General features: G+C 41.0%; 1 protein-coding gene across 2 annotated transcripts; it reads right to left on the bottom strand.

Moving 5' to 3' along the window:
• Nucleotides 1-2,948: 2,948 nt before the first annotated feature.
• Nucleotides 2,949-118,155, bottom strand: PLOD2 (procollagen-lysine,2-oxoglutarate 5-dioxygenase 2). 2 transcript variants are annotated; one of them, XM_056564822.1, is made up of 20 exons: nucleotides 117,966-118,155; nucleotides 77,272-77,363; nucleotides 75,378-75,514; nucleotides 61,520-61,683; nucleotides 55,793-55,905; nucleotides 51,827-51,890; nucleotides 49,371-49,468; nucleotides 40,191-40,292; nucleotides 31,757-31,882; nucleotides 29,557-29,678; nucleotides 25,974-26,078; nucleotides 22,896-23,021; nucleotides 20,907-21,048; nucleotides 19,830-19,892; nucleotides 17,507-17,620; nucleotides 12,875-12,940; nucleotides 11,346-11,450; nucleotides 11,121-11,267; nucleotides 5,059-5,184; nucleotides 2,949-4,279 (listed from the first exon to the last, which is right to left on the bottom strand). In XM_056564822.1, exons 1-20 carry the CDS (start codon nucleotides 118,081-118,083, stop codon nucleotides 4,124-4,126), a joined length of 2,286 nt encoding a protein of 761 aa, XP_056420797.1. In that variant the 5' UTR covers nucleotides 118,084-118,155; the 3' UTR covers nucleotides 2,949-4,123. The 2 variants fall into 2 exon arrangements, with proteins under 2 accessions (XP_056420797.1, XP_056420796.1); XM_056564821.1 differs by lacking the exon at nucleotides 19,830-19,892.
• Between the last annotated feature and the right edge of the window lie 14,034 nt (nucleotides 118,156-132,189).

Raw genomic sequence — 132,189 nt, forward strand, 5'->3', positions numbered from 1 at the left:
TATGACCTTACTGGAGCAATGTCTTCCATGTAGCACTAGAGTAGAATGGAATGAAACACTTTTCTTAGAGTAACATACATTTAAATCAATACAATATCTTTATATATATAAATCACTAAACCTTGTAAACTTTAAAAAGGATTTCTTATTAGACATTTTTACCATATTAACCAAAGCAGGGAACTGCTAACAAAAAGTAGTTCCCACTCTTGTGGACAAAGCTCATCCATACATTAGGGTGCATTCACACCACATTTTGAATAAGCCGGACAATCTGCTCATTTTTGGACCATTTTAGTTTTGTTTCTGGACTGAAAACCATGGCAAACCAGGGATTGGGTCCAAAAATTCAAATGAATAAGGGGGCGGCACAGGTCCGGCATGGAAACGGCAGAGGCTGCTTTTTAAATTCTCCTGCAGGATCTGGCTGCCATATCCCCAAAACGTGATGTGAATGAGCCCTTCCATGGTCAACTGATAATTTAACAATACCAAATGTAACACTGGCTACAGCTTCCCCTGTTGGTATAAAAAAAACTATTACATCTCAGAATTATTATAATTTTTTTTAAGTGTACATGTACTTTTTTCATGTCTTCCTTTTTGAACATAACAGCTGAGACGTTTTCAACTGTTACTGTCATCTATCATTTAGGCCTTATAATATATTTAAAAAAATTCTAATTGAAAATAAAACATTTTAACCCCTTAAGGACTCAGCCCATTTTGGCCTTAAGGACTCAGACAATTTAATTTTTAAGTTTTAATTTTTTCCTCCTCGCCTTCTAAAAATCATAACTCTTTTATATTTTCATCCACAGACTAGTATGAGGGCTTGTTTTTTGCGCGACCAGTTGTCCTTTGTAATGACATCACTCATTATATCATAAAATGTATGGTGCAACCAAAAAACACTATTTTTGTGGGGAAATTAAAACGAAAAACGCAATTTTGCTAATTTTGGAAGGTTTTGTTTTCACGCCGTACAATTTATGGAAAAAATTACATGTGTTCTTTATTCTGAGGATCAATACGATTAAAATGATACCCATTATTATATACTTTTATATTATTGTTGCGCTTAAAAAAAATCACAAACTTTTTAACCAAATTAGTACATTTATAATCCCTTTATTTTGATGACCTCTAACTTTTTTATTTTTCCGTATAAGTGGCGGTATGGGGGCTCATTTTTTGCGCCATGATCTGTACTTTTTTTTGATACCACATTTGCATATAAAAAACTTTTAATACATTTTTTATAATTTTTTTTAATAAATTGTATTAAAAAAGTAGGAATTTTGGACTTTTTTATTTTTTTTTCGTTCACGCCGTTCACCGTACGGGATCATTAACATTTTATTTTAATAGTTCGGACATTTACGCACGCGGCGATACCAAATATGTCTATAAAAAATTTTTTTTACGCTTTTTGGGGGTAAAATAGGAAAAAACGGACGTTTTACTTTTTTATTGGGGGAGGGGATTTTTCACTTTTTTTTTACTTTTACTTTTACATTTTTTTTTACACTGGAATAGTCCCCATAGGGGACTATTCATAGCAATACCATGATTGCTAATACTGATCTGTTCTATGTATAGGACATAGAACAGATCAGTGTTTTCGGTCATCTTCTGCTCTGGTCTGCTCGATCACAGACCAGAGCAGGAGACGCCGGGAGCCGCACGGAGGAAGGAGAGGGGACCTCCGTGCGGTGTTATGAATGATCGGATCCCCGCAGCAGCGCTGCGGGCGATCCGATCGTTCATTTAAATCGCGAACTGCCGCAGATGCCGGGATCTGTATTGATCCCGGCACCTGAGGGTTTAATGGCGGACGCCCGCGAGATCGCGGGCGTCGGCCATTGCCGGCGGGTCCCTGGCTGCGATCAGCAGCCGGGATCAGCCGCGCATGACACGGGCATTGCTCCGATGCCCGCGGTTATGCTTAGGACGTAAATGTACGTCCTGGTGCGTTAAGTACCACCTCACCAGGACGTACATTTACGTCCTGCGTCCTTAAGGGGTTAAGCAAATGTTGCATTTTCATCTGCCATAGAGCTCAGTTGGATGGCTTCCATAAATACATTAAATCTAACAAAATATTGTCTTCGATGGTTTATCACTGAACTACCGTATATATTCGAGTATAAGCAGAGTTTTTCAACACGATTTTTCGTGCTGAAAACGCCCCCATCGGCTTATCCGCCTGTCAATCCCTTCATCAGTGGTCTTCAACCTGCGGACCTCCAGATGTTGCAAAACTACAACTCCCAGCATGCGGCTGTCCGGGCATTCTGGGAGTTGTAGTTTTAAAACATCTAAAGGGCCGCAGGTTGAAGACCACTGCGCGGACCTTCGTCATCATCCAGACCCCCCCCCCCCCCCCTTTAGTTTTTTACTCACCTCCCCTTGGTGGGAAGGAAGGGTGAGCTGGTCTGGGCCATCTATGCTGCAGGGACCGTCTGGTGGGGAGAGTTAGTCGTTCCGGGCTGTACATTTTTACCGGGAGGCCCTCTTCTCTGCTCGCTCCGGGCCGGCCTGGGACTAGTGACGTTGCCTTGACGACGACGCACAGGGACGTTCATGCGCATGAAACTCCCTGTGCTTCATCGTCAAGGCAACGTCACTAGTCCGGGGCCGGCCCGGAGCGAGCGGAGAAGAGGGCCTCCCGGTGAAAATGTAGAGCCCGGAATGACTAACCCTCCCCACCAGACGGTCCCTGCAGCATAGATGGCCCGGACCAGCTCACCCTTCCTTCCCACCGAGGGGAGGCGAGTAGAAAACTAAAGGGGGGGGGGGTCTGGATGATGACAAACGCCCACGCAGTGGTCTTCAGCCTGCAGACCTTCAGATGTTTCAAAACTGCAACTGCCAGCATGCTCGGACAGCCGATGGCTGTCCGGGCATGCTGGGAGTTGTAGTTTTGCAACATCTGGAGGTCCGCAGGTTGAAGACCACTGAGGGGATTGACAGGTGGTGATGATGAAGGGGGGGGTGATGATGACAGGGTGATGATGACGGGGGTGTTAATGACGGGGGTCTGGATGATGACAGGGCGGGGATGATGACAGGGGGGGATGATGACTGGGGGGGGGATGATGTGTTTCCCACCCTAGGCTTATAGTCAAGTCAATAACTTTTCCTGGGTTTTTGGGGTGAAAATAGGGGCCTCGGCTAATATTCGGGTCGGCTTATACTCTAGTATGTACCGTATGTTCTTCAGTTTACCTGAGGGAAAAAACAAAAACACCTGCTTCTCTGGATAAACTATGTTGTTATTATTATTTGTCATAATAAATATCTGCTTTGTCACCTTTAAGCTAATATATCTTTCTGTTACCTTTATTTGTGGACACAATTTAAATGGCCACTCATGTCTTTATATAACAAAATTAAACAATAACTACAGAGCAACATTTCTGCATAAATGTCTGCATTTGTGTGTGGTACTTTTCCATTGAAGTGAATAGAGCTGTGTTGTAATACCACACACAACCTGAGGACATGTGTGGCGCTCTTTCTGAAAGAAAGTTAACATGTTTTACCAATCCAGGATAGCCCTTTTAGTTGGGATGGTTATGGTTTTTAAATGATCAAGGAGTCATGCATCATATTAATGCTTTGTTCCATAATAATGTATTGATATAAACACAGGCATGTATTAAATTTATAGACTTTAAAAATATGGATCTGAAGTTAGCCGATCAAGGAGTGGTTATTTAGGTGGAACTTCCTTCCTGGTTTGTAAGCCTATATGTCTGCAAATTCAATAATTCAGTCAAATAATTTGCTATAAAATTAGCAAAATTAAGATGTGAGGTATCTTGTCACTGTTTGTACAAAGATATTAAAAATATGTTCATAATTGGTTGTCTCCACTGCTCGGAATGAAGGTCCACTTTATTTATGGACACTAGGGATCTGTAATGTGTGTTTACTCTATAATGAATGAAACATTGCAAATTTTGCTGGCACTTGGAAACCTTTTTTCCCCGTTTTCTAATTTTGTTAAAACAGTAGTAAAACCTCTGAAAAAAAAAAAAAACAAAAAAAAACTATAAATAAAAATATGTCATAAAAAGGTCAAGGGTTTGCCAGTAGGTCAAACAGTTGGATATATTTATGGATCAATAAAGGACACTGCAATATATCTGGTGCCATTGGTGACAGGAAGTCCTTCATGTAAGTGTGTGAGTCGACCTGGGTGCATAAAGCTCCAGCCTTTTCTTGGTGAATCGACAGAGCAGTTATACCTGGCAAATCTACATCCTCCACCCTGCAAAAAGATAGAAAGAAGCAGATCTTAAAGTATGAGTGAATAACTTATTTAAAGGGGTTCTCCGGGCCCGAGACATCTTATCCCCTATCCAAAGGATAGGAGATAAGATGTCTCACCGTGGGGGTCCCACCGCTGGGGACCCCCACAATCTTGTATTCACCACCCACCTGTCTGAGCTGCACGCTGCGGTGCCAGCTCACAAACAGACGGGTGGTGACCACGGGGCCGGAGTATCGTGATGTCACAACTCCACCCCCGTGTGAAGTCACCCCCTGCCCCCACAATGCAAGTCTATGGGAGCCTCCCATAGACTTGCAGAGCGGGGGCAGGGGGTGACATCACACAGGGGCGGAGTCGTGATGTCAAGATACTCCGGCCCCATGGTCGCCACCTGGCTAATTGTGAGCTGGCACTGCGGCGTGCAGATCAAACAGGTGTGTGGCAAATACAAGATTGCGGGGTCCCCAGCGGTGAGACATCTTATCCCCTATCCTTTGGATAGGGGATAAGATATCTCAGGGCCGGAGTACCCCTTTAAGCTCACATTTAATGCTGGCACATGGCTACAATCACAAGCTTATGACTGCATTAAGTTCTCCTATACACAACTTATAAAACAAGTCTTTAAAACGATTGCCGTTAATGTATATAAAATGTTCTAAAAAAGCAATAAAAGTTATTGGAACTGAAGCCTCTAAAGTAATCGGTAAACAATCAATTTGCTTAAAAATTTCTTAAAAATGTTCTTAACTTGTGTCTTCAATGTGCAAAATTACCTGAAAATCTGTATCCTTTTTGTTGAGTGCAATGTTGATGGTAAACGTTGAAGCATCATGGTGAGGTCTCAAGTACGACTGTCGTTCAGGAGTGTATTTTACAACAAAGTTAAGTAATGCATGTCCCTAAAAACAATGAACTGAAGTTAGCCACACCTGAAAGAAGTTATCTAGTTTAAAAAACACTGTCAAATGCATTGTCAGGGAATTCACAGATACCAGTTAAACCCTTAGGGACTCAGCACAGAAAAATGGAGCACACACCTGTAGGTCCTGCTGTGTTTGTTTATTAAATGTTCATATGTTGAGCAGAGACATCCCTTCACCCCGTGATCAGAGCAGAGCTGGAGTAGCAGGAGCTTGCACCCAGACTCAGTGCCAGCTCCTGCTACTCCAGCTCTGCTCGGACCACACAAAAAACACATAAAATAAAAAAAGTTATTAAAACCCCCCAAAAAAGCACCTGCCTGAACCCCCCCCCCCCCAAAAAAAAAAAAAAATGCTGATCACACAGGACAGGCCTGAAACTGGTGGCACAGACCAACTATAGGTGCAAAAAAAGAAAAAAAAATACATAAAAAAAGGCTATTTTTTACACACATAAAAATGTGCAAATGCACTTTTCTTGCGCAAATATACACCAACTCTGAGGACACGTACCAAAAGTGTTCTAAGGCATCTAAGAATTATATTAACTATTATGGGACAGTTAGGACTACTACTACCATCATGGACAGACTCTGCCCATGATTGGAGTTATAGTCCAGGGGCTGAGGTGCAGATCGCACAGGGTCATTCTCCAGAGACCCACTGCGATCCGCATTTATTAACTGTAAAAACCGGCGGCACATGCGGCTACACTGCGCTGTCTGCCGCCTCCTGTATACATACAGCTGTCACATTTCATAATCCCCGCTCAGGAGACGGGAGCTCTGATAGGTGAATAGCTATTCACCAATTAGAGCACGTCTCCTGAATTATGAGTTGTGTATACAGGAGTCAGTGGGCAGCGCAGTGTAGCCGCATGTTCCGCTGGCTTTTACAGTTAATAAATGCAGATCGTCTCTGCGAGTCTCTGGAGAATTACCTCCTGCGATCTGCACCTCAGCCCCTGGACTATAACTCCCATCATGGGCAGAGGTCTGTCCCATGATGGGAGTAGTTGTAGTACCACAGCGCTGAGGGACGGCACTTGCACATCCCCTGGCTGCGGGACTTTTAGGACTACTACTCCCATCATGGACAGACTTCGTCCATGATGGGAGTTATAGTCCAGAGGCTGAGGTGCAGATTGCAGCTGGTCATTCTCCAGAGACCAGCTGCGATCCACATTTATTAAGTTAACAAGCAGACGGCACATGCGGCTACACTGCGCTGCCCGTCGGCTCCAGGCTCCTGTATACATCTCCCATAATTCATAATCACCGTCGCCGGGAGCTCTGTTGGTGAACAGCTATTCACCAATCATAGCTCCTGCCTCCCGGCGGTGGCGATTATGAATTATGAGAGATGTATACAGGACACGCTGCGATCCGCATGTATTAACTGTAAAAGCCATCGGCACATGCAGCTATACTGCATTATTCGCTGGCTCCAGGCTCCTGTATACATCTCTCACAATTCATAATCGCCGCCTCTGGGAGACCGGAGCTCTGATTGGTGAAAAGCTATTCACCAATCAGAGCTCCTGTCTCCCGGCAGCGGTGATTATGAATTATGACAGTGAATACAGCAGCCTGGAGCCGGCGGGCAGCGCAGTGTAGCTGCATGTACCGACGGCTTTTACAGTTAATACAGGCGGATCGCAGCGGGTCTCTGGAGAATGACCTGCTGCAATCTGTACCTCAGTCCCTGTACCATAACTCCCATCAAAGACGGAGTCTGTCCATGATGGAAGTAGTAGTACTAAAAGTCCCACAGCCGGGGGATGTGCAAATGCCATCCTTCAGTGCTGCGGTACTACAACTTCTCCCATCATGGGACTGACTTCTCATGATGGGAGTTATAGTCCAGGGGCTGAGGTGCAGATCATACCGGGTCATTCTCCAGAGACTCGCTGCGATCCGCATTTATTACCTGTAAAAGCTGGCGAAACATGCGGCTACACTGCGCTGCTCGCCGGCTCCTGTATACACTGCTCATAATTCATAATCCCCGCCGCCGGAAGACAGGAGCTCTGATTGGTGAATAGCTATTCACCATTCAGAGCTCCCATCCCCCGGGCGGGGATTATGAAATATGACAGCTGTATACAGGAGCGCAGTGTACGACGGGGAGCGCAGTGTAGCAGCATGTGCCACCGGCTTTTACAGTTAATAAATGCAGATCGCAGCAGGTCCCTGAAGAATGACCCTATGCGTTCTGCCCCTCAGCCCCTGGAATATAACTCCCATCATGGACGGAGTCTGTCCATGATGGGAGTAGTAGTCCTAAAAGTCCCGCAGCTGGGGGATGTCCAAGTGCCCTCTCTCAGGGCTGCGATACTACAACTACTCCAATCATGGGACAGACTCTGTCCCATGATGGGAGTAGTAGTCTAAGGGCAGAGGGACAAATTAAGCTACACAGTCCAGGCCTGACTCTGTTCTCCTTATGTGTTTTGCATAATGGGAACAGAGCCTTTCTGGCAGTGTGTTCCCAGACTCCAGCTGTTGCTTAACTACAGCCCCCATATTTCTTGTTTTTCTTTTCTCATTTCAGATACCTGAATGCAGAGGACTACGTCAGATTCAGTGGACTGCTACAATGACCATTTTTTTTTTTTTTTTATTTCAATAAAATGGTTAACGAGGGCTGTGGGGAAGTGTTTTTTTTAATATATTTTTTTCAATATGTTGTGTTTTTATAATTGAATTTTCAGGCTTAGTAGTGGAAGCCATGTTATAGACAGAATCCACTACTATGCCAGTGCTTAGCGTTAGCCCCAAAATCAGCTAATGCTAACCTCTAATTATTACCCCGGTACCCACCGCCACAGAGGTTTCGGCAACAGCCGGTACCAACAGGCCCGGAGCATCAAAAATGTCTCTCCTGGGCCTAGGCTGGGGAGGGCCAGTAACAATGGTCCTTGCCCACCCTGGTAACGTCAGGCTGTTGCTGCTTGGTTGGTATCTGGCTGATATTTTAAATAAATAAATAAAAACGTGTGTGGATCCCCCATTTTATCATTATCGGCTAGATACCAACCAAGCAGCAACAGCCTGACGTTACCAGGGTGGGCGAGGACCATTGTTACTGGCCCTCCCCAGCCTAAATAACACCAGCCTGTTACCGCCATTTTTGACACTCTGGGCCTGTTTGTACCTGGGTAATAATTAGGGGTTAGTGCTAACTGATTTTGGGGCTAATGCTAAGCCCCGGCTTAGTAATGGATTCTGTCTACAAGACGGATTTCACTACTAAGCCTGAAAATTCAATTATAAAAAACACAACACATTGAAAAAAATTTTTTATTTTAAAAATAAAAACTCCCCCACAGCCCTCATTAACGCTTTTATTGACATTTAAAAAAACGCTGTTCATCATCGCAATCCGCCGAATCTGATGTAGTCCTCTGCATTCACTTATCTAAAATGAGAGGAAAACAAAAACAATAAAACTACAACCATTTCTTTGATTTCTACACTATCAAAAAGCCGGTGTGTAATTTTTGATGTAAACTGGACTCTCACCCCTTTGTAAATATGATGTAAAGTAGACAATATATGTGGACACGCCCACTTTTACAAAACTGACGTGAACAGTGTAAACCGCAGCACAAAGCTCTTTGAAAATGTGGTCGATATTTTTCGCCCCAAAATTCTTTGAGAATCTCCCCTTCTGTGTACTTTATAAAGATTTATGATTTTACTATTGTGCAGAGTTTTGTTCGCCGCACACTGCTGCTCCAGCACTTCTAGCTATTTGAGCAGTGTACAGCGGGAAAATGCCACAGCTCTGTGAAGTGTGAGGTAGAGAAGGAGTGCACGGTAGAGCGAGGAGGGTGTTTCTATATTTGCACAAAATGTATCAAAGGAGTACACAACTTTAGTAAATCTTGAGCAAGAGTGTAAATTAAACAGTGTAAAGGGGCAGATCTGTGTCTACAATAGACACCTAATGATAAATGTCCCCCAATAAATACACATACGCTTAATAAAAAAACATCCACACCAAAAATAAAAAAAATATACACACAAATTTATTTGCAGGGGGAGATACTTTGAGTTTGGTTCCCATAGAGCTCTTTTTTTTACCATAAAAACTATCAATTTAAAATTTTTGTTATGCACAAGTCCCTTAAAAGGCCCCACTAGTTTGTTTAGAAGAACTGAAGTTGACCTTGAACTGCAATGTTTCAACCATACAAATATTGTATAGTAAATGTCAAGTATTTGGCAACTTAACAAATCAGCTATTAGCAGATGGAGTGGTGGATTTATTTATTTTTTTACTATAGTTTTAAAATAAAAAATATTTATATAATCTGTATGTTCTTATGGAGCTACAGGCAACATAAAATTAAGGCTGGATTCACATATATCAGTTGTCCGGCATAGTTTCTCTCCAGCGTGCATGATAGGGAAACTGATGCTAGAACTGATCCCATTCATTTGAATGGGACAGTTCACAATCACCCAGTGTCTCAATTTTGATGCCAGACGGTTGGACAGGCAAAGGACAGAGGAGCGCAGCTTGCTGCATTCGCCTGTCTGGCATCCAGAAACAGTGGATGCAGGTTGCCATAGAACTGATGACAACTGATGAACATTGTCATCAGTTATGGCATCAGGTGCGTCAAGATCTAGGCTGAGGTTACCTATGCCGGACATAAGTGAATATCCACAAGTCCACAATAATAAAAAAAGCAGCACTGTCCACCAGACTGTTAGGCTGGGTTCACATATGTCCGGCATCCGGCAACTGTCGTAACTGATGCATCAGTTGTGTAGTATCCGGCATCCACAGATGATTGTGAACTCTACTATTTAAATGAATGAGATCTGTTCTAGCATCAGTTTCTGGGGGGAAACACTGCCGGACAACTGATATATGTGAGGGGGGCGGAGGGGCTAAACTTCAGACATGTCATAGTGAAATATCAAAGCGATTACTAAAATGAAGGGGTAAAAAGAGACAGCTGCACAACCTGTGCCCCTTCATCTTTACTCTGCACAGATAATAGGAATTGCTGGACATTACATAGACTGCCATTGAAATTCTGTGCTGTGCAAAAAACTCAAACTGAGTGGGGCACTTTGCATTACACTATGGCCACTTCATTTTTGTGATAAAATTGACCCCCACAAATCAGTAAGTTAAGGTAATGATCTTATACAGATAAACACAGCACCTGCCACCATGAGCACAGCAGTGGGTGTGACATCATGGTATCAGAGCATGGCAGCGTTCTACGGCCCTTCCACTCCACTCATTCAGTGCCAGGCGTGTGAGATCCAGGCAAGTGCAAATAGGTGGCATTTCATTCACTGTACTATGCACTTTTCTGCTTACTACATTCACTGGGAAGGGTGCTCCCACACCAGGCCAGTGTAACATAGAATTCTATGAGTAAAGGAGAGGCTAAAGGGGAGCCAAATAACTATGTATACATATATCAGGGAGCAGTGCAGAGATTTCTCCCATGACCTATTTATACCCAGGATTGTATCTGTAACAGGGGTATCCTCCTCTATGTCTAGAATAAGGAAGGTTTCTACACCAGCACAGATGGAGGTTCTTTACTGTAAGAGCAGTGATTTATTCTGTTTGCCATATTTGAAGTCGAGAAGTAAGCGCCCCAGTATGGGGAAGATTCATGAGGGTTTTTGCCTTCTTCTGGATCAACGCAGTAGGACACAGTAATGATATAGATTGAACTTTATGAACTTGATGGTCTTTTTTCAACCTTATGAACTATGTAACTATGCAAATACTCATTTAGTGATCCATAGACAACAATGAATATAGGAAAACATCAACTACATATACAGTAAATATAAAAAATGCCACCAAAAGAAAAAAAAAAATGACAGTTAAAAAGTTTAGTGAAGCTTGCTAAAAAAATTTTTTTAACTTCTTACTTTTGTGTAATAGCCAGCAAAGACTTTCAGTGTTATTGGAGCAATAAATTCTCTAATGAAGTGAAGCCATTCCTTGTCCATCCCAATCTGGCTCATGTGAATATCGTCTGTGGGAACATTTTCATACCCGCCAGCAATACGTGTATCCTAATTAAAAATAGGGAAAAATTAGACTGTGTACAAACCTATGTATAATAGACAATGGCAGAAAGCAAAATATATTACAGAATGTTTGGATCCAGACCACTCTCCATTGTGCTCCATTTCTTGGACAATTTCATCACAAGCCTCCTCTGAAAAAACTGGGAACCAAAAGACATCTGGGCAAGGCTGTAAGAGACAAAGTAAATATAGTTCAATTGAAACAATTTTACACCAGGTAATATGGTGAATTTATTTTGTGGAATGTTTTTTAAAGATGAACTGTCAGCAGGTTTTTAACGTATAAAGTAAAGACATGGCTGTATAGTGATTTTGACTCCAAATACGTACATACCTTATATTAGTTAATTGACCGTTTCTGCACTAAGGTATCAGAGTTTAAAAATGTTATGCAAATTTGGCTTTGGAATCCACTGGACCTTCCCCAGCACAGTTTATCCTTTTCACCAGTTCGTCACTCCCCTCCCAGTTGGCAACCTCCTCTACCCCCTAAATAACAGCCTCTAGCCTGTAATCTCCACCTTTCCATTGCAATTTAGCAGCTGAGTGTAACACCCAGTGAGCTTTAAAGCCTAATTTGCATATATTCTTAAACGTCAGTGCTAGAAGGCTCAATTGACTGATTACAGAAAATTACGCCTGCTGTATTATTCCCTGTCTGCTTCTCTGCCTGTGGCACTGTTCAGCACAAGACAGCATGCAGTAAACACACCCCATTCTCCTTAGATATCCCAATAAAGATATATGTATATGTGTATGATAGGAAGATGGGGATGTAAGCCAAAGGGGCTGGTTAGAGGTGGTGACATTACTCAGGGGTGGGGCTAATGCTCAGAGACAAATCCAGCCACATCTCCTAAAAAATAGCAGACGATCGTGCTTTGCCAATATTTGAGACAATATCAAAATAAAAATGAAAGAACTGCTCAACCTCTTGTCAGGGTATTTCATGCTAAGCTAAGAGAGGTATACAGCTCACCAAAGGGCACCTCCATATAACAAAAGAAGGAAAGATTTTTGTATTAAATAACACATTTTATTCTGAACTTTCAAGAGCTTGACTTCTTTTTCTACTATTGGTATTTCATGCTAGTTCGATTTAAATACCTTTTAGAGTTTAAAGAGTTTTCCAATTTATTGATTGATATAGCACAGACACATTTACTTGCTGAAGTGAAAATGCTGATGTCATAATAATGCTTGTAAGCCGGATCAGGAGATGTCTTGACACAGATAGAACACAGGTTTGTTTGTCAGCACAATTCTTTGCAAAGGCTTTATAGACTACAATTTTAGATTCAATCAAGATACAAGTAATCCAGACTAAATCATGCAATAACAAATTCAGCTCTGCTACATTTTCTAATTGTGAATGATAAAACAGAATGAGTACATCAAATCATGTTGGCAGTAGTTCTGAATTCCTAATAAGTACTGTAAATGTTTAGTATAAGGGTAATACAGTACTATAAATCTCTGCATTACACATTGCCACATTGCAGTAATCAATATTTATAAACACGTGTCTAAACGGATTTATCATCATGTATACAATTGTAAGAAAGCAATTTCTAGTGCAAAAATCAACTTACCTGCTCAACAATGTTATCCGTAAAGATCTTGGAGTAATTGGCATCAATATACTTAAGCTTCCAGTCCTAAAACATAGATGGAGACAGTAAGACAAATGCAAAAAAAAAAAAATAACTTCTGGTATGACACTATCTCATACAAATTATGTAAAATATACACTGATTGGTCAAAATATTAAATCTGACCTATCAAGGCATGGACTACACAAACTTAACGCCCGGGACCAAAATGGTTAGGGCCCAGAGTGTCATACTGCCCCTCAGCCAATTACTGGCGAGGTGGGACTGTGTGACACTCATGGCCCTGATGTCCCTTTGGGTCCAGGCGTCACAATTTTTGAGCGGAAGAGGAGCGCAGACGGGGACCGGAGAGGGTAACCAGAGTTTTTGAGAATACCCTCCAGATGCTAATTTGTATTAAGATCTGGATAATTTAGATACAAATGATAAAGTTTAGGTTGTTGCACTGGCCTTAAAGGGGTATTCCAGGAAAAAACTTTTTTTTTTTTATATCAACTGGCTCCAGAAAGTTTAACAGATTTGTAAATTACTTCTATTAAAAAATCTTAATCCGTCCAATAATTATCAGCTGCTGAAGTTGAGTTCTTTTCTGTCTCAACAGTACTCTCTGCTGAGGTTTGGTATGGGGATTTGCTTCTACTCTGGACAGTTCCCGAGACAGGTGTCATCAGAGAGAACTTGGACAGAAAAGAACAACTCAACTTCAGCAGCTCATAAGTACTGAAAGGATTAATATTTTTTTTAAAAGAGGCCTCTGCAGTATCGGAATACTATTTCACCTAGAGACCTACATGAGGGTTAAATTCATTGGAGTATATTCCTTGATACTCAGTCAAATAGTGAGATTCAAATATGTGGAAAGTATATTTAGATTTTTTTTGCCCATGTTCACACAGAAAGGTGCGTTTTCATGTATGGCTGTACGGCATTTGTTTCCCTGGGTCTGATGGTTTGTTACCGCCCATGTTTTGTTTAATCACTAGTAGAATGGGTGCCTGCGCGTTGTCGATCTCGGCAGCTATCTGAGCTGACACAAGATCAAGACGCGCAGACACCAGGCATCCTCTGTTACGCCCCAGGTGATGTATCACATGACTGTCGTTGCCTCTTAGCATTCACTTGTTACCAGGTTATGGATCATGTGCTTTAACACATGATACAGTGTTTACTCAATGAATTTAGCGCATGCACAGTTTAATTAGACCCATGCTAACGGTGCCATCTTGACACACTGAACGGAGTGAGTGTATGTCCCTCTCATTTATTATATTTATTGTTTACATATGGCATGTCTTGTATACTAATGATTAATTGAAGAATGTATTTCAAGTATTCTTATGCATTTGTATGAGGTTTTTATGAGTTTCTGATATAAATATATTCTTTATATTTCACACAATTTACTGCTGGTATAGCTTTGCACAAATTTGTACTTTTCACTATGACTTTTGTATTTTTGATATTAGTCTCTCACATGTGCACTTGATTGATGTAATCACTTGTCTGGACATAAAAAGCCCCATAATGCAGAGAATCACTCTGCTTGAAAAAGATTCTATGATGAATTGGAAAGTTGTTGCTGAAATGGGCTGAATAAATTCACTTGTCATTTCACTACTTCCGGAATGCTGCGTTGCTATACACACACATATATATATATATATATATATATATATATATATATATATATATATATATATACACACACACACACACACACACACACACACACACACACACACACACACACACAGTGGGGATCAAAAGTTTGGGCACCCTAGGTAAAAATTTGTACTAATGTGCATAAAGAAGCCAAGGAAAGATGGAAAAATCTCCAAAAGGCATCAAATTACAGATTAGACATTCTTATAATATGTCAACAAGAGTTAGATTTTATTTCCATCATTTACTCTTTCAAAATAACAGAAAACAAAAAATGACATCTGGAAAAGTTTGGGCACCCTGCAGAGCTAATATCTTGTACTGCCCCCTTTGGCAAGTATCACAGCTTGTAAACGCTTTTTGTAGCCAGCCACGAGTCGTTCAATTCTTTTTTGAGGTATCTTTGCCCATTCTTCCTTACAAAAGTCTTCCAGTTCTTTGAGATTTCTGGGCTGTCTGTCACGCACTGCTCTTTTAAGGTCTATCCATGGATTTTCAATTATGTTGAGTTCAGGAGATTGTGAAGGCCATCGCAAAACCTTCAGTTTACGCCTCTTGATGTAATCCCCTGTGGATTTCGAGGTGTGTTTAGGATCATTATCCATTTGTAGAAGCCACCCTCTCTTTAACTTCAGCTTTTTCACAGATGGCATCAAATTTGCTGACATTTTATTGAATCCATTTTTCCTTCTATTCGTGAGATGTTCCCTGGCTGCAATACAACCCCAAAACATGATTGATCCACCCCCATGCTTAACAGTTGGACAGAGGTTCTTTTCATAAAATTCTGTTCCCCTTCTTCTCCAAACATACCTTTGCTCATTCCGGCCAAAAAGTTCAATTTTAACCTCATCGGTCCACAGAACATGTTTCTAAAATGCATCAGGCTTGTCTATATGTTCATTTGCAAAGCTCAAACGCTGACTTTTGTGGTGAGGACGTATAAGAGGTTTTCTTCTGATGACTCTTCCATGAAGACCATATTTGTACAAGTATCTCTTTATAGTGGAATAGTGTACCACAACTCCAGTGTCTGCCAGATCTTTCTGGAGGGATTGTGTAGTCAAATGTGGGTTTTGAATTGTTTTTCTCACAATCCTGCGAGCTGTTCTGTCTGATATTTTTCTTGGTCTTCCAAATCTTGCTTTAACTTCCACTGTTCCTGATGACTGCCATTTCTTAATTACACTCCAAACAGAGGATATTGACATCTGAAAATTATTTGCTTTCTTATAGCCTTCTCCAGCTTTGTGCGAGTTAACTATTTTCAGTTTCAGATTTCTAGACAACTGCTTAGAAGAACCCATGGTGCTGATTGTTGGGGCAAGGTCAGATGAGTTTGGGCATTTAAAACCTTTGAGATAATCATCTAATCATCATCTGGGAAGACGAGATGATGACAAAGAACAATCCATGACACTGGCAGGTCTTAGCTTTGCAAAGGGGGCAGTGCATTCTATAAATTCTGCAGGGTGCCCAAACTTTTGCAGACGCCATTTTTTTCTTTTCTTTTATTTTGAAAGTGTGAATGATGGAAATAAAATCTAACTTTTGTTGACATATTATAAGAATGTTTAATCTGTAATTTGATGCCTTTTTGAGATTTTTCCATACTTCCTTGTCTTTATGCACATTAATACTAATTTTTACCTGGGGTGCCCAAATGTTTGATCCCCACTGTGTGTATGTATGTATATATGTGGGTGTATATATTTATTTTTTAAATGGAAAAAGGAAGATGATTCAAACTTATCAGCGAAGGTGTTAAATCAAATTTATTTAATTTTTTTTAACTTTTTTAGTCCTTATAGGAGAAAATTATTAGATTGCATACACTGTTCAATGCTTTGCCATAGCAAAGCATTGATCAGTGTTATTGGTACTCCATTGCTACAGCCTGCTGAGGCTGACTGGAGCCTTGGAGAATTTATCAGATGGCAAGGAGGCAGGTAAGGGCCCTCCCACCGTCCTCTCAGCTGATCGGGACAATTATCCCGATCAGCTCCACTGAGCTGCCTGGAGTGTATTTTCTGCATTTTAGACACCGCAATCAACTTTGATTGCGACGTCTAAAGGGTTAATGCCAATGTGAGGTACAGACTTGCATCCTATGCAAGTTTAAGTCCGCTCCTCCCCTCAGCTGTCCGGAGATTTCTGAACATAAAGTGAGGGGAGGGGGAAGGCAGAGATGTGCAGGATGCAACTCTGCACCTCCCTCAGGATCTACGCCCAGGGGGACTGTAAAAATCTACTTGTGGTTGGGTCACTTACAGAGCCATTGTGAAAATGTACATCCAGAGGGCTGTGTGAGCAGGTCTGCGCTCCTCGCTTAGGAGGAGAGGGATTCTCACAGTCCTCTGGAAGTAGATTTTCACAGCTGTCAGGGGCGAAGAGGGAACTGTGTACAGGGCTGAGGGAGGTGCAGAACTGTGTCCTGCACAGCTCTGCCTTCCCCAGTTGAGGGGAGGGGCCGACACAAAATTGCATGGGGCGCAGTTCTGCACCTCACACCAGGCATTGTCCCAATTGCAGGTGTCCTACATTAGACGCGGGTCCTGGCTGCTGATAGCAGCCGGGACCAAAAGGATATGAAGCGAGCTCAGCTCCTGAGAATGCTTCATAGACTTGCTGCACTATATATATATATATATATATAAACACACACGGCACAGGTCGTTAAGGGGTGAAGTGTGTAGTAGGTGTCAAAGTAACATCTACATTTATGCAAACATCCAATCACTTAAGTTTCCGAGATATTATATATATATATATATATATATATATATATATATATATATATGTGTGTGTGTGTGTATGTGTGTAACAGAGCTAAAAGTTAGCACATAAAATAAAATGTTAAAGTAGGTAAAATTTTATAGTTTAAAATTTCAAAACAACATTTTAAACATTGCTTAATAAGCATGAATTGAATATATTTAAAATACATACCACAGGATTTTCAAATATTTGCCAGAGGTCATTGTTGAGGTGACTTATATTATAATTTGCAGTGGAAATTAGTCTTCCAAATTCATGTCGGTTGGTAATGTACATGAAAACACCCTAGGGCGATTAAATACAAAATATATATTAGGATACATGTCAGTTCAACAGGAACATGCAGATTGAGCTTTGGTGAAAGGATCGTTTTGGAGGAGATTATGGAATCTGTGGCAATTTCCTTATGAGAAAAGGAATCATCATTATGTAATCGGATACAGAGAAAATGTGCGCAATGATGAATGGGCTCTATTTAAATCAACCATTTACCAATAATCCAACTGATTAAAGCCTGTAAGCAGAGGGGGGAAATGTTACCAATTGCTTTGACCTGGATATTCTAACTCTGATGTTCTCAGCGGAGGGTTCTAAGTATTTTGTTCAGTAAATAACTTGCTAATGTAATAGAGGTTAATTTGGAAGTAAAGTTAATAATGTCTGTTAGGAGCCAAATAATGGTTATTTAAAACTGTATATAAAAAACATTAAGCAAGAAAAGGATTTAAAAAAAAGAAAAAAAAAAAAAAAGGTTTAGCTCATTTTTTACCCCAGACCAAAAATGTATTTTTGAAAATTTTATATATTTTTCTCATTTATTTTAGTTCATAATTCTTATTTACAATCTGGGAAAAAAATGAGTAAAGTAAAAGTATTAACCATGAGGAATGGAAAGTGTTTGGATTCTACCAGAAAGCCCATACAAAATCTTCAATGTTGAACAGATAACCATGCTTTCCCTTTACATTGAACATATGAGAGTTTTATGGCCAATGTAAATTATCCATTTACTTAAATTTCAAAGTAAATGTTGAGGGAGAATGCATAAGGAAAATTACATTGTTGGCAAAGTTTTAGTCTGGCATGATATTTCCTTGTATGCTGGCATATGCGCTTCCCACATCCTAAGTATTTATAATAACTAAAGGCTTCAGTTCCCCTAAATTGCAATGTAAACATATAATTCCTTTTTTATGAACTGGAAACCTAAAACAATGGACCCACAGAACTAGACACGGCTATATATTGTGTTGTTTGTTGCTGTCTGATTTGTATTTGATATAGTCACAAGGATAGAGTTGTGCAGAATATCATTACATATAGTACTTGACCCAAAAAAAAATTCTTTATACCGTAACGTATATATTTTTTTACTTATTTTTTTTCTAACAGCATTCTGAGGCTCCTATGTAGTTGTTGACTAAAGGTAGAAGTGCTCAAAGTTTCAAAGTGCCCACAGCCAAACAGTGTTCAGTGAATACAAGTGAAAAATAGAAAATAAAATAAATGGTGACCACCCAAACCAAAATGATCATGGCTTAAGCAGTTGGGAAGGGTCCCATGAACATTACGGACTTGAAGAAGAATTTACCCTTATTCAAGGAATGCCCTGATCTTTTGCAGTCAAATGGATTTTCTTGTTATGCTTTTTTAAGGCTATTGCCCAAAGAGTAGACAGCTACTGTTCCCTTTCTGCGCATAATGCATAAAGCATTTGCCTTATGAAAAATACTTTCAGAGATCCTTCTTTATTGCATTTTCATCATCCAGAAGTATTTTACTATTAATGAAGAACAATATTAAGATACTTTCCATAAGAAAGAACAATCAGGATTGTTCACCAATGCTTTTATGTGTCACCTGGATCGTCAACAAAGTACACTAAACAGGAGCGGGACAGACAAGGAGAAAGCACCCCTGCCTGTTCGTTTGTCTGTCCTACTCCTGTTATGTGTCACCTGGATTGTCAATAAAGTACACTAAACAGCGTTATTGAGTGCCCTGATCATTCTGTCTTCTGGACAGTATTTGTGGATGATTCTCACTCTGTTTGGTCAATGGAGCACCCTAGGCTGCAGTGATATAGAATCCAGGATCTGCAGTAGTTGTGTTGGGCATCAGGCACTCATAAGTCACACTGGATAGCAGTGCCGAGTGTGTTCTGTTTGGACATTGAACAATATTAAGATATTGCACAAAAAAATTATCATAAGTGGGGTGTGCCATCATGTTCAGGTTATGTTCCCACTAAGCATGGGCAATTTTTTGAGCCATTCATTTTATTAGCCATAAACAAAAAAATCAATGGGGATATATATGCAAAAAAAGGTTGAAAATTAGGCTAAAAACATGGACCAAAATACTGAGTAAAAACACAGCCTTACATTTGTAGAAAATAGAATATGTAGAAAAACAAGTATTTTTTATCTGTTTGAGAAAGATAGAGAGATCTAGTCTTCGAAGAAAAGAAAAAAGTATGTAATTTAAAAAAAACCTTTGGGGGTCTGAACATATGGAACGTTTCCGAAGATGGGGAGTTTCTCTCTCTTTGTAAACTCTAAAATGAAGAAGCATCAAGTAAGTTGACTTGTTTATCCTCTTTATATTTTGCTTAGATTGACTGTGGAGACATGAAAACATAGATTAAAAAATAACAGTTGATAATGAAGGTTGAAGGGCTGGATGGACTGGTTGGACACCATGCAGCATAAAGCAAAGCTTATGTCTGACATATAACATGGCTCGCCATGCCTGCTGACCAGCTGCTGAGGCCAATTTTTTCTTGGGAAAAAATGAATGCATTCCAGACAGAAGAGACAAAAAATTTCTGTGTGACCACGGGCTTTGCATAGTATATCCAAGCGATTAGCAATAGGAGTAAAGATGGATGCAAAGAGTTAATAGAAATATAGAGTTATGCGCAGACAATTAGGAACCACATAAATTATTTAAAGAGTTGAATACTTGCCAACTTTTGCTGGATATTTCAATAATGTATTGTAAAAGTTCTGTAGAAGTTAGGGACTCAACAATAAATTGCTTCTCTTTAGTAGACAACAAGTTCAAAATGGCTTGTAAAATATATCAAGCACATTGTTATTATTCTGGCAACTTTATGGACCAAACTTTTAAAAATAAATGTTCCATAAACCTGAATATACACTACAATGTATTTGTTTTTATAAATATACCATATACATTTCACTTTAAAAACCGCACTATTTTAGAGCTGTTTAAGTGGCTACATAAGCATGTTACCGTTTTCCTAGCCGGCATAATGTTTAGGAAGGAAGCATACAGCTGTTTTATGTTAAATGTATACATTATCTTGTCTGTTATGTTATTCAGCTTTCTGTGCAGTTTACTCAAGAGACTAATTTGCTGTTCATATGAAGAATGTGTATACAATTTCCGAGTAGCCAGTTATGCAGGTGCAAACCACAGATGTCTGTGAAAAATTCTGAGGGTTTGTAAAAATTGGCTAGTACTGGAGAACAGTGGTTATGGTGAAGGATGGAAAACAAAAATACATAATGAAGTAAATAGTATAGCAAACCTGGTTCAACCTTACCATTTCCCGAGCATTTTTACATAATGCCATATCAGGATCCAATCTATCCAAGATGAAATTGTTTCTCTCCTTTAACTCAGAACGAAGAGTTTGTCCTTTAACCAGATACACATTGGCCATATATGGAATGTTCCATACACCACTACAAATAAAGAATATGAAGATAATACTTATTAGATTAAACATTTAATTCAGTTTAATACTATACTATTTTATTTTGGATATGATAAAACAAATGACATAGAATAATATACAATGTGCTACTTTGTCTAAAGGATTGTCTAATGAAGACCATTTATATGCTCTGTAAGGCTATATACACTGAAAAGGGGAGGGCTTATCAGAAAATGAGAATGGGCAGGAAGTCTGCCATAAATATGCCAAAATTTTGTTGGCCTAAAGCAAGCAAAAAAAAAAAAGAAAAGTTAGTCTAAACTGACATAGTAACTTATCTGCAAACATGCACCAGATTTATCAATTAGCCACAGCCACTTTGATAAATTTGGAGCACTTTAACCCCTTAACGACGGAGGACGTAAATGTACATCCTGGTGAGGTGGTACTTTACGCACCAGGACGTACATTTACGTCCTAAGCATAACCGCGAGTATCGGAGCGATGCCCGGACATGCGCGGCAGGTCCCACCATTAACCCCTCAGATGCCTTGATCAATACAGATCATGGCATCTGCAGCATCGCGGTCACTAAAATGGATTATCGGATCGCCCGCAGCGCTGCCGCGGCGATTCCATCATCCAGCACGGCAGACGGAGGTCCCCTCACCTGGCTCCGCTGCCTTCCTGGCGTCTTCTGCTCTGATCTGCCTTCCCGCAGACAGAGCAAAAGATGACCGATAATGCTGATCAGTGCTGTGTCCTATACATAGCACTGAACAGTATTAGCAATCAAGTGAATGCTATAAATAGCCCCCTATGGGGACTATTAAAGTGTAAAAAAAAAAAAGTTAAATTGTGAAAAAAAACCTCCCCCAATAAAAATATAAATTGTCCCATTTTCCCTATTTCATTTTATATACATTTTATATACATATTTGGTATCACCGCGTGCGTAAATATCTGAACTATTAAAATAAAATGTTAATGATACCGTACGGTGAACGGCATGAACGTAAAAATAAAAAAAATCCAAAATAGATGCTTTTTTATAACATTTTATTCCCCCAAAATTAATAAAAAATGGATTAAAAGTTTTATACAAGCAAATATGGTATCAATAAAAAGTACAGATCATAGCGTAAAAAATGAACCCTCATATCGCCGCTTATACGGAAAAATTTTAATTAAAAAGATCTTCAAAATAGGGGGATTTTAAACGTACTAATTTGGTTAAAAAGTTTGCGATTTTTTTTAAGCGCAACAGTAATAGAAAAGTATGTTATCATGGGTATCATTTTAATCGTATTGACACAAAGAATAAAAAACACATGTAATTTTTACCGTAAATTGTACGGCATGAAAACAAAACCTTCCAAAATCAGAAAATTTGTGGTTTTCTTTTTAATTTCACCAGACAAATAGTATTATTTTGGTTGCCCAATACATTTTTTGGTAAAGTGAGTGATGGCATTACAACGGACAACTGGTCACGCAAAAAACAAGCCCTCATACTAGTCTGTGGATGAAAATATAAGAGAGTTATGATTTTTTGAAAGTTAGGAGGAAAAAATGAAAACTTAAAAATTAAATTGTCTGCGTCCTTAAGGGGTTAAAGATGTGTTCATGCCTAGTTGTTTGAGTCATTTTTCTATTTTTCCAGTGAGTATAGCCTAATACTCTTCTACCTTTGAATTTAAAATTAGAATTGTTTTAGCCTTAGTTAATCTGGCCTATATCTTTGAAAGATCAGACTTATTAAAATGTGTCAGCCTCCACTTATGGAAATCTTATTTTAAATAATCTGTAAAGAATAAGAAACACTGTTGTTCTAGTTGGTTTCATCGGTCTATGGCTCCATAGGAGTTTACTTACACTCTGTTGCCTTGTACAATATCGATATAATCTTCTGATCTTGCATAGTAGCCGTCAGGACTTAAAGCTCCCCAAAAATTTGACCATAATTTTCCATGTCTTGTCACAAGAGGAGCAATAATTTTTCTAGGAAAAAATGTACATTTAAAGAGTTATTTTTTATTAAAGTGGGGAGAAAGCGATCTAAGAATGGTGATGTATAACCTGGGCATGAATAAAAGAATACAACATTACTTATCACAATCACAAATGTTTGTGTGAAGTATCCAAACACTATAATAGAAAACTTAGTACTAACACTATAGTATGGAAATTATTCTGAAATACTAAAGAAAAAACAAAACTCAAAAAAATCGCAGCTGCTGCTACTACTACACTGAGGTGTTAGACAGGTTTGGGGGTATGTTTGGCAGTACTAGAACATACACCAATTGTATCGTACAAGTGCCACACATTATCATACATCCCCTGTGTATTGTTACATGTTTGATAGCTCTGAAATACTGAAAGTCACAAAGTAAATGTGAGAATACTTATTGACTGCTGTATAATATTTCTTCATATGTTTACCTATACAGAGCTTTCTGGGTTCGCTATAAAGCTCTGCTCTATGTAGTCTGAAAGTTTATTTACTGTACACATAAAAGGCTAAATTAACCCCTTAAAGGGATACTCTGCTGCTGCTCAGCATTTGGAACAAACTGTTCCGAATGCTGGAGACGACAGTTTGTGACATCATAGCCCCGCCCCATCATGACATCAGACCCTGCCCAATTAATTTAAGTCTATGGGAGGGGACGTGACAGACGTCATGCCCCCTCCCATAGACTTGCATTGAAGAGGCGGGGCATGATGTAATGAGGGAGCGAGGCTATGTTATCACAAGCTGCCGGCTCCAGCATTCGGAACAGTTTGGAACAATTAACATTTTAAATGAATTGGAAGCCTAACAATTTTACTTGTTTATTTTCAAAATCAGTGTTCAAAATCAGTGTTTCAAAAAGTCAGTGTTAAAAATTCAAAACTTTTTTACATTGTTTTACATATTTTTTGTACATCACTTCTGATATTGAAAAGGAATGCATCCTATTTGCTATTGAGCTGCTCGGCCCGTGTTTGGAAATAGCCCCACTTAGGCCATATTTGGTTCCTTGGCTGCGTGGTAGGACCCAGAAGGAGAGGAGTGCCATTTGGCTTTCAGGGCATCATTTTAGGCCGAATGGATTATAGGCCGCACTTCATGCCTGCAAAGGGTTTTAACTGCCAAAACCATACAGAACCCTCACAAGTGACCCCATTTTGGAGACTACACCCCCTAAAGTATTCACCTAGACCAAAAGTTTGTATATTGAGTCCTTTTTGTATGGCTTTTTTTTTATTTTATTTTTTATTTTTTGTTTTTTTTACAAATGCATCATTTGTGGGCCATATTTTTTGTAAATTGTGTCTGAAAAGGAGGAAATTTGCCCCATATTTTATTATGCTGTTGGTCCAGTGTTCGGCAATACCCCTGCTTAGGCAATATTTGGTTGCATGGCCACATGGTGCGACCCAAAACGAGAGGAGCGCCATTTGGCTTTCGAGAGATCATATTACAAATTTTAGGCCACACTTCATTTTGCTAAGCATTTTAACTGTCAGAACAATACTGCACCCCCAGAAGTGACCCCATTTTCAAAGCTAAACAACCTAAAGTATTCACCTAGGGCAAAAGTGAGTATTTTGAGCCCTTATTGTGTGGTTAGAATTATTTCAAAGTCAGTGAAAAAAAAATTGAAATTTGCTTTTTTTTTTAAAACAAATTCTTTATTTGTGGGGCATCATTTTGGTACGTCACTTCGGAAGTGGAGGAAATGAACCCCATATTTTATTAAGCATTTCATCCAGGGCTGGGCAGTACCCCCACTTAGGCCATATCTTGATGCCTGACCGCCTGGTAGGACCCAGAAGGGGATAAACCCCCTTTGGGTTTCAGGACATCATGATATGAATTATAGACCCCACCCCATGCCTGCAAAGGATCGGAGATGTCAGGACAACAACGCACCCCCACAAGTGGCCCCATGTGGACTGAAAGATTTTTGTCTCAGAAAGAAAAAATGATTAGCTGGACCAAGGACCGCTCTGATCGTTCCTTTGTCAGCTGTCTGTGACAGTTAAAGTTCCTGATGGATATATCAGTCATGTTGTGGGAAGAAGCATCTGCTCATGGCGAATATATCAATCATTGGGCATTAAAAAATAAAAAATCTTGAAAAAACTGGTTTAATTTGTTGGAGGGGGGGGGGGGGGGGTTGGGTGATCATCCCAGTCGTGTGAGTCATGTCAAAAAAGGAATGCCAATGTATACTGTAGCAGTCTCATTCAGAAATTAATGAGGCTTCTACAGTATACATCAACATCACTTTTTTTGATGTGATACTGACAGATACCTCTAACTGCTGAAATGCAGTATGAACGGGGCCTTTGTAAAACATTTTTTACTAAGTGTAGGGTCACATAGAGCGCATCCACAGCATATTTCATACCATCTATGCCCTTCTGGCAGTCACAAGAGCGAGATCACTGTTGCGGCTGGGTAGCTCCGTGTGTCCGCAGAGCTACTTTTATTGTTTTTGCACTCTTCTTTTTACGCTTATTTATTACATTTTTTTTTATGGTTAGTATTCCAAAGCATTGTAGTAATATGCTGTCTGCCAGTTTAACACTGGCAGGTAGCATATCAGGGCATGCCTCTGGCACGTCCTGACAGGCAGTTACTAGGGCAGACCTGGGGTCTTAGAGGGAGGGGGATCACAAACTCCTTACAGCTCACTGTCGCTTCCGACCACGGCTGTAAGGGTTAAACTGCCGGGACCAAAGTTTACTTTGGTCCCGGCAGTGCTGCAGGGTCCTGGCTGTGTCACTGTCACTGGGCAGTACCCACCAGAACTATGGACGTGTATACTTGTCAAGGTATGGGAAAGCGCATCCCCCCAGGACGTGTATACATGTCCATGGTCCTTAAGGGGTTAAGCAGCTGGTGTAATACAATTGGGTTTTAGCTCTACAGTGAATGAATTGTGTGAAATGTCCAACCTGTTTTGTTCAATCAGCAACTTCAAAGTCTGTGGATTTGTTAGCGCCACATCAGCGTCTAAGCTAAAATAATAGTTGCATTCACTATCCTGGCGGCAGATGTCCCTGAAGGGAAAATAAATAAATAAATAAATAAAAAGTTAGAATCCAACAATGAACAATTACAGGTCTTCACCCTCTCAACATGTGACCACAATTATTCTAATATCTCTCTCTTGCTAACATACTAGAACATTACACTTTTTTCCCATAGCCAGAAAAATATTCCATCTTCATTAAAGAATGTGTGATCTTTATCAAAGCATTCTTTTAAATTATGAAACTCCTTTATTTATGTATCAGCACAACTGATATTGTTTTTGCGTATTCCTTTACCCAAGATCTGCTATCTCCAACACATCCGTTTGTGGAGCTGCAAGTTCAGAGTTCAGCGGACGTGGTCTCATTTCCTTCTCACAAAACTCTATTCTTTGTGCAAAGTTGTGATTTCCCTAAAAATGAACCTAACCACGTAAGGCTATGTTCACACTGCGTAATTTTTGCAATTCCGCACAAATTTCATTCAGTGAAGTTAAGACTGGTCTTATTTTTTTGTGGAATGTGGAATTTCCGCGGTGGGCATGCCACTGTCTGAATGGGAATGCAGAGTCTCAATAAAATAAATTGGCAGTAAATGTTGGCGGAATTTCCAGTGGATGTCTTATGTAACTATTAGGCCATGTTCACTGGTCAGATTTCCACATAACACTCTGTTAAAGGGGTACTCCAGTGGAAAAGATTATTATTCTTTTTTTTATTAACTGGTGCCAGAAGGTTAAAACAGATTTGTTGAATTACTTCTATTTAAAAATCTTAATCCTTCCAGTACTTATCAGCTGCTGTAAACTACAGAGGACATTGTGTAGTCCTTTCCAGTCTGACCACAGTGTTCTCTGCTGACACCTCTGTCCATGTCAGGAACAGTCCAGAGCAGGAGAGGTTTGCTATGGGGATTTGTTCCTGCTCTGGACAGTTCCTGACATGGACAAAGGTATCAGCAGAGAGTACTGTGGTCAGACTAAAAAAAAAAGTATACAACTTCCTCTGTAACATACAGCAGCTGATAAGTACTGGAAGGATTAAAATTTTAAATAGAAGTAATTTACAAATCTGTTTAACTTTCTGACACCAGTTGATTTGAAAACATTTATTTTCAATTGGAGTAACACAATTGTCTAGTCACTAAGGGGTTATTTGTCTCCATTAACATAAAGGATTAAACCTTAGGATCATGAAAACAATATTTTGTAGTAGGTTGTGATTAGTTATTTTTAATTTGTATACTACAATGTGTTTCATCTCACTACAGTAACTACACATAACTGTCCTGCTGTGCTCTGGGAGATAGCCGTTCCCAATTTCTTTCCTTTACCTTTTACATCACATCTTAGGAATGTTCTGCTATTCCTTCCTTCTAAATTAAACAGCATTTGCACTGGCTCGGGACTACAGAACTTTCTTTCTCTAGAAGTGATTTTAATTGATTTGGCAAAGCAGATAATCATGTTGAATTGCAGTCTAGCGCGATCCTACTATTAAATTACAGCCAGTAATGACAGGGTTACAAAGAAAGATTGTGGGGTAAAAGAAGGTTTACCAATAAACCAGCATTAGAGAAATGAAACTTAATAGGCAGTATATATATATATATATATATATATATATATATATATATATATATACATACATATACACACACGTTATAATTATACACATATAAAGGGTAAGCGTAACAAGAACAGTACTCCCTGAGTGCTGTAGCCAGCATCATTTCTTTGTTGTAGCAGATGACAAATTCTGCCGTAACTAACACTCTATAGATCTGAATTGGAAACATATGTATGTTACCTCCATTAATCCTGCCTTATACAGTGAGAGTGATATATCCATTACCTCAGGCTGGCTTCTGAAGTTTTTTTTTGGCAAGGCATCAGCTTGCTAAATGAACAACTCAACTACAATACACACAAATGTATATAAATATATAGATTCCTCAACGTATATTAGATAGCATAAGTCATTAAAACACACTGCACACCCATAATAAAACCTTAATGTATGTCAGCCTTCATTTTAAAGGGGTATGCTGCCCCTAGACATCTTATCCCCTATCCAAAGGATAGGGGATAAGATGTCTGATCGCCGCGGTCCCGCTGCTGGGGAGCCCTGGGATCCCCGCTGCGGCACCCCGCTATCATTACAGCACAGAGCGAGTTCGCTCTGTGCGTAATGGCGGGCGATACGGGGGACGGAGCAGCGTGACGTCATGGCTCCGCCCTTGTGACATCACGGCCCGTCCCCTTAATGCAAGTCTATGGGAGGGGGCGTGATGACCGCCACGCCCCCTCCCATAGACTTGTATTGAAAGGGGCGGGCCATGACATCACGAGGGGCGGAGCCATGACGTAACGATGCTCCGGCCCCTGTACTGCCCATCATTACGTGCAGAGCGAACTCGGGGATCCCTTTGGATAGGGGATAAGATGTCTAGGGGCGGAATACCTCTATAAAGGAGATATGCAGCGAAAATCTTTTTACTCCTCCTGTGCCCGGGCTGCAAAAAAAAAAAACAAAAACAAAAAAAAATAAAAAAACTTTAACTCACCTTGCTACGTTCCCCCGTTGAGAAGATGTCGACGTCCCGTTCCTCCAGTGCTGCTTTGCTCTGTGAACATTACAGCATTGTTAGCGTATCGCCGGCCGCAGCGACGTCCCGCCTCGGCCGGTGATCGGCTAAGCGCACTGTCATTTATGGAGCTCTATCACCAGCCGAGGCGGGACATCAGCTTTATGCTAACAGTGCTGTGACGTTCTGAGCCTAAGAAGCATGGAGCAGAGCAGCACTGGAGGAACGGGATGCCAATATCTCCGCAACAGGGGAACGTAGAAAGGTGAGTTAAAGTTTTTTTTTTTTTTGCAGCCCAGGCAAAGGATGAGTGAAAAGATTTTCACTGCATATCTCCTTTAAGTATGGGAGTATTTGTACAAGCTGTGCTCCCAAATAATCATTGTGATCATAAGCCTCCTTTAACTCTTCTTGAAAATGAGACCCCTTTCACACTATGATGAATTTATGCTGAATATCCACAAGGATACTCTGCACGGATTCTGCCTTACAGCAGGCTCCCGTTTGTTTCATTAGGAATTCTGCTCTTCAGTTCACATGTCAGAAGTTCTGTAGCAGAATTTCTATAAGAAATTGGATTCTGGTGAAAGATTGAACATGTTTAATTTTCTGGAAGAATCCATCAGAGACTCCTGTTTGTCAAGAGGACAGCGCCTATGTCCCAGGTAAATTGGTGTGGACATAAGCCCCAATTCTTGATCATTCTGCTCCATTTATCATGGAGCAGAAAGATTACAAATTCATGGAAAAAATCAGCTAGAAATTACTCAATGTTAACAAGCCCTATAGATTTTAGTTAGCCTGAAAAATCTGATCTACACCACCAGGATGATCAGTGTTTTTTGTGCTACAGAACATGTTTGCTTACAGAATTATCCTGTTACATGCATATGACAGAAGGTATTCAGATTGCCTTACATTCCCATGTTTCTTGCTTCTGCCTGAGTAATCATTTCTTCGGGTCCTACTACTTTTAGGTTCTTGATGACTGTCTTGGCTTCTTTCCAGAATTTCTGAACATGCTTTTCATGATAAACCTCCTGTAAAGCATATAAAGGTTCCCGATAAGCTTATATTTCTAATCATTACAGTGTCTGAAATACTTGGAAAAGGAGTTGAAAACAATACTGCAAACTGTATTTTAATTCCATGTTTGTAATATGTCTTTCATTATCTTACTTAGTCATTATGTGTATCTTATCCTTTACTGCACTCTGGAGGACTGGCATTGTTATTGGTACATTGTATACATACAAATTACAGTCTTAGTTAGGCTAGATTCCACCATACGAATTTCTGAGAGTAACTCTGCTTAGAAATTATGTCCGTAAATACCGATGCAGCAATTGGATTCCGCTGCACTGTGCACATGATGGAATTTCCACTGTGGAACTTTCGCTGCTGAAATTCCGCTGATGAATGACCTCGCTCATTCTTTTAGTGGAATACAATACCATCTATGGGGACGGCAATTTCTGCACGGCCCTAGAGCAGACCGATTCAGCCAGCACCAGCCTTCCTCGGAGACTATGGCAGGAATATTTCCTAGCCTAAGGGTGTGTTCACATGGGTTGATTTTGTTTCAAACTCGCAGTTTCCCGATCTCTTGGGCAGGCTCTGTACAGCAGATTTTCGGCAGCGGAATCTCTGCTGCGAAAAATCCACTGTAGATCTCATTGAAGTCAATGGGGTTTGCAGCAGATTTTCAATAGAGGAGATTCCACAGCTGAACATCTGCTGAGGGAACCCGCTGCGAGTTTGAAACAGAATCTGCTTGTGTGAATAAGCCCTTAAAGGGGTTATCCAGGAAAAAACTTTTATATATATATCCACTGGCTCCAGAAAGTTAAACAGATTTGTAAATTACTTCTATTAAAAAATATTAATCCTTTCAGGACTTATGAGCTGCTGAAGTTGAGTTATTCTTTTCTGTCTAAGTGCTCTCTGATGACACGTGTCTCGGGAACCGCACAGTTTAGAAGCAAATCCGCATAGCAAACCTCTTCTACTCTTTGCAGTTCCCAAGACAAGCAGAGATGTCAGCAGACACTGTTGCCAGACAGAAAACAACAACTCAACTTCAGCAGCTGATAATTATTGAAAGGATTAAGATTTTTTTAATAGAAGTAATTTACAAATCTGTTTAACTTTCTGGAGCCAGGTTGATATATAAAAAAAAAAAAAAGAAGGTTTTTCCTGGAATACCCCTTTAATGTTCCCATACTAGCCAGCATTACTAGTTCTATCCACTAAAGCTGACTATAATTTGAGTTTAGAATAGGCATGATTGGTTTATAATAGTTTTCTACTCTCATATTCAAACTTTTTTTTTTCAGTATTCCAATTTTGTTTTTAAATATTCAAATTCCTCCCCCCCCCCCCAGAAATTTACTTAACAGCCAACAATAGACTGGACCTGTCCAATTGGCATGAATAGGAAAGGGTTCTGAGCATGCTCTGTGACCTTTGCAGAGATCATTCTGCACAGGAGGGAGGCTGACCTGTGAATATCATCTATTATCTATATATATATACTGGTGTCTTCTGTAATCTTGAGTTTGAGGACACTGCTGCAAAGTGATCTGTACAGAGCAGGAAGTCTGAGCTTAGTTTTAGGCTTAGTGGAGAGAATGAAAACTATAGGTTTTAAAATAATCCTGAAAAAATTGCATAGCAAAATGAAAAATTAGAAAAAAAACAGTACTAAAAATGATATATAAAAATGTGTTACATAAAACCTTGATTCAAACAATAGATCATTTTCTGATGACACATTCCCTTTAACACCCTAGATAAACAAGCATTTTGTGACTTCCAAAATTCTTGTGTATTTATAAATGTCAAAGAATGTTTACGATGCAAACTGTAGCACAAGTACATCTACTCCAACTACAAGTTCCAGAATCAACTTTGATAACTACCTCCCAAACTCTCTGCTCGATAAGATATCTTATTTACTACTCATGTCCACCGTAAAATGTGAGAGCTCCAATATCAATCAGCCCGTAAATTTAACAAGACGTTCAGCCAAGAAACAGACTTAAAAGAAAATGCTAAACATGATGGTAAGACGATATGTAAAAAACCTGTAAAAGGCAATGTAACCCATAATACTCACGCTGTTATGAATAAAGAGAGAAAGTTTTTCTTTGGGATAATCCAGGGCCAACAATCTTTTGAAGAACTCTGGCAGGAAGGGAGTTGGCTGTTCAATAAACACTCCAACTGTTACCCTTGGATAGTCCTAAAATAGACAAATGGGAAGCTTCCATTATGTTCACAGTCACAATAAATTAACATTAAACCTCATGAGATGAACAGAACAGGTCAAGCTACACTTCGATTAATACAAGTATTTAAACACAAATGGAAAGTTTAGAGCCTTTATTTGTTTTTATTGACTTTAGTTCCCTATGATGGATTTGGTTGATGGAAAGGATTTATTCCCCCTCTTCAAGTCTCTAGATATCCATCACATGGTTATCCATTAAGTTCTATAAACAAATATAAAGTTTTACCTTTGGTCTTTCAGTAACACCAAACACAAGAAGGACCATTATACCTGTTCTGAATATATAATTATATACAGAAAATTTCAAAATCTATATCACTATAGAAGGCCAATGGATGACTTTAGTTTGTTGAGGAAAACAACCAAATTAAAAGGGGTTCTCCTCTAGACAGGTTATCCCCTGTCCAAAGGATGGGGGATAAGATGTCTGACCATGGGGAGTCTCAGCGGTGAGACCCCCCGCTATCTTCCTGCAGCACCCAACGTTCGTTTAGAACACCGGCTGTGGTGCCGGAGGCTCGTGACATCACAGCCATGCCCCCTCGTGCCATCATGCGATGGCCCCTCACTGCAAGTCTATGGGAGTGGTGGACGCCCCTCCCATAGACTTGCATTGAGAGGGAGGGCATGACATCATAAAGGGGCGTGACGTCAAGAGTCTCCAGTGCCACCTCGCTAGTTATCCGGCACAGAGCGAAGCTCGCTCCATGCACTGGATGACTGGGGTGCCGCAGCAGAGATTGCAAGGGGTCCTAGCAGACCAGACATCTTATCCACTATGCTGTGGATAGGGGATAAGATGTCTAGGGGTGGAATACCCCTTTAAGTATATGAAAAGTAGCTAGAACAGAGTTTCCACCAAAGGGTGCCACCAGTTGTGGCAAAACTACAACTCTCAGCATACCCGCACAGTACTTTTGTAGACATCAAGCTCAGTAAGCACAAGATACAGCTAAATCTGTTTTGGACAAGGTAGCCAGAGAGGGAACGGGGGAAAAGTAATGAGGGGACCTGGCAAGACTAACACTTCTATGTGCTCACTCCTGTTTTGTCTATCAGACTCCTGTCTGAAAACAAAAAGGAGGAGGAGGTTACAGAGCAGCCTGCACTGATTGGATGAAGAGAGATAGAACAGCAGACTCAGGAAGGAAGTAAATGCATGGTGAATGGGCTCAGTGCTTCCCTCTAACACCCCCCTTCCTGAACAGTGGATGTGGGAATAAGTGAGCAGCAGAATGGAGGGATTTGTTAGACAAATACAGAAAAGACATGTAAGGCAACAGCATGACCAATTGAGTAACATATATTATCATTTTCTTTCTGTGATATGACATGCTATGACATATGTTCCAGTCAAATCACTGTGAAACACGTGCGACAAGAAAAAAAAAAAAAATAAATAAAAACATTGTATAAATTGAATATCTTCTATAAAGTGGAAAATATTCACTATAACAGTTTGCAATATGGTTTTAGTAATTATATAATATATTGAAAAATTCTACAAATTGATCATTTTTATTGTATTGTTGGGTATCAATAAGTGTTTCTAAGTTCCATGGTACAGGCTCAGAAAACATGTGACTTTAGCAACCATCTATGGGGTGTACATTGAATAATATATAGATATCAATCGCAGTTCACAATAAAAGGCATCTAAAGTCATTTCTACCTAATGTACAAGGGATTTACAGCTTCAGCAAATGGAACACAAAAAAAAACTAACCAGCTGCCATTGTTATGTGCTAAAGTGGCATTACATTGGCATAAGTGGGAGACAGGACTGTTCTAAGAATTGCTTAGTATGTGATTCACATACAGTGTATTTTTAAGACGTTCCTGTCCAGGGCGGAGTATGCTGTCGTTTTTCTTAAGCATATGTTTTAAATAGGCTGAACTTGCCAAATTCTTAATTCTAAATAATAAATGTATTATTATATCATTTGTTGAAAAGAATGTCATTGAATATGGATTCACAAAAGAAGTGTTGTGGCTCTTAGTGAGCCTTAAGCAGTGTGTGTGTGTGTGTGTGTGTGTTTGTGTGTGTGTGTGTGTGTTGGAGCATTGGATCCTTTTTCAGACCACAATTAATAGGTTAAAACAGAGTTGTATAATGTTCGGCATCCTCCCTCACTGTAGTCAAGCTGTTTCCTATGCTCCATTAAATAGGTACATGGCTTTCCATATCTGCACGTCAGTTTCACAATAATCCCAGATGTTAAATCTTCTACTTTCAATTTAGGTTTGCAACAGCTATGGGCTGTTTATGTTAAAGTCAGAGCGACAGAATATTTTTTGACGGAAAGGGATTACTTAACTCTCTCTAAAACGCAGAACACATTTAAAACTATTCCCTGGATGAACACTCCGTACACAAAGGCTTAGTATTGAAAAGCTTAGTAAAGCCAAGACATAGAACCATACACAGGCTTCTTTCTGTTGATGTATTGCAGTGTATGAAGGGTTCAGTAGAACAAAACTGTGGAAACTTGCAAATCCAAAATAATTTTTATCTTGGTTATTTATGGTCTATCTTGTAGGTAGAAGATTAGTTCTACAAGATTATGAAGAACAGGTCATTGAAGGTTTGGCTGGGAGAAGATGGAAGGCCCGCTCTGTGGTTGGGTAACTTCACCTCAGTATCATATGAATAGAGTAGGATGGCTCTCTTTACCATTCTTGCTCTTTTTTTAATTATATTTGTCTCATTGTTTTTTTAGTAAACTATCAATAGAGACCATGTAATATGAGAAGACATTTTTTTTTATTTATTTAGTGGTTTTTGGCCACTGGGAACCAACATTCCACAATATAACCTGTGCTGGGCATAGACCATGGCATTGTGATGATATTAAAGGGGTATTCTAGCTTTATACATATTAATCCTTATCAAAAGTATAGGGGATATGATGTATGTTCTGCCGTTGGGGACCCCACGATCTTGGTGCAGCCCCCGGCATGTAAATCACTAGTCGGCATGGCCATGATGTCATGTCCCCATGTCGGAAGCAGCGCCCCGCACAGAATGCCGGGGGCTGGACCGAGATCACAGGGGTACCCACCGGTGGAACCCCTGCGATCATACATCTTATCCCCTATTCCCCCATCGTTTGGATAGGGGGATAAGATGTAAAAAGCCAGAATACCACATTAAGCTATAGACAGCCTTCTTCACCCAATAAGTGAATGGAGTGTCTTTTTGTCTAAAAGTTGCTTTATGTAGGTGTTCTGAATATTAGAGTTGTGGATATGATGCTAGCTGCAGTTGTGATGTTTGCTTCCTTTAAAATCTAAGGTAATGTCTATATGTCAAACTTACAGATTTCTGCTGTGGATTTGCTGTAAGGGTATGTTCACACTACGTAATTCCCGCGGAATTCTGTGAGTGGAATTCCGCAATTGGAATAAAGCGCTGTGAACATAAACATCAGTGTTAATTGGTTTCCGCGAAACTCGTTCCCACTGAGGAATTTCAGCAGCGGACAATTCCACCGCTGAAATTGTTCCGCGCAAAGAAAGAACATGTTCATTCTTTGCGCGGAAGTCCGCGAGCACTACATAGCCATCAATGGTGATGGCGCAGTGCCGGATGGTCCTACCCCAAAGTATTTTGGCGGCGGCCGCCAGAATGGAATCTCAGCTGGCGGAATTATGCGAGTGGAGATTCCGTTCAAACTCCATAGTGTGAACAAACCCTTAGTGTGTAGAAGATCTGCATGAAGCCCCCATTGTTATTAGCTGATGTTTTTAACAAATCCTTTGGGGTTCTAATAAGGGTAATGTGCAGAAAAAATGTATATAAAACAAGTGACATTTCTCATATTTAGGCTATTTTCTAAGCTCTTTTCACAAATGTAGTGTCTTTACTCAAATGAATAAAAGCAGATTTAGGTTTCTGGAAGGGAGGTTGGCAGGAAGCAACACAATTGAGTCCTGGAGAATCAATTTTAAGCAGCATTACATTACAGCAAGTCAATTTATGAACCTTTTCAGATACACATCACCCCTATAATTGAATTTTATGGCCCACAGACCTCATATCTAGTTTCTAATTGTAAAACCAGTCAATATTTCATACATAACAAAACATATTTGTACATAAAAAAGAGGTTGTCCATAGGAGCGGACCTAGAGTATTTGGAGCTGGGGCAGATCCAATATTTGGCAACGTCTCCCCTGCCCCAACACAAATCATAGTTTGTCTAAAACATCCTTTGATCTAAGGTTGGTCTGGGATTATATCACTGATCTGTATATACTTTAATAAATTAATTTAGATCCCAGGTAGTGCTGAGCGGCAGGGGCCATATTCGAATTTGCAATATTTCACTAATATATGGACTAATATTTGTCCTATGTTTGCAAAATTCCCATATTCGCTATGTTTGTTCTATTTTTTTTCTGTGCGAAAATTCGTAATGAAGTTTGCATAGTGCGCAAGCGCAATTATATCTTTCACCTAAAAGAAGGAAGGGATCAGTGTCCTCTGACTGGAAGTGCCGTTTGTTGCAAATATTTGCATATTCGCAAATATTTGCATATTCGCATATATTCTCAAAAAAAAGGAATATTCATCATTACGAATATATATCACTACATTCTAAATATGCACAAAATTGTGAAGTGCCGATATTCGCGGTAAAATTTTTGATTATTCATGCTCAACGCTAATACCAGGCCCCTAAATAAATTCACATTACAGATTCCTAAAAAAAAAAAAAAAAAAAAAAAAAAAAAAACAGATCCCACACCCCTGAATTAATTTAGACCCCTATAGCCCTGAATAAATTAATATATGTATGTCAAACTTACAAAATCAACAGATTTCTGCTGTGGATTTGCTGTAAGTGTGTAGAAGATCTGCATGAAGTTAAGCCCCCATTGTCATCTGTGCCCTACCCCAGATATCGTAGTCACACTGCACAAAATCCTCACCCTTCATAGTGCATGCCTCCTCACCCATCCTTTATAATGCACCACAAGAGGAGGATATGGTGCATACAGGATGGGAAACAAAGGGGTGATTCACTCTCTGCACTATAAAGTATTAGGGGGGGGGATGAAGAGAGTATCTATTATAAAGGATGGTGGGGAGGGGGGAATTCCTCTAATTTTTTTTTATAGTGTAACCCCCCCCCCCCCAATCATTTATAGTGTAACATGCCTCCCCCGATACCATATCTTTCTTTCTTATGAAATTTGCTAGGGATTCTGACATTATTTTCACTCACCACTTGCTTCTGCCTGCCTTAAAGGGGTACTCCGCCCCTAGACATTGTATCCCCTATCCAGAGGATAAGGGATAAGATGTCTAATCGTGGGGGTCCTGCCGCTGGGAACCCCAGCGATCTCTCCTGCAGCACCCCCAGTCAACTGGAGCACGTAGCGAGCTTCGCTCCGTGCCTGATGACTGGCAATGCAGGTGCCAGAGGATGTCACGTCCCCTCCCATAGACTTGCATTGAGGGGGTGGGGTGTGATGTCACGAGGTGGCAGGGTCGTGACGTCATGATCCTCCAGCCCCTGCATCGCCAGTCATCAGGTACGGAGCGAAGCAACTTCTCCCCTGCCCCTACACAAATTGTAGTTTATCTAAAACATCCTTTGATCTACAGTCGGGCCGGGATTATATCACTGTTCTGTAAAGAGACATTGCTGCAGGAGAGATTGCGGGGGTTCCCAGCGGCAGGACCCCATGATCAGACATCTTATCCCCTATCCCTTAGATAGGGGATAAGATGTCTAGGGGTGGAGTACACTTTTAAGTTTAAAGTTCAGCTGTGGCTACAAACTCTATGTGGCAAGGTTACCTAAGACAAAACCTCCATACACATGCATGTGCACAAACCAATCTCATCTATAAATCTATAAAGTAGTAATGAGCAAATCAATTTGGAGCAAAATGATTTGACAAATCACATTCAGCCCAAATGTGAATCTGTACTTTACGTGATTCATTTGGATATATTTTGCACCTGCTTCTGTACACTAAGTGGCCTGGAGGTAAGTACTGATACTTTATGCATTGCAGCTTTCACTCACTACATGTAGTGTGCACATGGCCCAGCCACTCAGTGTACTGTACAAGAGAGGAGACTCTTGCGTTTGATAGAAGTCCCTGCTACTTTACATTCTTGGTGTGAGTAATGGCTGGGCATTCATGGGAATGTATCTAAATTGGATCCAAATCAAAATTAAATCAGATTTGGACCCAAAACTAAGCATCAACACTCATCATTGAGGGTACATTTATAGGTAACACCATATTCACAGCCATAGCACTCGCGGATACGTAATAAGTAAAATGGAACCAACAAGCCATGGTTTTCAGGCCTTTTCATAAGGGTTTTGACAATTATTAGTTAAAAAAAGAAAAGAAAAAAAAAGTGGCAGTTCTTATTACTCTAGAAACCGTGAAAACTTTTTTCAGATAATGGGTCTGAATTATAACACAAGGCAAAGCCCTCTATATTGGTCTGCTAGTTATGCAATACCTATATATTAACAGCAAAGCAGAAGACTCATCTTCCTCACCACAACAGACAATTTGAATGTTTTGCAGTGGCTGTTCAAAGTCCATGACCTAATTTACTAGCCACTGTTTGTAAGGCGTCCAGAACAAACCATATGTTTTAAATTCAGTTTTTCCTTCCGTTTACCCCAAGTAACAGTAAACCAGTGTGGAAACCTGTTTTGTATATGACACATATAATCAGCCACTAAACATAAATATATGGAGACCTCAAGTAGCAAAACAGATATGCTGGTGCCAAAAGGGATTTCCAGTCTTGTCATTGATATTGTTTTGCGCCCTTGACAGCAATGCTTTATTCTAATTACAGTTCTTGTGTGTCATTTTAGAAGGCTTGCCATGAACGCAGCAATGCCATAAAAACAGACATGTAATGTCTCCAGGAACCAGGGAAAGGAAACCGTGAACTCAAGGTGGACGATACAAAAACATTAAGTAACAAGATGCTTTAACAATTTATAATTCCAAAAACACTTGTACTGAATATTAGGGTGGAACATTGGTTGGCTTACATCACCAACACATTACATTTTTCCATATTAATACACTACAAGCTCTTCTACTTCTACAGACAAAATATTCAAAATACATTTCTTGTCCACAAATTTAAACATTTCTTAAAGCGGTATTCTGGGAAAATATCTACCTTCATAACCCCTTTAAAACATTTTAGAAATTCTGTCATTTGTTCTTGGATGGATTTACAGATTGGGAATTACAAATAATGTTTCTCAGGCTGGGTTCACATCACATTTTTACCAATAGGGGACCGCATACGGCTGGGGGCAGCTAAAACCGTATGCCGCCTGTATGTAATTCATTTCAATGAGCCGACCGGAGTGAAACGGTGACTCCGGTCGGCTAATTTTTGCCCCGTTTACCACGGTTTGAGGTGCGGTGGAAAACAGCATACGGACAAAAATGAGCCGACCGGAGTCACCGTTTCACTCTGGTCGGCTCATTGAAATGACTTACATACGGCCGGGATACGGGAGCGCAATGTTTTAGCTCCCCCCAGCCATATGCAGTCCCGTATTGGTGAAAACGTGATGTGAACCCAGCCTCAACTAAAAATAAATTTTTTTTTACCTTATGCAATCTAATCAGACTAAGAAAAGATGATTTACAATATATGGTAGATGAACTATTTGTATTGGATTAGTTTTAGTGCAGGCATTGCAACAAATTGTTTTAGTGAAATACACAATGCAACAATTTACAATCTAAAACCCCTTTAACACTGCCGGTATTCCCCGTCAAATATGGCCTTTAAACTCCTTTTTATTTTTTTTCAGTTTGATGGCCGTAATTTTGACAGGTCACAACGGCCAATAACTGGTCCCGATGCACCCCATTAAAGTCAATGGGGTTGTTGAGCGCCGTTATTTTCGGAGAGAATAGCCGGAGAAAGATGGTTCAAGCATTATTTTTTCTCTGGCTATTCTCGATCCTAAAATAACGGGATTCACACTGCTGGAGACAGCCGGCAATGTGAATGTAGCCTAATTCTTAATAAATTGCTGTTATATATACACATGTACCTTTCAAACCTACAAACAGAAAGAGAAATCCATTTCTGTTAAATATACTCTAAACCCATGTGATAGCATAGATTACGGTAAAAGCATTTAATTATGGTATAACATAGATTTAGCAAGTATCGATTTAGTAATTTAACAGATATGGAAATTTGAACATTTACATTTCTGAAAAATTATAAGGCACTTACCTCAAGTGTTGATAAATCTATAGTGTCCATATCACATGTCCCACATCCTGTTTCAGGAGTCCAAATATTTGGTATATAATTACCAAAATAGTTAAGCTGTACCTAAACAGAAACATGAACATTTAAAAAATATTAGATATACAATATAAATTAAGGATAAGCTAGTGTATGTAAAAGCCAAAATAAAAGACATTTTGTAAACCATAATAAATCTAGGTGCATGAAACGGTGCTAGTTTTGAGTTGCTTACAAATGTTTACAGCCCGTTTTATAAGGTTGCAGTTTGAATATTTTGACAACAGGTGCTTTTCTGGGGCCGCCACGAGGTTATGACCACCAGCATTAAATGGCTTGTAAACTTTGTTTATTACAGGGTTTGAAGGAGAGACAAGTTGTACAAGTAACAGGTTTTTAAAGAAACCCCAGACTACTATGGAAATATTTTTGGAATGGTTTCTGGGATCTTGTGTTATAAAACACTCCACTCCAAAACCATTCTAGAAGGAATCAGAGTTTTTAATTGGTTGGATGCTGGCAAATATGAAGGGACATTTAGAAAATTGCCCTATACTTTCTAAACTCAGTAAGACCATCTGCAGTAGAAGCAGCATTATTTTAGAAATATGTGTTCATGTTCACAAACAACTACTTTTGTCCTGCTCTACTGTGGCTGGGATAGGACCATCTCATTTTGTGGGCATAGAGCCACACAACGGATGGTCAAAAGTGCTCCCATCCTAAAGACTTTCTATGTGTGCGTCTCATCTGGAAGCAATCACTGAGCTGCTGTCCAAGATTTTCTACATTAATGTGGTGATAACCAAGACTCATTCAGGCAGGATTACACAGCAGACTAAAACCACCGGACAAAGTCACATATTATTTGAAAGCTTCGTTGCACAAATCCGCGAATCATGGCATCATGTAACAACTGACAAACAGTGGTCACCACCTGGTCACAAGGACAATTCTTTTAGACTATATATTTCCAAATGTGAAAAAAAAATAAAAAAATGTCAAATTATTATAAATGTTAACAATTGATAATTTTAGCAACTCAAGTTAAAGGAAATCTGTCACAAGTGTCTCCTGCACTAACCTGTCGGTACTGACCTATAGTGCAGGTGACACGGATGACAACGGTGCTCACCTTGTCACGTTCCATGGCGGGGATCTCCAGTAATCTTGTCCGTTAGCTCCACTCCGGGCACCCGGCTTGGGGCACGGGTGGAGCTTAGTGACGTCACTGCTGCAGTTAGACCCAGCAGAGAGCAGCAGTGGCTTGGGGCATGGTTGGAACTTAGTGACGTCACCGCTGCTCCCAGCTGGGTCTCTCTGCTAGAGAACAACAGCAGTGATGTCACTAAGCTCTGCCCGTGCCCCAAGCTGGAGCTAATGGACACGATTACCGGAGATCCCTGCCACTGGACAAGGTAAGTACTGTTGTCAACAACCGACAGGTTAGTGCAGGTGACACTGGTGACAGATTTCCTTTAAAAAACAAAAAAATACCCAATAAGCCAAATACATAAGCCTGTGCTTATCCAGCAATTGCAAAACACCAACTCTCAGCATAAGTTATCAAGGTGTAGTTAAAGTTTAAGTCCTTCAATAGTGATGTCGCGAACATAAAAATTTCGGTTCGCGCACGGCGAACATCCGCAAATGTTCGTGAACCGGCGAACCGCCATTGACTTCAATGGGAAGGCGCATTTTAAAACCCACAGGGACTCTTTCTGGCCACAATAGTGATTTAAAAGTTGTTTCAAGGGGACTAATACCTGGACTGTGGCATGCTGGAGGGGGATCCATGGCAAAACTCCCATGGAAAATTACATAGTTGATGCAGAGTCTGGTTTTAATCCATAAAGGGCATAAAACACCTATTATTCCTAAATTCTTTGGAATAACGTGCTTTAGCCCCCTTTAGGCAGCACATAGAGCCCCCCTTTAGGCATCACATAGTTAGATCCCCCCTTTAGGCAGCACATAGATTCCCCCATATTAGGCAGCACATAGTTAGAGCCCCCCTTTAGGCAGCACATAGGTAGAGCCCCCTTTAGGAAGCACATAGAGCCCCCCTTTAGGCAGCACATAGATTCCCCCATAATAGGCAGCACATAATTAGAGCTTCCCTTTAGGCAGCACATAGAGCCCCCTTTAGGCAGCACATATTTAGATCCCCTTTAGGCAGCACATAGATTCCCCCATATTTGGCAGCACATAGTTAGAGCCCCCCTTTAGGCAGCACTGGTTTTATTTCACAGCCAAAAAAGGTATTATTTTTTTATTTATTTGAACAACTGTCACACCAAATGTGATTTGCACTAGTGTGACTGAGCAAAAAAGGTTGCCAGCGAAGTTACCCTTTTAAGCAGAGGTCCTCAACCAGGGTGCCTCCAGCTGTTGCATGACACACAGACTGAACTTATAGCCCTTTTAATACTGTAGTTAGTTGCTTGAAGGAAATTAAGTTTTACACAGGAGTACCCCTTTTAACCAGCGGTTCCCTCCCAACCAGGGTGCCTCCAGCTGTTGCAAGACACACGGACTGATATTTGAGCCCTAAAAAGGGCTTTTTTGGGTTCTGTCCTTAAAGCAGATGTTAGACTAGTGCTTTAGGAGTAAAATGGACCCAGAATACACCACCTAGCAGCAACCTAGCTATCGCTTTCCCTATTACAGCAGGAGCAGCTTCTCTGTCCCTCCACTTTCTAAGCCTGCAGCATGCCGAATGAAGGTAAAATGGCGTCCGTGCAGAAGGTAGGAGGGTCTGGAAGGGAGGGACTGCTGCTGATTGGCTGTAATGTGTCTGCTGACTCTGACTCACAGGGTCAAAGTTTACCACAATGTTAAAGTATAGGGGGCGAATCGAACTTCACATATGTTTGCCTGGCGATGCGAACGCGAACATACTAAGTTCGCCGGGAACTGTTCGCCGGCGAACAATTCGCGACATCTCTATCCTTCAACAGAAGAAGGAGACCATTAGTTTAGATTAGTAAATTACACGTTAACCCCCTGGTACGCCACAGCATACGTTTAGTATATATAGAAGATGAAGGGTTAGGAGCTATGCCCATGCCAACAGTAGAGGGTGCCAGCCATAACAAACAGCTGACATGGTTCTACAATAGCTGGGATTAGAGCCAAGTCAAATTCCAGACATTTAACCCTTTAGTCAAAGCAGTCAATAGCAATTGCAGCATTTCTGTTATCCCACTGGCATCCTCATACCACAATACCGGGTGCTGATGGGTTAACATAGCATCCAGGAGCCTAACAAAGAACCCTGATATCTACTATCTGTATTTACCTATTAAAGTCTATAGTAGGACCTAAAAGCTTGCCTGTCAGTCAAGCAATGAAGGCATTAGTACACTGGGTTAAACAGTACTGCTAGCTAGATGTGCCACAAATATAAGAATATAGCTTAAATGACATCAGCAGCGTGATTAACCCTTATCCCCTATCCACAGGATAGCGGATAAGTGTTTGATCGCGGGGGGTCCGACCGCTGGGACCCCCTGTGATCTCCTGTACGGGGCCATGGCTGTCACGTGCAGGGGGCGTGCCAGCCGCAGCATGACGTTGCGGCCGGCACGCCTCCTCCATACATCTCTATGGGAGAGGCGGGGAGGCAACGTTCGTGCCTCCTCCAAAAGAACTGTATTGGGACGGGGAGGAGACGGGGCGTCACCCTCGACCTCTAGGTTGACGCTATGCGCCATAGCGCTCACTATGAGCGCTAATGGCGGCGCCCAGTTAGGGAGATCGCGGAGGGGTCCCAGAGATCGGACCCCCCGCGATCAAACACTTATCCCCTATTTTGTAGATAGGGGATAAGTGTATATTGCGCTGCAGTTGTCCTTTAAGAAGTCAATAAAAAAGGAACCTTACTTTACAAACTATAACACAGAAAACGTAATCTCTCTCTTCTGTAGTTATCATGATCTCAAAAAAATGATGCACAGGCAGAATATGTAGATACATTTCTTATATAAATTATATATATCTTAAAGTTGAATAACTATATTATAAATATATGGTACCTATTAAAGAGGTGTGCCAGTTCTATGAGTAGCAAATGACCCTTTTTATTTAGTGATATATCTCCAAACCTGAAATTTGGATGTGCCTACACCTTGTGGGGGCTGTAATAGTAGCCATATTGTTTGTAATTTAGAATACCCAAATATACCACTAACTAAACCATAACAGCTTGTTGGAGTTTTTAATAGTTTTCAGACAGTTTTCTGAATCACTTACATCCATTACTCTTTTCCATTTTAGAAGGAAATTTTCTTAAATATTTGTTTTATGCTTACTTATTGTTCCATTTCCCTTTGCCATATTTACTCTCGCATTGTGTTATTTTAATCCTATACTGTAAAACATTTAATTACCCCATGTTTCTTTCACCAGGGTGTCAGAATTAGAACACCTACGACAGCATCATGCTACAAAGTCTTATAATCCTAGACCATTAAAAACTACAATTTAAAGGTATTGTATTTAATAAGATTATAATGCCTTATTACTGCATGCAGAGGGACTGTTAAAATACTAAATCAGATGATGAGACCAAAACCGCAAACTAATGTAAGCAGGAAGGCCAGCAAATGCTTTCCAGATGGCATCAGTCTGTGACAGTCTGTCCCGTCTCTTGTAAGACACTTTTTCCTCCTTTCATAGAGTTTCCTTTTTTCCACATTACTTGACTGAATCAACTCAGGAGGGAATAGAAAACCATATGAGCAGACATTTAACTCAACAAATACCAGTGAGGCCTGTACAGCAGACTCGAGCATCAGAGGTCAGAGAATTACTTGTGTGAAGTCATAGGCTTCTTTGGTGCACGTAACCTCAGAATTTGAGACTGAAAACCAATCCTAAAATAACTGGTGAGTCACTCAGAGAAAGAAGGTATTTATGACTCTGTGTTTCCAAATGAAAAATACATCTTACTGCTCCGTGTCTTTCATTTCCACATGAACAAGGTACATTGTGGTTCAACGTGTTCTCAGACTTTACATTAGGGGATTTGATTTCAGACAGTGGCTGAAGAAATGGCACAAATCATTGACTTTCAAGGCCAAACAAACATTTTTATGCCAATATTCCGGTTTCCTGGGCAGGTTTCAAAGGCTGACAACATATAAATAAAAAGGTCCTGGGACTCCACACACTAGACAATAGCTCAAGAAATTGTCACCTACTGAAATGGTATTTCCTTTTGAAGATCCAACACTATGTAGAAATTCACTTTATTTTATTATTTTCCCTCTTGCCCAGTCTACTTGATTTCTACATCTGTTCCCTATGTTTGGCAAGCAAGAAAAGTGCAGCTTGTGGTCCAGGACTTATGTTCTGGCTCTCTTTGATGGAAAGGTTAAAATGTATCATAAAATAAAGCAAAAACTTTGCATCCATGCCACATGTACTATTGCTATTACATGTTTTAACCCAATTAAACAGTGTGAGAGGTGTTTAACAAGAGGATTACAAGGTCAACAAAATACTTACAATTTCATATTTGTTTTGGTATTAAAGTTGACATTGGCAGCACAATAAAATTGGTAGTCAATCCTAAAGCCATTGCTTCTAGTACACAAAGATTGTAGTTTCTATTAAAGGTAATCAGTTACAAAAACCAATTGCACCCACTTAAAGGGGTACTCCGGTGAAAACCTTTTTTCTCTTAAATCAACTGGTGGCAGAAAGTTAAAAATATTTGTAAATTACTTCTATTAAAAAATCTTAATCCTTCCTGTACTTATTAGCTGCTGAATACTACAGAGGAAATTATTTTCTTTTTGGAATGCTTTCTGATGACATCACGACCACAGTTCTCTCTGCTGACGTTATTGTAATAATAATAACGCTTTATCTATTGTTGTCCTTAGTGGGATTTGAACCCAAGTCCTCAGCATGGGAAGGCAGCAGTGCTAACCACTGAGCCACCATGCTGCCCTTAGCATACATCTGCTATGCACGGTTGCTAAAATGGACAGAGATGTCAGCAGAGAGCACTGTGCTCGTGATGTCATCAGTGTTCCAAAAAGAAAGGAATTTCCTCTGTAGCATTCAGCAGCTAATAAGTACTGGTAAGATTTTGTAATAGAAGTAATTTACAAATATGTCTGTAGAAATATATATATATATATATATATATATATATATATATATATATATATATATATATATATATATATATATATATATTTGGGCTCAGGGTTTGAGACAACTGGACAGGTAGTAATTAAATTTATTAATAATATGCAATGTGACAATAGAATATAAAATAAATGCAAATAGCAGCAACTGCGTCTCACAGGGCCCTTGTGTAGGCGCAGCACCAACTATTAAAAACTATAACATATGTATAGCATAATGTGTAAAATATTAAAAAACCTTATAAAAAAATTATTGAAAATAGAGACCACCATAAATATATGTGGGGAGGGAATCTGGGTGGGAGAGTCTTAGTCCATCCACAATAGTCAATTATCTCCTCTCTTGAAAAGTCCTGCTAATATAGACAGATTCCGGTATTTTTGTAACCAATAGCAACCATAAGGTTAGTAACCCCTAGCAACCATTCAAATGTGTCCGGCTATAGTGGTAGTTCGCAATTCAACATTTTAGCAGATAATATACTTGCTATTTGCAGACAATGTTCAATGTAAAAGCTTGTGTGCAGTCACTATTAGTATGCATGCATATTTTTACGATACTTTGTATCTCACCGCTCCCGGACACTGATGCGCTGAACTTCACGGGGATGCTGCGATCTCCTCCTGTTGCGCTATGGAATCCCGCAGTGTGTTAACACTGAGTGGCTCTCTTGGCATGAGACAGCATCACCGGAGACTCGGCCGTCTCCCACGGTGGTGATGCTGGAAGACAGTGGGTTCCGGGTGGTGGTATTGCAGCGGTTCTGCGGGTAAGTACGTAGATATGCCGGTGGCGTCCGTGTGGCAGCGAGGCGCGGATGTCTCCTTTACCAGGTGTCGGGTGATTGACAGTCTTTTTTTCCGGTATCGGACTGCTAGTGGCTAAGTAGGGCAAGTATACTGGTGGTCTCAATAGATATTAAGGGGACGCTGGATGCGTTTCAGAACTGTCTCAGTCCTTTCTTCAGCAGCTAAGACTAACTTAGTGGACGCGGACGAGGACGTCACTGGCATATCTACGTACTTACCCATAGAACCGCTGCAATACCACCACCCGGAACCCACTGTCTTCCAGCATCACCACCGTGGGAGACGGCCGAGTCTCCGGTGATGCTGTCTCATGCCAAGAGAGCCACTCAGTGTTAACACACTGCGGGATTCCATAGCGCAATAGGAGGAGATCGCAGCCTCCCCGTGAAGTTCAGCGCATCAGTGTCCGGGAGCGGTGAGATACAAAGTATCGTAAAAATATGCATGCATACTAATAGTGACTGCACACAAGCTTTTACGTTGAACATTGTCTGCAAATAGCAAGTATATCATCTGCTAAAATGTTGAATTGTGAACTACCACTATAGCCGGACACATTTGAATGGTTGCTACGGGTTACTAACCTTATGGTTGCTATTGGTTACAAAAACACCGGAATCTGTCTATATTAGCAGGACTTTTCAAGAGAGGAGATAATTGACTATTGTGGATGGACTAAGACTCTCCCACCCAGATTCCTCTCCCCACATATATTTATGGTGGTCTCTATTTTCAATAATTTTTTATAAGGTTTTTTAATATTTTACACATTATGCTATACATATGTTATAGTTTTTAATAGTTGGTGCTGCGTCTACACAAGGGCCCTGTGAGACGCAGTTGCTGCTATTTGCATTTATTTTATATTCTATTGTCACACTGCATATTATTAATAAATTGAATTACTACCTGTCCAGTTGTCTCAAACCCTGAGCCCTAATATATATATTTCTACAGACAAACTACATTTTGACACCTTGGGTATAGGTGTCTAATTAGGTAGCCCGGGTTTATTTGGTGGGTAGTCTGACAAGAGCCTCTCCAACTCCTTTATAACTTACAAATATGTTTAACTTTCTGCCACCAGTTGATTTAAAAGAAAAAAGGTTTTCACCGGAGTACCCCTTTAAAGGATTCCTTGAATGTCATTCAGGGCCTAAAACAGCTTTGCTCATAAGCTTCTCCAGCATTTCAGGCCATTAAGAAAAGAGAGACATAGTAATTCTGCAGTACCAAAAAAATTGCACATAAAGTTTTTAGAAAGTCAAAGGACCACTCATGCTCAGTACAGCATCGCAACCAGAAAGCGTTAAAACTAACATAAAATAACGGACTATAATGGATGCATGAAGGATAAAATAACGGGTGATGACGGATGGAACATATCAGTTATTTTGACATAATGCCCTTTAAAAAAAAATGGACATTGGTCATCTGTTAGCATCCGTTATGTTCAGTTATTTTGTCTATTTTTTCATGACCACTTTCAGCAGAAAAACAGCTGTTAAAATGCAGGAACATTACGTTAGTGTGAAAGAAGCCTTAATTAAAACAAAAATCATATTCCTACTTTCACCATACATCCATTCTCATGTATGTTAAAAAATGTCAATCATAAAAAGGTCAAAATTATTGCATTGTTTCTAAGACTAGATTAGTTACATGCTCCACATAGACGTCTGTGGAAAGGGAGGGGAGTTGAAATGCTGCAAAAGGCTCTAATGGGTTTAAAATTCAAAGCTTACACTGCTCAGAACTGCTGTATATTGTCCTCTATGCTGCTGTTTATGTGGGTCTGCATTATAAATACAGGAAAGGAGCATTCCCTACTCTATATGTGTGCTGTGTATGGGGATTATTATAGCAGCTACTCTAAATAATAGCTCCAAGACAACTAAAATTAAGAGATTGAGCCTACAAGAGGAAAAAAATATGGTATACAAGTTATAATAATGACTGGAAACTATGCTACTCCTCATGCGCACACACACACACACACACACACACACACACACACACATTATTCTAAAAGATTTGTTGAAAAAAATTGCCATGTAAATCACCATTTAAATTAATTCTAATTCTTTGTCCTCTCTCTTTTTGTTTTAATGCATGCCTTAAATATAATTACTTGATTTTTACATTATAATAGTAGACATTTTTGCAATTATTAGTTTTTTTTGTGTTTTCTTACCTTTGTTGGACCATTTCCATGTACTAGAACTGGCAAAGTTTCATACTGAGTATTCTCTACTCTTGCTCTCCCATTTTCAAAATGTAATACAACTTCATCTGCCAAGAAGGATGGAAGAAAGGGATTAAACACTAATCCACATGCACACAATAAAAAGTATATTTAAATGTATACTTACAAATCATTATGTCCGACACTGAGTGTAAAGCTGAAAAGAGATCTTCAAGGGAGTTTTTTTTTTTAAAGGGGAATTTAACTGGCTCCAGAAAGTTAAACAGATTTGTATATTACTTCTATTAAAAAATCTTAATCCTACCAGTACTTAACAGCTGCTGAAGTTGAGTTGTTCTTTTCTGCTGACACCTGTCTGTCTCAAGAACTGTCCAGAGCAGAAGAGGTTTGCTATGGGGATTTGCTGCTACTCTGGACAGTTCCTGAGACAGACAGAAGTGTCAGCAGAGAGAGAAAGCACTGTGGTCAGACAGAAAAGAATAACAACTCAGCAGCTGATAAGTACTGGTAGTATTAAGATTTTTTAACAGAAGTAATTTACAAATCTGTTTAACTTTCTGGAGCCAGTTGATATAAAAAAAATAAAAAAAAATAATAAAGTTTTTTTTTTTTTACAGAAATACCCCTTTAATGCCTCTGGCTACCTTGATTCACCACTATGGACTTTTTAGGCGGAGGATGCCCACTAGACTCAGTGATTGGCTAAACAGGCATTTCCTGTCCAAAGGGATTGCCACAAGTTCCAAAAAGAAGAGAAGAGCCGCAGGAATAGGGTGCCATCAGAGAGTCTGTGGCTGGGATTAGAAGTATGACTTTTTTTTTTCCAATTGCACCCTGAGACGTTAAAAAAAAAAAAAAAAAAAAAAAAAAAAAAAACTTCCTGCCTAGAAATCCCCTTTAAGCAATGTGCATTGTACATGTTACAGTTACAAAATAGCACCATCTTTCTATGCCTCACACCAAACTAAGAAGTCTTGTGTGTGTGTGTGTGTGTGTGTGTGTGTGTGTGTGTGTGTGTGTGCGTGTTAATCCATATTGAGGTAAAGCAGTATTTCCCAACCAGGATCATTGCAATTGTTGCAAAACTACAACTCTGATCATGTCCGGACAGCCAAAGGATATCTGAGCATGCGGGGAGTTGTAGTCTTCCAATAGCTGGAGGCACTTTGGTTGAGAAACAGAGTTAAAGTATTTAAAAAAAAAAATAAATAAAGATCCCTTTTCTTTTTTTCTTTGTGCTTTTTCTTGCATAACAAATGGTTCAAAGCTTAATTTGCTACATTAAACTTGTGTTTTTTCGAAACACGTTCTAAAGCTTTTTTTTTTCCCTACAGCCAAAATGTATTTCATTTTATAAAAACATTGTCATGCTAAATTTATTGATGGGCACGATGCCCGCTTCAACAATAAATTCCTATTGAGACTAATGCAAGTTACAGCAGGTCTTCCTATAGACTTTTATAGACTAAAAATAGCTTTGTTGTTTTGTCCACAGGAGGAATTTCTGGGGATGAGAACAAACCAGTATTTAAAGTGAATCTGGTGGGCCGTCTGTATACTATGAGCTGCATGTAGACAAAACTTGGCACACCACTTCGGAGTTGAATAATGTGAATTTTTATTTGCAATCTGAAAACAATAACGTGTTACGTTTTGGTCCACACTGGACCTTCATCAGATCTAGGGGCAGTATAAATGAATGGAAAATAATCAGATCACGTCTAGTAATGCAGGTAGTTAAGTTACACAATAATGTTCAATATAATCATCACAAGAATATAGATAAATGGTAATGGAGTGATAATATAGTCTGGTGAGAAGGTGTGAGACAAAGCATATTCAGAATGTGCATATAGTTATGGCATGTGATGACATAGTCAATAACATATCGGAGTCAAGGAATAAATTATGCGGGAAACAGCACAATAGCCAAGTTTTGGGATTCCTACTTCAGCACCCACGACTTCCTAGAGAGTGACGTCATTTTATACTATGAGCTGCAGACATGAGATGACGAATAATGGTACAATAACACAAACATTATCTTTTCCAATGCTAAGGGCTTCTGCAGATGTCATAAAACAAGGTATTTATTCTGGGCTAAAGGGTGAAAATGGGGGGACTATGCTGCTGAAGTTACCCTTCTACAGTTTGTCCCCAGCTCCTCTACACTTGAGCCTAAAATAAAAACCTAAAATTTAAAGGGGAACTCTGCCCCTAGACATCTTATCCAAAGAACAACCCTTCATTCTGAACAACCTTTGGATACGATGTCTAGGGGCTTCTGCAACCACCCTCAGCTTTAGGTACAGTTTGTGCTATTGCACTATTATCTGTCAGCCCATGTCTGCAGCTCATAGAGTGCGGATGGGTTGACAGGTTCCCTTTAAATGCTTAACCACAAATGTTCTGTTGAAATGAAGGAAAAACATGGTTTGCCTTACCAACTGCTCCATTTAGATTTTGGAAAATTCGAGACTTGTGATCCAAAGTGATGTTTATGCGTTCCTGTATATATATATAAAAAAATATATATAATAATAAATAAATAAAAAATGTGGTAAACAATATGCTCTTAAAAAAAGCCAGCATTTTCTGGTATTTTCCATTTTACTGTAATACATTGGTTACTCTCTCAAAATGTTCATAATCTTGGAATTGGCAATTGAATAAAACCATTTGTCAAGACTTGGAAAAGACAAATTAAAGTCTCAGAATAGAATGGAGCAACCAGAAGGCTTGGCAGGTATGCCTAAATAGACATGCAAAAAAAAATAAAAAATAAGAATTATGTGTACACTGTATACTAATACCAATACTACATCAAATAGATTCATATCGTGAGTGGTCTACAGAGTCGTCTACGAAATTGCTATGGAAAAGGTCTATGGGAAAATCGGCAACTTTGTAGTTACACTTTAAACCAAGGAGGAACCAAGTGTTCTCACAACGTTATATCTAGATAATACAGTCTTTCCTAATAGAGGTAAAAGGAAAGCTCATGGCAGTGCCCCATGCATAAATAAGCAGAAATATGCTTTAAAGGGGTACGCCACTGAAAAAAATCTTATCCCCTATCCATAAGATGTCTAATTGCGATGGATAGGGGACCCCCGAAATCTCTGCTGCGGCACTCCTGTCATTCGGTGCACAGAGCGAACTCTGCTCCGTGCCCGAAGACAGGCGAACACAGCCGCCACTTTCCCTCCATTTATGCTTATGGGGAGAGGCGTGAAGGCTACGTACTAGCCGTCACAACTCCTCCCATAGACCTGAATGGAGGAGGTGTGGCGTGATGTCACAAACACGGAAGCTCTAAGCTTCTGAGTTTCAGCCGCCACCGCCGCCGCTGCCTTTGGATAGAGGATAAGATATTTTCAGTGCATTAAATTTTTTTTTTTTTTTTTTAAATAATCATGCTCAGACAAATGGTAAAAAACACAACACATACAGTACCTTCCTCACTCCCCTACCACCTACTGCTTAATGATAGTCTCTGCTGCGCAGGGCTTCTGGGGTGTGCCATCATATGCCCCCTCAGCTAAACGCAGGCAGAAGCAGGATTAAGCTGAATCCACTGATTTGCTAAGCATGCCTTTTATGTTATTTTTGCAAACCTTAAAATACTGTGCTACAGGCCACGGAACTCAGTGACACTGGCAGAGGAGGAGCAGTGTCCTCCTCCTCTGCTAGTTTTATTATTATTTCCAACTTCCTTGATTTGCTGCCCAGATAACCCCAATAATTTAACACAATTTTGGGGGACAGAAAATAGACCCATCCCCTAAATTCTAGAAATTGCCTTTCAAAACATTATACATTAATTTTGTTACAATTTTCCAAATCACAGAAGCTTGTCCCTACTGATCCTGACACTGTACAATCTAAGTTGATGCTGTCAACTGTGTAGGGCACAGGCGTCATTGACAAAAGAAACAATAACAGTTGTCAATGAATTTATGCAGAGCTGGAGGAAAAGGTGTTCAAGTATAGTTTTTTTTCTATTTCCATTAGAAGTGTTCGAAGATACTATAACAGACATGCTGGGAAAGAGGACGACTTAAAAGGGGTATTACGGCACTAAGACATCTTATCCCCTATCCAAAGGATAGGGGATAAGATGCCTGATCGCGGGGGTCCCACCGCTGGGGACCCCCACGATCTTGCACGCAGCACCCCGTTATAATCAGCCCCCGGAGCATGTTCACTCTGGGTCTGATTATTGGCGATCACGGGGGCTTTCACGCCCCTCCCATAGGCTTGCATTGAGGGGGCGGAGAATGACGTCACACGGGAACAGGGCCGTGACATAACAATGCTCCAGGCCCCGTGATCGCCAGTAATCAGACCGGGGACTGATTATAATGGGGTGCTGTGTGCAAGATCACGGGGGTCCCCAGCGGCAGGACCCCCGTGATCAGGCATCTTATCCCTAATCCTTTGGATAGGGGATAAGATGACTTAGCACCGGAGTATCCCTTTAAATGGCCTAAATGTGTCATGGGGATCTTTCCATAATGGTATATTCTTACCATAACTTAAAAAGGACTATCCCTATATGAGGAATGCTATTAAGCCTGCATCTTACAAGAGAGGTAAAACACCATATGACAAGCCTCAAGGTAGAAAAGCGAGTCATGATTTGGCAGCAGAAACTCTGAAAAAGACAGCTCGTTTTTATTACATACTTTAGCTAATTCGCCTTCATCCTGTTCAACTCAGACAAAAAGCACAGACGCATTTATTCCCGACTTCTCATTCACTTTTACTGTACATGAAAAGCAATTGGTATCAAATTTAACATAATTTAATCTGCAGATGGGCTTCCCATTGGTACACTGGCCACAGTACAAAGGATGTGACGGAGGGCTGTTTATGTCTGAGAACTTGTGAATATTTTGGAGAAGTGCCATTAAAGGAAAGGAGCCCAATTACAAGCTGGTTATACATAAGAGTCAAGAAGATTATAGGAAACATGTAGGGATATGTATACATTAGTGTACAGTATAGAACAAAACTAGTTATCCAAACTCCTTATGCACGAATTGTTCATTTTAAGAATACATCAAATCACAGAAGAGTGCCAAGAGGCCAATGCCTTGGGTCTTTTACCAACCATTTGCTTTCATTATATCAGGCAAAGAGGCACTTTTATATAAGGCATTGAATATAATTCCTAAGATATTTCACTAAGTTGAACAAATACTGACTTCACTGACTGACTTTACTGTTTTCCCTTTGTCATGAGGACATAATGTAAAGGATCCTATAGGAATAACAAAACATTCAGGATTTTTTTTAAGTCAGATTTATTGGACAATTTTTTTTTTTTTTTTGCATTCCACCCAATTTTCATTTTCTCTTTTTTTTTTTTTTTTTTTTTTTTTTTTTGAATTCCCTTAATTCAAAAAAGCATATCTATAAGGAAAAAATAAGAACAGAGTTTCCCATGGGATAGTACATGAACTCCTTGGCAGATCAAAAAGTATATATGTAGTATCTGTTCACCCTGTGTTGCTTCGTACAAGACACAACAACTTGTAGATGTGTATATAAATATCTCAAATAGCAGTGCTGCCTCCCAGGAATCGGTCAAACAGGAACTTCCTGGCCAACTGACACATTTCGAGAGAGCAAGTCTCTTTCTCAATATGGCATTAGCAACAAAATACTTGCTGTCTCGAAACAAGTCTGGATAGTAAAACTGGACATTTCGTTTTTTTACACCCATTCGACTGAATTGTTTACAGGTGGTTGGCACCATTGAGGACAGTGCTTTTTCAAAACCTCTTCCACAGGTTAAAGGCTACTCCGCCCCTAGACCTCTGGATAGGGGATAAGATGTCTAGGGATGGAGTACCCCTTTAAGTCAAACAAAGGATTTATCCTATTTTATACCTGTGCAACTACTTTACATCCCTTCCACATATACAGAAATGGGAAAGTAACTTGAACAACTCTTTTACAAAGCATCAATAATTCACAGTTACAACTATGATTACCCTGCAAAGACACAGCAGTTCAGAGTGAATGCCAGACTGTTGTGATAAGGGTGTCTGTCAGTCTTATATGCTGCACATGCTTTGGGCAGCATGAAATCAGTGACGTTCCCTCTAAAAACTTTAATACTTTCATGTAAAATTGAATTATGCAATTCTGAAGAATGTGTAAAATGTGTCATTTTGTTTGGATTTGGTCAGACTATTTTTCATCTTTTATCTTTACCATTTCATATAGACGTAAAAAGCTATGATTTAACCAATTGCAAAAGTATTGCCCATATTCAGTTGCTGACCTCTTATAATAATAGTTGCCAAATACAGTTACTCTAGCCAGATCTAAACTTGATTGCAAAATTGGTCAGCCAATAAAAAAGTTAATGCAAAGTCCCCATGTATTTGATTCCTTACCCTTTGAATCTGGTCAATGTAAATTTTGGTGTAGAAAAGTTGATCATCGTCATTATCTTGTAATGTCCACTGCTGAACAATTTGCTTTACGTTTGATAAATATCCAATAAATCCTGGAATTCACATAAACATGATTATTTCCTGCACTATATAAACATTGTAAGTTGTATTTTAATACAGTGTTTAAAACAATCTATTTTGAAAGCAGTATCTTTTGAACTTTAAGATCTAGAAGCACTGGATTTCTGGATACATGCACTAGAGAATGAACGTTATTTTTATTTAAATTAGTATGGAAAATTCCTATTAAAAAGTCATCCCAATATAAGTGAAGTTATAATTTCTTTCCAGTTTCCATTTCTAGTTGACATGAGGTAGGTGTATAGTTCCTTGCTTACTGCACAACTTTCATATTCTTTGGTATGCAGATCTATTAGTGACTGACATGGTTGAAAAACGTGCTGCTTTATATGTGCATTCCCATACACCTAGATGGATGGGCTTAGAAAATAGGACACAACAGTGATGGATATAACCATTTACCCAATGAAAAATAAATATCTACAGTAGGTTGATATTTTTGTCAGAGCTCTTAAAAGGGTAAAGATGTTGACCAGTTTCATAGGTTGTAATCCCCAGAATAGTCACCAAATGGTGCTGTTTTAAATGTAGCACAGTCATTAATGGAGGGGTTTCACCAAGAGAAGTCAAGATGCAATGGGTCTGAGAACAAGACAGGATTCTAGTCCGGAATGGAGCCAAAGGGTCAGACCCAGGGGTATCCCAAGTGAGAAGCAGGAGCAAAATCCATGGAAAGCCAAAGGTGAATGTCATTGTAAATGGGGGAAAAGATCAGAACAGCACAAGTACAGTCAGGTGAACCTCATCTGCTGGTAGGGTATGGCAGCCGGATTTGCCTTTAAATAGGCCCTCAAGCATCACATCAAGAGCAAGCAAATGTTCCCCCAGAAATGGAACACAATTGATCATGTTAAGAAGAAAAGTTGCACTGTCTCCAGCTAGGCTGTGGCTGATGTTAAGACAGAAAGTGGAGGTGTATGGTTGCATTGTAACAGGACCCTGCCATTAGCTCAAACTACAGTCTGTGGCTGCCATTGTTGGAGCCAGGCAGGATCATTGAAGCAATTTACATCTGACTAGCAATTCTTCTGTTTGTCCTACAGTTAGGAGTTTTAGAAGCACAGCTGTATAACATTATTGAAGATTAATCTTATAACTTCTTAGTCAAAAGATTTTGGAAGTTGTGGTCTAGGTGTTAAAACCCCTACTGATCGCTAAATGAGCTGGGAGAAGCACTCAGCTGAGTACTCTCCCTGCTCTGACTGCGCACTAAAGACAGAACCATAGACTTTTTTTTTAATGTAGCCAGCTTTGGCAATGTGGAGACTTTGAGAAGAAGCAGCGCACGGCTGAGGGCTTCTTCCAGCTCTTTCTAGCGATCCATGAAGGTCTCAGCACCTAGACCAGTGATTCCCATCCAGGGTTCCCCGGGACCTTGGGGTTCCATTGAGAACAGCCAGGGGTTCCACGGGCTCCAGCAGGCAATTTTTTTTTTTTTTAATCTCCCGCCCCAGCTTGGGCATCACGGCAGCACAGGGGGGGGGGGCTGGGGAAGGGAACCCTGCATGCGCATTGCGTGTACGTGCGCACTACGCACACATCGTCCCCCTCCTCCAAGTGCCGCCGTGAGTCACTCACAGGTGCGCAGGCCGGGAGGGGTTGAATGCAATGGGGATAGTGCACTGGATTGTTCCCAGCCATCCTGATGCTACCCGATCAGCCATTCTGATGTTACCACAGAAGGACGGCTCAGCTCAGCTTAAGGTAGTTCACCCTCTACCCTCTCTCACCCTGTCCACCCCCATTTGTCACTCCTCTGTCACCCCCTTTACCCTTGTCCACTTTCCTATCATCCATGTGTACCTTGTCTGCCCGTCACCCATGTTCACCACCCCTCTGACTACCCCCTAATCACCAATGTCCAACCCCCAATATTTAGCCCTCTGTTCCTTTGTCATCCCTGTCAACCCCTCTTACCACTAGTGTTGCTCGCGAATATTCGCAATTCGAATTTTATTCGCGAATATCGCATATTCGCGAATTCGCGAATATTCGCGAATATAGCGCTATATATTCGTAATTACGAATATTCATTTTTTTTTATTTTTTTTTTCACAGTACACATCACAGTGATCATCCCTCTCTGCTTCCAGCTTATGTGGTGTAAGAAGGCTCTAATACTACTGTGTGAGACTGGCGTGCGAATTTTCGCATATGCGAAAATGTGCATATGCTAATTTTCGCATATACGAATTTTCGCATATGTTAATTTGTTGTATATGCAAATTTTCGCATATGGTAATTTTCGCACGCGTGAATATTCGCACATGCGAAAATAAAACGAGAATATTACGAATATGCGAATATTCGCGAATATGACGAATATTCGTCCATATATTCGCGAATATTCGCGAATTCGAATATGGCCTATGCCGCTCAACACTACTTACCACCTTGTCATGCCTGTCAACCCCTCTTTAACCCCTACACCCCCGTCACCCATGTACACTCCTCTAAACCCCTCTGTCACCCATGTACACTCCTCTACACCCCTCTATCACCCATGTAAATCCCTCTGTCACCCCCTATACCCCTGTCACCTATACACTCTTCTACAACCATCTGTCACCCTCTACCCTCTTTAACCCATGTACACTCCTCTACATCCCTCTGTCACCCATGTACACATGTGTCACCCATGTACACTCCTCTACAATTTAGGAATATGTCCTAACAGAGAATTATGCTTTTTTTACCTATTTACAAGGATGTTTTCCTCCTCACTTCTTTTCTGCTAATCACTAAGGAAAATTAATCTTATGAAAAATAAACATAGGATTTCAGCTGCACTAAGATCAGGTTACACTGCTCATACAAGTCTATAGAGAGGGGCTGAGGGGGATGAGTGAGGAGAGGGGATGTGAAGGCACAAAAACTGACTTTGAAGCCTTATGTCTCACAGAAAATACCATTCTATATGTTGCAGCAAAGCAGAATCCCCATTTTTTGTGTGTATGTAGTGTATGGTAGCCATCACACAGGTTAGTCTGCATCCACTATGCAGTTAAGATCAGGTAACAGAGATGGAGTCTGTAGGGGTAACCAACGGGGAAAATGCCACATACTAGCAATATAAATATAAATATAAATACAAATATAATATCCAGCACTACTCCTAATGTAATGTACATGCTGGACAGTTTATCCTGGAAAAAGTAACCTGAAATAACAGTTAGGACCCATTCAAACTGCTGACGCCTTCCACTAAAGGGAGCTCCATCACGGAGTCTGTCAGGAGGATGGAAGGAGAGTTGAACAGAAAGAATTAGGACATGCATTATTTTTTCATCTACTGAACCAGCCGCTTGACAGACCCATTTAAGTCAATGGTATCTTTCAGTGTCAAGTGTGCTCCGATCCGTTCAGGGTCTGTTTGGCAATATAATAATAACGGACCATAAAATCGGTTGAAGCACAGGAGCAGTATGAACCTAGCCTTACTTTAACAACTAAACTTTTTTTTACATTTTATAACAGTAACAATTGAACTTCAGTAGTATATTTATGAATAATGTTATGAAAATTACATGGCCGGTTACAAATACTGTATATAGGGTCCGAATCCAAAATGTTTGTCCCTTAAGAAATAAGTGGTTAATATCTGGGAAACTCTACAACAAAGACAACTGAAGCATAATAAACCGGGTTAGGCAGCCATGAAATCCTGTGCGTCTCAGTTCAGAGTCCCAGAGAAAAGGTCAGAGCAGAGTTATTGCACACTACGCTCTTATGCATTGTGTGCTCTGTACCCTCACAGTACTAGGACTTTGTTTAGACTTGACATAGTTCCAAACCCTGCTTAGTTCTTCCGAGCCAGTAATTTTAGAAAAGGTGGTAATTTAAGGGGAACTTGGTAATTTAAAAGTATGTCTCTATTCTTCCACTAAATATAACAATGGCCAGAAAGGGTAAGTGATATGTTAGCTGTGTATTGTGTTTAAGAGATCCTGTTTTTCCAGCAGTTCAAGGCACCTTATGGACCTTCGGCTAAAACGTGCATGAGGAAAGCTAAGAAAAACAAACATTTTAATGTATGGATGCTCTCCAAAGCTTTTGCCTGGAAATTTCAGCTGGCATGTAACTGAAAAAATAAAAAAAAAATAAAAAAACGTTCTATAGCAAATGTAGAGTATCTAGAAAGCCAAGAATAATAAAATGCATAAATAAGCTCTGATCCTCCCTTTGTAACTGGTCTGGCGAAGCATGAAAATGACACAAAAGCAAATACAGTAACCATAGCCACTTTAACTTTCACCCGCTTGCTAAAAACAATTAAAAATTTCAAATTTGAATGGACTTTTGTCTTAAAAAAACCCCACAATAAATATAACATTTTACACTTACTATAGAATCCTTTCAATGCAACATGACAGGGAGAGCAGCTAGCAAGGTTGTAAAGTGCTTAGCGGAGTGCTTCTCCCAGCAGTGTCTAGCGATTGACACCTGGACCCTGACTGATCAAAAATGTTAACATGTATGTGTGACATGGGGTCATATGTAGTGTATATAGTGCAGAAAATTTGCTGGGCAGCAGAAAATATGCAGTGTATTTTGCTGTGAGGAGACACACAGGGCTTCCCCCGTCACAGCCCTGTGAGATTTGGAGGTAGGCCCAACGCGCCGGAGTGACTAAGATATGCAAGCCTGCCTCCAAATTTCCCTGCGCACCCATGGCTGTGGTGGAAAAGCCCTGTGTGTCTGCTCTACTTTCTACGTCCCATCATATTTCCTGCAGAATCCTGCAGTATGCTCTGTGTGTGACCCTACCCTTATAGCTTTAAAGTGGGCCTCTAGACATCTTATCCCCTATACAAAGGATAGGGGATAAAAGGTCTGATCGCAGGGGTCCCTCCGCTGGGGACTCCTATGATCTCCCTGCTGCACCCGGCATTTGTTTAGAGCATCGGGTGCAGTGCCAGAGGCTTGTGACGTCACGGCCACGCCCCGCTCGTGACATCACGACCATGCCCCCTCAATGGAAATCTATGGAAGGGGGGTGATGGCCGCCATGCCCCCTCCCATAGACTTGAATTGAGAAGGCGTGGCCGTGACATCACGAGCAGGGCGTGATCGTGACGTCACGAGCCTCCGCCCCGCATGGCCAGTCATCCGACACGGAGCAAAGTTCGCTCTGTGCACCGGATGTCTGGGGTGCCGTAGCCAAGATCGCGGGAGTCCCCAGTGGCGGGATCCCCATGATCAGACATCTTATCCCCTATCCTTTGGATAGGGGATAAGATGTCTAGGGGTGGAGTACTCCTTTAAATTTCTTTGTACACCTAACCAGTAAAGTTTGTTGCAAATGTTCCTCCTTTGTCAACTTGTGAAGTCAGATTTTAGAGAGGTTAGAAAAAAACCTGGGTGTACATGTAAGCTTGGAATATTTAAAAGGAAAATCCCAAATGGACAATGAATTATAACATTTATTGCAATCTGTGCGCTTCGATGTCTGTAGAAAGCCTGGACTACTGTACTAGATAGGAAGAACATGTGACTAAAGGTTATCAGCATCCCCAAATCATCAAGCAACTATGCAACATCAATACACTACACACAGCTTATAAAAAAATATATTCTTTTACTCGCCTCCTGAGTTAAGAAATCGTTTGCCACTGCGCACAACAGGGTACTTGTCAGATAATCTCTTATCAGGCCATATCAATGCCTCAGCAGCAAAAAGAACCTTATGCTTTGATTGCTGAAACTTTTTGAGCAATTCTTCTGGGCCACCAGCAAAGATAACATCGTAACTGAAATAAAAAAATAAAAATAAAAAATTATAATGGTATACTAAAATAGAAAATACATGTAAATGTGTAGTAAAAGAAAATATATGTATTTGGTAAATACTTTTTTTTATTGATTTTATTCCCAGAGCAGATAGCTTTCACTTTTCACGTGTCTATAATTACGATCATACCTAAATCTACACTGAGTTCATGTTTTACCGTGTTTCCCCGAAAATAAACCCTACCCCGAAAGTAAGCCCTAGCAGTATTTTCAGGGTGGGCTGCAATATAAGCCCTACCCCGAAGAAAATAAGACCTAGGCCAGGGGTAATCAACTGGCGGACCACGGTCCAGATCCGGACCGTGGCCGACAGTAATGTCGGCATACCAGTAGAATCATAGACTTCCAGAGTACAAGTGAATTAAGTTAGTTCAAGTTGAACTTCTCAAAACCTGTGCAGAGGAACAATGGAGCAGTTGTCTATAGCAACCAGTCCGATTGCTTTTTTTATCTTAAAAAAGGCCTCTGAAAACTGAAAGATGAAATCTGATTTGTTGCTATAGACAACTGCTCGATTGTTCATCTGCATACCCATTGATTAATCTCCCCCATAGTCCTTACAGTGACTACATTTCCAAGCATGTACCCTCCCATAGACATAAATGGATTGGGCGTGACGTGACCTCACGAGGGGGCATTGCATGACGTCACATCTCCAGTCCCGGAAACACCCCCCCCCCCCCCCGCAATCAGTCATCTTAAACCTTATCCTTTGGATAGGGGATAAGATGGCTATGGCCGGAATGCCCCTTTAAGTGTATTCTGCTGGCATGGTAACTTATACAACAAATGTATGATTGGGTTGAAGTTTATTGAGGGAATATATGGACAGAAGCAGCTTTCCCTTATAAAAAGAGAAGACTCTAATTTATAAAGGGGTTGGCTTTGAGAGTGAAGCCCTTTAAAGGAGATATCCAATGGTGAAAAACGTATCCCCTATCCTAAGGATAGGGGATAAGTTTCAGCTCTCCTGTACGGAGCCCCGACAGCCCGTGTTAACCACCGCACGAAGCAGCGGCTGACATGCGCTATCTGGCCATTGAGCCGGGCCCCGTAGAGGAGATCACAGGGGGCCCCCAGCAGTAAGACCCCCGCGACCTGAAACTTATCCCCTATCTTTAGGATAGGGATAAGTTTTTCACCACTGGACTACCCCTTTAACTGTGTGTCATCTAAGCTCCCACAGTTCACAATTTTCTGTATTTTTATAGATAAATTCTGAATTTTGTGGCTTCTTCTGGTCAGTGATGAACGTCATCTAACTCCAAACCAATACAACACCAGCAAAGCCATGTATTCATATTAATAATCACGTGAGTCAACATTTTATGTTTGGCTGTGTCCACACGTTGCAGTTTTGTTGCAGTACTGCTGCATTACTACAGCACTTTTACTGTGATTACACAATAACACAACAGCAATGGACTTGCAATACAATATGTGAACAAACAGCCTTAGGGTCTATTCACATGGCGGAATTTCCGCTTGCAGAATTCCGCCTCAAATTAAATCCCATAGACTTCTATGGGATTCTGCACTCCCATTTAGAAGTGTGAATGGGAGTGCGAAATCCCATAGAAGTTTATGGGCTTCAATTTGAGGGGGAATTCCGCAAGCTGAAATTCTGCCATGTGAATAGACCCTAAGGCTGTTTGCCTTTTAAATGAGCCTATGAGCAGCATCTAACAAGCGCTGATCTTCACAAGGTTCAACCAATCGTTAGCATGGGCCTCCCCAATAATTTAAAAGGTTGCACAAAAGATCTAGCGATCATTCATGTAGCTCTATTATGGGGAGTCCGCACTTCCAGGAACGCTCATTGCCTGATGATTTGCCTGTGTAAAAATCCTTCTATCAATGTTGGATAAGAGTTGTGTTTTCTTTTTGCAAGCTAATAAACTTTATCACATTGATTTTACTTTACTTTTTTTGTTCATACAATATTTTATGGTTTAAAGGGGTATTCCAGGATCTTTCTTTCTTTTTTTTTATTTGACTATGCTACAGGGGCTGTAAAGTTAGTGTAGTTCATAATATAGTGTCTGTACCTGTGTTTGATGGTTTTCTCACAATTCTTCTGCGATTGTTAACCCAATATTTATTTTAACATCATACAAAATGACTCCGGTCTCGGAATTTCCCAGGTTGCAGTGCATCACTAGTCAGGTGATCAGAGGCAGTCTTTAATGGGTGGAAGGACCGCTGGGTGGGAGAAAGTTCATTTTGCAACAGCTGTAGGCCCTCTGATTAGGAAACACTGGTGTAGTGCATTGAAGGGATCACAGGTGTGTTTCAATGGGTGGGGTGGCTGATGCGTGGGAGGGAGGAAAGTGACCTCATACTTACAAGCATGGAACTATGGGATGTGTAGTTTAGAGAACGAAATTCAACAGGAAATACCCAGATCTGGCAGATACATACTACTAAAATCACCTTATGGTGGACAACCCAGTTAAAACCTTATACTCAAATATCAAAAATCACTCATGGGTATTTATTTGCACTGGGTAATGAGGTGTTCTACAGAGCACATGACTGCAATAGCCAATTGATAGATAAAGCAGTGACATATTCTTCATGCTAAGTCAGTATACAGGTTAGCATAGGGTCAATTCATATGGCAGAATTTCCTCATGCCGATTCTGCCTCAAATTAAAGCAAAAATTTACTCCTATGGGATTCCCCACTCCCATTCACACTTCTGAATTTCCACATGCGGATGCCGCACAAATGAATGTGGAAGGAGAATTGGTGTGGATGTGCAGAAATTCTTCCGTGTGAATAGACTCTAAGGCTGTATTTACAGTAGCCTAAAAGGGACATATTTTTGCATCTGTATTGTGACCACAACTCCCAGGTAAACAGTGGGTCTAGCACCTGACACCTAAGCAGATCTCATTTAGGGTGCACTCATTACAATGTTGTCCTACGGTCCCCATATACGGTTTTGTATATGAAAACCGTATGCCACCATATCGGAAAAACCACACCTTGGCACTTAAACACATTTAAATGCAGCTTATACGCTTGTCCCATACAAATGGAAAATGCTGTGAAATTATAAAGGATTTCAATAAAAAGAGAAGACAACCAGCAGAATATACCAGACCAGAACAGCTTTGCTGTATCTCTTTGAGAAAATGTTTGTTTTGCTGTCTCAGACATGTTTTTTTCCCACACAGTTGCTGAAAGTACAGAAGCCTATGAACTCTTCAGACAAATGACACACGGCATGAATGAAGAGCCAGACACCATAGTCTGTTAACAGCGTGCTGAAGAGTTCTCTCTTTTTTGGATAAGCACAGATAAAGTCATTCTATTTTTTATAGTCTAGTTTGTTCATTGCAGTTAAATGCAAACCTAGCAAGAAGTTACACAATTGCCAAAAAATACACCAATTTATCATGGGTTTTTATCTTTTTCTTAAGTATGCAGTTCTAGAAAAAAAATATTGTATTGATTTATGTGAATAATTGACAGCACATTAGAGGAATATGCCATATTTCACTGTGTAATTTCTAAGCTTTATTTAAAGAAAACGAGAAGACAACTTTGGCACAGATTTATCAATCTGTTGGAGACAAATCCTGGTCTAATTTCCCCATAACAACCAATGTCTTCAACAGATCGATTAATCTAAGCCGTAGTGTTTTAGCCGGTATTTGGTCTTCATTTTGGTATTCATCAGCATTTTTAGGCAAAGCCAGTTGTAGAACTGTAATGGAAAAACTATAAGGATACGTTCACACTTGTATATTTTTACTGCAGATCTGCTGCAGATTTGGAACTGACCTTCCACCGCTCTTCCGTAGCTCTGGGATCCGGGTGCCTCATCTCTGGACTGCCAATCTCGGCCGGTCTTCGATGACAGTCTTCTTTAGCATAGTCGGCCCGAGCTGTAGACATGATGTTACAGCGCTGCTACGCCAATCACTGCCCACAGCAATGTCCCATCTTAGCCAGTGGTTGGCCAACAGCACGGTCAGTTTGCCTGGCTGTAGACGCTATGCTCTGCCACTTGGGGAAAAAATGGCCGTGGACGGAATGCCCTGTTACCAGAGCTACGAGGGAGTGGCGGAAGGCGAGGTAAAGTGTTTGTTATTTTAGCATGCAGCGTGGGAACAATAACAAATGACCCAATTACACTGGAAATCCCTTTAGTGTTAACACCAACTTATAGCTATTTCATACAGGTAGCCACTATACTCACTGTAGCAATGGCACAAGATACTGCAGCATTGTTCACTTGAATAGGTCAATGCTGCATGCTTCAGTACCTGTCACTGCAGCTACAAATAGTATAGTGCGGTCATACGTGTTAGGAGTTATACCCATCACTGTTATCATTTGAATGTCCTATCCTGAAGATAGGCTACAAGTTTTTAGGCCCCATGCACACAGCAGAGCCACGTGCTGCTGCAATGTGTTTTCCTTTTGTGCAGCATTAAAGGAGTATTCCAGCCCCTTAAAATGTATTCCTTATTCACAGGAAAGTGGATAAGTATCTGATCATAACGGGAAAGACCTCCATGATCAGACACTTACCCCCCAGTACTAATGATAGGGGATAAATAGGGGATAGGAGACGCAATTCCCTAGATATTGGGAATATATCCACTATCCTACATTGATCGAGTGTGCCATAATTGTTTTGTGAGAACCGATATGTATATTTGTAAAAAAAAAAAATCAAAAAAATCAAAAGGCATGCAGAGGTGCAGCATGTACAAAAACTAAAAATCTATCTAAGCCACTTGAATACTATCCGTGAGTGCTGCTGCATTATCTGCTGTGGTTATCTATCGGTTTTTCTTTATGTTTACCCATCTATCTAAAACTCAACGTATGGATGTATATTCCATATTTTTTTCTGAAGTGCCATGCAAGTCTATGGGACTTCTGGTACATCACAATACTCTTGGGCTGCAGAATTTGCCCGGGGACTTTTAAACATCCTGCAGCTGGACCAACGTAATGATAAAGTATGATTTAACTGTCCAGCAGGCAGGTGCAGAGAATAGTTAGTGTGGGGGATGGGATATGAGGAAGGGAATATGAGGATGAGAATGTATCTATTGCTTTTCCTCTCTCACAAGGTTTAAGTAAATAGATCAGGCAACAACAGGTACTCAGCTAGTTTGTTACATATTACACTCTTTAGGCCCCGTTCACACTATGGAATTCTCGCGGCTGAATTCCGCGAGCGGAGATTCCGCCTGGCGGCGGCCGCCGAGGATGCTTCGGCGCTAGGGCCGCGGGGCACTGAGCCGTCACCATTGACGGCTATGGTCCGCTCGCGGAATCCGCGCAAAGAATGAACATGTTCTTTCTTTGCGCGGAACACTTTCAGCGGCAGAAATGTCCGCTGCTGAAATTCCGCAGTGTGAACGGGTCTCGCGGAGACCCGTCCCCACTGCGGAATTCTGCCCGCGGAATTCCGTCCGTAAACTCCGCGGCAATTCTGTAGTGTGAACGGGGCCTTACAATGGTTCATAAGTCCTTATGGAAACTAATGCAATATGTTGTTGCCATTTTCTTTTTTATTCCAGAGGGCACTAGAAAGCTCATGTTATACCATGTACTTGAGTATAGTGAAGGAAACATGTTCCTGTCATCAATAATATACTTGTGAAAAGCTATTGACCCTGCATTAACCTTTTAACAAAGAACTACAATTTCCAGTAGACTTCATTCTCTTCTACTGCACATCTGCATCTGATCAGAGGTTTATAGGACACACAGCCGTTCACAGGTGGATACTTCCACTTTTCAGACTGTCTAAATCAGCTTCCATGTGGCTGACACAAAGTCTGCTCCGACAAACTTAGGATCTGGTCGGAACATTCAGACAGCAAATAAATGAAACCTAATCAGTTATCTCACTGTCCAGAAATGTAGCCTCGCACCACCTGTCTTGTGCCATTACTAGAAGACATCACCAGTAAATTGGAGTTGTGCATGTAAAGCAGATTGCTCCTCAAGCCGCAGACACGTGGGTTGGACAGTACTGTTCGAGGATTTACTTTCCATTCACATAGAAAAGTTTCAACATCACACTGGGTAGTAAATGTCCTGGACTGTTAAAGAAGACATTATCTTTTATCATCCTGTTCTCTTTTTTTTTCCTTTCAAAAAGAAAAGTATTAAACTGATTGGTCTCCAGAGATAGTGTTAGTATGAGAACAGCTAAATACCTTTATGTATTTGTTTCCTATAGTGTAGCAAAGCTCAGACACTAAAACTCACAAGCCATGAAAGTAAATGCAGATGTAGCAACCGTTAAACAAAGCAAAATTTTTACGCAAAGTGGTATCATATATTAAAATACGCATACAATAATAAACGTAACAAAATTTCTCCACTGGTGTATGCAAGCTACTTAGAAAATAATATGTTTTTTATCCTAGAGTTAACTGCCAATGATATACTTCGGATACTAGTAGTAAGTTCTATTAATGCCAAGTCATTCCTGGTGCCAATACATGCAACCATAACTGCAGCTGGCAAAAACTAAGGAGCAATGTGCCAAGATCCTAAGGCCACGTTCACACGATCGAATACCGCACGGACATTCTGATACAGCATGATTTAAATGGGATTCTGCTGCACTGTGCACATGGCAGAATTTTCACAGCAGATGTTTCTGCCGTAGAAATTCTGATTCCTCAGGCCGCAGAAAGAATAGACATGTCTATTTCACATAGAAATCCATTGGCGTCTATGATACAGCACATTTCCAAGCAGTCTTATATGCTGGTGCTCCACTGTTGGGGGAATGTGCGCACAGAATTTTCTGTGCAGAAATTCACCCTGTGTGAACACAGCCTAGGGATCCTGACCCCTGGTTGGGGGAAATTGGTTAACAGTAGTTTTCCACCACTGTAGAACGGTGACCCATATGAACTTGCCTAGCTATACAGTGGCAAAAACTACATGTCAATTTGACATTATTTTCTTGCAAGCCAATGGGGAATGGACAAACATACATCTTTCTGAATGGTCCCAGAATTGTACTTTGAATAATAACCTGGTTATCCTTCGGTCTGACACTTCTTCTGGGATAACAGCACATACCCATCTCAACATTATTCTTAAAGGGGTGCTCCGCCCCTAGACATCTTATCCCCTATCTAAAGGATATGGGATAAGATGTTTGATCGCAGGGGGTCCCACCGCTGGGGAAGCCCGTGATCGCCCTGCTGCACCCAGCGTTAATTTACAGAATCAGGTGCAGCGCAGGAGGCTTGTGATGTCACGGCCGCACTCCACTCATGACATCACGGCTAAGCCCCCTCTATGCAAGTCTATGGAGGGGGCGTGACAGCTGTCATGCCCCATCCCAGAGACTTGCATTGAGGGGGCATGGCCATGACATCACGAGCCTCCGCTTCACAGCACCAGTCATCTGTGCACCGTATGTCTGGAGTGCTGCAGCAGAGATTGCGGGGGTCCGCCACTGGGGACCCCCGCGGTCAGACATCTTATCCCCTATCCTTTGGATAGGAGATAAGATGTCTAGTGGCAGAGTACACCTTTAAGGTCTTCAGGAAGGAAACATGCCAATTTGTACAAGTATCCAACAAACAGTTATGACAGCACCCTAGTTGTGATATTATTGGTTAATTTTTAACCTAAATATGCACTAGATAAATGACATTTCAGGCTATTGTCCAGCCTGTCCTCAAGCTGGCTTTTGGGCTCTTTAAGAAAGTTTTGATCATGTGGGAGGCTTTAGCTGTCATCTCTAATATGAAACAGCTGTGGTAAACTGGAAGGCATTCTATTCCAATCACAACTGCTATTCATCAGACCGTAAGATTTATCATTCCAGTGTCAGGGTTAATGAGGGAAACATTTTAAGGTTTATTACAGGCCTAGTTACTCCTGCTATGAACAAAGGTGTCTGAGATATATTGTCACGGCTGTGATGTCCCAAGTATATTTTGTATATTATTGAGAAGCTTGCTTGATCAGTTTCTTAAAATACAAAATCCTCTCACACTCCAACTATTGGTGTACATTTCCTTTAATCCATAGACATGTCATCGGGATAAAGCTGTTTAGTCATAAGTTACATAAAAAAAAAGGTTTAGAAAAAAAGGTTTTTAAAGACTGGAGGGACATGAAACAAAAAGGTCATATGAGAAATGTCATGTTATGAAAAGGCTTGATATGCCATAGATTACTTGGCTGCTAAGAATTAGTTATATATAGTATTTTATATTATTATGACTTTAGACTTTTAAAAAGATACAAAGTACAGATAGGAAATTCTGTGTAGTACTTGCTTGGCCAAATGATCTGGCAAGGACAATTTTCTAGCACACCCAATAAATGTCCAACCAATAGAAACATTCTCCATCTGCTGAGAAGAATTGTTTTATTTCTCTGTAGTATACAGCAGCTGATACATTTTGGAAGGATTATTAAATAGAATGAATTTACAAATCTGTTGAACTTTCTGGTACCAGTTAGTATGAAAACATTTGTTTTCCCCTTTAAGGACCAAAGGAACATCATTTTAACATATGACACTTACCGTATTTATCGGCGTATAGCACGCACACGCAAAATTTTTAGCCTAAAGTCTGTGTGCGTGTTATACGCCGATACACCCCCAGGAAAGGCAGGGGGAGAGAGGCCGTCGCTGCCCGCTTCTCTCCCCCTGCCTTTCCTGGGGTCTAGAGCGCTGCTGTCGGCCCTTTTCACCCCCTGGTTATCGGCGCCACTGCCCGTTCTGTCCCCCTGACTATCAGTACCGGCGCCCCATTGCCGGCGCCGATAGCCAGGGAGAGAGAAGCGGCGCCGACAGCCAGGGGGAGAGAAGGGGCAGCGGCACCCATTGCCGGCGCCGCTGCCCCGTTGCCTCCCCCCAACCCCGGTGGCATAATTACCTGAGTCCGGTCCGCGCTGCTCCGCTGCTCCAGGCCTCCGTCGTGCGTCCCCGGCGTCATTGCTATGCACAGCGCGGCGCATGACGTCATGCGCCGCGCCGTTCAGCGCATAGCAATGACGCCGGGGACGGAGGCCTGGAGCAGCGGAGCAGCGCGGACCGGACTCAGGTAATTATGCCACCGGGGATGGGGGGAGGCAACGGGGCAGCGGCGCCGGCAATGGGTGGCGCTGCCCCTTCTCTCCCCCTGGCTGTCGGCGCCGCTTCTCTCTCCCTGGCTATCGGCGCCGGCAATTGGGCGCCGGTACCGATAATCAGGGGGACAGAACGGGCAGCGGCGCCGATAACCAGGGGGTGAAAAGGGCCGACAGCAGCGCTCTAGACCCCAGGAAAGGCAGGGGGAGAGAAGCGGGCAGCGACGGCCTCTCTCCCCCTGCCTTTCCTGGGGGTGTATCGGGGTATACACGCGCACACACGCACCCTCATTTTTTCATGGATATTTGGGTAAAAAACTTTTTTTACCCAAATATCCGTGGTAAAATGAGGGTGCGTGTTATAGGCCGGTGCGTGGTATACCCCGATAAATACGGTATTTGACTGAACTTTGGACCTTTATTTGCCAGCTTGCATGTAATGACAAACAACATCAAACTGTTGACAAAAATGTTATTTGACGTTCTCCTTTTGGAAGCTTAGGTGAAACTTAAAGGGGTACGCCGCCCCTAGACATCTTATCCCCTATCCAAAAGGATAGGGGAAAAGATGTCTGATGGCGGGGGTCCTGCTGCTGGGGACCCCAGCAACCTCCCTGCTGCTCCTGGCGTTCCTTTAGAGCATTGGTGCAGCGTCAGAGGCTTGTGACGTCACAGCTGCGCCCTCTCAATGCAAGTCTATGGGAGGGGCCGTTTTGGCCGTCACGCCCCCTCTCATAGACTTGCATTGAGGGGGCATGGGACCCCCGCAATCAGACATCTAATCCCCTATCCTTTGGATAGGGGATAGGATGTCTAGGGGCGGAGTACTCCTTTAAGCTTCCAAAAAAAAAAAACGTAGGTTCTCACTATGTTGCAAAGTCTCAAAGTCAACAGTTGTGCCCTTATCAAGTCATCATAACTTTCAGCTACTTTCAAGTACAATAAATTTTTTGATCATTGAAGATTTACTCTGAAATGCTGCAGCAGAATCATTGTGATAAAATCATCCAGGAATGGGGCTTCAAGTCATCAGGGCAGTTCCAGATGTTTCTCTCCAGCCCTACAGCCTTGATGAATAAAGGTTCCCCTATACCCAAACAAGAAAATGAATCAATCACCGGGGACATCCTCAATTAATTGGAGCCCTGTCCCTGTTTTTTTAATTTCTTTTACAACAATTCCTCCGAAACACTGCAACATTTCAGAGTGAATCATACACCAGTGTGGATGGAATATACATGTAAGCTAAAGATTTGCCCAATTGCATGACAATGGGGCTACACCTCATTCAGCTCTATGGAACAGCACATCAGCAGCAGAAACGTTAGGGTCAATCTGAGGGTTCTACCATGTAGGATTTGAAAATACATGTAAGCGAACCGTTACCCTAGTCTGCCTGACCAACTTAGTTCAGTGCTGGTCGATACTGTGCAGTAAGGAAGAGAAGTACATTGGAAGTGCCAAAGATATATATTTTTTAATTTGAAGTCAGGCGTGTTTATATATATTTTTTAAATACGGTTAGATAAAGAACATCTAAAAAATGTACTCTGCATTTCAAAATCCTGAAAAGAGTGTAATTCAGAGGCTAAACACAAATCTCCACACATTTTCACATCCAATTTGCATTTAGGTGGCATGTTTAGTTGCTGAAGATAGCTAAGATGGTGCTAGACCTGCATATAAAGAAGGAATTTTTTGCACAGGGAAGAAAAAAAAACTGGAACAAAGAATTTCTATTTGCTTATCACTCCCTATGGCCCCTATGACAAGTGTGATAAAAGGACTATGTTATTTCTAAAAAGTGTGCAAACATATTTCCCAGCTATATTCTACAGTTTTCCAGTATATATTTTCTTTACTTATCAGTGTAAAGCATCTGTACTGTGTCAAATATTCAAGGAATGTCTATCTACTCAAGGAAAATTAAACAAAGCCCGCTATCAGCAGATGAGCGTATTCACAGGATTGTGAGCACGCCCAAATTCTTCAGCATTCTTAACCTGTTTTCCTCAACAGTTGAAGGACCATGTTTTCAACCCTTAAAAGATATATTCCGGCATTTTGTAAAAAAAAAAAAATTAAAAAGCTGCTGCGGAAGTGATAAAACTAAAATAAAAAAATAAAAAAAAAGGTCATACTTACCTACCCACAGACTTCCACAGCTCATGTTTGTCTCCTGTTCCCTGATCTCCTGTCTTTTTCCTGCTTTTGAGAGGCGTGCACAGTGCTCGACCCCAGCAGTGTCTTGTCTCAGTCTCTGGATGGCTAAGCCAGTATGTCCTGCACGAGTGCAAGACTAAGGACGATATTTATGAAAAACAGCTATAAAAATTGTGCCTTTTTTTGTACAGAAATCTGCCTTTTTCTTGTTTTACAGCAGATTTTTTTTCACGCTTTTACTCAAAATTGATGGAAAATAAAACAACATGATGGTATTTACTAAATAGACACTGAAATTTAACTATTGGCCAATTTTCCATTGACAATGTAATATGATATTGTAAGAAAAAACAGCAATTTTGTTTTAACATAACCATAAAAAACTGTATTACAGTTAAAAACACAACAAAAAGGCCAATGTAACTACGTGTGAACATGTCCATAAAGTGTAACATTTTATGGAAATACCCAATTGCCCACTTATTTCATTCACAAGGGCTTATTTAAATATCAAAAGAAATACAGTGAACGTATAGGTATATTGATGGTTTGGCCCTTGGAATTTACTTTGTATGTTTGTTCAGTAGAAACAATAACAAGATCGCAAGTGACAAGTATTGATATAAGAAATGTTTTGCTCTTGTATAAATGTTGGAAATCCTCAAGGGGAAATATGAAAACAGAAAAATGTGTATAATGAAAAGCATAAGACCTCTTTCTTTATGCTCTCACCCAACAAATATCAAAGGCAGGTCGTGGCTTCTGTGTAGTGCCATGTTCAAAAAGAAACCAAGGCTTGAGAACAAAATTATGAATCCCTGTATTGAAGTATTGAAGCCTACACATTTAGTAAAGATGAATATTTAGCCTACAAATCAACAGGTAACTAAAATTTAATACAAAATTGTTGTCAAAACCTATTTCCAAATACTTAAAATGGTTGTATCAGATTGGAACGTGGCCATCCCAGAAACAGAGTTTATTTCTTTTATATAGTGCTGGGGCTGTGCAGGAAGGAGAGGGAGGACACCAGACAAAGGCAACAGGAGCTGTGGGGTATGGGTTTTTTCAATTTTTTCCCACCCTAGCACTATAAAGCATATACTGTATCTATATGCATACAGTGTGTGTAAAGAAGAAATAAAGCATATCCGCACTCACCGACAGGTTAGCCTGTCGGAGCTCCTATATGGAGAGTCACACCGGACCGCAGCTGCAGAGACGTTGTAGCGCTCGAGGCTATAACCGGTTATTTTACACATTCACGCTTCGTCCGGCCTCAAAGGCCGGATGAAGTGTGAATGTGCGAAATAACCGGTTATAGCCTCTGAGCTCCAACAGCCTAACCCGGCGGTGAGTGCGGATATGCTTTATTTCTTCTTTACATGCACTATATACTATTCTATTTTTCGTTTATATCCTAGCACCACCGCCCAGGCTTTTCTTCATATGTTTGGTCTCGCTGAGCTACATCCATTTGGCTTTCAATATTAACCCCTGAGATTCATACTAGCATTTGGTGCCTTCCTACACTCCTATCCACATTAGTTCGTATCTATATGTATCATTAGCTTGCAAGAGACCCAAGCTGATTAATTAAGCATTTAATCTGAAACAAAAATGGTTTCACAGTGCTAAGTACAAAAATACAAAAACCATGACATACAGGTTACAAAAAGATAATAAAGAGTGCAACAAGACAATTCAGGAAGCTAACTGGGATAAACACAAGAAAGTCCTTACACATGATTATTGGTGCATAGAAGTCCTTGTGAGAGATCTTTGATGGTATAGTCCCATGCAAATGGTCAGAGCTCCCTCCCCTCTCAAAATGTTGCAATACATGCCCCAAAATAACTCTACAATACACATACACACACAATAAATAAGCAAATTCTCACTCAGGTCTTGGACTAAACATGATACACATACACAATAAAAATACATAAGGATTTTACATTCAGGCCTTAGGCTTGACCTAGAGTATGATCCTATGATTAAGAACTCTCTTCGGAATGAGTCAGAGTTGTCTGTGTGTGAATTTCAAGTTTACCCCATTAAGATGTTTTAATATAAATCAATAAAATACATTTTTACTGAAGTTTGATGCCTTAGCTCTGGTCTTAATTTTGAGTACAAGTGCGTGTATCTAGTTGATATCCTACATACTTCATATTTGTATAGTGCGTGTACCTACTTCATATCCTACATAATTTTATATTTGTCATCAGCTAAGTGTGTGAAAATATCATTTATCAAACTCTAAACCAGAAGGTTGTAATAAAATATTAATCCATCAGCACCTTCTTGAGATCATCCTAGATGAACCTGAGTAACTTCCAAGAGGATGAATGTAAATCCTTTCTAAAGCAAAGTTCAAGTAATTTCACATTAAAATAATTACCTGTCTGTGAAAAGAACAATGAGATCTTCTTGGTCAGTAATGGACTCCAAAGCATCCTTTAAAAGACGGACTTTCTGACCGCCGCCTATTGAATTTGCTACATCTCCACCTTTCCAGTCTACACCTTTGCCAAGAACCTGAAGGAAGCATTAAGATAAAAAAACATATGCATTATTCTATGTCTTCACTGAGTTTTTGACTATGTTTATGATGTGAAGTTACATCTCAATTAAAATCACATTGTGAATACACATCACTATAAAGTACAATTGATGACAAAATGTTGTATGATAGTAAAGAAAATATTCCTGATAAAAAGTATTCCTTAAAAAGTAGAGCTACTTTAATGAGGTTCAATAGAATTTACTATTGGAATAAGTAAATAAATAAATAAAATCTAACAAAAGTAACATTCATTATTTCCTCTATGAATTTACTGTATCACATTTAAAACGTTTAGATATTTCTCTGTAGAAACTCTGTGTAAACAGTAGAAACTATCTCAGAGCCAGTTCAGACATAGCAGAAAAATAAAGACTTCTCTTGCTTTTTGCAGCGCAGGAGCAGGATGTAGTAAAAATCTATGACAGATCCTTAACATTGTAAACCTGCAGTGACCCTTACATGAGAGCATGTGTCAATAGTTTTTATGCCCCGCCAGTGCACTCAGTAACATATGTTTTGCAACATTTTCCCTTATGTTGCAAAATATTGGTATAATAAAAAGGAATTTTCGAACTAGATGGAGATTTTTTTTCCAACTATTGACCCAGAAAATAAAGAAAAAAAAAATCACAGTTTTCTAGAATAAGTAAAGTAAAAATTTGGTGTTGGGGCACATTATTTTTTTTTTTTTTTTTTTTTTTTTTAGCAAAGCCCCTGCATGTCTTCGGAAGAATTAATCAGAAAAAGTGGACGTAGAGCCTAAGGTCGGGTTCAAACAGCCAAAAATGTGCTGAATGTCTGCCTGGAAAACTCGGGCAGAGATTCTGCATATTTTAATAATCCGGTGGGCACTAGCATCGCTCGAAAATGCATTTTCAAGTGGAATCCACAGAAAGAAAAAAAAGTCATGTCTCTTCTTTCTGCGGACGTCAGAAACAAGATTTCCACAGAAACATCTGCTTTGTAAAATCCACCATGTGCACAGTGCAGCAAAATCCCATTCAATCAATGGGACTCTGCTGCAGCGGAATGTTGGTGCAGAATATTCCTGCGGAATTCCATGTGGACATTCAGACGTGTGAACATACCCTTAGGCTAGGTTCAAACTACGGAATCTCTGGGCAGATTCTCTGCCGGAGATTAAGCCAGCGGCACTAAGACTGCACAGACTGCATCGCCGTCCCCATAGACGGCAATGCATTCCTGGGTGGATCTTTTGGGAGATCTGCTCAGAAATGCATTGCTGTCTATGGGGACAGCAATGCAGTCCGTGCAGTCTTAGTGCCGCCGGCTAAATTTCCTGCAGAAATTCTACCCATAGATTCCGTAGTGTGAACCTAGCCTTAGTGTTATGGTGAACGCAACTCATGTCTATCCTATCATTGTGTTTAGACTTCTGTTCATGAACAGGCCATGAGACCTTTAATGAATCTCCCACATGCTGATCAAGGGGAAAATAATGGCACAATAAATCTTTCCCTTATGCAATTCTTTCTCCTAATAATTAAATAGGTACATGTAGCCACAGGTGGGAAGCTGGATTGGTACATAATGTAACAATGCAATGAATTAGATTGTTTAGCTTATTCACATAATACGGGATACCCGAAACCCCTTCAAAGTATTATTTAATTAGATCACAGAAATCTGAAAATCTATCATTTAAAGAAAATATTTGGTAAACACAATAAAGTGATGACTGTATTATTAAGTAAAATACATGCTGTACCTTTACAGTGTAATTAAAGTGCTTTGCAGATTGCATAAAACGAAGGAAGCCATCTGTTTCTTGTGTTGCAACAGTTAACACCAATAATTTATCTAAAAAGGAAACAAAAAATAAAAAAGCAAATAAGCAAAATAAATAAACTCAATATACAAAATTGCTTTAGGGAAATGTATATACTTTATGTTGCCAAAAAATTTAATTGATGAACAACATGTTGTAAAAAAATATATATTTTGTTTACTAGATACAGATATATTACAAACTGATATATTACCAATTGATACTACGTGTCCTTGCTTATCCTTTGTGCCACATCTTTCCTTTACAATATGAAATAAGATATTTTTCATTAATACTTACAGAGCAAAGTGCATACTTTTGTTATCACTTTATATAAATGTGAACACACTATTGAATATACATCAACATGGTCACACATTGGGGTCCTGGTTTCAAATTCAACCAGGGAAATGTCTGCAAGGAGTTCATATGTTCTCTCAATTTTAGAATTGGTAATTTTGGGGTATTATTTCCTTCGGTATTGCAGAAATAATACTGATTGGCTTTCTATAAAACTGATATTCATACTGTTAATGTGAGTTTTCAGATTGTGAGCCAGTCTGGGAATACAAAAAAATATATATAAGTATTGTAATGCAGCAGAATATGTTGTGGCTATATTAATGGGGAAAAAGCTAAATACACACAATTTGTAGTTTACTTTATGTATGTGAATATCCAGAGTGAATGCATGCACTGTTAACGTCCAATGCACCCTCACACAGAGCTGCATTGAGGGCCTGTCATGTGTTGCACTGTGCACATAATAAGACCAAAGAAGTCAATTAATTAACAAATTGGTTATTTTCATATGATGAATGAAATATTTGGATAGGGACTATTATTTTTCCAGCCTAGTCAGGTTCATATCAGTGGCTGCATTCATACAGAAGAAACAGAAAATGAGGTATACCCTTAGCAAGTGCTATGCAAACACTAAGCCTTGTCTATTTAAAGTAGCAGAGTCTGGCTTCTCGTGACATTTTGGTGCAGTGTCTATGTATTTTTCCTTCTAATATAAAATGAGTATATGGGAAAAAATAAAATAAAATGCCTAATATCAGAAATCATGAATCCAATGTATTGCCTTTCAATAAGTTAAAGCATACCTGTCATTTGCAAAAACCTTTTATATATTGTAGATAATACTATTATATGTATGTTTGTAATAAACATTGGTTAAAAAAAAATTATGTTTTGATGAAAAATGCTGTCCCTGCAGCTATTGCCTATGTGTCTCTGTAAGGAGACCAGATACAGGAAATGAGGGCGGGACAAGTAGTGCTCTGTACAGTGAGGATATCCTGTTGTGTGTGATGGGAGCGAAGATCACACCGCACAGGGCCCTGCTTGCCCTCAGTGCACAGGGCCCTGCTTGCCCTCAGTGCACAGGGCCCTGCTTGCCCTCAGTGCACAGGGCCCTGCTTGCCCTCAGTGCACAGGGCCCTGCTTGTCCTCAGTGCACAGGGCCCTGCTTGTCCTCAGTGCACAGGGCCCTGCTTGTCCTCAGTGCACAGGGCCCTGCTTGTCCTCAGTGCACAGGGCCCTGCTTGTCCTCAGTGCACAGGGCCCTGCTTGTCCTCAGTGCACAGGGCCCTGCTTGTCCTCAGTGCACAGGGCCCTGCTTGTCCTCAGTGCACAGGGCCCTGCTTGTCCTCAGTGCACAGGGCCCTGCTTGTCCTCAGTGCACAGAGCCCTGCTTGTCCTCAGTGCACAGAGCCCTGCTTGTCCTCAGTGCACAGAGCCCTGCTTGTCCGCCCAGACATCCTGTATTTAGTCTTTGCACACAGGCAATAGCTTCAGGGACAAGATAAAAAAAATTCACCCAAAAATACACACCTTTTTTAACCAATGTATATTACAAATATACATATAATGGCATTATTTTGTTTATATAAAACATTTTTAAAAATGACAGGTCAACTTTAAGGTCTCTCATGTTCAGTTATGTGCAAGAAAATAATACTGTATTAAAAACAGGCCTGTCAACAGGAGAAAAGAGGTGGTTAAAAAGCCCACGTATGACTAAGGCAATTCCCTGGTTGAACTTGATGGACGTATGTCTTTTTTCAACCGTATTAACTATGTAACTATGTAAGCCATCATTGTTATGGGCATACTTTTTTAATTTCAATGATCCTCTCGCCAAGATATAAGCCTTTTTGTTATTATGCATAGAAGACAAAGGTGTCCAGGGGCGTTTCCCTGCATAGCAAGAGCCAAAGTAAGTCCTGTCTAACTTCCAACCATGAGATATAGGACATGGGCTACACTTACCTGGGCTCTTGCAGTGCTGGTGAATGCCCTTGCGGGCACTTGAGCCTCATTTGCGTATTAACAAAAAAGGTTTATATCATATATCTCAGCAATGGAGAAGACTATTGAAATAAAAAGGCATGCCCAGAAGCATGATGATTAGTCCTATCTAATCGAAGGCTTATTTACATATTTACACCCACTTTTCTGATGAAAGATCCACTTTAAATATAGGCTTACAAGTACACAATCCTACTGCTAAAGAATATTTTGCTTTCACAATTCCTTTTGCTCAGAAATTCTATTGATTTTCATCAAATACTTGATATATGGGTGGGATATAGGGAATGGAAAATCGAAAAATTATAAAACTATTGTAATTTGGACGAGTGCTCATTAAGACATTTTATTTTCTGTGTTTATTCTGATGTATATTATCTCGAGCCTTGTATTAAAAATCTATTACTAAAAAATTTAAAAAATTATAAAATATACTTAATATATACTTGAGATATCATATGTAAAGACTTATTTTCAAGCAATGCACCATGGGCACATGTATGCAAAAAAACTCCTTTAGCTAGCCATAACTGACATTTGATGAATAAAGCAACGCACCTGACATTTATTTCATTATGTGCTATGGCGATTCCTGCCGTCTAGCTAGAATTGTAAAGATGGCTATGAGATCAGAAAATATTGGCAGAGGAATAGGCATTTATTTCTACCTTTTATTAAATGCACTATTTGAGTAAGAAAACTGAAGCACTGATCTAAGATGATCATAAGCAGCCCACAGACGTTGTCTTAAAGGGGTAGTCCAGTGGTGAAAAACTTATCCCCTATCCTAAGGATAGGGGATAAGTTTGAGATCGCGGGGGGTCCGACCGCTGGGGCCCCCTGCGATCTCTCTGTACGGGGCCCCGGCTCTCCGCCGAGATAGCGGGTGTTGACCCCCGCACGAGGCGGCGGCCGACACGCCCCCTCAATACATCTCTATGGCAGAGCCGGAGATTGCCGAAGGCAGCGCTTCGGCTCTGCCATAGAGTTGTATTGAGGGGGCGTGTCGGCCGCCGCCTCGTGCGGAGGTCGACACGCCCCCTTCCCGCGGGCTGTCGGGGCTCCGTACAGGAGATCGCAGGGGGCCCCAGCGGTCGGACCCCCCGCGATCTGCAACTTATCCCCTATCCTTAGGATAGGGGATAAGTTGCTCACCACTGAATCACCACTGGACTACTCCTTTAAGTCTGGAATGCTTCTTGGAACTTGAGGATTCCACATAGATTCTTATGAATAGAGTCAGAATTTTCTTGACAGCTTGTAACCTTACTATACATGAACTTTTAGGGTGTGAATGTCCTACAAAGCAGTTGACAACGTGAATGGATGTACTGTTTGCTTCTATATGAGAGCTCCATGATAGATTTCTTAGTAGAATATTCAAGCATGTCAAACAGCTTTGCCTCTTGTCTAAAAGGCTACTCCCAAACCTTAAAAAATGGTTACAGGTCATTGTAACAAATATATAACTTTCAGAATAATAATATGGGCTTTGTCCTTCCATTACATAAATGTGTGAATATACACAAGCGTATGCGACTGCACTCATAGATAAAAGGCATACTGCAACAACCCACACTAACCAAAAAAAGCACAAAAAAACTATTTATTTTGGGTGACTTATGGGTTGACGTACAGTATGTATTATTGTTACATTTCTTAAAGGACAACCTATAAACTATATATGAACATATACTTAAAGGATTCTGAAGACTATAAAACAGTTTTGTGGATTTCAGAGTGATCTCTAAATTATAGAGGACACGTAAGAGCGGAAAGCAGACCATTCTAAACTACAACACAAAGTCATGCTGCACAGCTATGTAGCCCAGTGAAAATGGCAGTTATCGAAAAGTTTGCATAATGTGTGCACTCATAACTTTTGCTATTATAGGATAAACAGAACAGAAGTAGAGGGTACAACAAATTCTCAAAATGTAGTTAAAAAGCCAAAATGACTGCTGTTTAAATTCCTCTGGTGTACCTGGTGCATCCTTCCATTACATGGTCAACCTTCTATCTGAATGGTGGTCATCTAATGCTAGATTTCCATAGAAATGGAAAAGGGGGGGGGAGGGGGAGTTGTCCTTTCGAGACTTGCCTTCTAAGTAGATACTAGGCAAGTCATTTTGATAGTATGATCGATTAATGTTTGCCACAATAAAGTTACTATTTACCAAGTTTATAGGGTTACTACAGTGATCTAAGAAATCCTAAAAACCAGAGAGTATCTAGAGATAAAAAGACAGCAGCGCTTCTCATGGGACAGACGTGTACGTGTTACCAGACACAACAACCATAAATTGCATATGATAAGGTAGTGGTGGGTCTGATCTCAGGTATCTTAACTTGACAAGCTGACAGCGGTGGAAAAAAAACAGGAGTGAGGCGCAAACCGCTTCAATGGAAATGAGGATCGAATCCGTGTGAATTAAATATAACTATGAATGAAATATAACTGGTTTATTTAAAGGGGTACTCTGCCCCTAGACATCTTATCCCCTATCTAAAGGATAGTGGATAAGATGTCAGATCGCCGGGGTCCCACTGCTGGGGACCCCTGGGGTCTCCGCTGCGGCACCCACCGCAACCACCTGTAGCGGCTTCCGGAACTGCTGGAGGTCCTCACGCTAAGTCCATCCTGACCACGGGGGCTGTCATGCCCTCTCCCATAGACTTGCATTGAGGGGGCATGGTGTGATGTCACACAGGGGCGGAGTCGTGACATCATGATCTTCAGCCCCCGTGGTCGGGATGGACTTAGCGTGTGGACCTCCAGCAGTTCCGGAAGCCGCTACAGGTGGGTGCCGCAGCGGAGATCCCGGAGTTCCCCAGCAGCGGGACACCGGCAATCTCACATCTTATCCCCTATCCTTTGGATAGGGGATAAGATGTCTAGGGGCGGAGTACCCCTTTAATAAAAGCTATAAAACAATGTCATATGAACACGCTTGTTTGCTGTCAATCAAAAGTTTTAGCGCAAATCTCTGTTTTAAATGGAGCAAGATTTTGATATACATTCATTAGCCACCTAACCTTGAGAAATATGCTGTTGTCTTGAAATGCATTTTTTTTATGGCTTTTATTAGATAAACAAGTTATATTTAATTCACAAGGATTTGACCTCGTTTCCATTGAACTTTTTTGTGCCTCACCACACCCATTGTTTTTTTCACCACTGTCCGCTTAAAAACCAGAGGGGTCATTTGAAACTGAATTACCCGTACATCCTGGAAATATCTGGGAATCCAGCTTACTTGCTCTTATAAATCCCTATTTAAACACAATATCCCTCCTCTTACCCAAGAGATAAAATCTCTATTAGATAAATGGTGTTCCCTACCACTATCCCTTTTGGGAAAGATAGCAGCAGTTAAAATGTCCATTCTACCAAAATTATTGTATCTCTTTGAAACCCTACCAATTCCCATTTCGAAGGGTGCGTTGAAAAAAATTCAATCACACTTACTGAGATTTGTTTGGGGGGGGGGGAGGAGCCCATAGGTTATCAATCTCGGTCCTAACGTCCTTAAAGAAATATGGAGGCTTAGCATTCCCAGATCTGGATAACTACTATTTAGCTTCTAACCTTCGCAGCATCCCCTCCTGGACTTCTTTCCTGGCGTATAATAAATGGACCGAGATTGAGAAAATGTGGATATCACCTACCCCCCCTTCTTCTCTCATATGGACTCATACCCCACTTTCAACTCCTAGAAATCTTCTTGGTCCAATTAGACTAACAAAATCCATATGGGATAAATCTTTTACGTTATTTCCTTTAAAATCATCCATCTCGTTGCTTACGCCTTTAATATTCAACCCTCTTATACCAAGTAGCTATGAGACGGAGACTATAACCCCTTGGATTACAGCGAAAATTTTTCATCTGGCCGACATAATAGATCCAATCACACAAACTACACTACAATTTCCAATACTACAAAAGAAGTTTGATCTCCCCACATCAGCTTATACTTTTTATCAAGATGCAACACACATTCTGTTACGCAATTCTGCGGATACAATATTCCCTCGACCCACTCCATTCGAATTATTATGCAGAAACAACACTACGACAAAAGGTCTGATTTCAAATATTTATAATATCTTATTATCACCACATGATGATAATCTTGTACACCACCCATACATGACTAAATGGGAAACATACCTAGGCAGAACACTCTCAAGACATGAATGCCGTTCCATATGGATGCATGCTTCTAAATCCTCACTTTGTATAACGCATAGAGAAAGTCAGTATAAACTCCTAATGCTTCCAAATGTTTCATAGCCAAATGGTGGAGAAGAACTGATACGGGAACTAGGATACGAGAGGTGAGAAGGATGTGTTTGATGACATATGGTCACCTTGGGACTCATTCATTACCAAAGATTATAATCAAAGTTCAGCTGTAATTGGTTGTTATGTGTGAAACCAGACAATTATGTTTTCAGGCACATTAATAAATCTGGGACAATGGGGGAGGTTGATCAAAACCTGTGTAGAGGAAGAGTTTTCAGTTGCCCATAGCAACCAACTTTTTTTTTTTTTTTTTTACAAAAGCCTCTCGGAAATGAATAAAAGCAATATGATTGGTTGCTACGGGCAACTGCACCACTCATCCTCTGCACAGGATTTGATAAATCTCCCCAAATTAGTCTTTTGCGTTTCAAATGAGCCCTTCGCTGATAAACATGACATAATCCGGCACCAATAGCCATTACTGCTCCATTTATTTCATTTCTCAAATTCATAGTCTCTTGAAAATGACTTACCAGATGAACATATTGGAAAAAAAGGACATTGCCAAAGACTTCAAAAATGTTCATTTTAAATAAGTTAACACTTAAAATATTTTATTAACTCCTGACTAAATCAGTAAGTAAGTACGTAAAACCACAAGATACTGTGGCTCTGGCACATAAAGACCATTTAGAAATGTGAAAACTAAAATCAATCTTAATTAAGTTATTTGTGTTCTGCATTTCATCCAAATTATGTCAGCCACATTTACTAAAGTGAACAGGAAACTTACAAAAACCACAAACAAAATTAGACTAAAGGATCCTGCACATGGAGTCCGTGCGGCAGAGCACAGAGGCCACATGTCTACTTAGTATGGAGCCACATGTACTCCTTGTGCCGCTGTACAAGTTATATCAGTTTCTGTACCCACAAGAATTCTCCTAGGGGGGGAATAGTTCTGTATGTACTGAAACCTGATGAACCATGCCTTTTTTCTTTCATATTTTTATTTTTTATTTTTTTAAACTTTTTTTTATCCTGCCAGAAAAAAAAAAAAAAACAATAAAAACCGAGGCAAATGGCGATGCAGTTGAATATCCATGCACATTTATAGGGGCCCTGTTATAGCTATATACAACAGAGAGCCATGTGGGAAGCATAAATAGATGTTCCCCAATTGTTATTTATACAACTCACTGAGATTGTTAAATGGAGAACACTCATGGGGGCACAGGATACAGAATACAAGGAAGCAACACATGCACAACTTCCAAATTCTGTCCACCTTCAGATTCAAGGGCCTACTTTGTAATGATTCACCATGCTACCTATAAAAAGGTACTCCACCCCTAGACATCTTATCCTTTATTCAAATTAAAATGTCTGGCCCCTGGTCAACCCTAATTCACGTGTATGGGAGGGGGCGTGACTGCTGTGCACTTCTGCTCCACAGACGTTCCATAGACATGAATGGAGGGGGATGACGTGACAACACAAACGCAGATGCCCGAAGCCAGCGTTCTGAACATAAATGTTCAGAACACTGGGGTGCCGACCCAAAGATCTCAGGGGATCCAAGCAGCCCGAACCCCCTGAGATCATACCTCTTATCTCCTAAACTTTGCATTGGGATAAGCTGTCTAGGGGTGGAGTACCCTTTTAAACAAAAGGGTAGCTTTCCTTTACCGATATCAAAAATATTTAGTTTGTTGCCCAAGCTTTGAATGTAAATACCATGGATAGAGGCATGTTCACATGGCTAATAACTGCATGTTTTTACGTGAAAACTGCAATGCTTTCTGCATCAAAAACCATGCAGTGTAACTGTAAAAAAACACTTTTTTTTCATGCAGTTATGGTCTACAAAACACCAAGAAGATGCCCATCCACCTTCAATAGCAGTTGGAGGAACGTTCATTTGGCCAACAGCTATCTCGCCAGTACATTCCATAAACATAGTAAGGCTTGGCTGGACGCTCATTTATTATGAATGGGGAGAGGAAAGGTAAGCTGCTGCCAAACAGCTTTGGCGACAGCTAATCTTCTGGAAAACAAAACATAGAATGTGTCAACAAATTAGAACCATTCAGCCTCTCTAGTCTACCCAATATTCTGAACACTATCAATAGTTCTTTGCCCGATGTTATATAAGAGGATAGGATTATGCATCACTGTATTTGCAGCGACCACTTCTGCAGGAAGGCTATTCCATGCATCCACTACTCTCTCAGTAAAGAAATACTTCCTCATTTTACTGCATAAACATTTGTAAACCTCTAATATAAAACACTATATCCTCTTGTGGTATTTTTTCTTCTTTTAAATATCCTCTCCTCCTTTACCATGTTGATTCCCTTTATGTATTTAAATCATATCAGTTTAACATGCCCAACCCTCTTTTTCAACCTCTTAAGCATGCAGGGCGTACCTATACGCCCTGCGCCCGGTGTTTAAAAACGTGGTCATGCCGTGACCCCACATCACACTGGGTCGGTCCCAGCTGCTAAGGATAGCCGGGACACTGGGCAGATCGTTGTGCCGCGTGCTATTAACCCTTCAGATGCGGTGATCAAAGTTGATCGCCACGTCCAAAACAAAAGTAAAAGCTTCCCGGCATCTCAGTCGGGCTGATCGGGACTATCGCGATAAAATCGTGATGTCCCGATCAGCTAGGATGCAGGCTTGAGCAATCAACCCCCTATTACACAGATCCATGCAAAGTTATGGCTTTGCAGGGATCAGGGTAAAGATCAGTGTGTGCAGTGTTATTGTCCCCTATGGGAGCTATAACAGTGCAAAAATAAAGTGAAAAAAAAAAGTTAATAATGGTCAATTAACCCCTTAAGGACACAGCCCATTTTCACCTCTAGGACGCAGCCCTTTTTTGCACATCTGACCACTGTCACTTTAAACATTAATAACTCTGGAATGCTTTTACTTATCAATCTGATTCCGAGATTGTTTTTTCGTGACATATTCTACTTTAACATAGTGGTAAATTTTTGTGGTAACTTGCATCCTTTCTTGGTGAAAAATCCCAAAATTTGATGAAAAAATTGAAAATTTTGCATTTTTCTAACTTTGAAGCTCTCTGTTTGTAAGGAAAATTGATATTCCAAATATTATTTTTTTTGGATTCACATATACAATATGTCTACTTTATATTTTAATCATAAAATTGACATGTTTTTACTTTTGGAAGACACCAGAGGGCTTCAAAGTTCAGCAGCAATTTTACAATTTTTCACAAAATTTTCAAACTCGCTATTTTTCATGGACCAGTTCAGGTTTGAAGTGGATTTGAAGGGTCTTCATATTAGAAATACCCCATAAATGACCCCATTACAAAAACTGCACCCCCCAAAGTATTCAAAATGACATTCAGTAAGTGTTTTAACCCTTTAGGTGTTTCACGGTAAAAGCAGCAAAGTGAAGGAGAAAATTCAAAATCTTCATTTTTTACACTTGCATGTTCTTGTAGACCCAATTTTTGAATTTTTACAAGGGGTAAAAGTATAAAATTTATACTTGAATTTGTAGCCCAATTTCTCTTGAGTAAGCACATACCTCATATGTCTATGTAAATTGTTCGGCGGGCGCAGTAGAGGGCTCAGAAGCGAAGGAGCGACAAGGGGATTTTGGAGAGTACGTTTTTCTGAAATGGTTTTTTGGGGGCATGTTGCATTTAGGAAGCCCCTATGGTGCCAAAACAGCAAATAAAAAAAACATGGCATACCATTTTGGAAACTAGACCCCTTGAGGAACGTAAAAAGGAATTAAGTGAGCCTTAATACCCCACAGGTGTTTCATGACTTTTGCATATGTAAAAAAAAAAAAAAAATTTCACTAAAATGTGTGTTTCCCCCCAAATTTCACATTTTTGCAAGGGTTAATAGCAGAAAATACCCCCCAAAATTTGTAACCCCATCTCTTCTGAGTATGGAGGTACCCCATAAGTTGACCTGAAGTGCATTACGGGCGAACTACAATGCTCAGAAGAGAAGGAGTCATATTTGGCTTTTTGAGAGCAAATTTTGCTCGGGGGGCATGTCGCATTTAGGAAGCCCCTATGGTGCCAGGACAGCAAAAAAAAACGACATGGCATACCATTTTGGAAACTAGACTCCTTGAGGAACGTAACAAGGGATGAAGTGAACCTTAATACCCCACAGGTGTTTCACGACTTTTGCATATGTAAAAAATAATAATTTTTTTTTTACCAAAAATGCTTGGTTTAGCAAAAATTTAACATTTTTAAAAAAGGTAATAGCAGAAAATACCCCCCAACATTTGAAGCCCAATTTCTCCCGATTCAGAAGACACCCAATATGGGGATGAAAAGTGCTCTGCTGGCGCACTACAGGTCTCAGAAGAGAAGGAGTCACATTTGGCTTTTTGGAAGCAAATTTTGCTCTGGGGGCATGCCGCATTTAGGAAGCACCTATGGTGCCAGGACAGAAAAAAAAAACACATGGCATACCATTTTGGAAACTAGACCCCTTGGGGAACGTAACAAGGGGTAAAGTGAACCTTAATACCCCACAGGTGTTTCACGACTTTTGCATATGTAAAAAAAAAAATTTTTTTTTTACACTAAAATGCTTGTTTTCCCCCAAATTTTACATTTTTACAAGGGATAATAGCAGAAAATACCCCCCAAAATTTGTAACCCCATCTCTTCTGAGTATGGAAATACCCAATAAGTGGACGTGAAGTGCACTGGGGGCGAACTACAATGCTCAGAAGAGAAGGAGCATCATTGAGCTTTTGGAGAGAGAATTTGGCCATGTGCATTTCCAAAGCCCCCCGTGGTGCCAGAACAGTGGACCCCCCACATGTGACCCCATTTTTAAAACTACACCCCTCACGGAAGGTAATAAGGGGTGCAGGGAGAATTTACACCCCACTGGCATTTGACGTATCTTTGGAACAGTGGGCTGTGTAAATTAAAAATTTTATTTTTCATTTTCACAGACCCCTGTTTCAAAGATTTGTCAGACACCTGTGGGGTGTAAATGTTCACTGTACCCCTTGTTACATTCCGTGAGGGGTGTAGTTTCCAAAATGGGGTCACATGTGGGTATTTATTGTTTTGCACTTATGTCAGAACCGCTGTAAAATCAGCCACCCCTGTGCAAATCACCAATTTAGACCTCAAATTTACATGGTGCACTCTCCCTTCTGAGCCTTGCTGTGCGCCCCCATATGGGGTATCTCCGTCCTCAGGAGAAAATGCGTTACAAACTTTGGAGGCTTTTTTTCTTTTACCGCTTGTGAAATTTTAAAGTATGGGGCAATACCAGTATGTTAGTGTACAAAAATGTTTTTTTTTTACACTAACATGCTGGTGTAGACCCCAACTTTACCTTTTCATAAGGGGTAAAAGGAGAAAAAGCCCCTCAAAATTTGTTAGGCAATTTCTCCCGAGTACGGCGATACCCCATATGTGGCCCTAAACTGTTGCCTTGAAATACGCCAGGGCTCCAAAGTGAGAGCGCCATGTGCATTTGAGGCCCAAATTAGGGATTTGCATAGGGGTGGACATAGGGGTATTCTAAGCCAGTGATTCCCAAACAGGGTGCCTCCAGCTGTTGCTAAACTCCCAGCATGCTTGGACAGTCAATGGCTGTCCGGAAATGCTGGGAGTTTTTGTTTTGCAACAGCTGGAGGTTCCGTTTTGGAAACACTGCTGTAGGATACGTTTTTCATTTTTATTGGGGGGGAAGGGGTGGTGGTGGGGGGGGGGGGCAGTGTACGTGTGTATATGTAGTGTTTTACTCTTTATTTTATGTTAGTGTAGTGTAGTGTTTTTAGGTTACATTCACACTGACGGCGGATTACACTGAGTCTCCCGCTAGGAGTTTGAGCTGCGGCTGCTGCAGCTCAAACCTGAAGCAGGGAATTCACTGTAATCCGCCGCCAGTGTGAATGTAACCTGTACATTCACATGGGAGGGGGGGGGGGGGGGGGCGCAAAACTACAACTCCCAGCATGCACTGACAGAACGTGCATGCTGGGAGTTGTAGTTTTGCAACAGCTGGAGGCACACTGGAAAATACTGAGTTGGGTAATAGAACCTATTACCTAACTCGGTATTTCCCAACCAGTGTGCCTCCAGCTGTTGCAGAACTACAACTCTCAGCATGTACTGATTGCCAAAGAGAATGCTGGGAGATGTAGTTATGCAACAGCTGGATGCACGCAAGTACAACTCCCAGCATGCCGAGACAGCCATTTGCTGTTCCTGAATGCTGGGAGTTGTAGTTTTGCAAGATTTAGAGGGGTTCAGGCTGGAGATCACTGACAGTGGTCTCTAAACTGTGGCCCTCCAGATGTTGCAAAACTACAAATCTCAGCATGCTAAGACAGCAAACTGCTGTCTGGGCATGCTGGGAGTTGTAGTTTTGTAACATCTGGAGGGCTACAGTTTAGAGACCACTGTCAGTGATCTCTAGCCTGAACCCCTCTAAATCTTGCAAAACTACAACTCCCAGCATGCCAACACAGCAAACAGCTGTCAAGGCATGGTGGGAGTTGTAGTTTTGCAACATCTGGAGGGCGACAGTTTAGAGACCACTCTCTAAACAGTCGCCCTGCAGATGTTGCTAGGCAACAGACTCTGCACACGCGGCGTCATACTTACCTCCACCGCCGCCGTGATCACAGCCGCCGCCGCCGCCGGGTAAGTGATCGCCGCCGCCGCCGCTACTGCACGGTTCCCCCCGCTGTGCCCGGACACCGATGGGCGGGCATAGCGCGGGGAACCGAACTTTAACCCCCCCGCCCCCAGTCTGCTATTGGTCGGCCGCTCCGCCGATCAATAGCAGGGATAGGAGGGGTGGCAACCCTGCCACCTCACTCCTATCTCTTCAAGGGGGATCGAGGGTGTCTTGGACACCCCCGATCCCCCTTATTTTATCGCGGCGCCGCGATTGATGGGCAGGGGGAGAGCGCTCCCCCTGCAAACACCATAGATGCCGTGATCAGACTGATCACGGCATCTATGGGGTTAATGCTGCCGGGACCGGCGCGATCGCGGCCCCGGCAGCTGCGGTGGGACTCCGGCTGTGATTGACAGCTGAGTCCCACCCGCGATCTCCTGCGCTGCCCGCGGCAGAGCAGGAGATCGCTTGGACGTATGCATACGTCCATTTGCGCAAACGTGTAATTCGCCTGGACGTATGCATACGTCCAATAGCGGGAAGGGGTTAAACCCTTCCCTAATAAAAGTTCGAATCACCCCCGTTTTCCCAAAAAAAACCAAAAAACTGTGTAAATAATAATAAACCTATGTGGTATCGCCGCGTGCGTAAATGTCCGAACTAGAGATGAGCGAACTTACAGTAAATTCGATTACAGTAAATTTGAAAAATGCAGAGTCCTCAAGGGGTTAACATACAAATATACTTCAATATTCACATGTACATGATGTGCTGCAGATTTAATGCTGTGTTCAATCATTTAGTTACACTGATATCTGCCGCACATCCTGTACATGTGAATGTGTCCTAAAATGAAATAAAAAATCTAGTACTGTCCTGTGGTTTCTTTGTTCACGAACATTTAGGTCATCATTCCCGGGAGGTCTCATGTGGAAAAGATAATTACATTTTCATTGCTGCTAGTTCTGGAAGCAAATAATAGGTCTCATAAAGCATAAAAGTTTGCTGGTGAGCCATTCAGGGTTGTAGCCGGATTTATTGTATAAAAGTTTGCTTCCAGGAGCCAATGCTAAAATATTTCATATTAGGGAGTGAGCAAAAAAAGACAGCAGCTGCCACCATATTGGAAAGAAGTTTTGTAATGATGTTAGAATCTGTGCCTATGCTCTGTGATGTAAGCCTATCTACAACCCCCAGCAAAAAGTATGGAATCAACACTGTAGAGGATTGTCATAGCAAATACACAAATTAAAAATATGACAAAAACAATGTTGTATGTAATTAGCATTTCTACAAGTACCAATGCAAGTGTTAAAATAAAATAAAAATTACACTCCAGTTAAAAAGGGAAATTGCTTACAGATAATAGAGAGCAGTGTGACTAACTAAAAGAAAACCTCAACAAGACAGATGCCAAAGGGGTTATCCACCACCCCAACATCTGTCTTGTTGAGGCTTTCAATTAGTCACACTGCTCTCTATTATCTGATTTTAGTACGTACCTGGCAGACAGTAATGGACATGCTTAGGAAGGTTCTGCGCTTGTCTTTGGGCTAAATGGCTTTGTTGTGAGATTACCATAATACTGTGGCTAGTTTTTTTATGAACTGGTATTTCCTTTTTGAGTTTTCTTCTTTGCCTACAAATCTCATAATTCAATTTTCCTCCCTCCCACACATCAGCCACCCCACCCATTGAAACATAAATGAGCTGCATCCATTCTAAAGACCTGTGTTTTTCAATCAGGGTACATACAGCTGTTGCATTAATTGGAGATTGATATCCCTCCCACCAAGCGATCCCTTCCCCCCATTGAAGCAGACAGGCTCCCTGTCATCAGCTGACTAGTGAGTCAGGTCTTGGCCGCATTGCAACCTGGGAAAAATCTGAGACAACAGTATTTGTATGCTGTTAAAAATAAATATTGGGGTGAAAATCACATAAGAATTGTGAGAAAACCATCACACACAGGTACAGATACTATATTATGAACGACACTAACTTTACAGCCCCTGTAGCATAGTCAAAAAAAAAAAATAATAATAATCCTGGAATACCCCTTTAACTGAAACAAGAGAGAATTATAAAAGCTCCTTCAAAACAGAAATCTAATACAGAGTGTGGCATAAGATATTGGTTGTTCTCACTAGCATTTGGTTTAGTAATCAAAATAGGAAGGTTATGAAAAGAAAACATAAAGGGATAGTCCTAAAAGCAAAACTCAAAGCAAAGTTAGTGACAGAACTGTAACAAATCAATTGTATCAATTTTTTTTATTAACGAGGTTAATAGTGGGCTAAAGGGAATCAGTCATGGAGGGTGAATGATTGGATGATTGATATTTGATAATTCACTAATTTACATTGGCCAGGAGATTATGCGGAAACTTTTGTCTGCTGCTGTTCTAATAAAACATGGACTACGAAGAAAAGAAAAAAAAAAACACACACACACACCAACACACATTTTCCCACTCACTAGTGATATGGGACTGTGGGATTACAGGAGGTAGGGATGTGTTCTTCATAGAATAGGGAGACATATTATAAACTATAAATTTTCCTGGAAACCGCATATAAAGCTTTTTCCACAGCTGGAGAACTAACATTTGAATTGTACTGTACTATTTACTGTATGTATTCGGAAGGAATTGCAATACTTAAATTTTTCCATTCCATTGAGGACAATAGTGAATATCTCAGAACTGGAGGCCATTATGCCAGTTTCTCAAATTTGTCAGGTCCAGGAATATTTCCAGCATCACCTGCTAAGGGTGAAAGCAATACGTAATTAAGGCCAATAAAAACATTTTAAAAAAGAAGGTAGAAAGGCTATTAAACCAATTTTTTTTATATACTGTATTTGGCAACAAAGCACACACACTTTAAAGCAGCTGGAAATATTATTCATGAAACGTATAAGGCTAGTGCATACATGTACAATCTCACAAGGTGTTTTTATGCTATACAGACATAGCCGTATTTAATATTTCAGTCGGTCATTTCTAGATTTGTAGGTAGCTGATCCAAAAGGAGAGAGCCAAGGTCGTTCAGTAGGAATTCCCTTTGGCTGGGTAAGAATGAAAAAAACAGTTTCAATTTAGCAGCTCAGTTTGCATTTAGGAAAATATTAGTCCAAGGCCATTTTATATTCTATATAGCTACCAAGAGCTTAACAAGAGAAACAATGCAATGAGTTTTTGAAATAGTTGAAATGTTTTATTAAATTGAATAAAATGTAAAGATTTCTGAAAATGTACGGAAATGAAAATGTAACAAAAAGTGGATTTATTGCTCTAAGAAATAAAAAGTATACACGTTACACCCCTCCATATACACTCCTTTTTGGAAAAATGTTAATTAACCATTTCATCACCCCCTACAGCTGATCTACCAACATCAGCAGTTCTGCCAAGATGTCTTACATCGAGCTTGTAGCTTGGTGGACACACATGGACAAGAAGAGATCCATAGAAAGGAGAACATGAAGTGCATCTATTGCAGGTATGCTCCTTTCAGAAAAACATACCTTTAAGAAATAAATAAATAAATAAATAAAATGTATAGCAGTCTACATTTCCATCTTTAAATTTAATTTGTAACAGGACATTTTTCATATGTTAAAAGTTAAATGGTACCTGCAATTTGTAATAAAAAGTTATTTTATAGAGTAGCCTATTTTAATTTTCATTCGAATATACTATACTTAACATTTTGGAACTTAATGTGTTACATTATCACCTAAATGTTTGGCCACCAGGGATCCTCCCTTTGGTCCTGCCAGCAGCCTGGCAGAAACAAGTCAGGAAATGCAGGCAGGACCTCAGCTCAGCACAGTGTGGTGTCGGGTGATGGTAATGTGCAAATTAACCTTTTCATGACGCCAGGGCACAGTTAACCTAAACACTGTCCGAGGTTGAGCCAGCTTCTCCTGGGCCAGGCATGGGGCAATAAATACTCAGATGCAAGGTTACGGATAAATTGACTTTACTGAGGCAGGCTAGATGGTAAATTCCGTTACAGCTCAGATTGGTACAAAGGGAGGTGCAGGGTAAACCTTTGGAAGCCTATTACCTTGCTGGGACTTGTAGTAGTTTGAATTGTGCTGTAATTGACTGACTGGCTGTATGGCGTCCCACGCTGACTTTAGTACTGCAGAATGACTAATGTAATCCGGGCCTCGCTTTCCGGCGTCGTTATTACGTAGCTGCGCACGCCGTCCCGGCACAACAACGTAATAACGTCACCAGAAAGCGAGGCACGGACACCGGTGAAGATGCATCAGACACCGGAGGACCCAGAAGAAGACGGCGGAGCAGCGGGACCCAGTTGGGAGCCCCTGGGAGACCATCGGGAGCGGTGAGGATGCAGTCCTGAGCGGCGGGGACAGTTAAGTATATAATGCACTTTTACATTGCACTAATCCCTCAACATACAATGGATTAGACAAACGATGGGTCGTTTGGAATGAATTACCATCGTATGTTGAGGGACCACTGTACATAGAAAATGCCAGAACAAAAATCATAGCATAACATTGCATTATATCGAGTCCTGAGTAATGTGGGCCCAAGACAGACACTGAAGGCAACATCTGCCACACAGGATGGGCAGAATACTATATTCTGTACTGGGTCACCACAACAGTGTATAGTAGAGTTCAGAGGTGCATTCCACTGAACTACTCTCGGCTGTGTGTAGCAGAGAGAGACCAGAAGTTCTCCCCAGCAGAGCTTCAGATGATGTCACACTTTTGCATTCTATGGAAAAAGACAAAAAAATAATAAAAATAAAGGCAGGGTGTGATTTATCATGATGGGGGGAATAAATTGGGAGGATTATAAAATTAGTCAAGATCGTTACAGGCATTCTTTAAATAATTAATTTCCAATATTAATGTCTCTTGTAGTTTCTTCTGTAAAAAAAAATAAAAAATCTTTGTGAGCTATAATAATAGCTATATGTCACATTTAATTAAAAAAATAAAAAATAAAGTTAAACTGAACGTGCTTAATGTCGACCCACAGGACATTCACAAATAAGAATGGACTTTTGTTCTCAGCCACACAGAAAGAAAGAAGTCTGCTTCATAGCAAAATAAAATGTTACAATTTCCCATTACGTCTTAGAAGAAAAACTAACAAATTTCTAACTCAACAAGATAAAATGACTCCATTATAGAAAAACCTCAATATCTGCAAGAAAAACAAATCACAATATTTGACTTAAAACAGAGATTTTGACAAGTGATACTTTTCATACTGTGAAAGGTTACATTTTCTCTAACATTTTGGTTGGAACCCAGCAAAAGCGGCAAAACCAATTTCCGGGATAATTTTTTACAGTAACCATTATCACACTCTAGGATGGAAGTAGAAATAAAAATCTGTCAAATTGCAACTAATACTGGCCAAATTATGTTCTTGCTGTGTAGTGAAGGACTTATTATACCACACAGCAATAAGGAAAACATTGTGTCATTAACACTGGGAATATTTTATAATAAAAGCTATAGTAAAACATAGGGCTGGGCGGTATACCGGTTCATACCGAATACCAAAATTTTTGTGATGCACGATATGAATTTTAACCCATACAGCAATACCGGTTTGGCCCCTCCCCTCAGGAATTAATGTCCCCACATCGGGGAACTAATCATATGTGACCTACGAGTGCTGTTCTGCCCCCGACCCCCAATTAATTATCAGCCCAGTGCTGTGCTGTCCCCATCAGGGTACTACTCACATGTAACCCGCATGTGCTACCCTCCTCGTCCTGTTTGTTGCGGCCGCCAGCGCTGACACTCTATACCAGTTGTCTCCAACCTGCGGACCTCGAGATGTTGCAAAACTACAACTCCCAGCATGCTCGGACAGCCAACGGCTGTATATATATATATATATTTATTATATATTATATATATATATATATATATATACATACATATACATACATATACACACACACACACACACACACATGCAAAAATAGAAGTGTCATCACACCTTAGTAGTAGCCTCTGAAGTACAGCAATTTTAGAAAGTCAAGCAGAAGAATATGAGTATGCTTGGGTGTTACACTGCCCATTTTTAGCAATTGACCACGTAGCAGTCTTTTTATTCTATAGTGGGGTAACAGTGACCAGAAAGAATCCCAGTTTGGCCCAATTAAATGGAGGTTCTAGATTCTGACCTCAGAATCTACTTGGCCTTTTATCCATAGTTAGACTACTGAAGACAATGAGAAATGTTGTAATATCATACAATCTACAGCAGTGGTTTTTAATCTGTGGACCTCCAGCTGTTGATTTTAAACAGTTTTTATGTAAAAAGCCAACTTCTAATAAAAAAATAAATAAAAAAATACAGCCATGTTTTAAGCCATAAAATAGCAATTTGTAGGTTGTTTTACAGCCCACAAAATCTGTGTGAGAATACAGCCTAACAAATTGAAATGAAAGCTTGCAATAGCACAGCATGAGGTTGGGGAAAGCTATAAATGTGCTGTGGAGGCCTAGTACAGAAGTTGCACCCCGGCTGTCCTGTCTGGCAGACTATTTCAGTGACCCCTGAGTCCCCCCTTAATCTGTGTAGTGTAAATGGATGATACGTGCCTATGTTATCCATTGTGATGTATATCTAGTGTTCTGTACCTTTAAATCTTGTTACCATGTTTTGTAACCAAGGAAGGTACCAGTGATCAGGTGACTTATACTATGGGACCCCTCCAGAGTCTCCCCATATAAACGCTGGGAGGAGCTAGTTCAGTCTCTTGAGTTCTGAGGTCATTGAAGTCAAGTCCTGAGAGTGTCTAGTGTCCTGAGGAGCAGAAGTAATGGAGGAAAAATCCAGGTAGGTACAGCGCGATCCACCTTTCAGGAGACTCGGTCTTAGATCAAATTAAATTTATTTGCCAAACATAACGCGTTGCAAGGGTTTAGACTCTCTTCATCAGATGTACAGGCAGTATCATACATCTGATGAAGAGGGTCTAAACCCTCGCAACACGTTATGTTTGGCAAATAAATTTAAATTTTATCTAAGACCGAGTCTCCTGAATGGTGGATTGTGCTGTACCTACCTGGTTTTTCCTCCATTACTTCTGCTTCTCACTTCGGTCAGGATCCCTGCCGCCGACTCCAGGAAGCTGCACCACCACTGGAATTCTTGATTCATGCATATCTTGCTGTTGTGTCATCATACACAACAGAACAAGGTGAGCAAGGTTTCATTATTGGATATTGACGCTCACCCTCACAATACCACCTGTGCAGACAATATTGCCCTATGAGGAGCTCTGCTCTTTTCATTTTTTTCATAGAACATAGTGTCCTGAGGAGACCCAAGGCCTATCACACAGCCACGCTTCTAGTAATCCAGTGCCCCACAGGTGAAAGTCAAAACCTGGTAAACTACATACGGGGTGAAGTCTGTCTAGTCAGTCCTAGTCAAGTCAGTCAAGATCAGTCTGTATAAAGTAAGCGTGGACCTGCAGCAAATTGTCCAAATCCACTACAAGTCCCAGTGATCCCTAAAGTCTCTGAAATCACTGGTCACCTCCTTGGGCCTAGCTGAGCTGTCAAGACTATTACACTTGTATACCTCAGCAAAGCTACAGTTGTTCCGCAACTTTGAGTCAGAGTCATTATTTGCCCTGTGCCTAGCCCAGGATCCAGTGGTATACCTTTGGGTGGTATTGAGGATAAATCACGCTCTGGCGTCATGAATACAAGGGGTTAATGTCATCTGCACCTAGGGAAATTCCATCTGATCTGCATCACACCCTCTACCACAACTTTTGGCATCAGGAACAGGATACGGGTGTGCACCTTGTGCAAGAAGTACCCCCCTAGTCTGAACTGCGTCCAGTATTGCAGAGTAAAACGCCTAAATTGTGGCAGAAAGTGTACGGTACTTTGTCAGTGAAATCTGTGTATTGCGGGCGCTTGTGAAATAAAGGGGGAGGTGAAGAAAAGTCTTTTATCTGCCATTGTGAACCGTAAAAGAATTCTTCCTGCCATGTGTAAAATATGGGCCGAAGCTATGTTGCTTAACAAAGTGCTGGCTGTACCTGAAAGAGTTAAAGATGTACAGGAGAATAGCATTCCGCCCCTGGGTGTGGAAACCATGTTGCCATTCCGAGTCCTAGGTGGAACTTGAAAGCTATGCCCCTTGTTTCTGGGAGAGCTGCACCGCTGACGTACTTCCGGCAGGCGCCCATCTTCCCGAAGTCCACTATAAAAAAAAACAGCACCACTGGACCTCTTCAGTTTGCCGGAAGTCTGTGGAGAGAGCAACATGGCGGAAGAAGCAAGCACGAGGTCAGAGAGTCCCAAGATGGTGTCAGGCACCCAAAAAATTGCAGCGGCCACAGCACAGATGTTTCAAGAGTTGGCCGACAGTTTGCAGAGGATCTCCATTGGGGCCAAAGATGCCAGCCTAAAAGTACCGCTGCCTGATGACAACGGAGAGTGGCTAGCAACTCCGGCGAGCGGAACACCTGCATCATCCAGAGGAGTGTCGCCGGTGAGGCTGTCCCCACACCACCGGACCTGTGGATCCTGGGCAGAGATCAATACAGAGGAGACAGAAGTGAGTACCCTGGCTAAGGCCGCTTTCTCTACCCCTCCATCTACCCCCAGCCCAGAGCATACCCCCCCAGGTCAAGAAACCCACAGCACGCCCCTCGGTCACCACCATTGCCCCGGTGGCTATTTGGCGTGAGCTGAAATTTATCTAGCACATGAGAGAGTACCCGTTACCCCTGCCAGGGAAGCCCCATCCCTCAGTTCTGACAGCCCAGTCCGAGAGGGCTAAGCAAGAGGCTCAAATGGCTACATTGATCCAGGAGATGAGAGAACAAAGAAAGAGGGAGTATGATCAAAAACCAATGCCATATGAAGTGTGCCAAACGCAACAACAAGACACGAAAAACCTTGAGGCCCTGTACATTAGGATGCTAGACCACCCCCGAGAGGGAGAACCAACCCTAGAGAGGCGCAGAGCTTACGTCATTAAGGTTAATAGAGTGTGGGGGTTTAGCACCCTCATGGACTATCGTCATGGTGGAACCATCCTAGTAAATAGAAGAAGAGCAGTCAAGAGAGACTATTTCCCTCCACATTTGCATTCTCTGGAGAGTGGGGAGATAGTGTAATATACTCCAGTCAACAGTGTGAGAGAGGAGAGTAGGCGGCAGCGGTGACCCGTCCAATGAACTCCACACAGCTCCCTTTCGCCTACTTCCCATCGGACGACTGGGATGCGGACCCCTTTGGATTGCTGTCTCCTAAAGCCAGGGGAACCTGTCAAGAAGAGCAAGAAACTTATCTACCCGAGGCACCTTCGGGTGGTGCAGAGGTTAAACCACCCATGGCGTCACGAACACAAGGGGTTAATGTCACATGCCCCTAGGGTAATAACACCTGCCCTCATCACACCCTCATCACAGTACATTTTATTCTTACAAACAGTCAATGACATTGTTCAGAATATGGGATTTTCCACAGTGAGTCCCGCAAAAGAAGAAAAAGTGTTTAATTTCTGACACAAGAGTACCTTGATGCTTTATATAACTTTTAATGATAGCTTCAATGGGCAGCAACTGTCTGTGCCAGGAATAGCCCTTTATTATATGTTCTTCATTTATGAACCATACTCAACTTTGGATTCAAAAACCGCCTCAAAAAGGCTATAGATGGGAACACACCTTAGGATGTAGTCATTTTAATACAGGACCTGGACACTGATTTCGGAAATACTTTATTCATTTAAATGTGGATTATTTACCACTTAAATGATCACCGTCATATCAATATTAGTGTGATTTCTACTTTATTAGATGTCTCACTTCTCTGCTGTTCACTGCCTATTGATAGGGAAATTCTGTCTCAAGCAGCAGACACCCCAACATAAAACACAGCATTAGGTAATCCTGCCCCCACTTCCTATGTGCAGACAAGAGCCTGGACTGTATACATATAATATTTGAGCCTGTCTGACTGCTCCAGAGGGTATATGCTGTGTCTGGAAGGTAAATCAAGGCTTACTTTAGCTCTTAACACCCATAACATTCTGGGCAACTCTCCCTTGCCCCCTGACGAAGCATAGGATAAAAGTATGTTGGGGTAGGAGCTGGCAGTCTTGGAGGGATCTATCCAATGTGGAGCCGTACCTTCTGGACTTCTCCCCACCTCTTGTACCTCTCCCCTTGGGACCCCGCTACCGCAGTCTATCATGTGCCCTAGGGATCTCTAGTATCTACACCTACTCGACTTCATCTATGTCGGAGTGGAGATTCTTTTTCAACATCCTACTAGGAGGAGTCACCAAGCACCCGGACCCAAGACTGATATTCATACGCAGCTGTCCAGATCAGTGTGTCACTTTCATCATATCACCATACAAGTATATCTAATGTACGCTTCTTCAATCTACATGTGATGATGCATTGCTACTATATGTACAGTCTCCCATGACCTTATTTCTGCAAGTATTCTCCACGAGAATCCCTGAGGAGCTACCTGTACTCACACGGATGAGCGAAACGCGTTGGGTTAATGCAATCTCTGTGTAATGCATAAGTATATCTCTATCTATGCAACACATACAATTGTGGGTTTTTAAACGTGAATACTACTACATACCCCTGGCTACCTTCCTCGGGTTCTGATACTGTATTATTATTTTTACCACATGTATGTTACACCTCTAAACACCTTAAGCGTGATATCTAAGATCAAATACTGTATATTGGATCTGTCGGGCTATTAGCCTCGGTCAACTGTATCTTGGCGACGCCGCAGTATTGTTTCAATATCCCCTCTACAGCCTAGGGCCAATAGGAGGTTCCAGTGTAGGCCCAGGTCACTAGGACAGGGGACTTACAGTATCGCCAGGCAGGGCTAATAGATAGGGACATACTAGTCACGCCTTACTCATGCTCGATCCTAAGTATACTATCTAATTTTTGTGTTTGTTAAAAAATACTGTCCCACACCAGTTGCTACACGATTACAGTGTTGTACTTTAATCAATAAATATATTGCATATGAAATATGTTGTTCTTGATTTTTACAACTCTCTCTTGTGTAAATACTTGATTGTTACTATGTACACAGTACTACCTCCTGAATGTAATCCCCTGCATCCCTCTATATCCCTTAAGCAACCATAATTATCAGTAGTTAACTGCTCACCAAGAATGCTTTTTTGGGATACAACCTCCTTCTAACTGATCCTGCTGTTGTTGCATCTGTTTCTGCTAACAAATCACCTTGAAAAACCAGTACATACATACACCACTTCTCCCTTTACAGGGGATATGTAGTACTGTTGTGTGTAAAAGTCCTCCCCCAACACTTAAATGTAACAATATCATACACATTGTAAACTTCTTTTAAAAGTAAAAGGTATGCTTTACATTTGTGATGTTATAAAGAATTCAAAACATAAAAAATCTCATTTAGCATGTACATTTTATGGGAACATCGAGCTTTTCTGACCTCGTCAGTAAGACCACATTGGCCCTCATGCTGAGTATGCAGTGTGAATCAGCTCTTGGCTTCGTTAACTGTGCTCTCAGGGGAGATATTCACCATATATTTTCACTACATTCAGCACATCTGATACTGAAGCTAAAGTTGCATAAAATTGAAAATTCTCTTAATGTGAAGAGAAATTCATGTAAAGGTTACAATAGATTCCCTACTAATTTTAATTACGTAAGATCAAGTTGTGCAATTTTTACTATCATGTATGGGATTCTCCCTCAAATAGCAACGGGGTTTTAATTTCATTCATTTGGTAAAGAATCTGAAAACGAGGGCATTGCACACATTGCACATTTCTTGCTGAATTTTTTGGTGTGGAAACTGCATTGAAATTCCCTGATAAAGTACAGTACAGTACAATGCAAGAAAATGGGATTTTAACAAGGCTTATGCTCTTAACGCATATTGGAGACTTACTGCAGCCTGGATGTGGAACCTGGGAAAATTACACTGATATCTATTCTACATATAAACCATCAGTGAGTGTTCAGAGCACTGGTGTCCTTTTAATATGTATACAAAAACAGTTGCATATCTGTACCAGTGGCTGTGTATAATACGAAAGTCAACTTCTCTATACTGCAGAGTTTCTGGGGTCCCAGGAGTCACATACCCATCAATTACACATTGAGGGGCTATATATGTTTCTCAGAGAAAATTCAATAATAAGTATAAAATTTTTCTTTAGAATCTGGTACAAGCAGACAGAAGTCCTAACATGTTGCCAGTTACAAAGGCTTAAGATAAGAAGAAAAAAGAAATAAATAGGCACAGATTGATAAATTGGATAATGTTTGCCAATTGTATCCTATTAGCAATATAGAGGAATACGGATAAAATTAAGCTTCTGACATGTGAAAACATCTGGAGCTCAAAAACTAAAAAGAATCCTGCGTGAATTAAAATGTGAATCAGTGGTCAATATAGAGATTTGTTTTACAGAGCAAGGATAACCAAACTGAAATAAATATTTAGTTGAACTGTTGTCTTCTTCCTACCCTCTCGCCAACCATAACACACATCACAGCTTCCAGCTGATCTCGTTACCAGATGACTGCTGTATATTTGTGGCTAATGCAAATTGTTCTTTCATTATGTAAACTAGGAGCATAACAAGCAGCTCAGTGATTACTGGAAATAACCAACTAATCCAGACAAACCATCATAGTCACAGGAACATTTCAGCCTGCTCCAGTTCTTTTTCCCCCAGACAAATTAGAGTAGACATACACTCAAATAAAAGCGTACTTAAAACATGATAGATCCATCCATTAAAAGCCAACCAGTAATGGGTTATAATGTTTGTTATAAGGGCAGATATACCATAGAAACAGACCATGCTGCTGCTATGGGGCCCTTAAAGAGGGGCTGTTACTCCCAATCCTTTTTCTATTGGTAAGAAACTGTGCGCACAACTCCTCTCTTCAGGGAACTGCATTGTTAGCAAATTAAAGGGGTACTCCACTGGTCAGCATTTGGAACAAACTGTTCTGAATGCTAGAGAAGGCGCCGGTAGCTCGTCACACCCCCCTCCCATAGACTTGCATTGAGGGTCGGGGCATGACATCATGAGGAGGCGGGGCTATGGCACCGGCTCCAGCATTCGGAACAGTTTGTTCCCAACGCTGAGCAGTGGAGTACCCCTTTAATTTGCTAACAATGCAGTTCCCTGAAGAGAGGAGTTGCACACATGGTCAATGGAAAGCAAAGACAGAAAAACACCAGACCAAAATAATAGGAGGCCCATTTCAATATATGCTTTGGATCTATAGTGTTATGGTCATGGGGGAGTCACCTACAACATTTAGTGGGATGAATGATGACACAAATCTTATCTAAGACTCAGTCCTTCATAGGTAGTATGAAATACATCTGATTGATAACCTCTTAAAATCTACAGAGTAAAAGTTACAATCGTAAAGGGAGAGTCTATCAGCAGTTCTGAACCACCACAACTACTGACAGCCCTATACAGAATTTGGGGAGAAGAGCTTAACAACACTTGGTATCCCAGTCTGACAGTGTGGTTTAGTCTCTGGGTTTCCGGTGAGACAGGCTCTTTTGGTTAGGTTCATAGTGATCCCTATATTGATTTTCCCTGATCCCTACTCTCAGCTATGATTGGCAGCTCTAACATTCAGTAATGAGACCACTAGAAATGATACATCATGGAAGGGGCCCTGTAAAGACATCAGAGCATTTACTGGAAGGAAAACTACCCCCAATAGGTGGCACGAGAGAGTAAACATTCTTTCTTCTAGAGGAGAGCTGCAATGCATATCTTTTTTCCCCAGTGGAGCTTCCATGGCCTTAAGACTCCACCCACCGTTATTTATTTATTTTATTGCATTCTCAAACATGGAGTACCCAGGTAACCTGCTATAATAATTCTGTATTGCAGCCAGTACTACTAAAAGCACAAGAATTCTATGGAAAAACTACAAATACAAGGACAATATTCAAATATTAGGTTGTGCTTCTATATTTATATGAGAGCTTACCATCTGTGCACACACAATCTTTAAGGATTATTGTATGTCTGGACCTGATGGTCTCCCATTTTAGCTGTATAAAAGATTTTTAGAGGTCTTTGCACCCCTATTGTGGGAGACAATTGGAGAGGCCACCTGGGAGGGCAAGTTGCCACACTCCATGTTAGAAGCGCAAATGGTTCTGATCCTTAAAAAGAATAAAGACCCCCTTAAGGTAGAAAACTATAAGATATCTTTGTTGAATGTGGATGTCAAGATTTTTGCGAAAGTACTGGCAAACAGGTTAAAGCGGGTAGTTAGCAGGCTGGCCCATATAGACCAGACAGGATTTGTCCCTGGGAGGAGGCTTTTTTATAATCCTGAACAAACTTTCATTAATATACAATCTGGTGTGGGGACCTCCGCTCCATCCTGTCACGGGATGCCACAAAGGCGTTTGACAGGGTGGAGTGGAGGTTTTGGGTTTGGCCCAGGGTATGTGGATATGATTACATTATTGTATGATCACCCTTCTACTAGATTGCTGGTGGGAGAGGACCTAACAATGCCGTTTGAGCTTTTTGGAGGTACCCGGCAGGGATGTCCTCTCTCTCCCCCTTCTCTTCTCCCTCTATATTGAGCCATTGGCTGTGAAATTAGGGGCCTTGGCGGAGCTTAAGGGGTTTGGGAGTCGGGGGGGAGGAGGACAAGATCACATTATATGCTGACAATTTGCTTTTATACATGCAGGATCCGGTGAGAGCCGTCCCAAGGATGAAACAAGTTTTTCAGGAGTTTGGAAGGAGATCAGGTTTTGAAATAAACTGGATGAAATCATTTGTTCTTCCCATAGATCATAGGCTAGATTAACCTAAGGTGGGAAGGCAAGAGGCAGGAGAATCGGTCAAATGGGTAAAAGAACTTGGGATTTTTCTTGTTATTTGTATGTGTATATGATGTGTATTGGAAAATAAAGATTTAAATGTAAAAAAAAAAAAGGATTATTGTATAAGATTGAAGATGTATAACATTAAAGAGTACCTGTCACCAAATAAAAACTTTTAATATAGTGTTCCTTGTGTAATTAGCAGACACTTTCCCATTCCCTTGCTTTTAAAATTATCAACATGAATAGGTTTCAAATGTGATATACAAAAAAGGCCACTAGGTGGCTCTGTTCTGTTCTCTACCACAATTAATACAGTGGGCCTCATTTACTAATCTGTAAACCAGTTTTTTTCAGGTTATTTTGGTGCAGAGCGTGTTGACATGTCTGCCCCAGTCTGTGCCAGGAAAATCCTACAAACCAGACATTGCATTGTGAAAAGACAAAAAAGGGGCATGGTCTGTTGCAAAGTGGGCATGGCCGGCCCAAAACGTGGCATGGTTTCCCAACCCGACCTATTTACTATTTAATTCACAGTAAATCCTGTGAATAAATGGCTGGAAATTTCCACCTAGAAAAAGCTGGTCAGAAAATTCCCGACTTGTAAATCTGTGATCCACATAGTAAATATGGTGGAATCCTGAGGCCTGAAACAACATTTCACACTAGTAAATACCGTACACTCTTAGTAAATGAGGGCCAGTGAGTTTGGTCTTCTCCCGGACTGGCAGGAGTCCAAACTCAGGAAGTGCTTCTCTGCACTGAGCTTGATTGACAGCTGCACAGAAAGAAGAAACCTCCACAAATTCTCACAGAAAGCTGCACAGAATGAAGGCTGCTTGAAAGCCTCACTGATAGCAACACAGACTAAAACATGCACAGAGGTCCTCTATTCATCACAGGACAGAAATGGTCCCCCAGCAGGCTTCAGTGATGTCATGTCTGCTGGGAAACGCCCACTTTATGAACCAAGAGAAAAGGTTTTAGAAACCTACAAATCAACCATATTGGACATAATCCAACTTACTAAAAACATTGAATCTGAATTCTGGGACTTTTCATTTAACAAAAAGTAAAAAAAACTAAAATGCATAATGCAGGCTTATTTATTTATTTATTACATGCTACAATATACTGTATCTCCATTGCCAAGTTCTTTGTTAAAAAAAAAATGCCAAGGATATTACATATAGAAAAATTGCTGGAAAAGGCTGTGGGTGGAATGTATGGATAGAATTAATAAATCCCTCATTGCCTGGGCAAATAACTCAAATATGTGGTTCCATTACTTAGACATAGCTTCCAGCAGAAGTGCATGTGAATTGCGCCTGCACATTTTATTAAAGCATAAATCACTGACTACTGTTGTTGATGAAAGTTTTGTAAATATTTATATTCCCACATTTCTACTCCATGCTTTCTGTAGTGGTTAGATACTACATACTTGTTTAGACAAGAAACCAATGGAAATAGATTATGTTTATACTCTTTGTTTCATATCAACAGGACCATGACAAGTCACGATAAGGTATCATTTCCTGAAGAGCTTGAATATATAGAATTGTGTTTAGATAAGAAAATACGTCTGTGGTTATGGTAATTGTCAGGTTGTTGTGGTGAGATCAAGTATATGAACATTGTGAAAGCTTTTTAGGTAAGAAACCATAATGTAGAGTAAGATCCAGCATATACAAAGAATGCTAACTTCATTATCTAGTGTTTGGCTCATTTACTGCACGTTATATTGTATCTCTGCTGTTCTTTGTAAGCTAAAATACCAAGGATATTACATATAGAAAATTGGCTGGAAAAGGTCACGCGGTGGAATGTAAGGACGGAAGAAATAAATCACTCACTGCCAGGGAAAAAAAAAGCTAAAATAATAAATGATTCTCCCCCCCAAAAAAATAAAATAAATAAAAGGCCTAAATGCAAAGGTATACAATAAAAAAATTCTATGTAGAAATAAACTGGTTCGGGGGTATTAGGAGGGATAAAATGATCCTGCACACTATTAACCTATAAATTCTACATGAACACTTACAGTCTGTACAGTATCTTCCGTAAGTGATATTTTGTAAATATTTTGTTGTATCTAGAAATGACACTGCTAAAATATAAAGTAGTGAGTGCACAGCCTCTAGAACGGTGTTTAATGTTGTGTCTCCTCAAAATAGCTCAGCACACAGCCATTGAAGGGGTTTTCCACTGGAAAACATTTTCTTTCTTTTCAACTGGTGCCAGAAAGTTAAACAAATTTGTAATTTACTTCTATTAAAAAATCTTAATCCTTCCAGTACTTATCATCTGCTGTATACTACAAAGGAAGTTCTTTTCTTTTTGAATTTCCTTTCTGTCTGACCACAAGTGCTCTCTGCTGATACCTCTGTCCATGTCAGGAACTCTACAGAGCAAGATAGGTTTGCTATGGGGATTTGCTCCTACCCTGAACAGTTCCTAAAATCCCCGATCCGGCCGTGCGGTACAACTCGGTGGAAGAATGAGGCCAGGACAGTGAGTCTGAGGGTGCAGCCACGTCGGCTCTAACTCCAGCTTTTCTGAAGTCATTTTTAAAGAAAACTCTGACCCAAGCTCTGAAGCCAGTTAGGGTGGATCTTGCAGAGATTGAGACTAAGGGTACAGGCCATTGGCTTCCGCACAGAGATGCTGGAAACAGTATGCACTGAGCTTACATCTCACTCAGCTGCATTAGCCACCAGAACAGAGCAGATGGGAATACATATAAACAAAGATCTTAGATTAGTATAAGGCCAAGAGAACCGAAGCAGGAGGAACAATGTGCGGTTCAAGAGGCTGCCTGAATTGTGGGCGAACGACAAACTTCCCAAGATGGCGCAGGAGATCTTTGCAGGTCTCCTCGGCCCTGAGCGTGTGGCTACCATCGTCATCGAGCGCATACATAGAGCCCTCAGACCAAATAAGCATACCCTCACTAAAAATAGTTGAGTACCCCTGGCCTAGGATATAATAAGATTGCCAAGACCCTAAAACTACACTGCAGCATGGTGGGAAAGACCACCATTGGTTTCACAGGACAGGTTCCACTCAGTCTTTGCCATGGTCTTGATTGAGAACAATCCATGACACTGGCAGGTCTCAGCTTTGCAAAGGGGTCAGTGAATGCTATAAATTCTGCAGGGTGCCCAAACTTTTGCAGACGCCATATTTTTTTTCTGTTATTTTGAAAGTGTAAATGATGGAAATAAAATCTAAATTTTGTTGACATATTATAAGAATGTCTAATCTGTAATTTCATGCCTTTTGGAGATTTTTCCATCTTTCCTTGGCTTCTTTATGCACATTAATAAAATGTTTTACCTGGGGTGCCCAAACTTTTGATCCCCACTGTAAATATGACAAGTCAAAAGATCAGGTTTGGTTACTTGTAATCCCTTTACCTTTGAAAGTTATGATTTGTCTAATAAAGTTATGAAAAAATAAATACACCAAAATTGAGAGTTTTTTTCTATTCACAGAAGAGAATTGTTTGATGTAGTAGGATTTTTTCTTCATTCCAGACAATAAGGCCTGATGTGTGTAGACTAAAATAACTTCTTACTGCAAAGCTCAAAGTCATATAAATATTTACTTACTTTTTACTTAGCGTGAGACGTGCAAGAAGATGGAGAGCAGGGGAGGGAGAAAAAGCAGGCCCTCGAGTTATGCTCAAAAAACATAATACTGGCTGCAGACACAATCATACAAATCATGTATAATACTTGATACACCATAGTAGCAAGATGGCATTTGTCATGGCAATCTTAGATCCGACCGTCATTTTATATATTTACTAGGGGGGGGGGGGGGGGGGGTTATTTATCATTGTGTTCTATAGCTTTTTTGGTTTACATTTGCAAATTTCTTACATTTTTGAGCTCATTGCGAGTTTTTTTGTGTTTTTTTTTTTCAACGTTCTAAAATCCATCATTTTGACCTTTTAGTGTTGCTAGACCATTTTTTGAAGTGACGGATGCAGTGGTCACACATTATCTGCGCGTATTAGATTTTGGCTCAAATTTTGCCACAGCTGGCACAAAAAACCCCGCAAATCTAGACCACCTCCTTACCAGGTCTAAAAAAAAAAAAAAAAAAAATAGATTACTACTCCTGTCTGTCAAAAAAATTTTTCAAAGAGAGATGAATGTAAAAAGACATAAAAAGTTAAAAATTTAAAAACGTGCAAAGGAAAAGAAAAGCAGTTGTCCATATGAAACAATCAGATATATTTTTTATAGGTACAAAAAGCAATGGTAAAGATGTAAGAAACAACAATAAGATTGTTAGCAACGGCCAGCATCTTACAATTTTATGTGCATAAGTTTAAAAAATATATCCAAGAAAGTGATGATAACAAAAAAATAAAACAAAAAAGGTGAAAGGTAAAAATAAATAAATAAAAAAATACCTGTTCAACTGAAAACGCTGTCTCTCAAACAATAAAGTTTATCTTTTCCTGTCCTGCGGCAAGGTATACCACTATTCAAATGTGAGGAAGGCTCTCTTTGCAGACCTTCTTTTAGACATTAAAAGGGGGTTATCCAGGCTAGATCATTTTTGTTTGTCTAGATGCGTTTTTTTTTTTTTGTTTTTTTTTTTGGCGGTGCTGCTCCAAATTTATCATATTGTTGCAGTGACCATGATACACCCAGATCATATTCTACTGCTGCTTTCAGATCATTTCTACCCTGCTTCTGAGGAGCTTGTTTGTGTGTTTGACATTAATTCGTTTTAGTTTTAATTGTAAGGCAAATTAAAGGGGTATTCCAGGAAAAAAAACATATTTTTTTTTGTTTATCAATTGGCTCCAGAAAAGTTAAACAGATTTGTAAATTACTTTTATAAAAAAAAAAAAAAAAAATTAAATCCTTTCAGTACTTATGAGCTGCTGAAGTTGAGTTGTCCTTTTCTGTCTGTGCTCTCTGATTACACCTGTCTCGGGAACTGTCCAGAGTAGAAGCAAATCCCCATAGCAAACCTCTTCTACTCTGTGCAGTTCCCGAGACAGACAGAGATGTCAGCAGAGAGCACTGTTGCCAGACAGAAAAGAACAACTCAACTTCAGCAGCTGATAATTATTGGAAGTATTAAGATTTTTTTAATTGAAGTAATTTACAAATCTGTTTAACTTTCTGGCACCAGTTTATTTATTTATTTTTAAAGTTTTCCACAGGAATACCCCTTTAAATGACCTTTACCTTAAAAAGCTAAGGATATTATACGTCTTAGAGAATCTTCAAAATAAAAATAGAGTAGAAATGAAAATCTTTAACATTTCATGCTGTATTATATGACAACTTGGCAGTACATTAAAAGTAGATGAGGTATATGTATAAGAATGCAAACTACACATTTAAGTATTCTATTCACTTAGTTACAGCCCACATGCAGAAAGGGAACAAAGGATACAAGGATAAATAGCCTGGGAAATAAACTCTGAACATTAAAGCTAGATTCACACTGAGGAATTTCTGGACAGGTATTCCGAGTGCACTTGGCCCCGATAGAATAAGCTGGCGCTAGGACCATGCAGACATTGTGGTCCCCATAGACAATGTATTCTGCTTGTATTCCGCCAAAAGAAAGAGCAGGATCAGTCTTTCCATGGTGGAATCGACAGGAATGGGACACTGCTGCACTGGAATTTGCAAGCGGAATTGCACTTGAAAAGTATACAAAAATATTATACTACATAGTATAAAGTTTTATTAGCACTGTGGTCGATTGATGAATGTCTTTGGATGGCTTTACAGCATCATACGTCAAGGAATACAACTGTCACTTTACACCGTCATTTTCTTTCCTTGGCAACTGGTAGTCAGGTCCTGAGCTCAGAGTCATAAATGTCAAACAACCAAATCCAAGATTAAAGCATTTGGGCTTTAAATGATAAAATCCTTGCAATCTGCAGCTGCTACTGGGCTACTATATAAATGTGAACATAGCCTAATATTTAGACAGGGTAAACCTAGACCAGGCAATCGATAGATGCAACCAAGTTACTCGGGCTATTTGATAAAATTGGCGTGTATTGCTGGAAAGGTTAAACTTTTGGTTAAAGGGGAAACTCTGGAGGGGAAAAAATGTTTTCAAATCAACTAGACCCGGAAAATTATACAGATTTGTATATTTATACAAAATGTATATTTAAATATATTAAAGGGGTATTCTGGGCAATAACATCTTATCCCCTATCCTTTCGATAGGGGATAAGAGGTCTGATCGCGGGGGGCCCGCCACTGGGACCCCCCGCGATCTCCCTGCAGCAGCCCGCATTCTATGCGTAGCTGTGTCTGAAGTTTCAGAAACCGCCAGGCTTCCGAGACGGGGACGTGACGTCACGCCACCTCCATCCATTTCTATGGGAGGGGGTGCAACGGCCGCAACGCCCCCTCTCATAGACATGAATGGAGGGGGCGTGGCATGACGTCAAGTCCCCGTCTCGGAAGCCTGGCAGTTTCCGAAACTGCAGACGCAGCAACGCATAGAATGCGGGCTGCAGCAGAGAGATCGCGGGGCGTCCCAGCCCCAGTGGCGGGCCTCCAGTGATCAGACACCTTATCCCCTATCCTTTCGATAGGGGATAAGATGTTTTTGCCCGGAATACCCCATTGAAGGGGTACTCCGCCCCTGGCATCTTATCCTCTATCCAAAGGATAGGGGATAAAATGTTAGATCGCCGCGGTCCCGCTGCTGGGGACCCCGGGGATCGCCGCTGCGGCACCCCGCCATCATTACTGCACAGAGCGAGTTCGGTCTGTGCGTAATGACGGGCGATACAGGGACCGGAGCAGCGTGATGTCATGGCTCCGCCCCTCATGACATCACAGCCCGTCCCCTTAATGCAAGTCTATGGCAGGGGGCGTGACAACCGCCACGCCCCCTTCCCATAGACTTGTATTGACGGGGCGGGCCGTGATGTCACGAGGGGCGGAGCCGTGACATCACGATGCTCCGGCCCCTGTATTGCCCGTCATTACATGCAGAGCGATCTCGCTCTGCACAGTAATGATAGCGGGGTGCTGCAGTGGTACTCCGACGATCTAACATCTTATCCCCTATCCTTTGGATAGGGGATAAGATGTCTAGGGGCGGAATACCCCTTTAAGCCTTTCAGTACTAATTAGCAGCTGTATGTTCTAGAGAAAGTTTTGTAGCACATACCAATCTGACCAAGGTGCTCTCTGTTGCCCCCTCTGTCTGTTTTAGGAAGTGTCCAGGGCAGGACCAAATCTCCATAGCAAGACAAAAAGGCATTTTTTATATAGTCCCTGTAAGGCCAGGTTCACACTACAGAATCTGCATGACATGCATGACTCTATGACAGCACAGACATTGCCATCCCGATAGATGGCAAACTCTGCGGCGCCGATTCCACCACAACATTGAGCAAGTACAATGTTCCGGCAAATTTTTTAGATCAGAATTCTCAGACGGAAATTGTGTCCCAAAAATTCTGCAGTGTAAATGGGTTAATAGAAAACCCATTCATCCGCATGTTACCATGGGGCAGCGGAATTTCCGGCAAAAGTTCAGAAGCGGAATTCTGGTCGGAAATTCCGTAGTATAAACCCGACCTTATTGTAGCTCAGCAGTGCTTAAATGGATGAGGCTGAACTGCAATACCAGAAGCAGCCTGTATACAATAGTGGCACTGTTTCTTGCAAATTATAATGTATATGTGTATATACCGTATATTATATAATTATATTTTATTCATTTATTTATTTTTTCTCATCTAGGATAACAATTTTTATCTCCTTAGAAAAGATACTAAATTTCCTTATTAAATGGCTCATTTCTGTTCATTTGGTTCAAGAATTTTAAGTCTGTTTATTTATTTTTTTTAGACATTCTAGGTCATATTTTCCAAACAATGTGCCTCCAGCTGTTGCAAAACTACAACTCCCAGCATGCCTGGACAGCCGTTGGCTGTCCAGGCATGCTGGGAGTTGTAGTTTGCAACAGCTGGAGGCACACTGTTTGGAAAACACTGTTTTAGGTATACTAAACATATAGGACATTCAGATAAGCATAATAAAAGCTGATATGATGTATGGCCAGAGTTACAGACCACAATCTAGAAAGGGGGCACCTGAGGTATGAGAGACAAAAGGGCATAAGGCAAATTCAACTTCTAGGTACAAAAAAAGGCCCACGTGTAATTGGACTGAATTCACCTTTAAGAAAAAAAAAATATATACCGTATATGGCAAACGGGGTAACATCCGAACAGATCTAGAACTGTATCCCTGCACTAAAAAGATAGTTAGTGCCAAGCGTTCTCTTCACTAACAAAGCCAACTCTGTAGCACAGGCGGAGTGGAATAGCCAGGCCAGCTTCTTATGCATTTCCTGCAATTTACTGTGTATTTTTCCCACAAGGATCTTATTCAGAAATCAGTTTAACTGTTTAAAAACATTAACACAGACACAAACCGACCCCGCTACAATCAGAACCCAGACAGACCCTACATTAATAGCAATGTATACTGACCTATACTGAGACCGTACATTAATAGCAATGTATACTGACCTATACTGAGACCGTACATTAATAGCAATGTATACTGACCTATACTGAGACCGTACATTAATAGCAATGTATACTGACCTATACTGAGACCGTACATTAATAGCAATGTATACTGACCTATACTGAGACCGTACATTAATAGCAATGTATACTGACCTATACTGAGACCGTACATTAATAGCAATGTATACTGACCTATACTGAGACCGTACATTAATAGTAATGTATACTGACCTATACTGAGACCGTACATTAATAGCAATGTATACTGACCTATACTGAGACCGTACATTAATAGCAATGTATACTGACCTATACTGACACCGTACATTAATAGTAATGTATACTGACCTATACTGAGACCGTACATTAATAGCAATGTATACTGACCTATACTGACACCGTACATTAATAGTAGTGTATACTGACACCGTATATTAATAGTAATGTATACGGACCTATACTGAGACCGTACATTAATAGCAATGTATACTGACCTATACTGACACCGTACATTAATAGCAATGCATACTGACCTATACTGAGACCGTACATTAATAGCAATGTATACTGACCTATACTGAGACCGTACATTAATAGTAATGTATATTGACCTATACTGACACCGTACATTAATAGTAATGTATACTGACCTATACTGAGACTGTACATTAATAGTAATGTATACTGACCTATACTGGGACCGTACATTAATAGCAATGTATACTGACCTATACGGACACCGTACATTAATAGCAATGTATACTGAGACCGTACATTAATAACAATGTATACTGACCTTTACTGAGACCGTACATTAATAGCAATGTATACTGACCTATACTGAGACTGTACATTAATAGCAATGTATACTGACCTATACTGAGACCGTACATTAATAGCAATGTATACTGACCTATACTGACACTGTACATTAATAGTAATGTATATTGACCTATACTGAGACCATACATTAATAGCAATGTATACTGACCTATACTGACACTGTACATTAATAGTAATGTATACTGACCTATACTGAGACCGTACATTAATAGCAATGTATACTGACCTATACTGACACCGTACATTAATAGTAATGTATATTGACCTATACTGAGACCATACATTAATAGCAATGTATACTGACCTATACTGAGACCGTACATTAATAGCAATGTATACTGACCTATACTGAGACCGTACATTAATAGCAATGTATACTGACCTATACTGAGACCATACATTAATAGCAATGTATACTGACCTATACTGAGACCGTACATTAATAGCAATGTATACTGACCTATACTGAGACCGTACATTAATAGCAATGTATACTGACCTATACGGAGACCGTACATTAATAGCAATGTATACTGACCTATACTGACACTGTACATTAATAGTAATGTATACTGACCTATACTGAGACCATACATTAATAGTAATGTATATTGACCTATACTGAGACCATACATTAATAGCAATGTATACTGACCTATACTGACACTGTACATTAATAGTAATGTATACTGACCTATACTGAGACCGTACATTAATAGCAATGTATACTGACCTATACATTAATAGCAATGTATACTGACCTATACTGAGACCGTACATTAATAGTAATGTATATTGACCTATACTGACACCGTACATTAATAGTAATGTATACTGACCTATACTGAGACTGTACATTAATAGCAATGTATACTGACCTATACTGAGACCGTACATTAATAGCAATGTATACTGACCTATACGGACACCGTACATTAATAGCAATGTATACTGAGACCGTACATTAATAACAATGTATACTGACCTATACTGAGACCGTACATTAATAGCAATGTATACTGACCTATACTGAGACCGTACATTAATAGCAATGTATACTGACCTATACTGAGACCGTACATTAATAGCAATGTATACTGACCTATACTGACACCGTACATTAATAGCAATGTATACTGATCTATACTGACACCGTACATTAATAGCAATGTATACTGACCTATACTGAAATTGTACATTAATAGTAATGTATACTGACCTATACTGAAATTGTACATCAATAGTAATGTATACTGACCTATACTGAGACCGTACATTGATAGCAATGTATACTGATCTATACTGACACCGTACATTATTAGCAATGTGTACGGACCTATACTGAGACAGTACATTAATAGCAATGTATACTGACCTATACCGACACCGTACATTATTAGCAATGTGTACGGACCTATACTGAGACCGTACATTAATAGCATACATATACACAGAATTATAAGAAATTAAGAGGCCTATAGTGCCCATGGACCATTGATATATACACAGTCTATAAAAGTACTACCAACTTCCTTAGGATCACAGCGGCTAATTGTCCCCTGTGGTGAAAGGGGAAAGTTTACAAAGAGGACATCTCAGCCGTGCTCATTTCTCTACAGAGAGATCTAAAAACAAGATCTGCCGCCACTCATAATTTCGTATGTAACCCTTACTTTACTGCCTACAAAACTTCATATTAAATTACATTAAAATAATATAAAATAAATACATAAAAAAACACAACAACAAAAGGAGATGGGAGGTTATTTTTTCTCCACTCTGTTATACTGGCTATTGTAGTCAGGTTTGGCTTTGCCCAAACTACTTCTGTAAAGCAGCTCATCGCACAACCCCAAATATACATAGAGATGTAGCAGAGCCGAGTTTCTTCTAGCTTATCAATTTAGCAAGCGTGAGTTTTCCACGGGAACGCTCAAGTGTTACATTACAGAATTTACTTCTGCCATCTTTGTTTCTACACAATATTTTCTTCTAGATAGAAATCCATAGTTTATAGAGAGAGAGAGGATAATGGCGATCCACCCTAATATTAGGAGTTCAGTATATGAATATCCAAGATCTGCATTTGATATCATTATTTTAATGATAAATCTAAGCAGCTTAATCTACAGAACTTTGGGAGAACGTTAAGGATGTTTCCTACAAATATATTTTCTATTCATAAAAAAGTTATATAAACAACAATACACTATGTACAGAAATGGGATATGGGATAGGGATAGGTTTTCTCTATAGCATTCGATGGGCTGATGGAGTGGGGCAGAATGTGAGTACGTGCAAGGGAATGTGTTAAATAAACAGTACAGTGTCTAGGACTATTTTATGAATGCTCAATGAATCACTGTCTGTAACACCTTACATAGAAATGTAAGTCTCCTGTACCCCTGCACCCAAGCTATAAGTCTCCTATACAGTTACTGCCTAAAGAAGTGTTTCCCAACCAGGGTGCCTCCAGCTGTTGCAAAACTACAACTCCGGGCATGATGGGAGTTGTAGTTTTGCAACAGCTGGAGGCACCCTGGTTGGGAAACACTGGCATACAGATATAACACAATGAAGAAACTTATATACAGACTGTATTATCAGTGGTTTTACATAGGACTGCAAGTGGTAGAATACACTGTGACTTATCATAATGCAATCCCTGCACATATTAATGTAGATATAGTCGATTCAGTTACTACCTAAAGCAGTGTTTCCCAACCAGGGTGCCTCCAGCTGTTGCAAAACTACAACTCCCAGCATGCCCGGACAGCCTTCGGCTGTCCGGGCATGCTGGGAGTTGTAGTTTTGCAACAGCTGGAGGCACCTTGGTTGGGAAACACTGGCATACAGATATAACACAATGAAGAAACTTATATACAGACTGTATTATCAGTGATTTTACATAGGACTGCAAGTGGATAGAATAAACTGTGACTTATCATAATGCAATCCCTGCACATATTAATGTAGATATAGTCGATCATGTTCCCAGCTCATGGAATATGACTCCGCAGGGGATCAAAGTAGCCCAATGACCTTGTAAATGTATAAGAGCAGCTTTCCCATAGGTTTGTATGGACCAAGGACTTACCTGTAGGGATGACAGGCTGCTCTGCTTCAGTCTCAGTGGCTCTGCTAAGCTGAGATAACACAAGGAGATAACTGGATAATAATGACAAGAGATGAAGCTGAATATAGCCCCAAGGCATTTTTCCTCTTGTGGAGTAGCAGCAGCTGAGAGAATGACTGAAGTGCCTTGTGTATTGAGGGAAATGAGCAGCTGTACAGCAGAGCTAGCTCCACCCCTGCAATCTATGGGACCTGGCCTGGGAAAGAAGGGGGTGCGAAGTCATCACCATAGACCACCAGGCAGGAGCCTGCACACTGTGTACCCTGCACAAACACGGTCCTACTGAAATCATGGCGAGGATTTACAAGCCTGATACTGATCTTCTTTTTATAAGGCTTGGTTCACACCATGTTTTTGCAATACAGTTCCCGTTATCAGGTTTTTGATAAAAAAAAAAATAACAAAAAAAAAAAAACAACATTCCTCAAGACCTTAGGCTGCATTCACATCTCATTTTTGCAATACGGTTGCCGTATCCGGTTTGATTGAAAAAAAACGTATCAAACCGTATATATAGACATTTCATTGTAAGGGTAGGTTCACACCACATTTTTGCAATACAGCTTTTTTTTTATCAGGTTTTTGTTAAAAAACGGATTCCTCAAAACCTGACTAAACTTTATCAAAACATGTGTACAAAGTTTTATCTGTATACGGTTGAAAAATGATGTGCGGTTGCATCCGTTTCTTAAGAAAAAAAACGTATACATTTTGAACTTTTCACTCCATTATGAATAAAGTTTCATTTGTTTGATTGAAATTCCAAGAAAAAAAACTGTGCAAAGACAAATACCGTATGGTAAAAACTGGATGGAACCGTACACACATACAGGTCTGTACAGTTCCCATTGACTCCCATGTTAAAAAAAAAACGGATACGGATCAATACGGTTTTTCACCCGGACCAAAAACCGTGGTAGGCCACGGTTTTCTGTCCAGAAAAAAAGTAAAAACCGTGTGGTGTGAAAAACGGAGACAACCATATACAATATGGCGCATACGGTTTTGAATGGAAAGTCTATGGCCTCGGTTTGCTGTACATTAAAAAAAAAAAACGTATCCAAAAACTATATAGAAAAATCGTGGTGTGAACCCACCCTAAACCGTATGCCAACCGTAGCATCAGGTTGTGTACGTTTTGCATCATTTACGGGTTTATACGTTTTTTAATGGTACACCAAACCGTAGTTAACTACGGTTTTGTGTCCCGGTCAAAAACCGTATCCAACCTGTATTCGGTTATTTTAAAATGGAATTCTGTGGTAATCGTATTGAACCGTACGTACGGTTACATCTGGTTTGCACAATACTGTTTTTCATTTTTTGGGGGGGGGGGGGGGAATTCAATAAAAAAAGAAGAACTTTATTTAAAATGTTGACAAACATAAAACCGTATCCGTTTTTTTTTTCAAGGAAAACATATTAAAACGTATGCAAACGGACATCGGTTTTCAAACTGTATACGGTTTAAAAATGTGAGGAGGCATATACGGTTGCATAAGTTTCGGTCCGGTTTGGAGACATACGTTTTTTGTACAGAAACGGGATATGGGACCCGTATTGCAAAAAAGAGAGGTGAATGCAGCCCAAACTGTATCAAAACGTGTGTACAAATTTTAATCCGTATACGGTTTGAAAAATGATGTCCGTTTGCATCAGTTTTTTAAGAAAAAAAACGTAGAGGTTTTTAAGGGTGGGTTCGCACCACGATTTTGCTATAAGGTTTCGGCATACGGTTTACTAAAAAAAAAAATGTATGCAACCGTACAGAAAACCGTGCCCATAGACTTCCCATTCAAAACCGTATGCACCACAATGTATACGGTTGTCTCCGTTTTTCAAACCATCCGGTTTTTTACTTTTTTTTCTGTACAGAAAACCGTGGCCTACCACGGTTTTTGGTCCAGGTGAAAAACCGTATTTAACCGTAAACATTTTTTTTTAAAACTTGGGAGTCAATGGGAACCGTACAGAACCGCATGTGCGCACGGTTCCATCCAGTTTTCACCATAAGTATTTTGACTTTACAGTTTTTTTTCTTGGAATTTCAATAAAACAAGTGCAACTTTATTTATAATGGAGTGAAAAGTTCAAAACGTATACGTTTTTTTTCTTAAAAAAACGGATGCAACCGGACATCATTTTTAAAACAGTATATGGTTTTCAACCTATACAGATATAAATGTGTACACGTTTTGATACAGTTTAGTCTGGTTTTGAGGAATCTGTTTTTTTAATCAAAAACCTGATACAAAACTGTATTGCAAAAATGTGGTGTGAACCCACACTAACTCTTTACTCTATTATGAATAAAGTTTCACTTATTTGATTGAAATTCCAAGAAAAAAAACTGTGCAAAGTCAAAAACTGTATGGTGAAAATGTGCATACGGTTCTGCACGGTTCCCATTGACTCCCATGTTTAAAAGAAAAAAAATGTATACTTTTCAATACGGTTTTTCACCCAGACCAAAAACCGTGGTAGGCTACGGTTTTGGATACGGGAAAAAAACTGACAAAACCTTACAGGATGCAAAACGGACACAACCGGATGCATCGTTTGTCATACGGTTTTCAATGGAGAGTCAATGCATACGGTTTTTAATACAGTCCCGTACGGTTTTCAAACTGAAAACGTATATGGGAACTGTATAGCAAAAACGTGGTATGAACCAGGCTTTAGCCAAGTTGAGATCATATTTTCTACTTTTCTTTCACACTGTGAATCTGATGACTACAGTTATTGGTTATCAGTAGAGATGAGCGAAGTTACAGTGATTCGATTCGTCACAAACTTCTTGGTTCGGCAGTTGATGACTTTAGCCTGCATAGATTAGTCCAGCTTTCAGGTGCTGCGGTGGGCTGGAAAAGGTGGATACAGTCCTAGGAGAGAGTCTCCAGCCCATCGGAGCACCTGAAAGCTGAACTAATGTATGCAGGCTAAAGTCATCAACCGCTGTGCCGAGAAGTTTGTGACTATTCGAATCACTGTAACTTCGCTCATCTCTAGTTATCAGTGAGAAACAAACTGTGAAAAAACAAATATCAGGGTGACAACGTAGAGGAGAGATTTTACAATGGCCGATGGAAAACATTTTTTTTTTTAAATCAACTGGTGCCAGAAAGTGAAATAGATTTGTAAATTACTTCTATTACAAATTCTTAATCCTTCCAGTACTTATTAGCTGCTGAATACTACAGAGGAAATTATTTTCTTTTTGGAACACAGAGCTCTCTGCTGACATCACGAGCACAGTGCTCTCTGCTGACATCTCTGTCCATTTTAAGAACTGTCCAGAGTAGGAGAAAATCCCCAAAGCAAACATATGCTGCTCTGGTCAGTTCCTAAAATGGGCAGAGAGGTCAGCAGAGAGCACTGTGCTCGTGATTCAGCAGAGAGCTTTATGTTCCAAAAAGAAAATAATTTCCTCTGTAGTAGTCAGCAGCTTATAAGTACTGGAAGGATTATAATGTTTTAATAGAAGTAATTTACAAATCTGTTTAACTTTCTGGCACCATTTGCTTTTAAAAAAAAAAAAAAGACAAAAAAAAACCCACACCTGAGCAGCAAACTGTGCCTGGATATTTTTTTAGAATAATTATTTGACATCGTGGGTCTGGACATTGTATCCAGAAATATAACACACAAAAGAAACAGAGTTCACACTGCACCGCTTATATTAAAAAAATATATTACTTTATTGATAGACCAAAATTGATAAAATATGGACAGCTGTCTCAAAATCTGGACAATGGGAGGGCCTCAGATAATATGCCGAGCAACCAAACAGAGGAGTATGTACAATTGTTAGAAAATACCTGGGAGCACCTATCTTGTTGTGATAGCATTAAACCATATCTGGGGACGGGGGTTAACCAGTACACCTATAATTTTTTCCTCAGGTCGGTATAGTCAGTGGCGTACCTAGGGGGCGGCCCGCCCCGGGTGCCACTCTCAAGGGGGGTGCCAGGGGCGGACTGACCCGCCACCGCAAAATTAAAGTTTTTTTTTGTGTTTTTTTTTTAACACTTTGCCGCCGCTTGCGTTGTTTGCCGCCGCCCGCGCTCTGTGTCTGCCCGCAAACACCCCCCCACCCAGAGCCATGCCCCCAACCCCCACGCCCCCCTCCCTTTCCTTACATCCCAGGCAGCCTGCGGCGTGCGGCCCTACAGAACCGCTGAGGCTGCCTAGGAGAAGCGTCATCACGTTAGTGATGACGTGTGAGGCGTGGTGCCGGCAGAGAGGAGCGCGCTGGAGATGAGCATGCGCCCTCCAGCAGAATGTTGCAGCGCCAGGCCTCCCGCTACTGTGGACGTACAGGTAACCAGCTACCCACCTGCATGGCCTCCCTCCCATCACCCACCACCATATAGGTAACCCCCCCACCTGCCTGCCCCCCTTCTACCTCCCCCCTTCAACCCCCCCCCCTTCAACCCCTTTGGCTGTCTAGGCATGCTGTGAGTTGTAGTTTTGCAACAGCTGGAGGCATCCAGTTTGGCAAACACTGCCTTAGGGCCTAAGCCAGTGTTTCCCAAGCAGGGAGCCTCCAGCTGTTGCAAAAGTACAACTGCCAGCATGCTCAGAGAGCCTTTGGCTGTCTAGGCATGCTGGGAGTTGTAGTTTTGCAACAGCTGGAGGTGCCCGGGTTGGCAAACACTGCCTTAAGGCCTAACCCAGTGTTTCCCAACCAGGGAGCCTCCAGCTGTTGCAACACTACAACTGCCAGCATGCCCGGACAGCCTTTGGCTGTCTAGGCATGCTGGGAGTTTTAGTTTTGCAATAGCTGGAGGCGCCTGGGTTGGCAAACACTGCCTTAAGGCCTAACCCAGTGTTTCCCAACCAGGGAGCCTCCAGCTGTTGCAACACTACAACTGCCAGCATGCCCGGAGAGCCTTTGGCTGTCTATGCATGCTGGGAGTTGTAGTTTTGCAATAGCTGGAGGCGCCTGGGTTGGCAAACACTGCCTTAGGACCCAGAGTATTGTATTATACTCCAGAGCTGTACTCACTATTCTGCTAGTGATCACTGTGAAACAGAACCACTTTTTTTACATTTATTATTTTATTATTATATAGATGTTTAGAGGGTGGGGTGTAGCTCTGTATAGGTATATGCAGAGCTACACCCCCCTCTTCCCCATAGGTATATGCAGAGCTACACCCCCCCCTTTTTCCCATAAGTATATGCAGAGCTACCCCCCCCTCTTTCCCATAAGTATATGCAGAGCTACGACCCCCCCTCTTCCCCATATGTATATGCAGAGGTACACCCCCCCCCCCTTCCCCATAGGTATATAGTGTAACTCTGCATATACCTATGGGAAAGAGGGGGGGTAGCTCTGCATATACCTATGGGAAAGAGGGGGGGGAGTGTAACTCTGCATATACCTATGCATATACCTATGGGAAAGAGGGGGGGGGTGTAACTCTGCATTTACCTATGGGAAAGAGGGGGTTTCCTGGCTACCTACCTGCCCTTTTACTGTGCAGGACACCAAGGAGGGCATTATTACAGTTTGTGGGCCTATAGATGGGAAGATTGTAGAGGAGGGGAGGGCACTGAATATATGCAGAGTCTGACATGTTTTTCCTGCAGATGTTAAGAGATCCACATGGCGGTCTTATCCAGACGGAGAAGAAAAGGAAAGAGGACGCCGCTGATCAGAAAAGACGTAATTGTGAGTCCCAAAATGTAACTGTAATCAATTATATGGTATACACATCCTGTGTACAGCTGATATCTACCGCCATATGGTCCTGTATATAATCACTTATATTGTATACAGATCCTTTATAGTATACTGGTCTGTATATAGTGGTTTTATTCTGTATAGTATGGCGGTATTATCCAGTTATTGTGTGGTGGTATATATTTACTCCTTGTATACCAGTATTATTGGTCATGGAAATTTACTTACGTTAAAGTGTTTCTTACATATATAAATTTTAGTTTATTGTGTGTGTGGGATTTGGGTGGAATAGGGGCGTGGCAGAAGATTGACGAGCTGCAGATCCTAGCAGGGGCCCTTGCCTTTTTTTTTGGTCCGGGGGCCCCGAGTGTTGTCAGTCCGCTCCTGGGGGGAGGGAGGGGGTGTAATTAAGGGGGGTGCGTGTGTGTGATGGGCGGGGGGGGGGGGTGCCAAACAAAGGGTCCGCCCCGGGTGCCAAATGCTCTAGGTACGCCCCTGGGTATAGTTACCATATCAGTGCTAGGTATAGCTCTGATGACCCCCCACCCCCCTTGTCACAGCTCAATAAAGTGCAGAAAGCTACTTAAATTGAATAAAGTGCATGACATAAATACATAAGGTGCCTTTTTGTATCGTATCCAGAAATGCATCAGTCCTGCTTCCAAATAATTTGCCCCCATAAATAGTAATTTGTATATGATACTGTGGTGTCCCGGTACCGTATTGCATCCAGTACCTAGTGTAGAGGTCCCCAAAGTCAGAGTAACTATGTTCAGGTAGGGTTCCTCAGGTGGAACAGCCCCTAGTCACCTCTCCTTAAGTTTAACTTGTATAGTAATAAATGTATATATTAGTAATTATATCTATAATTGTATAGAAATGTATAGTACTTACCTTGTTCAGTGTCGCAGGACCTTCGGTCATGTGACCAAGCTTGTAACCTCTATGGTATGTTGCAGGACCTTAGGAACTCCTTGGGTCACATGATACCCAGCATTCTCTGTAATGGTGATTGACATCTGTATGGACCAATTAGCTTTAGTCCAGCCCCTGCCCATATAAGGGAGCTGCGTCCAATTATCGCTCTCTTGGGTTGCTGCTCTCATGGATGCCGGACTAACAGGACGGTGTGCTACGCAACTTTTAATGACACGCTAGGCCTCAAAACCTACGGCCTGAGCAGAACCAAAAATCGTGAGTCTTATACTAATTCCTGCTAATACTAGCCTGACTACTGGACCGCAACTAATTCTCCAAATCCAGTGGAGCAGCGCAATAGTCAAGAGACTCTTAAAGCTAAAGTCCTAACCATTGTCAATCTCCAAAAGGAAGCTGTTGTTAGGATTCGGCAGGCTGGAGGTGGATCCTCTGTGTCAGAGAGAGATTGGCGTGGACCGTGTCGGCGGACCGGTTCTAAGTTGCTACTGGTATTCTCCAGAGCCCGCCGCAAAGCGGGATGGTCTTGCAGCGGCGGTAGCAACCAGGTTGTATCCACCGGCAACGGCTCAACCTCTCTGACTGCTGAGATAGGCGCGGTACAAAAGGACAAGGCAAGAGTAAGGTAGGACGTAGCAGAAGGTCAGGGCTGGCAGCAAGGATCGTAGTCAGGGGCAACAGCAGAAGATCTGGAACACAGGCTTTGGACAACACTAAACGCTTTCTCTGGCACAAGGCAACAAGACCTGGCCAGGAAGGGAAGGGGAAGTGAGGTTATATAGACAGGGAGCAGGTGGAAGCTTATTAGACTGATTGGGCCAGGCACCAATCATTGGTGCACTGGCCCTTTAAATCTTAGAGAGATGGCGCGCGCGTGCCCTAGAGAGTGGAGCCGCGCGCGCCAGAACGTGACAGCCGGGGACCGGGACAGGTAAGTGGCTTGGGATGCGATTCGCGAGCGGGCGCGTCCCGCTATGCGAATCGCATCCCCGTCGTCAGTGTCAGTGCAGCGCTCCCGGTCAGCGGGTCTGACCGGGGCGCTGCAGAGAGGAGAACGCCGCGAGCGCTCCGGGGAGGAGCAGGTAACAGTACCCCCCCCCCTTAGGTCTCCCCCTCTTTTTGTCTCCTTGTCCCTTCAAATGAGACGAGAACATAGGGGACGCCTCTTGAGTTTCCTTCCGGAACAAAAAGAAGTCCTGGGTAGCTACATCAGCGGCAGGTAAACCAGAAGAAGTGGGAATGGGGAGGGGGGGCAGAGGGTGAAGCTTGTCATGGGGCAGAGTGTCACCAGGAAGGGGGCTATGAGGAGCAGATGTGAGGCATCGTTTGTGACAAGCAGGACCCCAATTCTTGATCTCCCCGGTGGTCCAGTCAAGGGTGGGAGAATGACGCTGGAGCCATGGCAGACCGAGGAGGACTTCAGAGGTACAGTTGGGCAGAACAAAAAATTCAATTTTCTCGTGATGCAGTCCAATGCTCATAAGCAAGGGCTCTGTGCGGTAACGCACAGTGCAGTCCAACTTAACTCCGTTGACCGAAGAAATGTAGAGCGGCTTGACGAGACGGGTCATCGGGATGCAGAACCTATTAACCAAAGAAGCCAGAATAAAATTTCCAGCAGAACCAGAGTCCAGGAAGGCCACAGCTGAGAAGGAGGAGTTGGCAGAAGGAGCAATCCGCAAGGGCACAGTGAGACGTGGAGAAGCAGAATTCACACCAAGGGACGCCACTCCCATTTGAACAGGGTGCGTGCGTGCGTTTTTCCCAGACGTGGAGGACGAATAGGGCAATCCACCAAGAAATGTTCGGTACTAGCGCAGTACAGACATAAATTTTTATCTCTGCGGCGAGTCCTCTCTTCATGGGTCAGGCGAGACCGATCCACTTGCATAGCCTCCTCGGCGGGAGGCACAGGGGTAGATTGCAAAGGATACTGGGAGAGAGGTGCCCAGAGATCAAGGTCCTTTTCCTGGCGGAGCTCCTGGTGTCTTTCAGAAAAACGCTTGTCAATGTGGGTGGCCAAAAGGATAAGTTCTGACAGGTTAGCTGGAATTTCTCGTGCGGCCAGTACATCTTTGATGTTGCTGGATAGGCCTTTTTTAAAGGTCGCGCAGAGGGCCTCTTTGTTCCAAGATAATTCAGAGGCGAGGGTACGAAATAGGATGGCGTATTCGCCTACAGAAGAATTTCCCTGGACCAGGTTCAGCAAGGCAGTTTCGGCAGAAGAAGCTCGGGCTGGTTCCTCGAAGACACTACGGACTTCAGCGAAGAAGGACTGGACTGAGGCTGTGGCAGGATCATTGCGGTCCCAGAGCGGTGTGGCCCAAGACAAGGCCTTTCCAGACAGAAGACAAACTATGAAAGCCACCTTAGACCGTTCTGTAGGAAATTGGTCCGACAACATCTCCATATGTAGGGAACACTGAGACAGGAAACCACGGCAGAGTCTAGAGTCCCCATCAAATTTGTCCAGCAGGGACAAGTGGAGGCTAGGAGCGGCCACTCGCTGCAGAGGAGGTGCAGGAGCTGGCGGTGGAGATCGTTGCTGCCGTAGCAGAAGTTGCTGTAACATGGCGGTCAACTGCGACAGCTGCTGTCCTTGTTGGGCAATTTGCTGAGATTGCTGGGCGACCACCGTGGGTAGGTCAGCGAGACTTGGCAGCGGCACCTCAGCGGGATCCATGGCCTGATCTACTGTTAGGATTCAGCAGGCTGGAGGTGGATCCTCTGTGTCATAGAGGGATTGGCGTGGACCGTGCCGGCGGACCGGTTCTAAGTTGCTACTGGTATTCACCAGAGCCCACCGCAAAGTGGGATGGTCTTGCAGCGGCGGTAGCAACCAGGTCGTATCCACCGGCAACGGCTCAACCTCTCTGACTGCTGAGATAGGCGCCGTGCAAAAGGACAAGGCAAGAGCAAGGTCGGACGTAGCAGAAGGTCAGGGAAGGCAGCAAGGATCGTAGTCAGGGGCAACAGCAGAAGATCTGGAACACAGGCTTTGGACAACACTAAAAGCTTTCTCTGGCACAAGGCAACAATATCCGGAAAGCAAGGGAAGGGGAAGTGAGGTTATATAGACAGGGAGCAGGTGGAAGCTTATTAGACTGATTGGGCCAGGCACCAATCATTCGTGCACTGGCCCTTTAACCCCTTAAGGACCGAGCCCTTTTTCACCTTAAGGACCAGAGCATTTTTTGAACATCTGACCACTGTCACTTTAAACATTAATAACTCTGGAATGCTTTTAGTTATCATTCTGATTCCGAGATTTTTTTTGTGTGACATATTCTACTTTAACTTAGTGGTAAAATTTTATGGTAACTTGCATCCTTTCTTGGTGAAAAATCCCCAAATTTGATGAAAAAAATGAAAATTTAGCATATTTCTAACTTTGAAGCTCTCTGCTTGTAAGGAAAATGGATATTCAAAATAAAAATTTTTTGGGTTCACATATACAATATGTCTACTTTATGTTTGCATCACAAAATGTATGAGTTTTTACTTTTGGAAGACACCAGAGGGCTTCAAAGTTCAGCAGCAATTTTGAAATTTTTCACAAAATTTTCAAACTCACTATTTTTCAGGGACCAGTTCAGTTTTGAAGAGGATTTGAAGAGTCTTCATATTAGAAATACCCCATAAAGACCCCATTATAAAAACTGCACCCCCAAAGTATTTAAAATGACATTCAGTAAGTGTATTAACCCTTTAGGTGTTTCACAGGATTAGCAGCAAAGTGAAGGAGAAAATTCAAAATCTTCATTTTTTACACTCGCATGTTCTTGTAGACCCAATTTTTGAATTTTTGCTAGGGGTAAAAAGGAGAAAATTTTTACTTGTTTTTGAAACCCAATTTCTCTCAAGTAAGCATATACCTCATATGTCTATGTTAATTGTTCAGTGGTCGCAGTAGAGGGCTCAGAAGGGAAGGAGCGACAAATGGTTTTTGGGGGGCATGTCACCTTTAGGAAGCCCCTATGGTGCCAGGACAGCAAAAAAAAACACATGACATACCATTTTGGAAACTAGGCCCCTCAGGGAACGTAACAAGGGGTAAAGTGAACCTTAATACCCTACAGGTGATTCACGACTTTTGCATGTGTAAAAAAAATATTTTTTTTTTACCTAAAATGCTTGGTTTCCCAAAAATGTAACATTTTTAAAAAGGGTAATAGCAGAAAATTTGAAGCCCAATTTCTCCCGATTCAGAAAACACCCCATATGGGGGTGAAAATTGCTCTGCTGGCGCACTACAGGTCTCAGAAGAGAAGGAGTCACATTTGGTTTTTTGAAAGCAAATTTTGCTCTGGGGCATGCCGCATTTAGGAGGCCCCTATGGTGCCAGGACAGCAAAAAAAAAAACACATGGCATACCATTTTGGAAACTAGACCCCTCGGGGAACGTAACAAGGGGTAATGTGAACCTTAATACCCTACAGGTTTTTCACGACTTTTGCATATATACAATTTTTTTTTTTTTTTACCTAATATGCTTGGTTTCCCAAAATTTTTATATTTTTAAAAAAGTGTAATAGCAGAAAATACCCCCCAAAATTTGAAGCACAATTTCTCCCGATTCAGAAAACACCCCATATGGGGGTGAAAAGTGCTCTGCTGGCGCACTACAGGTCTCAGAAGAGAAGGAGTCACATTTGGCTTTTTGAAAGCAAATTTTGCTCTGGGGGCATGCCGCATTTAGGAAGCCCCTATGGTGCCAGAACAGCAAAAAAAAAAAAAAACATGGCATACCATTTTGGAAACTAGACCCCTCGGGGAACGTAACAAGGGGTAATGTGAACCTTAATACCCTACAGGTGTTTCACAACTTTTGCATATGTGAAAAAAAAATAAAAACATTTTTTTTTTTTACCTAAAATGCTTGGTTTCCCAAAATTTTTATATTTTTAAAAAGGGTAATAGCAGAAAACACCCCCCAAAATTTGAAGCCCAATTTCTCCCGATTCAGAAAACACCCCATATGGGGGTGAAAAGTGCTCTGCTGGCGCACTACAGGTCTCAGAAGAGAAGGAGTCACATTTTGCTTTTTGTAAGCAAATTTTGCTCTGGGGGCATGCCGCATTTAGGAGGCCCCTATGGTGCCAGGACATCAAAAAAAAAAAAAAACACATGGCATACCATTTTGGAAACTAGACCCCTCGGGGAACGTAACAAGGGGTTAAGTCAACCTTAATACCCTACAGGTCTTTCACAACTTTTGCATATGTGAAAAAATATATATTTTTTTTTACCTAAAATGCTTGTTTTCCCAAAATTTTTACATTTTTAAAAAAGTGTAATAGCAGAAAATACCCCCCAAAATTTGAAGCCCAATTTCTCCCGATTCAGAAAACACCCTATATGGGGGTGAAAAGTGCTCTGCTGGCGCAATACAGGTCTCAGAAGAGAAGGAGTCACATTTGGCTTTTTGAAAGCAAATTTTGCTCTGGGGGCATGCCGCATTTAGGAAGCCCCTATGGTGCCAGAACAGCAAAAAAAAAAAAAAACACATGGCATACCATTTTGGAAACTAGACCCCTCGGGGAACGCAACAAGGGGTAATGTGAACCTTAATACCCTACAGGTCTTTCACAACTTTTGCATATGTGAAAAAAAAATTTTTTTTACCTAAAATGCTTGGTTTCCCAAAATTTTTACATTTTTAAAAAGGGTAATAGCAGAAAACACCCCCCAAAATTTGAAGCCCAATTTCTCCCGATTCAGAAAACACACCATATGGGGGTGAAAAGTGCTCTGCTGGCGCACTACAGGTCTCAGAAGAGAAGGAGTCACATTTGGCTTTTTGAAAGCAAATTTTGCTCTGGGGGCATGCCGCATTTAGGAAGCCCCTATGGTGCCAGGACATCAAAAAAAAAAAAAAAAACACATGGCATATCATTTTGGAAACTAGACCCCTCGGGGAACGTAACAAGGGGTTAAGTGAACCTTTATACCCCACAGGTGTTTCATGACTTTTGTATATGTAAAAAATAATATTTTTTTTTACCTAAAATGCTTGTTTTCCCAAAAATTTTACATTTTTAAAAAGGGTAATAGCAGAAAATACCCCCCAAAATTTGTAACACAATTTCTCCCGAGTACGGCGATACCCCATATGTTGCCCTAAACTGTTGCCTTGAAATACGACAGGGCTCGAAAGTGAGAGCGCCATGCGCATTTGAGGCCTAAATTAGGGACTTGCATAGGGGTGGACATAGGGGTATTCTACGCCAGTGATTCATAAACAGGGTGCCTCCAGCTGTTGTAAAACTCCCAGCATGCCTAGACAGTCAGTGGCTATCTGGCAATACTGGGAGTAGTTGTTTTGCAACAGCTGGAGGCTTCGTTCTGGAAACAGTGGCGTACCAGACGTTTTTCATTTTTATTGGGGAGGGGGGCTGTGTAGGGGTATGTGTATATGTAGTGTTTTTCACTTTTTATTTTATTTTGTGTTAGTGTAGTGTAGTGTTTTTAGGGTAGAGTCGCACGGGCGGGGGTTCACAGTAGTTTCTCGCTGGCAGTTTGAGCTTCGGCTGAAAATTTGCCGCAGCTCAAACTTGCAGCCGGATACTTACTGTAATCCTCCGCCCATGTGAGTGTACCCTGTACATTCACATTGGGGGGGGGGGGGGGGGGGGAGAAACATCCAGCTGTTGCTAAACTACAACTCACAGCATGTATGGTCTATCAGTGCATGCTGGGAGTTGTAGTTTTGCAACAGCTGGAGACACACAGGTTGTGAAACACCGAGTTTGGTAACAAACTCAGTATTTTACAACCAGTGTGCCTTCAGCTGTTGCAAAAGCTACAACCCCCAACATGTACGGACAGCGGAAGGGCATGCTGGGTCTTGTAGTTATGCAACAGCCGGAGGCATACTACTTTGGCTGGGGATGCTGGGGATTGTAGTTAGCTGGAGACACACTGGTTTGCTACTTAACTCAGTGTGCCTTCAGCTGTTGCAAAACTACAACTCTCAGCAGTCACCGACAGCCAACGGGCATGTTGGAAGTTGTAGTTATGCAACCACCAGATGCACCACTACAACTCCCAGCATGCACTTTAGCTGATTGTGCAAGCTGGGAGTTGTAGTTATACAACAGCTGAAGGTACACTTTTCCATAGAAAAATGTGCCTCCTGCTGTTGCAAAACTACAAGTCCCAGCATGCCCATAAGGGCATGCTGGGAGTTGTGGTGGTCTGCCTCCTGCTGTTGCATAACTACAGCTCCCAGCATGCCCTTTTTGCATGCTGGGAGCTGTTGCTAAGCAACAGCAGGAGGCTGTCACTCACCTCCTGCTGCTGCTCCAGGATGCCGCCGCACAGGTCAGTCCCTCGCCGCCGCCGTCGCTCCTGGGGCCCCGATCCCAACAGGGACGCAGGGGATCGGGGTCCCCAGCACCCGGGGTCTTCTGCCCGCTCACGTCCTTCGGAAGAGGGGCGGAGCGGGTTGCGGGAGTGACACCCACAGCAGGCGCCCTGATTGGTCGGCCGGGAAACCGGCCGACGAATCAGGGCAATCGTGAGGTGGCACCAGTGCCACCTCACCCCTGCTGGCAATGG

This window comes from Hyla sarda, chromosome 3 (assembly GCF_029499605.1).
Source record: "Hyla sarda isolate aHylSar1 chromosome 3, aHylSar1.hap1, whole genome shotgun sequence".
NCBI lineage: Eukaryota > Metazoa > Chordata > Amphibia > Anura > Hylidae > Hyla > Hyla sarda.

Coding starts and splice junctions, on each gene's coding strand:
- PLOD2 (XM_056564822.1), bottom strand. CDS start 118,083: ATGCCTTGGGGCTATATTCAGCTTCATCTCTTGTCATTATTATCCAGT. Junction 77,364..117,965: donor GCAGCCTGTCATCCCTACAG/GTAAGTCCTTGG, acceptor TTTCCTTTTTAG/ATAAATTATTGGTGTTAACT. Junction 4,280..5,058: donor AAAAGGATACAGATTTTCAG/GTAATTTTGCAC, acceptor ATCTTTTTGCAG/GGTGGAGGATGTAGATTTGC.